This window comes from Motacilla alba, chromosome 26, assembly GCF_015832195.1.
Source record: "Motacilla alba alba isolate MOTALB_02 chromosome 26, Motacilla_alba_V1.0_pri, whole genome shotgun sequence".
Lineage (NCBI taxonomy): Eukaryota > Metazoa > Chordata > Aves > Passeriformes > Motacillidae > Motacilla > Motacilla alba.
In genome coordinates, this window is record NC_052041.1 from 5,585,955 (window position 1) to 5,725,249 (window position 139,295).

General features: G+C 53.4%; 3 protein-coding genes across 10 annotated transcripts; 1 reads left to right on the plus strand and 2 right to left on the minus strand.

The window, feature by feature from the left end:
- Positions 1-2,551: 2,551 nt before the first annotated feature.
- On the minus strand, positions 2,552-13,207 carry INKA2 (inka box actin regulator 2). 4 transcript variants are annotated; one of them, XM_038162554.1, is made up of 2 exons: positions 13,048-13,207; positions 2,552-4,328 (listed from the first exon to the last, which is right to left on the minus strand). In XM_038162554.1, exons 1-2 carry the CDS (start codon positions 13,081-13,083, stop codon positions 3,399-3,401), a joined length of 966 nt encoding a protein of 321 aa, XP_038018482.1. In that variant the 5' UTR covers positions 13,084-13,207; the 3' UTR covers positions 2,552-3,398. The 4 variants fall into 4 exon arrangements, with proteins under 4 accessions (XP_038018482.1, XP_038018483.1, XP_038018485.1 ...); XM_038162555.1 differs by lacking the exon at positions 13,048-13,207 and adding an exon at positions 6,529-7,746; XM_038162557.1 differs by lacking the exon at positions 13,048-13,207 and adding an exon at positions 5,859-6,521.
- Positions 13,208-19,583: 6,376 nt separating this feature from the next.
- DDX20 (DEAD-box helicase 20) lies at positions 19,584-25,342 on the plus strand. The gene is made up of 11 exons (XM_038162726.1): positions 19,584-19,869; positions 19,954-20,048; positions 20,209-20,377; positions 21,204-21,318; positions 21,400-21,542; positions 21,951-22,089; positions 22,328-22,386; positions 22,732-22,814; positions 23,318-23,423; positions 23,548-23,649; positions 23,982-25,342. Exons 1-11 carry the CDS (start codon positions 19,599-19,601, stop codon positions 25,148-25,150), a joined length of 2,451 nt encoding a protein of 816 aa, XP_038018654.1. The 5' UTR covers positions 19,584-19,598; the 3' UTR covers positions 25,151-25,342.
- A 3,300-nt stretch (positions 25,343-28,642) lies between these two features.
- On the minus strand, positions 28,643-119,052 carry KCND3 (potassium voltage-gated channel subfamily D member 3). Of its 5 annotated transcripts, XM_038162468.1 has the most exons (9): positions 118,961-119,052; positions 112,646-113,830; positions 53,071-53,233; positions 41,103-41,204; positions 37,787-37,879; positions 35,251-35,307; positions 33,951-34,198; positions 31,718-31,901; positions 28,643-31,117 (listed from the first exon to the last, which is right to left on the minus strand). In XM_038162468.1, exons 2-9 carry the CDS (start codon positions 113,752-113,754, stop codon positions 31,106-31,108), a joined length of 1,968 nt encoding a protein of 655 aa, XP_038018396.1. In that variant the 5' UTR covers positions 113,755-113,830; positions 118,961-119,052; the 3' UTR covers positions 28,643-31,105. The 5 variants fall into 5 exon arrangements, with proteins under 5 accessions (XP_038018396.1, XP_038018393.1, XP_038018395.1 ...); XM_038162465.1 differs by having other exon boundaries at positions 28,643-31,901; XM_038162467.1 differs by lacking the exon at positions 118,961-119,052 and adding an exon at positions 118,391-118,804 and having other exon boundaries at positions 28,643-31,901.
- Positions 119,053-139,295: the final 20,243 nt, after the last annotated feature.

Genomic DNA, 139,295 nt, shown 5'->3' on the forward strand with positions numbered 1-139,295 from the left:
GGCTTTTTAATTACAGGCACATTTGGGAGCCTTCTGGAGGCCATCTGGCCGGGCGAGCAGGGTGTGGGCTGCAGGAAGGGAAAGCCCAGGGAGCAGGAGCAGCTCCTGGAAAAGCACTCGATTAACGTTAAGAGCTAAATCCTCTCTGGCCATGAAGCCATATGGGCCAGAGCAGCACGCATCCCTCGCAGCGATGTGCAGCTGCAGTGCTGGGTGCCCGGGCTGTGCTGCTCACCCAGCCCCTGGCCGAGGCTGGCCACAGATTTCCAAGGAATCCCGACGCCCAGGCTGCCTCTGCCATCGCTGCCCTCCCGGGCAGGCTCACGGGAGCCTGCTCCTCTGACCACTGTCCCGTGTTTGGGATCAGCCACTCCTATCAGCCACGCAGAACACAGCCAGGGCTGCCTCAGACACCGCCACTCTGCTAATTGGGTGGGTTTCAGACTTAATTTCGTGGCAGTTCCATGAAGAAAAAAAGAGGAGCAAAAGCCATTATAATTTCAGGAAAAGTCCCTGGAGAAGTGAAATGGTAATTCACAAATCCAACTCTGATCTATTAGCAGATCCTGCTCTGGAGACTAAATTAGGGAGGGTGTCTGGCTCGGGTGATATTCTTCATTATTTGAATGTCTATAAAGGATATTTATTAAATATTCTTTTCTCTTAAGAACTTTGAGATGCAGCTGCATTTTCTCGCTATTTCCAAGCGTTTGAAGCCTAGCCCACACTGGATTTGTCACTGCAAACACCCCGGAAAATCCTATTTGAATGCAAAACATCCTTTGAAGACACACTTACCAGGCAGAGAGAGCAGCAACGCGTTTGAAACCACGCTGGGCGTTCGGTCAGCTGAGCGTGCCCCAGCCCCGTGGGGATCGGAGCCTTTGGAAAAGGAACAAATTCAGGAACCCCCACCCGGCCTGCCCTCAGGTGCTCCTGCTTTGTCCCTGGAGCTGGGGGGAGCAGGAGCAGCAGCCAGGGGTGCAGCAGCCGTGTCCCTGTCCCCAGGGATGTGGCCTGGCCAGAGCAGCAGCGTGCCGGGTGGGAAGGGACGCGTGGGAGGCAGCCGGGGCCAAGAGGGAGCAGCAGCCATGGCCTCGCCCTGGCAGGGACAGCAAGGCCAGGGCCAGCAGCTGGGCTGGCTCGGGGCACAGCCTGGCCCTGCTCGGGGCTGCTCGGGGGGCACAGGGGGCAGCAAGGGCTGCTCCTCCAGACACAGCTCCCGAGTGTCCCCAGGCACGGGAGCAGCCCCAGCAGGGCTGGGCTGGGGGCTCAGGAGGGACACGGGAGTGACACAGGGGGCTGGCAGGACCGGGGGGATCCTTGGGAGCTGCTCTTGCCACAGGAGGTGCCCCTGTGCGTTCCGGGCTGCACGCTGCCAGCCCGTGCCCTGTGTAACACACCTTGCAGGGGCAGCCACTGCAGAAATGTCCCCCACCTGCCACCCCAATGCCACCGTGGCCACCAGGGCCGTGCCACGCTCAGCCTGGCCTCAGCGCTGCCCGGCACAGCTGAGGGCAAGGCCAGGGGGCTGGCAGGGGCCAGGCGGGAGCGCTCAGCTCTCCTGGGCTAAGCCCACCCAGCAGGGCTCGTCTGCCCTGGGGGCACGGCTGGGATGTGCTCCTGCCCGTGGGGGTGCCCCAGAACTCGGGGCTGGGACCCCCGGGCTGAGACCACGCTCCTGAGGCTGGAAAAGCTGCTCCTCTCTCTGGAAAACTCCTTCTCCTTGGTGACCCTCGGGAAAGGAGCGGGGAGGTGACAAACAGGATGAGCTGCTGATAAAAGAGGAGGAAAACAGAATGCTTCACAAGCAGCCTTTCAGCACCCAGAGAAACGAGGAAGGGAAGCACCAGCCCTGAAGCCCACGGGGAGGAAGGACAAAAGCTCGCTCAGGTTCCTGCAGAAGTGCTGAGCTCGGGTGCTGCCCCGCTCCTCTCCTTGTATGGGCACAAGCAGGGCCTGCCTTGTGCCTATATTTAATTTGCAAAGGAGAAAAAGAATTCTGCCCGCACGCCTCTGCTCCAGCGGCCTCTCAGCCTGGGGAACAGAGCTGTGTTCAAAAAAAAGAATGCCCCTGCTTGCACACAAGCCCCCCGGAGCTGGGAGTGAGTGGAGCAGGTTTGGGAACACAGCCCTGCTGCACGCACGCAGCACCTGCTGGGGCTGCGGGCCGGGGGCCGGGGCTGCAGCAGCAGCAGGCTCTGCTCCCCGCGGCTGTGGCAGCACCCCGGGCCCGTCCCCTCCTCCAGCGGGGACTGGCTCCCTCTGAGGCCGTTCCCTGGGCAGCAGCTTGTCCCCAAACCCCTGTCCCCGTGCCCGCGCTGCTGCTGGGGGAGGCAGGACGGATGGGGAGCTGCAGGAGCCCTGGGGGCTCAGGGCTGTGCAGGGGCTGCGCCTCTGGAGCAGTCTGGCACCTTGGAGCCAGCTCTGCCCTGATTCACAGCCTCTCCTGGAATGGAAGCTCTCCTGGCTGCTCCCCAGACTGCCCGACCCCACTGGGCACAGCCAGGGCAGTCCCCGGAGCGAGAGAACAGAGCCAGGGTGTCCCGCAGCCGAGTGAGACAATCCCACTTTATTGCAAACTCTCGGAGAGTCGGACACGGAAGAACTTGGTTCTGTCCAAGGGGGTTTGTACAACAGCAACGGGGAACACAACAGGAGACGGGGACTGAACTTTGCACCCGGGTGAGAATCCAGCAATAAACTTCAGCAGTGCTGCACCTGGAGCGACCAGGGGACAAGGGAGGGGAGAGGGGCAAACCCACCCAGCCCCCAGGCCACAAACCCCTGTAAGGAGCCTTGTGCCCCACTGGTTGGACCAGCAGGGGAGGGAGAGATGCTGGGAGGGCACCAGGGACACAGTTTGAGGGGAAACCCCCCAAAGTCGGGGGTTTGCCCCCCACTCAGCAATTGTTCAAGTCTTATAAATTCAAACTTTTTCTTTCCATTTAAATAACAAGTGCTTCAGGTACAAGGCTTGGGATGCCTGGCTTGTAACCCAGTTTCAAGTGCACACAAGCAGGAATAGATTTTTTTAACAAAACTATATATATATATATATTTGCACACTCATACACACACATGCACACCATGGATTTTGTGCTGCACCATTGAGCTGGAGATGATGGAATGGGCCTGGCACCTGTGGCACCATCCACCCTAAAGCTGCTAAAGACCTGCATTGTTTTTACCAGTATTGGTCCCCAAAGGTCTCCCCACGTGGGGCTGCACCAGCAGCTGCTCAGGCAGTCCCTGAAGCCGTAGCTCTCCAGAAAGTTCCACGTGCAGGCGAGTGAAGCCTGCAGGATCCTCTCTCGTCCCTGTGGAGAGCTCAGGAGCCCCCTGAGCAGGTGAGCGCGGCCTCGCGTGGGTGTGGAGATGCTGGGCAGAGCAGAGGCTCAGACCCACACGGCCGTGTTGATGTCAAACCCCGCCTGGCTGTAGGCTCTGGGCTCGGGCACTTTCCTGGTGCCCATTTTGGGGTGCTCGCCGCGGCTGTCTGCCCGTGGGCACCTCTCTGCTTTGCTGTGGTGGCTCTGCAGGTTCCCGTGAAGGGGCAGGTAAAATGTCCCCTTGAGTTTGCTGATCTTTTTGGACCTCTTGGAGATCTCGGGCTGTTTGTCCTCGGGAGGGAGCCAGCCGGGCTTCTCCTTGAGCAGCCTGTCGCGGTCCGGCCGCACGCTCCTCAGGAACTTCTTGAAGATGTTGGCCGTGAGGGAGAACTTCCTGCAGAGCTCCTGGGATCTGCTCACGGACAGGGACGCCTCGCTCTTCTCCCCCTTCTTATCCAGCTCAGGCAGGTCCAGCCAGTTCCCCACCAAGTCTGCGAAGATGTTGTCCCCCAGCACCAGCGGCTGCCGGTTCCTGCTCTGCGACATCAGGGACGACGTCCAGTCGTGGCCATCGTCACAGCCCGGGCACTCCTGGCACAGCGGCCAGGCCCCAGCCGTGCCCCGGCTGCCGCTCGCAGAGGGTCCTTTCGGGGGGCACGGACCCTCCCCGCCGAGGCTCCGCGAGGAGCAGGGGGTGTCTGGAGGCTGGCCGCTCTCCGGGGATGCAGCGGGCCGGGACGAGCCGGCTGGGGCTGGCTGTGGCAGGGGACACGCCGGGGGTGGGGGGCAGCGTCCCTGGGCTCCCCCCGGGCGCGGGTCCTGCCCGGCCCCCGCGCTGCTCCGGCAGCAGCGGCGCTGCTCCGCGGGGCTGCGGCGCCCCGAGATGTCCAACTGCTCCAGGGCCGTCTGCACCTGCAGCAGCTTCAGCTCCTGCAGGGCGCCCATCATGCAGTTCATCTGCTCGTGCAGCCCGTCACCCACCTCCTTCATGGAGAGCTGCGGAGGGAAGAGCACAGCGGGTCAGTGTCCCCATGGGTCAGTGTCCCCGTGGGTCAGCGTCCCCAGCAGTGTCCCCAGGGCAGGACAGTGGCAGCACGGGGGCTGAGCAGCTTTCTGGGCCGGGCCCTCCCTCCTCACTTCTGCCACGCATCCCACCTGCACTGCACCCACTTCAGCCAGCAGCGCTCCCATGCTCAGAGTTTTCTAGGAGTGTCCCTCTAGGAATAAGAGGAGCTGACAGAAGTGGATTGTTTGGCCTGACAACAAAAATAAAGAGTTTGAGTTTCCATTAATTGCTTGGCAGAAGCCCAAGGTGTAGAATTGTGAATGGTTCTGGCTGCCACCAGTTTTAGAATATTCTTGTGCTTTTGAGTCTTTTGTGCCCTGCCACCAGCTGAAATCTCCAGCCAGCACAGAGCCTTGCTTCCTTACCTGAGGTGCTCAAGTAGATTAAAAATAAACCCCAGGAAGAATTAAATTGTTACTCCATAACACGTCTCCAGCTCTCAGTGCCCTCAGCACAGGCTCCTCTCGCTAGAGGACAATCAAAGACATTTCAATGCACTGGAAATTTTGCACAGAACAACCAACAAACTCTACGATTACTCACATTCAACCAGGAATTCTCTGATTCCCAGGCCAGGACCTTTAGTGGCAGCTCTGCTTCATCCCTGAACCTCACTACAAAGATTGAACTTTCTACACCAGGCTTAAAATAAGCAAGTTATTCTCCAGAGCTTCCCGAGTCCCCCTTCTCTCTCGCTCCGCTGCCTCCTCTCTCGCGCAGGATCTGGATCATATTCCCAAAGCAGCACCAGGAAGCAAACGGGCTCCACTTCCCAACAGCTGCCACTGAGTCATTTTTAGCAGGAGGGGAGCGGGAAGGGGCAGGGGAGGAACAGCCGGGGCTGGAGCAGCCATGTCACTCTGGGTGAGGAGGTTTGTAGGGAGATTACCCCGTCCTGGGAAGCTCCAGCCTGCGCTGTCACCAGCAGTTTAAAATGTTTTGTACAGCAACAGATCTCAAGATAAGGGTGAAAAAGGCCAGCTTTTTATTTTATGCTTATGTTCAGCTTTACATTACCAAGGTTTATTTTCTACATCTCCTTCATTTTTAACTAAGCTGGCTCAATTACTCGCTCTATTTCCATCTCTGTACGTGGAGCTGAGCAGCCATCAGAAAACTGTGAGAACCCAGCTCTCTGAGGGGAAACTGCTCAACAGTTTCTGACCACAAATCCCCATTTCAAAGCCCAGAACCTAGAACTAAACGCACCAGCAAGTTCCAGTCATTTTTCTGAGCTTTTCTCTCAAGAAACTTGTTTGTCACCCGGAAGGAGCACACAGCTACAAAGATACAGAAAATCTGTGCTCAGCTTCCTGATTCCACTACCCAGAGCCTCCAGCTATGGCATTTCTTAACATCAGCAAATAAACTCCTGCACATCACGTCCCAGTTGCAGCCTCACCGCGCTCCTGGCTCCCACTCCGAGCTGAGGTCAGCCTCAGACACGACTGCCACCTTACCTCTCCGGATCTGCTGAGACGCTGCTCGTCCTAACCCTCCTTGCCTTATTAATGGCAGCCTGTTTTATCTGGGGCTTTGGAAAAAGCTGGATTTGGAGCCAGCCTGGCCCCTCATTGGCCGCTTCCCACCAAATCCCCCGGCGCAGTAATCGCGCCCTGGGGAGCGCAGGGTCCTGCCCTGGCCCAGGCTCCTCCACCCTCGGCATCTGCCCCTGCCCGGGCTGGGGCAGCCCTGCCGGGCTCGGCCGGGCGAGCCCCGGGAGCATTAACCCTTCCTGGGCAGCGTGGGCAGGCTGGGGGGCAGAGCCAGCCGCCCCCGGGGGAACAGAGCGAGCCCAAAGGCAGCGCTTCTGCTCCTGGACAGCAGCCGGGGCTGCCAGACCTGGGGAGCACCAGCCTGGGGAGCCTGGAAAAGAGGAGGGGATGCTCTCCTCTGTGGAATTCTTCCCTCTGTGAATGACTGAGCGGGGTCACAGAGGAGGAGAGGAGCCTTTGGGCTAGGGCTGCTCGCTCCTGCCCGGCAGGGGAATCCCACCCTGCAGCTGCGTCCCTCCAGCAATGGGAGCCCACCAGCAGCGACCGAGTTCTCAGCATGCTGACACTTTCAACTCTGCTGGCAAACGCTGCCGTAATTTCGGGTTGTGCAAGTTAAAGAATGAAGCAAACCAACCCCCTCTGCTTTATCTTTTGCTCCTCTTGGTATCTGCTCAGTCTTCTGCAGAGCTGGAGAGAGAGGGAAGCCCAGCCCAAAGTGAAGTCACTGCCTGGTGACCAAACAGCCTCCGGGGCTTGGATTCCATCCACCTGCAATTGAGAGTACTCACCTTGGAAAGAAAATTCTGGAGGGAAAATAAACCTTCCCCAGTGTCTAACTGCCAGCCTCTCCTCCTTGCCAAGATCTCAGCTCTCCCAAGTTCAGACTGGCTTCTCTGAGACTCTCCAGAAAAAGAACAATGTCCCAGAGAAGAGAGATTACCTCCCTGGCAGAGGGTCAGGACTGAACTGCCTGGTCTGGGAGAAGGAAAAGGGATTCTGCAGAGAATTCAGCAGACTGGGCTGGAAATCAAAGGGATGCACTGCTGGAGGTGAGGGGAACTCCAGCTGAAGGGACAGCCCTTGTAGCCCCACTGGCTCTGGGTCACACGCTTCATGCAGGAGGAACTCAGGTTTGTGAGGAGCTGAAGTGCACTGCAAGCAGAGCGTGAATGTGGCACCAGAGCCCAGAGAGCCTTCGTGCTGTGGAGAGGGACCCTGGCCCTGCTGGGGCTGTGCAAGAGCCTTTGTGTGAGCTGGCACGAGGAGCTGCCTGCTCGTGCCCTGGGAGCCCCACACATCAGGGAGTTTCAGGACAGCTTGCAGATACCCAAATCTATCTCTAAAAAGCAGTTAAAAATCAGGTGCCTCAAACTGGATCTCATTGTTCCTGAAACTTTTGCAATCCCTGAAAATTGGCATGAAAAATTTGATGTCTAATTCTGCACAAGCCAACTCATGCCTTTTCAAGCAAGACAAGTACTCACAGGGCTGCGTTCCCCTTTGGTGCCCGGGACTGGTGTGTGAGGGGAGAGGTTCCTTTCTCCAGCACTGAGCTGTTACCTGGCTCAGCCCTCTGTGCAGGGGAGACCCTGGCAGCTGTGCCTCAGTGCTCCTCCAAGGCAAGGCTCATTCACACCACAGACACCCCAAGCACTGAAAACTGAAGCGCAAAACTCAAAATTCCACTTTCAAATGATCATCAGAGAATATTCTACATGGGCGTGGAACCAAACAAAAGACGGCCAGAGTTCATACACAGAGTGTTTTTTGCACTGGCAGAGCACCATCCTGAGCAGCAAAGGCACCAACTGCTTTGGAAGCCACCCCTTCCATGATCTCCTCACCCCCAAACAATAACCCACAATGCTGTCCACAGCATGATCAATGATCTTCCAGCACTGATTAACGAGCAGGGCACAGCCTGGCCCAAGGAACCTGCTCCTGCAGTTACTGGCATTTCACCAAGCTCAGCCTCAAACACCTGAGACCCACACATCAGGGAGATTTGCCTTCCCCTTCCCAGGTAAATCAGTAACTCTTCCCAGGCACTCTGGGAGCCGGTGTTCTCCTGCTAACATCTCCCTTCGGGAGCTCTCAGCTCTCCACCTCCCGGAGCCACAGCTGCCTGCACCCCGGCCAGCACACCCCTGCCTGCCCAGGGCCAGCAGCCCTGAGCTGCTGAGGGAAAGGGAAAGCCCAGGCACCCCGGCTCCAGCCGAGCACAGGGCCGGGAAGAAGAGCCCCGAGTGTGTTTGTCACAACCAGGAGGAAGACAGATGTCCAGCTCTTAGGTAAAAGACATGCACACAGAGGAAGCTATTGCTAAGAGGACAGGAAAGAACAAATGGCAAATAGTTCTTAATAATAGTTCTGATGGGCAACAGAGCCAGCACCAAACAATTGGTATTTAAAGCAGATGACATAATAGAGACTGAAATTATTTTAGGGCTGCTGAGCTGACCATATTGTTTCTGTGTTTTCCTTTGGGTCACTAACTGGATTAATCCCCTGCAAGCCTGCAGTTGTGGCTGGGCATGGCCTTGCTGCACAGAGCACACAGAGCTCTCTCCAGCCCCTCGTTCCACCTCTCTTTTCCTTCTCCTGGAGCATGCCAAGGGCCTGCAGTTGTCTTTCGGTCCTTCCATTTTATCACAATAATTTCAAGTCTCTCTTTCACCTCTTGTTTTCCCAGGGTTTGGTAGGTGTGCATGAGGATGCTAACTGCGAGCTCACAGTTCATCTGAAAGAGGAAGGATGCTGAAACTGAACCAGAGGCTCCCCCTCACAACAATTTCCACAGATCCTAAGCAGATGTTAACCATGACAGACGTGGTTCACATCACTCCATTACCCACCTTCCTTCCCGCTGCAAGGATATTGTTCTGTGCTTCCCAATCCCACTCCCTTGCTTAAAGGCAAATCAGAAAAATAATTCTCCTCAACCAGGATAAAAATGGGCCAAAAATAACTCCAATCTTCAGATTTCACTCACAACCCAAGGATAAGAGAGACCACAGGCCTCGATGGACAGACTGGCCACTGAAGGTGGTGGTTACAGGGTCAGTTCTCAGCCCAGACCTGCTGTCCCGGGAATCTGCTCTGTAGCACTCCTGATTACACGAAACCGGGAGGCTGAAAAAACCAATCCTCATCTTTAGGTGGCTGCTCTGGAAATAACCCAGAGGACAAAGCCTTCTCTCCCCAGTTAAACGTGACAGGACATCTGCTGTCAAGTCACTCCTCTGCACCTTCCCCTCAGAACAGCAAGGAACGAGATGTGTGACAACCCCCAGCCTTCTGGCACTGCCTGCAGCAGCCAGGGCTGCAGTCACCCAAAAAGGGACCCGCATCAGCTGAGGCACACTCGGAGCTGCCTGTTCCCACCGCTGGAGCTGGAGCAGCGGCACCGGACCCCCGGGGCTGTCATTTGTGCCTGGCAGGCTGCAAAGGACCCGAGCTGCCCCTTCAGAGAGAGAGGAACGAAACCGCAGCGGATCCTCTCGGAGCGTGACACAGTTACCGGAATAGGACCCAGTGTCAGACAAAGAGTAAAAATAATTGGCTGTATTTTTCACTCGGACCCAATGTTCTATTCCTGCAGGATATTCATAGCAAGAAACATTGTCTGCCAGGACATAAATTAATGTAAGAAGGGAGTCAGACTCTATCAAACTCAGTAATTCGATGCATTTATGACAAATGTGCAGGAAGAACATTAGAAGTTCCAGTCAGAGTGGTGACTTAAATACTTTTCCTCCCAGAAGAAAGCAACAGAAAGCCCAGATATATCCTGGATTCATCTGCAAGACCAAAAGATGCCAAGTAAAGTTACAAGCACAGCCAAGTAAGGGTACAAGCACAGCTAACACGGCTGTGCCCCCTGGCCTGTCACAGGCACACAAACCCCACGTGCCAGGTGAATCTGCCCCATGGAGCCAGCAGTCCCTGGACAGAAAACAGTGATTTATTCCAGCTGAGCCCCAAGCCCCCATCGCACGGTCCCCGTGTGATGCTGCTGCAGATCAGTGCAAACTCTGCTGCTGCCTGGGAGTGCAGGCAGGCGCTGCCACGTGCAGCACAGAAAGGAAACTCCTCTCTGCCAATCCCTCAGCAAGACAGCTCCCGTTAGGTCTGAGCTTTCGGCTGAGATAAGGCTCTGTGACTCGGGGAGCAGCACACTTCTGCTGTGCCTCAGGACAGCGTTCCAGATCCCCAGTGCAGGGCTTTGAGGATGGGATTAGCGGCAGGAATGGCACGCTCCCAAGCTCTGGGGCACGTTTCACAACTGCCCCGGGAAGGACAGATGACAGGAGTGCAGAAGCACGGCTTATTCCGTCACCAGCCCTGGAAACCAGCGCTGCACGCTCCCGCAGTGCATCCAGGGGCTTCCCGGAGGAGAGCGAGGTCTCGAGCATTTCCTGCAGCCGGGCTGAGGCACAGAGCTGGCACAGCCTGCGGGGAAAGGCTGCCCGGGCTGGTGCCAGGCTGGGAGGAGGATGCCCTGCTCCCAGGGGATGAATGGCTGTGTCAGCTGAGGCTCCCCTGGCCGTGCAGCGTTGGCGTGTGGAAGCTTCTGAATGAATTCCAATCAAAGGGACACCACACATGCCAGAAACGATCGGCTTACGACGGGAGAGCTCTCCTCTCCGACTGAAAGGGGTCAGATTCATCCTCGGGAGCCCTGGCAGAGCTTTCCCAGAGGAAATGGGAAGAGCAGGAAGAGCATGCCCGAGCTCGCTCTCGCTGCCTGGCCTGGCCCAGCTCGCTGTGCTCTCGGGGCACAGGTGACACATGGGGGCCCACAGCAGCCCCAGCCAAGCACACCAGCAAAAATTAAACGTGGTTTTAACAAACAGAGCAAGGGAAAGGAAAAACAGAGCTGGAATCCTCCTGTCTCACGCTGGTCGGGGATTGAGTTGCACTGGAAGATAACCTTTCCTTGGGAACTGGGAGCTGTGCCAACATCCACTATTTTCTGAGAAAATCCCCTCCTCAAAACTGGCCAAAAGTCTGGTTTACCAAACCAGAGGCTGCCTGCACTGAGACAAACTGAACTTCTGCTAATGGGACAGTCTCTAGCCTTTCCAAGTGACACTGAGCAGCCCCAAAGAGCCTGGCTCCTTACAGAGGGCAGTTCTGCAGAACCTCCCTGCACACCAGGGCTGCCCCTTGGCCACAGCACAGCCTGGTGTGCTGCTAAATACAGGGCGATGCCCTGGCTCCCCTGTGCCCCGCTCCCTGGCTCCAGGTGGCCAAAGCCACTGTCACCACTCCTGCCCCTGCCCCGTGGCTCTGGAGCAGCCCAGGCTGGGCAGGGCAGAGCTGCACAGCCCCGCTCCCACGGTGCAGATGGGCCCAGCTGTCCCCCGGGCTGCTCGCCGCTCTTCCCAGAAACACTCATCTATTTTCATCCCAGGCTGCAGGGACAGGAGAGATTTCCACAAGCTGGTACTGCTCGGGATGGCACTGGGGCTGCTCCCCTTGCTGCAGCTCCCACCGGGACTGCAGGCAGCGGGGCTGGAGGAGGCGAGCCCGGGCTCCGCGCAGCTGCACCCCGAAAATGCCCCGCAGAGCCGCGCTCCAACCGCGCTGGGACGCGGAGAGCCCGTGAGAAAGGAAGTGCAGAGCCCTGAACAACAAAAACCGGCCTGTGGGAGGGCAACGAGTGCGACCGGTGAAAACCAAACGCACAGACACCCAGGCTGCTCGCAGCCAAGCCACAGCTCCTCCAGCTGAAGGTGACAACTGCCCCTGCCCAGTGTTCCAAGCCAAGCATACACAGATTTATGCCAGGATAAGGCATGGCTTATTAACATAATAAAAACTGTTGCATTTTTACAATTGAAAAAATCAATTCCTGCATTATAGCAAGGACTGAAAAAAGCCAGAATTTTCTCATTTAAAGTATTTTTTTTTGGCTTTCACATTAAGTGTGAGGGATCTCCCTTTCTGCCGAATATATTGACTCTTCAGAAGTTTTATCTTGTGCTACAAAACAGGCATGTTTTAGACTCAGAGGTGCAATGTTTAGGCTCCTCTACAAAAATATTGTTCAGATAACAAAACAGATTTGGTCAGAAGACAAAACACAGATTTAGGAACCTTATTCTTAGGATGTTCTTCTGGAAGCTACTCCTTCTCCCAGCTCAGATTTTCAAGGGCTGTCAGATTATTCTGTACATGTCCCGGTTGGCAGTTTGCATTTCATTCACCACACTCGCTGTGCAGCACACCAGTGACTCCCTTTTTCCTTTGTTTTAGTTTGTCTTTCACTCCTGTGTTTGCTGGGGAAACACTGGGAATGCCAGCAGGTTAAATGTCACTGCTGCCACATTTATGGAGAGCAAAAGGCCACTGCCCCAGCCCGTGTTTCACAAGACACGCGGATCTGGAGGAGCACGAGGCTCTCCAGCCCTGCTCCTGCCCTGGGCACAGCTGGAGCTTTGCCTGCCCCGCAGGGACAGGCTGGGGTGACACCCGGAGTGCCTCCTGCAATGCAGGCTCCGCACAGAGCTCCAGGCAGCACGAACCCGGCTGAAATCGCCTCCCTCCAGCCCAACCCGGGAGCTTCTCGCCTTCAGAAACTTCACCCACCCGCTCTTGCTCTGCCTTGTCTTCCCCTTTTGTTCTCATTATCTATTTATCGGGATAACGCAGACTCCGAGCCAGACCCACTGGAACCCTATTTTGGGAAGTAGCAGTTCCTCCTCCCAGCCACCCCAGGCAGCCCCAGAGCACCAGCAACACCCTCGGGCTGCTGGACAGGCCCCGGCAAGCCCCGGGACTGAGCTCCCCCCCGAGCAGGAGCGGCAGGAGGGCGACAACGCCGCTCGTTTCTGACAAAGGCTTTCCTATTAAAGAAGTATTTGCACAGGGTGCCGGAGGTGCCGGCGCGCTCCCTGTACAGCCGTTCTGTTCCCAGAAAGTTGTTCCTCTCCATCTCCGCGGCTGCTTCCCCGATTCCTGACCTGCGCTGGCAGCTTGTCCCTAAAGCCCCCGCACGCCCCCGCCGCGGACTCTCCGACAGACGGGCGGACCCCGACCCAAAACCGGGACCTGCCCCCGCTCCCGGGGATGGCAGCGCGGGACCCCCGACCCAAAACCGGGACCTGTGCAAAGCCGCCCCCCGGGTGCCCCGACCCCCGGCCCTTACCAGCTCCTGCCGCAGGCGCCGCAGGTGCTGCTCCATGGCCCGGCTCGGCGCGGGGCCGCCGCGGGAGGGGAGGGGAGGGGAGGAGAGAGGGCTGTCCGGGGGCTGTCCGGTGTCCGGGGGGCGGCTCCGGGGGCTGGCCGGTGTCCGGGGGGCTGTCTCGGAGCTGCCCGGTGTCCGGGGCTGTCTCGGGGCTGCCCGGTGTCCGGGGCTGCCCGGTGTCTCGGGGGCCCTGTCCGGGGCTGCCCGGGGTGTCCGGGCTGCCCTGTCTCGGGGCTGCCCCGGCTGTCTCGGGGGCTGTCCGGGGGGCTGTCTCGGAGCTGCCCGGTGTCCGGGGCTGTCTCGGGGCTGCCTCGGGGCTGCCCGGTGTCCGGGGCTGCCCGGTGTCCGGGGCTGTCTCGGGGCTGCCCGGTGTCCGGGGCTGCCGGCGGGGCAGGGCGCAGCAGGGCGCGCAGCGCGGCGGCGGCGGGGCCGCGTGTGCGGGCGGCGGGGCGGGGGCAGCCGCATCCCCCCGCCCGGCCCCGGCGGCCGCAGCCCTGCTGGAGGCGGCGGGCGCTGCTCCGGAGCCAGCCCAGCGCTCCGCCCGCGCCCGGAGCGGGCCCTGCCCGCCGCGCGAGTTGTGTGCCGCGGTTTGTGGCGCTGCGCGTTCCGCGCGTTGCTCCGCGGGCGCGGACCACCCCGCCGAAAGCACGGATTAACCTACATGGCCTTAATCGGGAGAATTGCAAAGCCACCCAGTTGCGGTGTCCCCGTTTTGTCCTCGCCGCGGGCCGGGCTGCTCGTGCTGTGCCCGGCCAGCGCGGGGGACGCGGCGGTGCACCCCGGGGACACACACACCCAGGGACAGGGACACACGCACCGGGCCGGGACAGGGACAGGGACACCCGCAGTGGTGGCGGTGTCCGAGCGCCCCTTGCCAGGGCCGCGGGGACAGGGCTCGCAGGGCCTCCGCGGGGCTGCTGTCGGGACAGGTCCCCTCGCTGCGCTGTTCCAGCCCGTGCCACTCCGCGCACGCAGCACCTGCAAAACTGCGGCTGGGGGATGCCGCAGCCACGGGTGAGCCCTCCAAGACCGGGATTGTTTTATCTCAGATCAACAGCCTCTAATATTGCTTCTCACCCCAGGACACCCGACAGATGGACAGGCGAGCAGTGAAAAAAAATACAAACACAAATACAAACACTTTTGGATCATCAGAATTCATAATTGTGCTGAATTTGAAAGGGTTTGAAGTTTTGAGTGTTTCTCACAAATAAATATTATTCTCATCTTATTTGCAAAACGTGTTGTTTAGATGATAAATGCTGAGTCCCCTGGGATAATTTAGTCTAAGTTGCTCTGCAATGCTAAAGAACTTGATAGGAGGAGAAGTACTACTTTGTGTTTTCTAATTTGGGATTAAAAATGTAATTACTTGGTTTTTTCCCAGAAATTTCACAAAGACTGGCTAAATTTTTTGCCTCTCCACGTCTTTATTTTTTGGAGGAAAACATTTTTTATAGAAGGTAATAGGATTTGGTTTGTTTGCTTGTTTGTTTATAAAATCGGTTTCAGTGTTTTTGAAGGCTGACCTTTGTGTCAAAATCCAATTTAAATGGGAAATTTGCGATCTGCCCTTTCACATGTGTTTGGGAAACACTCCAGAGTTAATGTTTATTGATCCTTCCAGCGTCTGGGTTATTATGGGTCAAAATGTCCCGTCTCCTCGCTCATTTCAGGGTTCCCATTTCCCATCCGTTCAGCGTGGGAACAGCATCTCTCTTGGAGGCCCGGCAGAATGTGGGGCAGTAAAGGTATTAATTTATTGAAGAACTGACCTTATCAAAAACTGAATCGCTTCCAACAGGCCATGCCATGATGCCAGTGGGTGCTCGCCAGTCTCGGCTCTTGCTCACAGTCTAAGCTGCTAGCCCAGCTCTGATTTTCCCTGCAATCTGGCAGGATGTGTTGGCCAGCTGGCTGTTCCCCACGGGCCGGGTGCGGGTGTCCGCAGCCCGTCCCAGCATATGGCAGCCAGGCAGGAGCGAGGCATCGGCAGGCTGGGATGGCCCCAGGAGCCATCTGACTGTGGCAGTGCAGTGGTGATGCCAGTGATGCCCGTGACACCCAGTGAGTGACACCCAGTGATGCCCAGTGATACCCAGTGATACCCAGTGATGCCCATGACACCCAGTGACACCCAGTGATACCCAGTGACACCCAGTGACACCCAGTGACACCCAGTGATGCCCATGACACCCAGTGATCCCATGACACCCAGTGATGCCCATGACACCCAGTGATACCCAGTGATACCCGTGACACCCAGTGATACCCATAGCACCCAAGTGATGCCCGTGACACCCAGTGATACCCAGTGATACCCAGTGACACCCAGTGATGCCCATAGCACCCAGTGATGCCCATGGCTGTTGGAGGGATCAAACTGAACTTACACAATGTTTTACCTTCAGCACATGTCAGGGATTCAGGAGGCCACCTGCACGTGTGCAAGGCAAGTGGCAGATGCTGCAAGCTCCTGTGCCTCTTGCAAGACACCAAACTCTGTGATCTTCTGGCAGATGAACAGGAAGAGTTTCTAGGCTCTGTTTGGCTCTGCTAAGGACATCTTTTTGATCTGTTTTCCAGCCTCCGGGGCTGCTCCTGTCTCAGGAGACTGAGAAAGGAGTTCATGAGCACAGAATAAAGAAAAGACCGGAATATTCATGTGCTCCAAACTCCTGGGAACTTGCAAGAGAAAAATCTGAAATATTTTCTCAGTAGGATTTCCTTACTAAGCAGCATTTTTCTCTTGCGTGTAGACAACTGGTTCAAAGCAGCACCGGCACCTCATGCCAGGCCCTGCGCTCCTTCCGCTCTGCCGTGGTGTAACCCATGAGCAGATGGTGCAGTGCACTGGAAAATCAGATCTCCGAGAAAACACAGGGCCAAGAATAAAACTCCCTGAAGCAGAAAGCTACATGGTTTATTTCAGGATAAAAAGAAAAACTGAGATCCTTGGGCAAAAATTAGAATACTCCTTCAGAGTGGAGTATTCCACTTCTGTGAACTGCCTCGTTCATTCCTGATTGAGGAAACATCCATCCCTTCACAGCTGAAGGCTCATCTCATTTGTTGTCTTTCAGTTCATTGATCTGGTTTCTCCAGGCTGCCACGTGACTGTTCTTTGCTGAACTAACAAGCGTGGTTATCGCTGAATTTTCTGTCCTTTCGACTTTCTTGCACACTGACGACAAACCTTTCAGAATTTCCTCCCACTTCAGCTGCAGCGTGACCTGAATTGCATCCATCCTTGTTTAAACCCACTGGGGCAGAAACACCCAGCCACGACAGGTAAGGATGTAATGCCAGAACTTTGCCTGGTTTTATATTTGTGCATAAAGAGATAAAATAGCCCTGGAAATATTCCTGTTTCTTCCATTAAGTCTAATTTAGTGCATACAGTCTCTGCACTTGTGGCCTTTATATATAAAGTTCTGACATGGCCCAGCCTCGCTGTGCCCCATCCTCAAAATAAAAACTTCTAACGCTGCTCCAGCCGAATTCCAGCTGCTGGCATTGCTCTGCCTGCACTGGAGTGCCAGGCGTAAGGAGCAGGGCAGCTCCTTGTGCAGCTCTGCCTCGTGCTGAACATCTATTGGATTTCCTCTCGGCTCGCTGCGTTTTCGTGACCTAGATCCCGCTCATACGAGCTCAAAAAATAATTTAGCAAATCTTGGTATCTAAGATTAAACTGGGATGATGTTTGTTTATTTGGAGGAAAACAACAGGAGCGAAATCCTGGCATTTCTCTCTGCAGAGCTGAAATAGCTGCTGTGACCCGATCCCTTGGGTCTCCTTGCTTTTATCTGCAGCTGCACCCGGGCCTGTGCCTGTGCTGACTGCCCCATGCAGCTGGGATTCCATCTGAAATCTGGGGAGTTCTCCCTGATCCTCGTGAAGAATGGGCCTGACAAGGAACCCCATCCATTCTGCAGGAGGCACTGAAGTGAGCCTCAGATGGGTGCAAGACATCACCATCCTCCTCCTCATTATTTACGACAACTCCAGCAGCAGACTCGCTGGGAAGAGCAGCTCTGTCCTCGCTAAAGCAACGCAGAGGATTCTGCTGCTCCCCAGACTCGCTGCTCCTGGTGACTTGCCACGCAGCTCTCTTTTCCAGAGGGCAGGTGAGTGTGCAGGGTGCTCAGAGCCAGATTTGGGTGGTGAATGTGCAGCCACTGTCCCTGCTGGGATCAATGGCCCTTTCACTGTCCTGGCCTCCACCGCACCGAGCACAACCTCAGTTTCCATGGCAGGGTAAACACAAACACGTCCCACACTCCAAAGAGTGACTCACACGTGCTGCAGAGAGCAGAGAAACTTCCCTGTCTTAATCTGAAAACATCTGGGAGAGGAGGATGAGATTATCTCACTTTCAAAATATTCTACAAATATTATGTAAACCAGATTTGCTCTGAATAATTCCGTGTCTTGGCAGATCTGAAAGACAAATCCTTTGAAGGCAAAGGAATAAGGCAAGGCTGGTGCCTGTTTGCAGTAGCGGTGTCCAAATCTTTAATGAATATATTCTTAAAATAGATACAACCCAACACTTCTGGAAGCCAATACAAACCATCCGCGAGCATTTCACCTCGGTATTTCAAAGAGTCACAACAAGAATTTAAGTGTTGGAAATGAAGAGTAGATTTATAAGAACAGGAGGAGATGGATAAATTTGTGGGAAGTATTTAGTACAAGTCCTAAGTCCTGGTATTGCAGGTGTTAGGCTGAAATAGTCTGAAATAGTCTGAAATAGTCTGAAATAGTCTGAAATAGTCTGAGATAGTGAGCACCCGGCCTGGAGCATCAGCAGCACCACTCAGAGGTGTCTTAGAACATCACTGACCTAAAGCTGCTACACTGGTGTCAGGGGAAGATGGATCCTGCATGGAATTAAATCAAAAATGTGGTGAGCACTTTCTTGGAGGAATAAAACATGCTCTCAGTGTATATGGGAGGGAGAATTTTCCCTAGCAGAGCTTTTCTACATCCTAAAACCTCACGGATTTTTATGACCCCAAGCTGGGGAGTTTATATCCCTGCCACAGAACCTGTTATTTCAGTAATACTCCAGCTCTGAAGGATGTCTCATCTGCTTCGTTTACCAACCCAAATCCTGTCCCAGGACCTATTCTGCCCGCAGAGCATTCAGATGCAATGTCAAGATTTCCAAAGGCTGCTCTGAGCAGGGATACTTGCTTTGGCTCTCGCTGCGAGCAGAAGCAAAGCCATGTCATGGCAAAGCTGCAGATCCTCCCGGCAGGGCTGACATGTGAGGGTCAGCAGCCTCTCTGAGAGTGACCGTGCAGAGTGTGAATGTCTCATTAGCGCACCCAGAGGATCACGCCTGTCTCCAGAGCGCCGTGGTTGTACTGCAGCCTGCACGACACCTCGGGAGAAAAGGAATGGGCCAGAGAAACAGAGGGGAGCAGTTCCTGCAATGGCTCTTGGGGGCTGCTTTGTCACCTCCTCGCCGCCCTTCCCCCCAGGAACAGTCCCTCCTCACTGCTCTTTCTTGTCTGTTCAAATCACATCAATTTAAAAGGGTCATGAAAGGCTCTATTTAATCAAATGTTTGTTATGTCCAGGTGTCTTTGTCTGTCTCCTTTCCCAGATTTATCCAGAGACAATTAGCTCATGTTGGAGACTCTTTCCCCTTGAGGACCAATGAGAATATCCACTTAAAAATTAAAAAGTAATTGGAACAGCGGCATGCCTGTGGATCCTGTTACCTGTGCTCTGGGTGCAGCCCCAGCCAGCTGCTGTGCTCCCTTGGCGGAGGGGAGCTCTCCAGACTGGAACTGCTCTTTGTCCTGCAGGGTCCAGTGTTTGGTGCTCAGGCATTCACAGGAAAATGTCACCACAATAAAACACAGCCGAACAGAACCGGACAGACTTTTCTCCCCCATCAGGAATATAGACATGAGGAATTTCAAAGGCGTGACCAAGCCTGTGATACACCAAAGCCATTAAAATTCGTTTTGGCTGCCCGGCACTGTAAGAATAATGACACAGTGTATGTGCTTGTACAGTAGAAGCCACTGTGGAGATTTTCCAAATCCCCTCGCAATGAATGCAAGCTGCGTGTCCAGGGCCTCCGAGGAGCTACCATAAAAGCTGATATTCATAAACCCACCCACGATTTAAAATAAGTGGCCTACAGAGGGTAGCAAGTAACGCACATACAGATTAACTCATCTGCCCTTTGCTGAGTGAATACCACGCTGTTAATTTTTTGGTAGGAATTTTCTGTAGGCTCCTAAATCGTGTGTTCTGTGAACTGTGTGCTCTCCTCAGGGACGGGCCCGGCCCCAGGAGCTCAGGGCGCCCTGGGACAGCGCTCCCAGGCTCAGAGTGGGGCTCGGGGTGTCTGTGCAGGGCCAGGAGCCGCACTCGGGGTGTCTGTGCAGGGCCAGGAGCCGCACTCAGCGGCGGTTCCGGGCTGTTGGCGGTTGTACCGAGCGGAACCGGGGCGGCCCCGCGCCCGCCCGCCCTGAGGCGGAGCCGCCGCCATGCTGCCTGCACGGCGCCCCCTGGCGGCGCTGCCCGGCGCGGGATTGCGGCGGCTCTCGCGAGACTTCCCCGTCCGCTCCGCCAAGATGGCGGCGCCCATGGAGGCGGCGGGCCCGTTCCGCACCCGGGACGTGCTGCTGCCCGGCGGCCCGGCGGACTTCGGCTCCCTCCTGCTGTCGCCGCCGGTGCTGGCGGGGCTGCAGGCGGCCGGGTTCCATCGGCCGTCTCCGGTTCAGCTGAAGGCCATCCCGCTGGGGCGCTGCGGGCTGGGTGAGCGGGCGGGCCGGGGGCTGTCCCGGGCCTGTCCCGGAGCTGTCCCGGGCCTGCCCTGACCCCCGTGGCCGCTCTTTGCAGATCTCATCGTGCAGGCCAAGTCTGGCACCGGCAAGACGTGCGTGTTCGCCACCATCGCGCTGGACGCGGTGCTGCTGGAGAGCCCCGCCACGCAGGTGAGCCGGCCGGCCCCTGGGCAGGGAACCGCGGCTCCGGGGGTGCGGCTGCAGGCCCCGGGACACCGCGGGGGAACAAACAAACACCGCGGGGAAAACAGTTAGCTCTCAGCGCCATCCTGCGGCTCTCCTCCTCCCGTTTAACCCTTGCCCCGCGCAGATCCTGATCCTGGCTCCCACGAGGGAGATTGCTGTGCAGATCCACGCCGTGATCACAACGATTGGCGTGAAGATGGAAGGGCTGGAGTGCCACGTGTTCATCGGAGGGACTCCGCTGAGCCAGGACAGGAGCAGGCTGAGGAAGTGTCACATCGCCGTGGGCTCCCCAGGTGGGGAGCAGCTCTGCTGGGCTCGGGGCCCGGTGACCCTGCACGGTTCAGTTCTCAGCCCCGGCACGCTGGGTGGGCTGTGCTCGCTGCCACTGATAGGGCTCAGCCTCAGAGTGAGACACAAACTGTACGGAATTTAGAGATCTTGGAGGAGATAAGGTTTTAGTTAGAGATAAGCTTCATTGGAGTTAATTAAAATAAATAGGTAGGCCTCGATGAAGTTAAGAGTTGGTAGCTAACTCACAATTGATTGCTGGTCAGCACGGTGTTTGGTTAGCTGGGTTCAGAATGAAGAATATGGAAACTGACAAACAGCTTCTAGGAACACAAGAGAATTGTGGGCCAGAATGGGAGTTCTGCCAAGGGTTCATTTGTCACATTTGCATTGGAAAGGTAGAAAGGTCAGAACGAGGAAGACTACATTTACTTCCTCATTTTGGGACCCCTCCCCATGAAAGGGACCACTGACCCATTTCAAGGAACAAACTAGGGATGCTCAATAGCTTGGGAACTAATTACCATGGCGGGGAATGGGATGTACCAAAGCTATGAACATGTGTTTGTATTTTGGGTATTCAGTACCTGTACAGGTAAAAGGGCTCTGTGATCACCTGTAGATTGCAGAGTGTATTTGGGAGCTCTCCTGCAAGAAACACACACTTTGTAACTTTAAACTGTCAGGGAGTTTTGTCCCTCACAGCTGGGTATCGGCACTAGATCAATATTGGTATTTTTTTAATAAATGAAGAGGCGGTTCAGGAATACTTCAGCAGTTGGTTGCTGGGGTGTTCGGGGTGTCTGGAGCTGCCTCCTCTCTCCCCTGCAGGGCGGATCAAGCAGCTGATCGAGCTGGACTACCTGAGCACGGCCAGCGTGCGGCTGCTGGTGCTGGACGAGGCAGACAAGCTGCTGGAGGAGGGCAGCTTCCAGGAGCAGGTCAAGTAAGGCAGAGCCCTCCCGTGGTGCCTGTGTGCTCAGCTGGGTGCCCGAGTGTGAGTAACTGCCCTGCTCGTGTCCCCCAGCTGGATCTACTCCTCCCTGCCTGTCAACAAGCAGATGCTGGCCGTCTCAGCCACCTACCCCGAGTCCTTGGCTGCTGCTCTCACCAGGTACATGAGGGAGCCCACGTTCGTCAGGCTGAACCCCACGGACCCCAGCCTTCTTGGTAAGCACCTAAGGGCAGTTACTGTGGTTAGCAGTTGAGGAGGGGGATGCTGAAACCAAAACACGTGCCTTTAGAATGCGTGGTTTTTCATAATGTCACCCCCGAGTTGTTCAGTTTATGAGTATTGATTCCCTGTGCTGATGTAGTGAATCTTGAAGTGGAATGAGAAGGTCTTTCAAGGCCTTTCCAACCCACACCAGCCTGTGATTCTGTATTTTTAAAATACCAGTGACAAATGGAACTCTCTGCTTTTTCTATCCATTCAAAAAATTTTAAGAAAAACTTCTCCCGGGGGCTCTCATGTGTGTCTGTTTGCAGTTTCCCTCCAGCTGCAGTATCACATGTTTACAGAACTCTCTGCATGTGTTTCTGGCAAGCCCTAATCTGTTGTTTTGCTTTCCTGCTCAGGGCTGAAGCAGTACTACAAAATCGTGCATTCCCATCCCCTCCCACATAAAACCTTTGAGGAAAAAACCCAGCACCTGCAGGAGCTGTTCAGCAAGATTCCTTTCAACCAAGCCTTGGTCTTCTCAAATCTGCACAGCAGGTAAGGCGTTTGCAGTTTGAGAGCAGTGCTGGTCGTGTCCAGCCAGGGATCAGCTCATGGCTCCTGGGAGCCCCCAGAGCAGGCTGCAGCCTTCAGCTGTGGGTACAGCCTGGGGAGTGCAGTGGGCAGTACTGAAAATCTCCCCGTGCAGTCCTTGGCTGCAGAGAATGACCCAGCCCCAGGCAGGGCTGGGGTTGTATTTCCAGTGCTCAGTGTGTGTGTGTGTGTGTTCCCTCAGGGCTCAACATCTGGCTGAAATACTGACGTCCAGAGGCTTCCCTGCCGAGTGCATCTCAGGTGAATCCATTCACAGTTTTCTGATTCCACTGAAATTGTGCATAAATGTGACCTAAAATAGGAAAATATATCTTAAATCTTGCCTTGCAGGGCCTCTGGTTAAATGGCTGAGAACAGCATTTGAGTCTTCGTAGGCCTTTTAAGACTCAGTCTGCAAGGAAAAGAATTTTTTTTTGGAATGAGTGACCTGAGTTTTCCAGTTTTGTTTGTTCCTTCTTTACTCATTTGGAGCTGATGTTTGAGGAAGTTTCTGACTTATTTCTGATGATACAAAGCAGCATTTTCTAGAGTGTGAGGGGCATAAAGATGAAGAAGGTAACCTGCTTCTAATTGTTATCTTCCTAGGCAACATGAATCAAAATCAGCGACTCGATGCCATGGCTAAATTAAAGCAATTCCACTGCAGAGTCCTGATCTCCACAGACTTGGTGAGTTTTTACTGCTTTCAAACCAGCTTCTTACAGATTCTATTTCAAATTCATTAACTGCTCTGCAGATTTTACAGCATGCAGGAGTATTGCACATAAAGTTACTTCAGAGGATTAGATTTGGCTTGGAATTGGAGAGAACAGCAACGTGCTGATCAAGCACCATGCACTGTGGCTCATTTTCTCAGTGGAGCTTAGACATCACCCCCATTCCCCATCTGCCTGCCATGGCAGGGGCTGGGATGAGGTGTTGCTTTAGGGCCCGTGCAACCCATCCCATTCTGTGCTCTGGCTCAGAAATAGTTGTCAGTTTTTCTGTAGCTCTGCTAAAAGCTGCTGCTTGGGCAGCGTGCTGTGGGTGCCAGGCACACTGGGGTGACTCTGGGGAGGCTGGACGTGACCCCACTGCAGCCCTTGCAGCCTCCCGGGGGCTCCGTGTTCATTTCAAGCTCTGTGGAGTCACTCGGCTCTCACTGCCCTTTTCTCCTGCTCCCTTCCTGCAGACATCTCGTGGGATTGATGCCGAGAAGGTGAACCTGGTCATCAACCTGGACGTGCCCCTGGACTGGGAGACCTACATGCACCGCATCGGCCGCGCCGGCCGCTTCGGTGGGACAGCCCTGCTGGGCTGAGCCCTGGGCCCTGCTGGGCTGAGCCCTGAGCCCTGAACCCTGCTGGGCCCTGCTAGGCTGAGCCCTGCTGGCCCTGCAATTAACTCTGCTCTGTCCCACAGGCACCTTGGGGCTGGCTGTGACCTACTGCTGCCGTGGCGAGGAGGAGAACACCATGATGAAAATTGCTCACAAGTGCAACCTGCAGCTTCTTCCTCTGCCAGGTAGGTGCTGTGCTGGGGATGCAGCTGGGCTTGGTGGTTTCCTGTTAGTCAGAGCTTCACACAAGCCCAGGGGGCTGATGTGTGGCTTCTCTGCTGAGGCTGCTTTGCTTTTAGCCCACGTTCTTCACACTCACCTGGCAAGGAATGCAGTGTTAGTCTTGAGCTGCCTCTGGTGCCTCCTGTGAAGGAAATGTTCTGGCTCTTTAAGGGGTTGGTTTGTGGCCCTCACTTGATGTCTGACATGCAGTTTGGAGAAGCTTCTCTGGGTGCTCGTGGGGGCTGCAGAGGGAAGGATGCCCCTGACTGAGGCTGCTTGCTTCTCTTCTGTGCAGAGCCAATCCCCCCTGGAATGATGGAGCAGTTCGAAGGTGGGCAGGTAGAAGTTAAACCTGCAATACCCACGGGTCCTGTGGTGAGCTGTGACACTGTGTGTCCTAAACCAGAGCAGCCGGTGCTGCAGCCTGTCCAGAATGGCTTTCCAGACACACCTCAGCCTCCCTCCAGTCTCCCAAGGGATAATTCTTCTGCAGAAAGGCCAAAAAAGGCTCCGAAGCAAAAACAGATGAAAAAGTGCACAAATCCTGCAAATGTAGAGAAAAATAGAACTCCCCAAACTTCCAGGTGTCACACAGAGCAGAGGAACCAAGTGAAACCCCTCTCCAGGATGGATGAACAGCACAGCACTCAGGCTCCAGATGAGGAAGCCTTAAAAGAAAATCTTCCCAAAATTCCATGCTTGTCTTCTTTCAAAACCCAACTCACCAATCCCTGGAGCTTCTCAGATTTTGTTGAAGATTATGATTATTTCATTAAAGAAGGGTCAGAGAGAGAGGTGGAGATTTTAAGAAGTTACTCAGGCCCAGGAGAGCAGCGTGGGCTGCCCAGAAATGGGGATGTGGAGTGGGAAGAGGTGGAACACCACCTGGAGATGGAGCACCAGCCAGAGGTGGAACACCACGTGGAGATGGAGCACCAGCCAGAGGTGGAACACCAGCCAGAGACAGCAGCAGGCGGGGCTGTGTCTGCTGACAGTGATGGCTCAGAGAGCTCCAGGGCTTCCTTTAACAGCAGGGCACACGCCTCGTGCTCTGAGGCCTTTTCAGACCCACAGGAGCCAGCTGCTGTGCCCCCAGCACGGCGGGGCCCCGCGGGTCTCTGTCCCACACCCGAGAGGCCTCGGGAGCTATCCCACAGCCCAAGGCAAAAGGAAGTGAAAAAGAAAGTCCCAAAACAAAATGCCAAACAGAAGAGAAGCCACAAGCATCAATTCTGCAGTCCTGCCGCGAGCAGAGCTGAGCAGGAGCGGAGCTGCAGCTCCTGGGAGGATGCTGCCCACGAGGCCTGGGGCTCTGAGGACTTCTGGAGGTGTTACTGCCAGGCCTGGCAGAGCTACTACACAGCAGTATGCCACTACAGCAGGAGCTACTGGCACCTGAGCTGCAGCAGTGCCTGCCACATCAACTCAGTCTATCTCCAGGAGCTGCTCAGGGATGGGGATTGATGTCCTGCTGCTGCTTGGGACCAGGGCTGGACAGGGCCTGTGACAGCAGGCTCTCTGGAGGACACTGACAGGAGACAGATGTTGTTTGAGATGGAGAAAAATGGTGTCTTTTTATAAGCAGCTGTGTCTGGTAAATGTTTTACACTGGTCCAGTGACGGTGTTACAATTTGTTAATAAAAGGAGAACAAAGACAGCTGGATGCTCAGTTGGAATCTTTACAATCCAAAGTAAAAATAGGATGATAAAAGGCAGCCATTGCCACACAAGAAATTCAGAAAGGAGAAAATACAGAGCAATCCCACTTGTATTTCATGGAATCCCAGAGTGGTTTGGGTGGGGAGGGACCTTAAAGTTCACCTTGTTCCACCCCTGGCCTTGGGCGCTGCCAGGGATCCAGGGGCAGCCCCAGCTGTGCCCTCCCTGCTGCCTCCTTGCCTTCCCCGTGGCTCTGGGTGAAGCTGAATTCCCTGTGAGGCCCCGTGGCCTGTTCAAAGCTGGTGCTCATCCCCTTTTCCCTGATTCTCCTGGTGAGCAGGCACTGGTTGTATCCCAGTGAAGGGGCAGAGGGAAACGAGCATCTCGATGCCTGTATTGCTGAATTAAATCCAGTTAATTAACTCTGTATAAATAACATTTCTGTGGCAAGGTGTGCGGCAGGCTGTGTGGTGGAGGATTTAATTATGTAGAAAATGTGCAGCAGTCATAATTGGTCTGTCCCTCTGGGTGCAACAGTATCAGGCTTCCCACACTTACAGGAATGCTTTAATTAGCAATGGAATTACCTATTAGTGCTAAAACTAATTGATATTTCCTGTTTGGCTCGCACAGAGCTGTCCTGGGGCAGGAAAAGAGGGGAGTGCTGGCTGGCCGGGGGTGCTGACCCTGGGCTGCCACTGCACTCATTTTAAAGCTTTTCTTTCTGTGCTTTGTTCCTGCCTCACTCCCTTTGTGTCACAAATGACTCCAGGGAGGGGGTTCCCCTTTGTCTGCATAGTTGGAAAAGGCCAAGACAGCCTGATTGTGTTTCCAAGATGAATTTTTGCAACTCTGAACATTCCCAGAGGGGACCCTGTAAGAGATGCACTTGAGGGTCTGCATTACAGCTGGCCTGGGACATCTCACTGATTCTGTTAATGACTGCTCAGGGAAGAGTTCACTAGTGTTTAGATGCAACTCGAGTGGCCCAGGTCAACACCCAAAGTTCTCCAAAAGAGCCTCCCAGAAGTTTTGAGAAGAAATTGCAGCATGCTGTTGGTATTTGTGGCACATACTCTGTTTAATCCGGATTGGATACATCAGGTACAGCAGTGGCACGAGACTCAGTACTGTAAATGATATACAAGTTTCAACATATGCACTACAATTCCAAAAGAAGACAACAGGAAACTTGGTTCTTCTAGAAAGTTGTTCTCCAAGGAAGCTACCTGCAGTTGTGTCCGGTACATTTCGTATCTGTCCTCTGACATTTGTAAAGCAAAGCCCATTTAAAGTACGAAAATAGAAAATAACCAGGTAGAGAGCTTCTTACAACATAGAACTCCTAAAGAAAACACCGTTGCATTGGAATGCCCTACTGGTTTATCAAAAATAGACCATCACACCGATTCCAGAGACTCGGTTGGGCCGAGGAGCCCCCGGAGCTCCCGGTGGTGGTTGAAGAGTGGGGAGGAGTTGGGTGTGTGGGGACCTTCCCCAGCTGGGGCTCTGGGGCAGCCCTGCTTTAACCAGGGAGGGGAGGGACACACGGACACACACGGAGGGACAGACCTGACTGGGAACAGGAGGAGGGACTGTCACAAGCTCTCTGTCACCTGAAGCGCTTCTGGCGCAGGTGCTGCCTCCTGAACAGCAGCAGCAGTTCTGGCACTGCCTCCAGAATTCCCTGTGGCATTTTGGGGTGTCAGGAGCCGAGCTCCGCTCGGTGCAAGAGGAGGTGCTCCTTGCTCTGCAGGATTGCCAGAGAGGTGAAATGACTCCTTCGAGGTCACTTAGTGATTGCCCAGGAGCTCAGGAGCAGAGCCCAGGCTGCTGAGCTCAGCTCCTGCTGTTCACTCCTTCCCTTTGCTCTGACACTTCTAGAAAATCGCCGTGGACAGCGTTTTTGGCAAATACAAAGCCTAAAAACTCGGGCTCTAAACCCTTGGATCTGCTGCAGTTGGCTGCAAGTGTTGGAGAAAAACAAGTGTTCTAAAACAAAATATTGAGCTAGACTGGATGGGGGAGCGCCGTGGAAAAGGTGTTTTAGGTGTTTCACCGAACTTTAAAAGCAGAATTAAGTTTGTGGTTCAAAGCTACTGATGCTCACCAGCTCTCACGAGTGCTGCCTTTAACTCTGCCTTAGTCCAACGATTAAAATATTACAAAGTCCAAGGGATGTTGCAACACATAAACTAAATGTGAGTTTTAATTTCCTGCATTTTCTTTACAATACGTGTAAGATGCAACATGTTTGCAACCTCTTTACTTAACAAAGCAAACTCTTGAAGGAAATGTGCATTCTTTTGCTGGTATTAATCTGATTTTCATGCACACACTTTAAGCTGTCTGGACTAGCATGGCAAATGCTGGGTTACACTACAGGAGTATTACCAACAGGCGAGGTTAAACAAGTGGTGTTGGTTAAACTTGGTCGGTCTGGCCAATTAAAGAAAGATGGATTTTGGATTACCCACGAGCTTTATTCTGCACTAAAGCCACGTGTTACTTAGGGTGTCTTTTTAAGGGAACTGAAAGGAACAGGGGCTTTTAGAAAGAGTTGATGGAAGTCAAAGCCTGTGTGTGAAAGGTGTTTTTCATCATTTGCTGCCAGCTGGGTGTGAATCCTGTTAGCAGCTGAATGCCAGGTGAGAAGAGAGGAAATCTATTGATAGCATGGGCTGAAAATCGGTGAAAGCATGTTTCCTTCAGAAAAAGCTTTGGCAAGGAAATAAAATGCTCAGAAAAAAGAGTTGCTCCTTTGATTTTTAATATTGCTTTAGGAAAATCTGAAAAAACAACCCCTTTCCACTTGCTTTCTGTACAAAGAATCCTTTTTTACCTCTTTTAAAGGAGCTTCTCTGCAACTATGAAAAGGGGCAAGGAATGAGAGGAGGGGGAAGGCTTGGAGCTGAAGTCACAGCAGGGATGTTCTGCGGGCTCACGGGGCTGTTCCAGAGCCTCCCCTGCCCCTGCCCTGCCCCTGCCCTGCCCCGGTGCCAATCCCAGTGCCAATCCTGGTGCCAATCCCGGTGCCCATCCCGGTGCTGGCCTGCAGAGGAGCCCGGCTGCAGCAGCCCTGCCCGGGGGCAGTGCCAGGTGCTGTTTTCGTGGGTCAGGGTGGCTGTGCCCAGGGGGATTGGGGTTCTGGAAAGGCAGGGCAGCCCTGGGGGCACCGGGGGGGAGATTCTGCCTCAGGAGTTCTCAGGGGAGGATCCTGCAGGGGTGGATCCCTGTCGCTGCAGGGTGGATCCCTGTCCCTGCAGGGTGGATCCCTGTCCCTCCAGGAGTGGATCCCTGTCCCTGCAGGGTGGATCCCTGTCCTGTCCCTCCAGGAGTGGATCCCTGTCCCTGCAGCCCCCAGAGGTGCACAGTGCTCTCCTGGGGAAAACCCAGGTTTTCCACCACGCAGTTCCAGGTGCTTTTGGATGCTTTACTTGGGCAACTTCAGAGGAGAAAGAGAGCTAATGCCCCCACTGAAAATACTTTCAGCCCTGTTCCTCTAGGCTCAGGCTTCCTTAATTCGGTGTGTTTCTGTGCCCTGAGAGCCTGTGCTGAGAGCTGGCAGCGTGGGGCAGCGCCTGCCCCGTTCCTGGCAGAGGCAAAGCCGTGCTTCCCAGCGAGGGTCACAATTCCTGTTCTGTGGAAGAAAGGCCGTGGCAATCGGAGCCCAAGCAGCCAGCCAGAAACTCCTGGAACTGGTTTTCCTCCTCCTTTTAACCTCTTGAATCTGACTGTTGTGCTCCCTTTGCCACAAAGCTTGACTGACAGGGTAGAAGCCCCAGCTCTGGGCGAGGGCTGCCACGAGGGCTGCTCCGGGTGCAGAGCTCCACTGAGCCAGGAATGGGAAAGGCAGCACCAAGATTCCACGGGGAATCCCTGACTCTGTAATTTCCGTTCCTGTCCCCTGTCAGCGCGGGGCATTTCGCCCTCGCTCTGTGCCAGTGGAGAGGAGGTTGCAAACCTGGCAAGGGGTGGAGAGCAAGGCCTCGGATCTGGAGGGGCAGGGGTGCTCAGATGATGACAGTTAATGAAAACAAAGCAAAAACTGAATTAAAACATTGAAAAAAAACCTCAGTGATGGTAAGATTAACTGCAGTATAACCTCGTACAGGAAGCAGCAAAAGGCAGAGCACTTTAATCTTTTAAAACAGGACTAAACATAGTTTTGGGTAACATATTACAGCCCTGGAATAAATGACTGGAAGCTGGGGCAGCTACTGGAGGCTCAGCCATACCCTGGGGTTCCCAGGATGGTGTAGGGTTCTGAGGAGGGGGTCGAGTTGATGCAGCAGCCATTGCTCACACACAGCAGGAGTGCTGCCAAAGCAGGGTGCAGCTCCTATGTGTAATCAGCATTAATTACCTATACATGTACGTGTCTGTAATTAGCTATATGTGTGTGTATATGTGCAGATAAATATTACATCGGGACAGGTTATGACAGATGTTAAAAAAAACAAAACATCATCCCTGCGCTGAACCAGCCTCAAACACTCTTTGAGCCATTCCTTCAGCTCTGATGTTGTGAAATCCCTGCTCAGGAGGGGACTGGGGTCTTGCCCTGCTCCCTGCAGGCTGCTGGGGACCGTGCTTGGGCCGGGGGTTGTGCACGAGCAGGGGGATCAGCCAGCCAGGCAGGAGGGGATGCTGCTCCCTCTGCCCTCCTGGATCCCCCGGGAAAGGGCACTCCAGGAGGGCAGAGGGGCAGGAGGAGCTGCTCCTGGCAGGGAGCAGGTGTGTTTCAGGCCAGGAATTTCCCTTGAGGAAGGAAGGAAGGTGCCCGAGGAGGTGCCAGCCCTGAGCACGGCTCAGCCCCAGCAGGAGGCACCTGCAGTAGCACACAGTGTTCTCAGGTTTTGGTTAGCTGTTAGCTCATGATGAGACTTTTCCCAAAGTGTAGAACTGTGAGTAGAAAAGGCTGTCTGTACCACACGTTAGCAAATGTTTCCAAACTCCAGTCCTGCTCCCCCTTTCCGGCGGGTCCTGTGCTGGGCCTGGAGAACTGACCTCGTCTATCCCCAAAATCAATGCAGCCAGGAGCCACGGGTGGCACAACTGGAGCCCTCAGACTGGGAAAAAGCCAAATACCTCTCTGTCCATGCAAGACATTTGGCTCTGGGGTAATTATCATCAAGTATAAATCCAGACATTATTTGGCTACTATTTACAACGGGTTACACGTCCAGTGCTAGCAAAGGAAATTCTCTGTAGGAACCAAGGTAAAAAGCATGGGCATACATTACCAGGAACCTCTGTTAGACTCAGGAACGCTTGATGCAGTTGAGTTCAGTGCTTTCCTTCTTTGCCATTTGTGTGCACAGTATTAAAAAAGAATCCTACCGTTTTTTTCCCTTTTTAAAAATACAGAGCTGTAGTCTAGTCACACTCTTACAAGTAAGTGATAACAAAAATAGAAAGCAGATACCCAGGTGGGACTAAAACTCTACTAAAGCCTGTCTTCTTTTTTTTTTTGTTGTTGTTGTTTTTGTTTTTCTCCACAAATATGTTTCCACAGACAATAATTAGCAGACAAACACACTGTTTGCAATTGCACTGTATTGACCTGAAAGGCGGGTACAAAATAGTCTAAATCGGGGGTGGCATCCGGGGAGGGAGGCGTGGGTGTGGGTGTGGGTGTGCACGGGGGCTGGCACGCCCGGGCTCCTGCTGGGCACCGCCGTGCCCGCCGCGCCTCTGCACGCTCACACTCACACACACAGCCACGCGGGGCTGCTGTGACAGGTGGCTTCTTTTGTCTAACTCTTTTCCTACAAAAGAAAAGAAAAATCAGTGAGATTTTGGTTGGTTTAAAGGTTCTGCTCCATGAAGAAAAAAAAAAAAAAAAAAAAGAAAAAAATTCACAAAATCTATTGTTTTTCACCTTTTCAGTCATTTCCTCATGAATAAATATTATCCATTAAAAACCTTTAAAAAGGTGCTGCGATACACAGTGTTATACTCCGCTCTCTCCGGGGGCTCTGCCGCCGTGCCGGCTCCTCCCCAGCTGTGCAGCGCTGCGGGCACAGCTGGCGCTGCGGGCACAGCTGGCTCTGCCCTCTCCAGCTGTGCAGCGCTGCGGGCACAGCTGGCGCTGCGGGCACAGCTGGCTCTGCCCTCTCCAGCTGTGCAGCGCTGCGGGCACAGCTGGCTCTGCCCCCTCCAGCTGTGCAGCGCTGCGGGCACAGCTGGCGCTGCGGGCACAGCTGGCTCTGCCCCTCTCCAGCTGTGCAGCTCTGCGGGCACAGCTGGCGCTGCGGGCACAGCTGGCTCTGCCCTCTCCGTGCGCCGCCGGGGCCGGGAGGGAAGGCGGGGGGCTCGGCGGGGGCTCGGAGGGGCCGGGCAGCCCCGGGGGCTCACAAGGCCGACACCTTGACGATGTTGGCCGCGCTCGGAACGTTCGTGGCGGGCCCGGGGCTGCCCGGGCCGGGTCTGCTCTCGCCCTCGGGCGTCAGCGCGGGCGGCGTGGGGATGCTGATGATGGCTGTGGTGATCTGCGCGGCCTTGCAGTTCGCTCTCAGCCCGTCGTCCGACTTCATGTTGAGGCTGGAACGGCTGGAAGACAAATTTAGTGCTTGGCTTGTTTCTCAGAATGAGGCAGTGGAAAGGATGGGGACGGTGGTGGCTCTTAATCAGGATCTCATTCAGCTGAAATATTCAGAGACTCCATTTGAACGCCCCCCGTTCCTGCCAGGCACCATTTATGTCTACACAGATTACTCCGAGCTTTGGTAACGTTCCCCCCGGTTAGGAGACAGCTTTTCACAGGGCGAATTGTTCTGTTTCCATTTCCTTCTTGCATAATTCCAGTTTATTTAAGAGGACATCTAAATACACTGGCCTGCGTAGTGCATCTTTTCAGAGCACAGGTAGTTCTTTCTGAGAAAGATGTTGTCTTTCTTGCATTTCAAATACCTCTTTCATATTCACCGTCCCTTGATCTTTCCTATTTTACTTCTCTCTGCAGTAGTTTCAAGGATGTGACAGCTGGGAGCATTCCTATTAGATCTGCATCAATTGCATCCTATAATTAATTATGGGGTGAAAATGATGGGTTGATTTCTGTGCATCTGCACAGCTACAGGAGTCTGCTATTACCAGCCCAACGTGTTCATTTTCGACACCAGGCCTGTCCTTTCAGAATGAAAAGCTCCCAGTGGGGAAGCTGCTGCTGCTGTTCCCTGAGTGACTCACCCGGGGACGGTTCCTGATCCCCCAAACACCCAGGAACTGGTCCCACCCCGATGCCTGGAGTGGGGCAGCCCCAGGGCCTGGGTGCAGCTGCCAGTGGTAACCAGCACACCAAAAAAATAACGACTGAAAAGCTTTTTCTCCTGTCTCCATCCTTGCCCGGTTTGGTAAGCAAGTGAAATAAGTGTTGACATTTAAAATATCACCAGCATCTGATTTAGCACCCAGAACAGCTGACATTCCCCTGACTTACTGCTTCAGGTGCTGCTTTAAAATACTGTCACACTGAAACTGAAATAGCTGGAGACTTGTTTTGTGCTTATTCATTCATAATTCATGCTCTGAAATGCCCCTCTGGCACCAAGCAATCACTTGCTGCCCTCAAGGCAGCTTTGTTTTGGTTTCTACATCCATTTGATAGGAGTGGGGAGAAGAGGAATGGGACACTCAAAACCAGCCCTGGTGCACAAAAAACTTAATGGGCTGAGGGGGATTTAGGAAGTAATTTAGTATTTGCAGGAATTACATGGTGAATAAATGATTCTTTTCCAGCAATATGTGCATAAAATGAAATTTTAAACATTTTCTATTAAGGCACACTTTACCTGTGTCCTTTATGGCTTTGTAGGTCTCGGCTACTAAGGCACCATTGTGAAATTCCTCTCATTTGCTTCCCAGTGATGCTTAGAGTGGCAATTTAGGCTTTTGGACAATGGAAATCAGTGGAGTGTCCCGTGGGACCACCTCAGCCCTCCAGCAGCTTTGGCTGACAGACACTGCTGGCCCGTTGGTTTTGCCACGTGCCCGTTCCCTGGGGAGCCTGTTCTGTGCCTGCCACCCTCGGGGACAGAACCTTCTCCTGATATCCACCTTCCAAGCTGCCCCGAGCCTGGCTTCAGCCTGCTGCTTCCCAGGACGGGAGCCCCTTCCCGGGAATCACCACTGGGGGGGGGAGACGGAGATGCTGCCACCAGCCCCTGCCCCTGGCTGGAGAACAGCCCTGCACTGGGCACAGCTGGGCACAGCTGGGCACAGCCCTGTCACCCTGCAGCTGGGCACAGCCCTGCCACCCTGCCACCCTACAGCTGGGCACAGCTGGGCACAGCCCTGCCACCCTGCACAGGGCACAGCTGGGCACAGCCCTGCCACCCTGCACTGGGCACAGCTGGGCACAGCCCTGCCACCCTGCACAGCCCTGCCACCCTGCACAGGGCACAGCTGGGCACAGCTGGGCACATCCCTGCCACCCTGCAGCTGGGCACAGCCCTGCCACCCTGCCACCCTGCAGCTGGGCACAGCTGGGCACAGCCCTGCCACCCTTCCAGCCCCGCACAGGGCCCAGCCCTGCCCCCTGCCCCCTGCCCCCTGCCCCCTGCCCGCCCGCAGCGGCCCGGCGCTGGCAGCCCGGCGTACCTGGCGGCGAGGGAGGGCTGCTCGCTGGCCTGGATGTGGATGGTGCTGAGCTCCTGCATGCTCCGCAGGCGCGTGGCGGGCACGCTGCAGTTGGGCAGGTGCGTGCTCTTCTTGTGGCGCCGCGAGCAGCACGACGTGGCCAGCCCCGCGTGGCTGGACAGCGAGGGGCTCCGCGACGAGGGGTAGTTCTGCAGGGAGCTCTCCATGCAGTTCTGCTCGAACAGCTGCTCGTCGATGAACTCGTGGTTCTGGCAGGGAGAAGCAGAGCTGTCACTGTGGCTGTCGCTGAGGGACACGGCCAGCCGGGGTGGCAGCCCCTGCGCTGCGGGAGATGCTCTCTGTGCCTGCACGGGCACTCCTCAAGGAAAGGGCTCTGCCCTCGCTGCAGCCGGGGGGGTTCTGCTCAGCCCTGGCAGCAGGGAAGCAGCAGCAGCTGCTGCAGCGACAGAGGCCGAGGCCATCGCTGCTGCCCCGCGCGCAGCCTGGCGCGGTCAGTCTGCGGGGCTGGAATTTCTGATCAGCTTTTGCTGGATTCCAGAACGGCCTCAAAAAGTCTGGAATGCCACGTGGTTATGAGACCCAAAGGAGCTCACGCTCCTTTTCTTCCTGCCTGGGTGGCAGGGTTGTATTTCATTTGGATTTTGTGTATTTCATTTGTATTTCTGTATTTCATTTGGATTTCGTGTATCTCATTTGTATTTCTGTATTTCATTTGGATTTCGTGTATTTCATTTGGATTTCGTGTATCTCATTTGTATTTCTGTATTTCATTTGGATTTTGTGTATTTCATTTGGATTTCTGTATTTCATTTGGATTTCGTGTATCTCATTTGGATGATCACCTGGCCAGAGAACCCAATACTGGCAGCGGCTGTTGGGCTCAAAGCATCCCTGCAGTGCATGAGCTGGGGGAAGAAACACAGCACTGAAGAGGGGGAGGTGTTCAGGGGAAGGGAATTCAGAAAGCTGAATCTGTAAAGAGCTTTTGTGGCAAGGAACAAGAAATCCTGAAAGAAAGAACTCTCACGTGTGGCTCAGAACACCCAGGTAGAGTGAACAGACCTCATCCAGTCCCTGTCAGCTCCAGAGAAGATGGGAAACAAAAGCAACCATGCTGGAGGCAGCCAGCAGATCCCACTGGAACAAATAACAGCTCCCACGGGGAACACGAGCACTGGAGAGCAAGGGGAGCCACGTGCACACGCTGCCCAGGACAGGAGCAGAGGGAGAAGGAAGCAAACACTGTCCAGACACGTCACAGAGAGCACAGAGAAAACAGATCGAATTGAAAAGGAAATACCTTGATGGTGGAAGTTCGCACAGATAACAGGGGATCATCCACAAGATAGGACAATCCCTACGGGACAACATGCCAACAGAAGATAAAAACACAGTTCATTGTCCATTCCAGCATCCAGAAGTTCAGTCCCAGCACCGCATCTCTCGCCTCAGCATTCCAGCTCAAGTTTGAATGGGCAACAGAACCTTCTCTGAGGCCCCTCAACCAGAACCCTCCTGAGCATTCAGCTTCTGAGCGCTCCGTTCACGGAAACAGAGCCGAGCCAGAGCAGCTTTACTGCTTGGAGCCTTTGGGAGCCAAAGGCAAAGGCAAACAAGGTGATGCACAGGTCACAGATTGGGGTTGTTGTGCTGTTGTGTCACCAGTGGACTCTGGGGTTTGATCAAACTCTGTGAAAGCACAGAAGAAGGGTTTGGGTTGAAGGACGGGCTCGAGGCACTCAGCACTTGGAGAAAATACAGCATGTGAATGTCCAGACTCCATCTGGGAGCTGGAATGGGAGGGAAAAAACCTCCTTTTGTTTGAACCAACTGCATCTGCTGTGGGAATATGGCAAAGTGATCTCTGTGGGGCAGCTCCAAGGTCTCCAGGGTCACTCTGTCATCTGACACAGCAGATCTGGGGCCATTCACAGCCACTCAGCTGGAAGGCTGTGCCAGTGACAGCCCCGAGACCAGGCCAATAAATAATGCACTCCGAGAATCCTCTGCCTGCTTTCAGGAAGGGTGAATTGCCCATTGAAACAAGCTTGCAACCATGGTACATTCCTCATTCCATTCCTGCCACTTGTTCACAAAATGATTCTTCAGTGTTTAAAATGCTTTTACTGCAATTTAAATCGTCTGTTGCACGGTGTTTTAATAGACTGTGTGAAGTGCAGGATCTCCACACAAACCCATTGACCCTTCTGGCCTGATAACTCCAGAGCAGCATCCAAACCTGCTGCCTGATCTGGGGCTGCACCACAGCAATAACCGGCTGAAGAACATGAGGGAAAACCCCTCTGTGCAGATTCTCCTTCTGAGTTTCAATCCAAATTCAAGCAGCACTGTTTTTGCCACTGTTTGCTGAAAAAGAGGAGCATTTGGAACATTTCCAGTCCCGTGACTCATTGTCTGAGCAGCTCTGGGAGCTGGACGTGGGCAGCCTTTGCCAGTGAGGTGGGCTGACACAGCCAGGCCACCACGCCCGCTAATTAGGGCACCACAGCACTAATTGGGGCACACTTTGGCCCCTTCCTCCAGCCGGTGAGCGATGCAGCAGCCGGAGCAGCCCCAGAGCTGCTCGCCTGGCCCTGCCCGGGTCCGAGTTTCCACGAGCCTTTCCAGAAGGGCAGAGGCTGCAGGCAGGGCTCAGCTGTGCCAGCCCCAGCCACCCTGCTGGAGAGTGGCCCTGGGAAAGGTGGGCCGCAGCTCTGAGGGTTTGGGGCAGAAAGTTTTAAACTGAAGAGTCAGGTTGTGAAATATCCGCTGGCGATGTAACATTGAAATAAAGCACGAGCTGTGTCCAACGAGTCCAGTAGCCATTGGTACGGGAAGAACCAGATCACTGCCCTTGGCACGGGACCCTCAGGGCTCCTCGGGCCCAGGTCACTGTCATTAATGACTCAGCTTCTTCCCGTGCGCCCCTGAGGCCCGGGGGCTGCTTTTCCAGCACAAGCCAAACTATGGAAGTGAAGGTGATTTGTCTAAAGGAAACCCTTGCAAGTCAGAAATCAAAAGTACACTTGATGATGGATGCAGATAGAAAAAGGCATGAATATTTCAAGTGTTAACCTCTCTCCATTCTCCCTAGAATGAATCATGGTATAGATAATGGTTCCTTTACTGCAGAACCTTTTATAAAAACCTGGAAGCAAAACATGTGTATCAAATAAATACCTGAAATGTTCCCAAAGACTTCTGCATACCCAATCAGTCGCTGATGCAAAATAAACCTCTCCCAACACCTTGCAGGATGCAAACAGAACAGTCGTGCTGCACAAACTGGCTTTGAGATAAATCCCCTGCCCTTGCAAGAGATGAGGAAAGGAGTGTGCAGCCTGCAAACCCTCGGGCAGGGCTCATCCTCCCTGAGCCCTCTCCAGGGCTGGGGGCTCTCCTCCCAGCCCGGGGCGCTGTGCCAGGCGGTGGCTGCGGTCCCCAGCAGCATCCCCCAGGCAGCAGAGCTTCCCCTGGTGTGCTCAGCCCCACTGACGGGGGTGGATGTGTGACTGAAGGGAAATGACTCGGGGCCTTTCAGGAGCCCCGAACAGACGGAATGCCCATTCAGGGATCTCCCTGAGCCCCGGCTGGCACCCGCGTGTGCTCGGAGGAGCTCGGCTGAGAAGCTGGGGCAGCTCTGCGCAGGGCAGGGGATGAGGGCAGCACACAACCCCACCCGAGTCCCTCCGCAGGAGCCGCTGCTCTCAGCTCAGGAGCGCCTTTCCCCGCTGCAGGCTGTGCCGGGAGCCCGGGACGGTGCCGGCCCCGGAGGGATGTGCCGGGAGCCCGGGCAGCCCCTTCCCGCGGCCCGGCAGGGCTGTGCTGGTACTTACGGTTGTTTTTTCCAGGCAGTGCAGCAGATGGTGGTGTTGGCTTTCGATTAAGGAGGTGCCTTTAGTCATGTGCTGCTCCTCCTCGGTGGATCCCTGAACAGCCACAGAGAGAGGAGGGAACAAAACCCAAACAGGTGTGAAACCAGGAGAACAGCCGGGACCAGCAGGAGCTGGCACAGGGGGAAGGACAACGATTTCAGAGCTGCCAGCTTTTCCTCCTGACTCTCAGGAGGTTTCCTCAGGTTTTTTTCTTAATGATTTCTCTTGTCCAGCCAGGTGGACTCAGATGTGAGCCACAGCCTGTGTGCTCCTGGTACTGAGAGCAAGGGAGGAAATGCAGGAGGGGCTGCTGACTTACCACGTCAAGCTCAGGAACCAGCAGGCACAGAAAAAGGAATCTGTGCTGCTGTGCTTTCCCAAAATACAGGAAGACTGCTGAGCCTGCCCTGACCTTTGAACGGCAGCAGCCATCCCTGCCCCAGAGCCTGCGCCAGGGCAAAGCGAAGCTGGGCAGGGCTGGCCCTGGGCAAAGCTCTGAGCCAGGGCTGCACAGCCAGCGTTTGGGGTTCCAGGGTATCCAGGATGCTCTGCTGGCTGCACAGCCAGCGTTTGGGGTTCCAGGGTATCCAGGATGCTCTGCTGCTGCACAGCCAGCGTTTGGGGTTTCAGGATGCTCTGTTGCTGCACAGGCAGCGTTTGGTGTTCCAGGGCATTCAGGATGCTCTGCTGCTGCTGGAGCTCTGCTCTGTGCTCTCAGTGTGTCTGAGGATGATCTCCTCCAGACAGGGACGTGCACTGAGGAGCAGCTGGGTGCTGTAAGGTGCCTCCAGTGCCTCAGCAGTAAGGGGGGGCTGTAATGCCCAAATCTGAGAGGAAAAAATGGATGTGCACAGCTTGAACCGCTGCTCAGGAGAGGAAACGGGTGGCAGAACACGCTGCCAGGACATGGCTTGTTGACCCAGTCCAGCCCTGGCTCAAGCCCTGCGGTTAAACACACCCTGTGCCCTGCTGCCCTGCTCCGGGTGCCATGCCCTGGGCTGCTGCTGGCATCCTTCCGTGGGGGAGCCACTCTGAGTCTGCAGGTGCCAAGGCACAGCTGAGGTGGCACACTCAGGAAGCTGCCTTCCCGAGCACAGGATTCATAGATTCCTGTGGGAATGCATCTCAGGCAGGTTATGGATTTTTTTGTTGCTGTTGTTTTGGAAGATGAACATTCCCAGATGTATTTTTAGAAGTGGCCTAAAAAAAAAAAAAAAAATCGGTGCCATTTTTCTTATTAACAATCCTCCTGATGAGGGAACAATCCAGCAGGTCCTGCTGGCTCCTGCTGAGATGGCTGACTCCACTGGAGCCTGGGCTGGAATGTTTCCCATGGAGCTCCTTGGGAGCCCTGAAGCAGAGATGATGCTGCACTAAAACACTGGGAGAAGAGAGAAGAAGAGCACATATTGCAAACACGATCTTCTTTATGAGGATTTGCCTGAGAGGAAATCAAAATGGGATCTGAAAGCCAGGACAGAGCTCCCCCAGCTCTGGCAGGGGAGCCAGGGCAGTGGTTAGGCGCTGGCAGCACAGCCCAGCCTCTCCCTCTGCCCATCCCGGGGCTGGGCTCGGCCCCGAGGGACAGGAGGCACCCGGAGGGCCAGGGACTGCCCCCTGTGCCTCATCTTCCTTGAGCAGGAGCCCCCGAGGCCATCCCGGGTGGGAAATGGGCACCAGGGCCAGGGCCAACACCCTGGCATTTGGCATTTTGGGAGCAGGGCTGAGGAGAGGCATCCTGCAGGCCTGGGCTCTGCTTCAGCAGCTCCTGGCTTGCTGCAGGCAAACAAAATCTGGGTCTCCAGCAGCAGGGTTTGGCTGCAGCCAAGAGCTGGTGGGGAAGAGAGCTGTGCTCCTTGAGCAGGGATGCCAGCTTGGCAAGGCTTGGATGCCAGTTGCCATTCAGTTTGCTCTTGGAAGACATTCAGGGAGCTGCTGGTGGCTTGGGGGGAGGCTGCAGCACACGGTGGTGTCAGCTCTGAAATCCAAAATTCTTCCACTTCACCTCGATTTTAGTGCTCCGTCAGTGGGCCCTGGTGAACTGGATCAGGGGCTGCACTGGCCCGGCCCAGTGCTTATCTGGGGCTTGTGAAAAGGCACCAGAGCTCCCAGCCTTCTGCTCCTGGGATATTCACCTCCTGGCACTGCAGCTAAAAGGGAATTTCAGCTGTACAAGGAGATTAGTGCTAAGAGGATATGTAGGCTGCTTCCATGGGAAGGATCTCACCATCCCTCGAGCACTTTTGACATAAAGCTCACTAAAAAAACCCTCTAAATGAGAAGAAAACAGTCTGAGTACTTCGTGTCTAGATGGCAAATGCCCCAAATCCACACGTTTGTGGAGCACGAGGCTGCACTGTCGCTGGAAGCTGATCTCCTTCCTGCTGCTGCCCTTGGACGAATCCTTTCCTTGCTTTGCCTTCCCTTCCCTCTGCTGGAGGCTCCTGGGGGGCTGCAGACCCCTGGGCCCCCAGCTCCCACTCAGAGAGCTCGTTCTGCTCCGGCCCCAGCTCTGCTGCTCCTCCTGCATCCCAGGGAGAGTGAAATTGAGGATCAGATCCCAAGGGAGGCTGCACAAACGAGTTCTAGGTGGCTCTGGGGCTCAATCATTCTTCATGTCTCTGTCTTCGCTCCCCACGTGCACGACAGGCTGATTTATTTGGAATGAAATCCATGGAATGTGCTAATACCTGCTCTGGTGTTGATCAGGCTTAATGTAATAACCTCCTCTCGTGTCTGCTGCTTCTGCTGAGCAATCTGAGCACTTCAAACTTTCCTCCTCCCGAGCAGCCAGAGGCCTCCAGAGGCCTTTAAAAATAAACCCAGCACCAGGCAGCCCGAACAGCAGCTGGGGAACGTGTCCCTGTCCGGCTGGGGATGAGCAGGGAGAGCACATCAGGCTCTCAGAAACAAACAGGGGGTGTTTGCAGGGTGGGAGAGCACATCAGGCCCTCAGAAACAAACAGGGGGAGTTTGCAGGGTGGGAGAGCACATCAGGCTCTCAGAAACAAACGGAGGGCAGGGGGTGTTTGCAGGGTGGGCTGTGTGACCCAGCCCAGCCCCAGCAGCTCCGTCACAGCCAGGATCTGAGGGAGCTGAGGAGCTGCTCCTGGCTGTGACCCCGCGTGTGACACTGAGTGTGACCCCATGAGTGTGACCCCATGTGCCAGGCTGGGGATGAGGGGGAGCGAGGAGCCAGGGAGGGGCTGGCAGGGACAGGGGCAGGGGCAGGGACAGGGACAGGAGCAGGGGCAGGGGCAGGAGCAGGGACACTCACCGGGAGCTCCAGGGCCTCGTTGAGCAGCCCGTTGCGCTTGCTGTGCAGGTAGGCGTTGGAGCTGCCCGTCTTGGCCACGCGGATCCGCGCCAGGCGCGCCTTCTGCAGAGACACAGCGGGTCAGGGACAGCGGGCAGGGACAGGAAACAGTGGGGTTTGGGATGGGAAACAATGGGGTTACAGCTGGGAAACAGTGGGGTCAGGGATGGGAAACAATGGGGTTTGGGATGGGAAACAATGGGGTCAGGGATGGGAAACAATGGGGTTTGGGATGGAAACAATGGGGTCAGGGATGGGAAACAATGGGGTTTGGGATGGGAAACAATGGGGTCAGGGACGGGGGAACCAGCACGGGGTGCTGCAGGCCCCTTTGTGCTTCCCAAAGTTCAGTTTTGGGTGAGATACAGAGCACTGGAGACTCGTCCTGGCCGTGCTCGGGTGGCAGGGCCACGGTGCACGTGAGGTGCCCCATTTCTCACCTTCCCCCCACAGCCTGGGCCCTTCCAACCCCTCTTTGTGTCGCAGCTGTGTCCTTGTCCCCTGCTCTGCTCGGGCTGCAGCAGCACAGGGACAGTGAGCCCAGGCCTGCGCCCTGCAGTGGCACTGCTGCTTCATCAGCTGTGGCATCTGATAAAATAACTGTCCAAAAATACACATCTCCAGGGGCACAAGAGAGGTGATAAAAAGCAGTCCAGAATAATGCCAACAAGAAAAACGAAGACCCTACCTCTTCCTTTTTGCTTATTTTTGATCGTTCCTTTTAGCATTTTCCTTTTCTTTTCAATTGCTGCCTGCCTCTCTGTCGAGCGATTTGCCTTTTTTCTTTTCTGCTGTTAATTTATGACTCAAACGCCATTAAAAGTAAATACATTAAATAGCTGCAGCTATTAAAAAATAATTACATTGTGCTGTAGTTTAAAATGCTGCATAATCCCTTAAATAACATGGAGCTCGTGATTTTCCCTCCTAATTAGAGGTGCTAATGGGTAAACGCTGTAGGAAGAGGAAAGGCAGGAGGCAGATATCTGCAGAGGCTCCAGAGAGTGGAGCCATTTCAGGGGCTCTGTCCCTGTCCAGGGGCGAGCCACTCTGGCCCTCAGTGCTGGACACGTTTGAAGCATTTGCTTAACCTCAAGACCTTGTGCCCCTGCAGACAATTTCCCAGGCAGAGACACGCACAGGGTAAAGTCTGCAGCTTTAACTGGGTGACACAGACTATGACCAGTCTGAAAAATAGGTCTTCTTTCGACCCCCCCCAAAACGGGGACATCTGAAATTGGCTTTATTTTCCACACCTCACCTAGATTTGCTTGTCCCATTTTAACGCTGAGCTCCTGATCAGTGTGACAGTGAGAGCTCTGTGCTGGGCCAGGGGCGAGGCTCAGACTGGGAGCACAGCGACAAATGAAACTGCATCTCCACTTTTCTGAACCCTCTCCCAAGCTGCTGGGCTGCTCGAGGCCTGCAAAGGACTGGCCTTCGGCTGTAACCTGGAACAGAATCCATGGGGACTGCTGCCAGGGAGTGGGGCTGTGGGAGACAGCTGGGATGAAGCACTGAGCAATATTTCCCTTCCCAGGGACATGGCATTGTCCCTCTGCTCCTGATCATTACATTCCCACTAAATGGTTTCTTCCAAACACAAGCACGTGCCTTTGTGTGTCTGTTCCCTACTCTTCACAGGGCTCTCTCTGATCAGGAGTGCATTTTGGGTGCAGTGGTGCTTTCCCAGGGATGCTCTGATGGTGCCACCCAAGGTTCCCATTTCTCTCTGCGCCTGATAAAACACCAGCTCCTTTGCTGGAGGAATTGCCAGTGCCCAGCTCCCCTCACCTGAAGCAGGGAAGGTTCATCCTCATCTCCAGTTCAGTCAATTGTTCCAGTGGATTCAGGCTCAGGCTGTTGTAATGAACATTATTCCCTTTGCCTCCGGGCTAGCAGGGGATCAAATATTAATAGCTGTACTCCACGTGGAGTGGAGACAGTTCTGAGGTCTGCTCCCTTTTCCTTTTGAAACAGGGCCACTTGCTATCTAAATAATTAAGCCCCACAGCTTTTGTAGTTTAGAACAGACGCTGTTATTTTAAAAAATGTCAGTGGGGCAGGACAGAAGTTAATCCTGCTCTGCTGCACAAAGCATTGGCTGGATCGTCACAGCGCCCAGCTCCGCGTCCCCACCGTGATTAAATTTGGTAGATATCTTGATTAACTCAGCTAGAGAAGTTAATTAAAATTGGTGCCTAAAATTGGTTTGGCCCTCCAGACAGTTTCCTCCATTGGACTAGAAACAACCTGAAAGCAACAGCTCAGATTTTTCCATGGGTGTCTGTGTGCAGATGTGAATTCCCTGAAAGCGGCGCTGTCGGGTGGCACGAGCTCTGCCCGGTCTCTGGGCACCTGTCCTGTGTCCCTGAGGGCTCTGGCACTTTGATCAAGCCTGACAGCTTGAAGGAGGGTTTAGGATCTTCCAGATTCTGCCAGTTTTTGCCACATGTGGGCTTGTTTTAGTCCTGCCTGTCCTGCAGAGCTCAGCGCTGCTGGCCCGGGCACAGAAGATGGGCAGGTGGAGGCCCGTGCTTCTCTGCTGCAAACATCATTTTGGGGGGGTGGCTGTCTTCTGCATCTTCTGCCCCAAATGTGACAGACTAAAGGTCACGGGGGCCGAGCCTGAGATCACTGTTACTGAAATAACCCCTGCACAGAGGCTAAAAAAGGAAAAGCAAACGGCACACTGTGTCTGCAGGAGATGGGGAGAGGAGTTGCTAGGAAACCACAGGATCTCAAAATGCATATGACCTAATCTGGAAGATAATTTATATGATGAAAATAATAATACTAATGACAGCCACTTACAGGTTAGAATGATTAATTTGGATATCTTGGAGCCCACGTGTTTCTCAGAGCAGGATGGAAGGCAGGGCTCAGGAGCTTCTGGGCTTTGCTGGGTTTTCAGAAACTGGGGGCTCACCATCAGCAGTGAAGACCTGCACAGGCGGGGAGGGGGCAGCATCCTGGGTGCCTGCCCTTCCCAAAGGGACTGGCGGAGGAGAGAGAAGAGCCTGAGTTCATCCTGGTGCTTTCTGGAGAAGTGCAGGGAGCAGGAGCTGCTGGCTGGGAGAAATGCTCACCAGATGGCAGGCTCAGGAAACAGCTAATTATTATTTATTAATGATTTTCATCCAGTTCTTATGGAGATAACGCTCACTCTTGATTTATGTGGGATAAAAAACTATTAAGCTACAACCCATGACACAATTCCACATTTGCCAGACAACTTCAGCTTTCCAGATCTGTCCTTGAGCAAGCAGGGAGTGCAGTACCTGCGTGCCAGGAACTCTGCAGGCCCTGCAGCCCTTCTCCCTCGGGGCACTGGAGCTGTTTTAGCACCATCACTCTCAGGATGAGGCTGGAAAGGCCCTCTGGACCCAAATCATAGCTCACCTGGTCCAACTGTGCAGAGCCACCTCCAGCCCGTGTCCAGGTGGTTTTGGGCCTCTCAAACCCTGCACACCTCAGGGTATTTTTACATTAAAACTTCACCTGATCTAGAGCCACCTCCATCCATGTCCAGGTGGTTTTGGGTCTCTCAGGCCCTGCACACCTCAGGGTATTTATACATTAAAACTTCACCTGATCTAGAGCCACCTCCATCCATGTCCAGGTGGTTTTGGGTCTCTCAGGCACCTCAGGGCACTCACACTGTCCCCGTGAGGCCACAGTCCCTCCTCAGCCTCTCCTCACATGAAGTGCTCTGTCCATGCCCCATCTCCCTTTGCTGCTAAAACCACACCACGAGGGTTCCTGGCAGAAAGTGCAGCTACTCAAGGTAATTAACCGCGTTTTCCGTGCTAATTCCTCAATGATCAATGGTTTGAATGCTGTTGGTGATTGCTGCAGTAGGTGAGCACCACTGCGTGTTTGAGGCTGAAATGAAGCTGCTCTCCAAAGCCACCAGAGGAGTGGTTTGGATCTGGTTTTTACTCTCAAGGTGGAATGTGAAATATTATTTATGATATAGATATGATTTTCCTGCCTTTGTCTGCATCTGTTGCTTGTTTGGGGTTTGGATTTAAATCCTGGATGGAAAGGACTCGGTTGATTCTGAAGATGGAAAAGGTGACGAGCAGATTGCAGAGTTAAACAGAGCACAGCACTGCTACAGGATCTAAGAGGAACTTTTGCTTCCCCTTTTCACCTCTTTTATTTTCTCTAAGAAACAAAGTGTGCACGTTTGGATTTTACTTCCTCTCAAAGCTTTACATTAAATGGCTTTTGAGCCGAGTTCAAATATTCTGTCGCTTTTGCTTTGGGGGAGATGTTATAGAGCTGCATATGGAAATGAGGTAGCGTAGAACTCATTATATTCCTATATAATTTGATAGAACCACTTGCAGTCAGACCTTGATCTTATTTTGGGCCTGTTCATTACTTTCCAGAGATGAAAGATTCCCCTCTCCTCCTCTGAGCCTCTCCTTTTAATGCCACCTTACCCTTGGCACCATTAAAGCAACAGAACATCATTTCCAATGAACTTTATCGTTTAATCTCTTCCAGCTCTGAGGAACATCGTGTGCAGGCTATTTATGGAACAATGCACAGAATATGGAGTTTAATGGGTCTGGGCCCTGCCAGTCACAGATATCCTGATGGAGCAGGGAGCTTTCAAAGGGTCACACTAAAACCTGCCAGGGTGCTCAGGCAGCCCTGCAGCCCTGCGCCTGCTCCCCTCCTCCTGTAAACTTCTTTTTGTGCGTTCTCATCTTGAGCTGAACGAGCTCTGGCTCAGATTTAGTGAAGCTCTCGCTCCTGTGGGGTATTTGTTTCAGAAATTCTTTCCTCTGTTTAGAAAGCTCCTTCTGATTTCCAGCCTGTGCCGTGTGTGTGTCCGTGCTCCAGCCAGGCTCCCAGCCACACCTTGGTCTGTGCAGGGACTCGCTCCGTGGACTGTTTTCCCTTGGCTGAATTATGTTTTACTCAGTTGCTGCAGCTTGGCTGAGACTCAAAGCTCCCTCTCTGCTGAGGTTCCCACAGCCCAGCTGAGTGACAAAGCCACCTCTCTTCCCTTCCCTCTCCCTTCTTGAAATAGCAACAAAAGAATTCCTACGTGTGCTTTTTTACAGTGTGAGTGCTGGAACAGGTTTTTAGAGTTTGGGTCAGAATTGCTCCAGGGATGTTGCTAAAGAGGTGCCCAGTTGTAGTGGGAATAATCTGGAATAACTGGAATTGTTATGGGGTGTAAATCAGGGTGTCAGAACTTGTCTAGAAACTTATTACTTTAGAAAAAAACAATCACAAGAAGAGTCCCTCGTGTGTTTCTGCACCATGAACAGGGATGCTGCTGCTCTGCATCAGTGCAAAGCAGGCTCAGTGTTTCCCTGCAAGCCAAGCGTGATGAGCAGCTGTGATTTATCTGTCTGTCCTTCCTTATCTGTGTTCCCAGAGCTCACTTTTATAACATCTTTCACGCAGCTCCCACCCCCAATTAACAGCTCTGAAGCATTCAGGGGCTGGAGGAATTCGCAGAGCGTGAGCTGGTGCCACATGCCGGCTCCTGGCCCTGATGGATGAGCGCTAATTAGTTAATTAATTAATTAATTAATGTGTGCAGCCCGTGGCGGCTCAGGGGGTGCTGCCCAGCGGGGGTGCCTGAACTCGGGGTGGGAGTGCGGGGCCCAGCCCGGGCTGGGGAAGCACAGCCTGCGGGATCACGGCAGAGCAAAGAGCCCCGGGAGCCGGGCCCAGGCAGGACAGGGCTTCCCAGCCCTTTCTGCTGAGCCAGGTCTCCCTGACAGCCCATTTCAGCCCGCCTTTATTCCGGCATCCGGGATGGAGTGGGAACGTGAGCCGCTACAGCTCCTCCAGCTGTGCTACAAACGGGAACATCTGGCCAGAGGCTGCCACAGCCTGGGCGTGCAGCGGCCAGGACAGGGCCAGAGGGGCTGAGGTGACCCAGCAGGGCCCTGGGGGTGTCCCTACATTCCAGGCTGTGCTCTGCTGCCCCCCAGACACGCTGTGAAACTGGAAATAAACGTGGAGCAGCTTCTGGATACTGGGGAAGGCGTTCCAGCTGGGCATCGGGCCACTGCTGACAGCAGATTTAATATTGGCTTTGGAGTGAGCCCATAAACTGGAGCTCACCGATTGCAGCCCTTCCCTTCAGAGGAGACAGCTCCTTGTCTTATACAATCTGGGACTCGGGGAATTTGGAATAGCTGAACTGATGGAAAATGTTATTTTGCTTTCCTCGATGATATGAAAGAAAAGAGGCAGGATTCCTGGTTGGCTAATTTGTTTGTTTGGGTTTTTTCCCCTGAACTCTATTAAGGGATGTGACAAACAGAGAAAGAGGTACCTAGCCCAGCAAAAATGAAATATCTTCTAAAAAATAATAAAAAAGCTTTTTTTCCTCCTGTCAAAGGCTGTTAAATATCAACAACAACAAAAACATATTCCACACAGATTCATTCTGGTTGAAAAAAACATGTTCTTGTAATGTCAGCCAGCTCCAGTTTTAACCTGATTGTTTCTCTCTCCCCAAGTTCCCAACCCCATCCCCTGCTGGCACTGACTCATGTTCTGTTGCTGAGCTCTCCTTAGACAGCTCCAGTCACTCTTTCTTGCCCTTCTTTTCCACGTTACAAGTTCAGTAACCCACCTCCAAAATTTAGGGTGTCAGCTGAAAAGCAGAACATTTCAAAGCTGACTCCCCTGCTCTGTAGCAAATCAATTATTACAATGGCCTGGTTATTGACAGCTGTGTGGGCTGCTCCTCATGGGTACGGGGATGACACAAGCCCAGAATTCAGCCTTTCCCAGCCCCACTCCCCTCTCCCAGCTCTGCTGCAGCTTCCCAGGGTCTGGAACAGGCTGCTCCTACGTCCTCCTGAGGAACAATCAGACACTTGAGTCCCTGCTCTTCCTTCCTTCTGGCTGGAGCCCCTTGTAAGCATCTCCACAGTTACCTCTTCCCTGGCTGCCTGCGTGCCACCATCTCCTGAGGAGATGGAGAACCTCCCTCCATCCCTTGGAAAATCTCCCTCCATCCCATGGGAGAACCTCCCTCCATCCTTTGGAAAACCTTCCTCCATCCCTTGGAAAACCTCCCTCCATCCTATGGGAGAACCTCCTTCCGTCCCTTGGAAAAACCTCCCTCCATCCCATGGGAGAACCTCCCTCCATCCCATGGGAGAACCTCCCTCCATCCCTTGGAAAACCTCCCTCCATCCCATGGGAGAACCTCCCTCCATCCCATGGGAGAACCTCCCTCCATCCCATGGGAGAACCTCCCTCCATCCCTTGGAAAACCTCCCTCCATCCCATGGGAGAACCTCCCTCCATCCCTTGGAAAACCTCCCTCCATCCCATGGGAGAACCTCCCTCCATCCCCTCCTCTCCCCCGTGCCCAGCCTCCCCGCCTGCTGCTGGCCCTGCTCTGTGCTGGCAGCTTCCACTCATCCCCAGACAAGGTGTCCCCTCTCCTGCCCCTTCATCCCCTCTGCTCTCCCTCAGCCTGGCCCTGGGCTCCCAGCTGGATTCTGGAGCTTGGTGCGGGAGCAGCTCCACAGAAGGGTTCTGTCCTGGCAGTCCTTGCCTGGCCCAAGCCTGTGCTTGGCTCTCTCCTGGAAGCCTGCAGGATGGAATGGGAAGAGTGCTCGAGGCTTGTGCAGTGCACTGCTTGTTCTCAGGGAGCCAAAGGGCACCAGATAATAAATGGAATGAATTGAGCGCCCTCAGAGGCTGTCGTCGTCAAAGGCACATTTACTGCAGGCTTGAAAGCCAGCACGGTGATTACCCAGGGCTGGGAAGCGTTGGCAGCTTCAGTGCAGCCCCTGTGGAAGGCAGCACGGAGGCCGTGCCAGTCCCCCTGGGATTATCAGCTCTTCCAGCAGCTCGGCTCATTTAGCAAACCTAACCAGTACATGAGAAATGCACTCCAAGCAGGGCTGGGGTTTTCTTTTTCCCCACAGCATCCGAGCATTTCCATTTTCCCATTTCCATTTTGTGAGGGGCTGCCCTTTGAACCTCTGCTTTCCCCCAAGCTGAGATCCACAACAATCCTGCTGGATTTTCACCCTGGGGGCTCTCCTGTGTCCCCCATGCCACCCCCAGCCCCTCAGCCCTGCCCGTCCTGGTGTGCTGGGGACAATGAGCTGTGCCCGGGGACTGCGCTCACCCCTCCTGCAGCTCCCCAACAATGAGCTGCTCTCCTTCCCCGCTGCTGCTAAAGGAGCAGCCCTTGAGGAGCTGTCAGCAGCTGCCTCTGCCTTTTCTTGCCGGGGTGGGCAAGTGGGAGGTGTTGTCCTCCACCCAGCAGCATCTCCCGTCTCCTTCTCCTCCGTGCTGCAAGCTGAACACAGAGAGGGGCTCCTCCAGCATCATCTGAATTACAAAGTCATTCTATTGTCAAGCCTTTTAAGTGTCACATTCTCTTTTAAATCCAAGGCTGTGACATTCGCTGAAGAACAGCATCGTTTCAAAGTCAGGAAGGTCTATTCTTAGCACATCAGTCAAAAAAGGAGGAGAAAAAAAAAAGTCGTTGGGGAAGGAAAAAAACACAACAATTTTCCCAAAATGAGCCTTGTCACAAATGATCAATTCCTCTCCCAGTCACACTGACCTGCTCCTCGCTGCATGCCAGAGGACAGAATTTGATGCCACAGCACAAGGAATTAAGATTTGCCAGATCTCCTGGTAATTAATTGTCTCACAGTACAGGTTTGGCAACGAATAATTTATCCTTAAAGCGATTAGATCGCTGGTGGTTAGGTTTTGTGTTTTACTGGGTTTTTTTCTTTTTAAGGAACATTTCTCCTCAGTTGAAGAATAGATGCTGATGAGTAACAGCCACCTCCTGGTATTTTATTCACGTTACTTAAACACCTCTTCCTGCTAGACCAGAGCCCCCTCAACAGCTGAGAGGCAAAGTTAGGATGAGCAGAGCCAGAGGGGCTGGGCTGTGTCCTGGGTTTTGGAGTGCAGCCCCTGGGAATGCCAATGCAGGCAGCCTGATGCTCATACAGCACCTCTGCCTCTCTCGTTGGTCACTGGAAAACCTCAGTCTGAGCTCTGATAAAAAATGAACAAGGTCTGCAGCCTTGTCTTGAAATCTACCAGTACATCATGGAAGTTATGGTTCTCTAACTAAACAGAGCCTGGAAAGCATTGATCCTGGTGCATGCCCAAGAAACTGCTCTTCCATTCAAAGAGAACCAGAATTCACTCAGTTCCTGCTGTGCTCCTAAATTCTGCTGTGAGGAGTGGGTTCTTCACATCCAAGGGCTGAGAGAGCAAAGAGATTTTCCCAACCTTCCTGGAAAAGCCACGCAAATGTCTTTAACTTCAATGAGATGGGGCAGAGTTTTAACTGGTTCTGAGGATGGCACTCAGCTCAGTGTGGGATGATGCTGGAACAAGTGTGGCATCAAAGCAGATCCTAATGTCCCCCTGTAGATCCTGGCCATCTCCAGAGGGACTGTCACTAATGCGTGCCTCTCTCTTTCCTGCTTTTTAGCATTCATGCAGCGCTGATCATGTGAAAATTACTCACACTTCTGACTTGGGAAAAGTTTCTTAACTGAGAAATTCCACCAATATCAAGGGAATTAGAAATTCAAATGGGGGAAATTATACACTGTGTGTGTCAATACAGCAAACCTGTACAAAAGCTGCAATCAATCACATTGGCATCAAAGGTGGTGGGACTGTTCCCTGTTACCAAGTGGATCACGGGCCAAAGGAAAAGCAGAATTAGAGGATTGGTTTGCTCCTGGAGAGAGGGGCTGCCCTGTCCAGGAGCACAGAGCTGCAGTCAGCCCTGGTTGTGACCCTGGACAGTGCCCAAGTCTGGCCTGGCCCATTGCTCTGTGCCTGGGCTGGGCTCCGGAGCAGCTCCTGTCCCTGTCCCTGTGCTGCTGCAGCAGAACAAGAGCTCTCTTTCACAGGCTCCAGTTCTTGAAATGGGCTATTGGGCACTGTCCCCACACACTCCCCCTGAGCATCCCTGTCCTGCCCTTTGACACCTCACCTGTTCCTGTGCCAGGTGAAATCCCAAATCCTCGTGCCTGGGCGCAGCCTCACTTCAGCCAGCTCACTCTGCAACCACTGAAACTCCCTGAAAGGCTGCACTGACCCCTCTGGATCCCCTCTGACCCCTCTGGATGCTGCGGGGCAGGGCACAGGGTGGGCTCTGCCATACCTGCCCCCTTCTCTTACCTCTGCTGTGTTGTGTGTGATCAAATCGACCGCTCTCCCTCCAAACCTCCTCCCCTGCCCCACGTGGGCCGTGTCAAACCTCAGACAGGGGCTCGTACAACCCAGCAGTGATGTGCTGAGGCTGCAGCTGATTCCTGCACGGTTCTGTCTCTCTGCTACTCCCCTTTTGTGTTTTGACTGCCAAATGTTGTGGTTTTGTAGGTCTTGTATCTGAGCTCTCTGCTGTCAGCTCCCTGAGATGCAAGAAGCAGGCACGGCCCAGATGCTTGCCTGAAGCACAAATAACACATTTTTCTACTACTGTTCTCCATCAGGTCCCCTGAGTTCTGCATTTCTGGCAGACAGCATTCCATAGGGAGAAAAAGAACCTCAGGCCTTTGGTTTGCAGTTGCTGTAAAAACCTGATTCTGGCTGTGGTGTAATTTAGCAGATCGAAATAGAGATATAGTAAATCTGTTCCACTCTCTCAGTGACTCAGTGAGCTTCCACAGGCAAAAACTGTTCAGAATTTGGAATATTCAGTAATCCCTTCACATTTCCAGGGGCTTTTGTGTATTCCCAGGGCTCCGGTCCCAGCTTCGAGGGGTATGTGTGCTGATAAGTGCGTGTAGCTGGATGGGTGTGTTTGAAACTACAGAGAGACAACAAGGAGCGAAGCAGCCAGGAGGATAAACAGCTCCTGGGGATGATTTAAGGGTTTTTGTGCACACAGCTATCTGTTTGCTTCAGACAAGTACGTGGGAAAGGTGAGTAATAACAGCCCTGTTGCTCCTGGTGCCGAAAATGCCCCGGCACAGTGAGTGCAGCAGTGGGGCTGGGGTGCATTTCGATGGGGGCACATGCTGTTCCCAAGGCAGGGTGTGTAAATCACCCTGCTTGGACATTTTGATGGGGGCACATGCTGTTCCCAAGGCAGGGCATGTAAATCATCCCACTCGGACTTTGGGTCAACCAGTGTCTAAATTTTGTGGGATCATACGAGTTTATTTTGCTTGTGCTGGAAATGTGGGTAGGTAAGTTATTACCTTACAACATAGAATAGGAGAATTTCCTACAAGAACCCATCCAGTTGTGTGTGAGATTTCCACATCAACCTGGTGTGGAATGGCTGAGCTGGATGCCACTGGAACATTAAAACATGTGGGGGGCTCTGCAGCTGAAATTTGCCAACAGTGGTTTTTGTGACCACAAGTCCTGGAGGAAAGCCAGGCAGGAATCACTGCGGCACATTCAGCTCTATTTTGGGGTGTGTGCTTTGTTTAGGGGGCACTGGCAGTTCAGCGCCTGCCCTTGCTCTGGGGCAGTGGGGGTCCAGCAGAGTCTGTTGCAGGGTGTGAGTTTGGGCACTGCCTCTGTGTGTTTGTGCTGGGGGGTTTGGGCAGTGCCTCTGTGTGTTTGTGCTGGTTTTGGGGCTGGGGGGGTTTGGGCAGTGCCTCTGTGTTTGTGCTGGTTTTGGGGCTGGGGGGTTTGGGCAGTGCCTCTGTGTTGGTGCTGGTTTTGGGGCTGGGGGGTTTGGGCACTGCCTCTGTGTGTTGGTGCTGGGGGGTTTGGGCAATTCCCCTGTGTGTTGGTGCTGATTTTGGGGCTGGGGTTTGTCTGTCCCTTCCCCAGAGCTTTAGGAGCGTTGGCGGGATTTGGCCGCGGTGTGGGGCCGGTTTGGGGCAGGTTTTGGGGGATTATCTGAGCATGCAGGGACGGAGCAGGGCCTGCCGGGCTGGGGTGGCCGGGAGGGGCCGGGCAGGCAGGGCTCACCCACCTTCTGCGCGCGGCGCTTGTCGGCGCGCTGGTTCTGGTGGTAGATGCGGCTGAAGTTGGAGACGATGACGGGCACGGGCAGGGCGATGACCAGCACCCCGCTCAGCGAGCAGATGGAGCCAAAGATCTTCCCCGCGATGGTCTTGGGCACCATGTCCCCGTAGCTGCGGGCACAAACACACGGGAGACCCTCCTTGAGACCCCCAGCCTCGGCAGGGCCTGCCCAGGGCCCGGGGTGGCACCGGAGCCGTGAGCCAGGGACAGCTCCTGGCACTGCCACCCTGGGCTGGGCACGGCCACCCTGCCCCTGGCACGGCCACCCTGCTCCTGGCACTGCCACCCTGGGCTGGGCACGGCCACCCTGCCCCTGGTACTGCCACCCTGTCCCTGGCACTGCCACCCTGCCCCTGGCACTGCCACCCTGCCCCTGGCACTGCCACCCTGTCCCTGAAACGGCCACCCTGCCCCTGGCACTGCCACCCTGCCCCTGGCACGGCCACCCTGCCCCTGGCACTGCCACCCTGGGCTGGGCACGGCCACTCTGCCCCTGGCACAGCCACCCTGGCCCTGGCACTGCCACCCTGTCCCTGAAATGGCCACCCTGCCCCTGGCACTGCCACCCTGCCCCTGGCACGGCCACCCTGCCCTGCCTGGCAGCTCAGCCCAGCACAGAAAGGCCCTGTGTGGCAGGGCAGAATGCTGCTCAGCAATTGCTGGGAGTTGAGGGCACTTTGGCAGGGCAGAATGCTGCTCAGCAGCTGCTGGGAGTTGAGGGCACTCTGGCAGGGCAGAATGCTGCTCAGCAGCTGCCGGGTGTTGAAATTCACCCCTCTCTCCTCTGTGCCTCCTCTGCCTGCGGATGAGCTCCAGCACACCTCAGACTGTGTCTGCTGGGAGCAGGTTCGTGTGTTTCCCCTCCCTGGTATCCAGGTGCAAGCCAGGACTGATTTACACTTCCATTTCAACCCCCAGCAGTTTCCCTGCCCTCTGCACAGTCAGACATTTGGGGCTTGTTTGAAGTCTGCGTTCAGTAAAAGGTGAATTCTCAGGGATATGAGACCAGCTGGAAAATATCCATGCAAAGCCCTGCGCTGGGCTGGACCCAACAGTCTTCTGCTGTAATTCGTGTTGCATAAAGAGCGTGTGGAGCTGTGCGAGAGGAGGCCACGGGGATGCTCTGGGGGCTGGAGGCCCTCTGCTCTGGAGAAAATCTGAAAACTGAACATTGAAATCCAGACAAGCCCCTGGATGCTATCAGAGGGTATTGGGGATTTCTGTGGGTATCTGTGAGATGTTCTGGTGCTTGGTGCAGCTAATGTTGAAAGGAGAAATGATTTATTTCAATTGAGGCTTTGTTTTTACATTTGATGTCAGTCTAGGACCAACAAAGAGGGGAATAGAGTTGAGCTAAGCATAATTTACACCCAAGAGGAAAACCAGACATTTCAAAACACCTTTTTTCTCAGCTGCCCTTCCCGTCCCCATGCAGGAGCCTGTTGGCATGAGGGGCTGAAGAAGAGCAGGGCTCCTTGCATGTTAAACGCTTCAGCCATTAGCCAAGGCTTATTTATCCCAAGCAGGATCCTTCTCCTGCCTTCACCAAAACCCCTCAGAATACCTCAAATCAATAGATGGCTCTTCATGTCTATTAACTTCGTAGCTGCTGCTTTATGCAAAGATCATTTCAAAGCTCTTGCTAAGTGACAAGTTCTTCTACCTCATTTAACACTGCTCTAGAAAAAAATCTCACTCCTCTCCTGCTGGCCCTTAACACAATAAGGCTGAGAATTAATCATATGCCTCAAACATGATCTCAGTGACCCGGAGCAGGGAGAAGAAGCCCTTCTGTGCATTTGCAGGAGTACAATAATAAGTGTCTGGCTCAAGTCTGTCTCAGGGAGTTTTGTTCTTACAAGCAGGCTGAGAGTCTCCTCATTACTGGCACTTGGCAGCAGAGCTTTGGAGCACCACCAGGAAGGATCCAGCCCTTGGGGCAGGAAGGGTTTTGTGGGGAGATGGAGAAGGTCCCTGTCAAATCTCCTGTGAGAGGAGGACCCTGGGGAGCTCTGCAGTGGCTGGGCTGGTGGATTCTGGGCCCCTGGAGGATTCTCCTGCATCCCTGCTCTGGGGATCTGCTGCCCAGGACATCAGTGCCTGGGAACACCTCCCGTGGCCTCACTGGGCTGAGCTGGGAGCTGGAAATGCCAGCCCTGAGGTCTGGGAATGTCTCAGCTTGGTTAGTCAGAGGCAGAGGCAGCCAGAGCCCCACGTCCATCCCCTGCACAGGCTGAGAGCCTCCCTCGGCCTGTGCCAGGGCTCTGAAGCTGCAGCTGCTCTGCTCCTCCACTGGCATCCTCAGCTCCTGCAATATTAATTGCTGGAGAGACTGCTTCTGTGCTGGTGCTTCCACGAGGCACTAATGGCCCCGTGGCATGTTTCTATCAGGTACAGTGCCAGAGGAACGCGGCTCCTGGATTCCAGGTAGTACTAATTAGGCATTTCAAACCCAAAACTTCTTCTCCCCAGACTGGAATGAGAAAACCCAACTGTCCCATTAATTTATTTAGCAAAAGGCAACTTGTCACCTACAAAACTTCTACAGAAAGTGCATTTTAAGCAATTCATCAATAATCTGGTTAGAGCAGCGAGAAGATGGAGGAGTTGGGTAATGATTAATGTGCAGAGGGTCTGAGGGGTGTTTGAGCTGCACAACGCAACAGGAGGCTGAGTTCCTGGGGTTTGATGGGACCTGCAGGGACTCACTGCAGTGGGGTTTGGTGGGACCTGCAGTGGGGTTTGATGTGTCCCTCCTTCCCTGAGGGTTCTGCCAGGAATCCACTCAGATCACGACAGGCTGAGCCCATTTTCAGCGGCTGCGTTCAATGGAAGGTTCACCTGGTGCAAGGTGGAGCGAGATGAGATTTGAGGTCCTTCCAGCCTGGAACACTGCAGGGTTCCTTGCTCTGCTCCCTGGCACTGGCCTGTGGAGGTGTGCCGGTGCCAGGGGAGCTGTCACAGCCCTGCAGTGCTCCCTGCACGCTGGCAGGAGTTGCAGAGCCCCCACACAGCGCATCCCGTGCACAGCCTGGGTTTGTCCCCCTCTCCTGCTGTCCCTCAGCTCCATTTCCTGCCACGGGAACTCTCTGAACCCCGGGACTGATTTTGCTCCAGCCTGGAGGCGCCTGCCTTAGGACAATGGGCACAGAATATTAGCATTATGTACTGTACAATGGAGCGTGATTTTGAAAGCCTTGTGCAGGAGAGAGCTGGAATAAAGCATGGAATTGGCATGTAGCTTTCCAGGTGCAAGAGAGCCTCTTTGTGCTGCAAGAAATTCACTCGGAATTGGTGTTGTGGCTCTCACAAAGGAGGGGAAATGGCCAGAATTCAGCTCGAAGGCTTCAGTGGCATTGCCAGGCTGTGCATATTGCACCTGACAGCTCTGTCCCTCCGTTCCCCGGGTGCGAGTCCGAGGTGATCTCGCTAATGTTGCTCTGAGCCCCCAGTGAAATAATGCCTGTGTCGCTCCCAATGAGCCAAGGGCAGCAGAAGCCAAGGCTGCTCGTTGCCCTCCGTGCTGACAGAGCAGGGAATCAACAGCTGGGGCAGGGCTGGGGGCTCAGGGTTCAGTTCAGCATTGCTCACCCACCCTGCTGCAACGAGCCCCCCAAGCCCACCTGGGCTGCTTTGGGCTGCAAGGGACCTTTTAAAAGCCATTTATTCCACGTTCCCCCTGCCTCAGGCTGCTCAGAGCCCCCTCCTCTCCACCTCGCATGTCCCCAGGGCTGTCCAGCTGTGTTTTACTCTCTGGTTTGGGCTGGGGCCTTGGGGGTCCCGGTGCCTCCTGCCAGGCTGAGCTGTAAACAGAGCCACGACGGTCTGAAGCAGGAGGATCTGCAAACAGGCTGTCAAATGACAGCCTTGAACAGTAAATCAGCCGTGGCCGGGGAAGCACAGAGCCTATTTCATGCTAGGATTCTTTTACATTAAATATACTTATTTTCTGCCTTGTTTGGAGCTGGGCACTTCCCCAGCTGGGTATTCAACTGCGAGATCTGGCATGGTTTCACACTACTGTTTTCTTTTTCCCTGGCATAATTCATTTGCTGATGTTTTCATGGATGCTCCAGAAGCTCTGCTGCAGCTCCAGCCCTCAGCCAGGCTGTGAGGATGAGGGCTGGGGATGCCTACCAGCTCCAGCAGCAGCTTATCTTCAGCACTTGGATTCCCTTTGGCTTTTAGCAAAGCTGTGGCCAGCAGTTGCTTAGTGGGGATTTTCCAGGTAAAGTTGCCTTTTTGATACTGTTCTGATTTTTAAATTGATATTTCTTAGTGAGTTTTCTGTGATAAAAGGACAGAGGTGAATTCAATGCTGTCCTGCTCCGAGGAGCAGCGAGTTCTGTCGCTCTGCAGTGGGGAGCATCAGGAAGAGAGGAGGGTTATTCCCTGATGGATTCCCCAGGGTAGCTGTACCCACCCTCAGCAGAGCCAGATCAAGGGACAAGCTGAACTTGGAGCCAGTTCCAGGCTGCTCATTGCCCCAGCTGGGCAGAAAAGGTGACCTGAGAGCGACTGGTGGCAGGAATATTCCTTCCAACAACAGCAGGGCCTGCCCAGGGAAGCAGGAATGTTTGTGAGGACTCAGGAACAAACTGAGTGGGTTATTTAATATGCAGAGGGTGGAGAATGCTTCATCTATTAACACTCTGGTTCCATTTATTCCTCCTGGCTGGGATCAGCTTCTCAGCCCGTGGGCAGTTCAGACAGATGGGCTGAATTCGGGCAACATTCAGACCTTGAGTTGAAGCTAAAAATGGAATTTCATTGGCAGGAAAAGTAGGTCAGAAAGCTAAAGCCCCTCGTCCTAAATGATGAAAGGCTCCTAATCAAGTGCTCCCTATTACCATTCATTAAACAGAGCAGGGGAGGAAATATCAGGAGAGAGCTCTGCAGAGGGGATGGCAACAGGAGAGGGAGAGTCCTGCTGCCTGCCAGGGGCTGTGCCCCGTGCTGATTTGGGGTTTATTTCTGTTCTACCCCAGTCAGGGAGGGGCTGATCTGGGGTTCATTTCTATGTTTTACACCTGATTTGGGGTTCATGTCTCTGTTTTACACCTGATTTGGGGTTCATTTCTCTGTTTTACAGCAGGTTTGGGGTTCATGTCTCTGTTTTACACCTGATTTGGGGTTCATTTCTCTGTTTTACAGCTGGTTTGGGGTTCATTTCTCTGTTTCCCCAGGCAGGGCAGGTGCAGGGCCAGCTCTGGGGTCAGCAGCACAGGGAGGGCCATCCCCACCCCACCATCCTGGCATTCCTTCAGCTGGGATTTCTCCCTGTGATGCTTCAGCCTCCCTGCTTGCCACAGCCACCAAGCACCAAGAACATGCTTGAAAAATGAGGAAACAGTCCTGAGTGTTACTGTCCATCTGAGCAGGCATCTGGCATGGGAGCAGCTGAGTGCTGCTCAGTAATGCCCACTCTTAAAAAGTGTTTGTTTTAATGGAAAATAAAATGTCCCAGATTAAGGCATTATTTATTTCTGGCTGCACACACTAAAGGCCTTTTAAATTACTTCATTCATTATTAATTCAAGAAGAATCCTGATATTACTCAGAGTGAAAACCTTACACAATTACCTGCTCAGAGAATTCTCTGGTTTTTGCATCTTAGCTCTCTGTAAAAGGAATCTTTTTGGAGAACACACAGGCTGGAGAGGGCAGGCAGTGCATTGAGCAATTAGACTTTTCTCCTAATAGCAGGGCTGCAGGCTCCCTGCCCTGTCTTAAGTCCTTAACTGTGGTGTCAGCTTAAAGGAAATGCTGGGTTTTTGCTTTCATTTTATCCTCATCTTTTTCTTTTCTGTCCTTTTAAGCAGCTTGAGTGTCCATGCTGAGCCATGTCACATTCCAAATGATCCACATACTGTGCATTTTAATGAGCTCCCAACACTGATTATACAAAAAGCAATCTCAGAAATATTTACTGAGCCCAAAAAAAAAAAAAAAAAAAAAAAGAAGAAATAAAGCCTATGGGGAACTAATTAGCTTTTTAAGAATTGGCTTTTTGAAAGCTTCAGACTCTGGAAAAGTTGAACTTGGGATCAGTTTCAAAGAAGCTGAAGGGGTGACTGGAAGAAAAGGGAGTGAGCTGAAATGGAGTGTTTGTAACAGGGATTCCACATCCCAGGCTTGTCTGCACGGGACAGGGGATGCACTGGAAGCTGAATATGTAATAAATAATGGAGAAATGTGATTATTCTGCAGAGAAAAGCCACATAATGCCTGGCTCATTTGTCAGGTTTCTGCAGCCTTTCTGAGGGTTGATCAGAGGGACAAAATCTGTGTCCCTCTGTCCCTGACCAGGTCCCTCCACCGGGGTTTCTCTAGACAGTGATACTGGGAACTCACTGCATTCCAGGCTCGAGAAAATTCCCATCCATCCCATAATCCCATCCCATAATCCCATCCATCCCATCCCATGGATCCCATCCCATCCCATCCCATCCATCATCCCATGCCATGCCATGCCACCCCCAGTGTCCCCTGCCCTGTCACAGCCCTGGGACACCCCCTGCCTGTCCCCCCTGCCCCAGGGTGCCCCTGCAGCCTTGTGGATCCACCCTTGCCCGCGCCCCCGAGCATCTCCCTGTCCCCCGAGCAGCTGCAGTGGCACACGGGTAACTTTTCTGGGTCAGAAACAATTCACCCTCGTGCTGCTGGATGCACGCCCCAGGGCGGCGTCTGAGCCCAGAGCTGCTGGGGTATTTTATTCTATTTCAGAGCTTTCTCAAAGGTGGACTGCAGGACTCCGCTCACAGGTGTCAGTTTCGCTTGGAATGTTTTGGGTTTCAGTTAGGAAACAAAACAATTGAAACCACAAACTTTGTAAGTGAAAGTAACGAAAGCCAGTGGAAAATAGAGGCTGGTTTGTGAATAGTTCAATTTCCTTTGTCTGTATTTGATTAAAACCACCTCGGATTTAACAGGATTTTTCTTTCAAATAGAAAGAAAATCAAGAAGAAAAATAGCCCTGCCTGGAAGTCCCTGTTATTTCCTTCTTCCATGGAGAGTTTTATCATTCTCAGCAAAAATTAGGCGGAGTTGTCGAGGTTTGCCGGTGATGGATAGTGTCACCTCAGATGTCACCAGCCAGAAGTTGTTTCCCTCTCTCTCCTCCTGCAGGATGCAGGCAGCGTGCCAGAGTGTGAAATTCCCTTCTGGAGCCCCGGGCTGGGCCGGTCCCAGAGGGTCTGAGCCCCCCAGACAAGCAGCCAGGAGCCCGGCCTGCAGCCGGTCCTTTCTGCTTGCCCTCGCCGTGGAGGCAGCAGGGATGCCAGCAGCCAGCAGCCTGGCAGCTCCTGCAGGAGAGGCACCTTCCCCAGCCCAGGGGCTCCTGTCCCTGTCCTGCTCTGGGACAGCTCTGGGAGCCCCCAGCCTGGCACAGCCTCGAGCAGCCCCGCCAGGCTGGGAGGGAGGGAGAGCTGGGTGCCAGAGCTTTGTTCCCGGCGTGTTTGGGGTTTTGCTGCTGAGGTCTCCGTGGGGTCCCGGGCAGCCAGCAGCCCCGTGCCCAGCACTGACCCTGGCCTCAGGCCACATCCACACCATTTCAACCCTTCTGGGCATGCTGACCCCAGCCCTGCCTGGGCAGCTGTGCCAGGGCTTGGCAGCCCCTCCCTGAAGGAATTCTCCCTCAGGTCCAGCCTGGGCCTCCCCTGGCTAAGCTCGGGGCTGTTCCCCCTTGTCCTGAGGCTTCTTCCCTGGGAGAAGAGACCAATGGCAATAAAAGGGAAGTGCAGCACATTTCTCTCTGCCCCTGGTTTAGGACAGCAGGGGCTGAGCTTTAAGCTGCTGGATTCAGTACATGGATTTCCTCTGATTTTGGCACCTTTTGTGCCTTTTGTATCCCGGGGGCAGTTAAGCCCCTGCAAGTCTAAACCCTCTTTTATCCAGGGCTAGATCAAAAATGCCTTCTAAAAATATCTCCCATTTGAGCAGGGCTCAGGGGAATCACCTTTCCCTCCTTCTGAGGAAGACAGGAAGAGAGCAGGAGATGCCCTTCCCCAAAGGGAGGAGCTGCCGAAGCCCAGGAGAGAGCCCCAGAATCCCAGAATGGTTTGGGCTGGAAGGGGCCTTAAAAATCCTCCCATGGGGGGCTTGGATCCAACACTGCTGCAGCTACAGCTGTTGGTCCCTAAAGGGCTGGACTCTGAGCTCTTTTCCAACCTTTATGATCCCTGTGCTTGGTTCTGGTGCTGCAGGAACCCGGGCAGTGCATGGCTGCGCTCTGCTGAGAGCAAAGTTTTGTTGCTGTTTTTATTTTAAAAGTGAAATAGTTTCCTGTTAAAATGAATGGGTGGGTTCAGGCTCTAATGGAACCAGAGGTTTCCCAGTCAAATGAGCCTTACTCCCCTCATGGTGCTCAGTAATCTCATCTCCTGTAGGGACTCTGTCCCCTGGAACAGAGGCACAGCTCCCCTGCCATCAGGGAGAGTGGCAGCTTCGGTGTCCTGGCAGGGAAATGAGGCTGGAATCTGGGCTGGCCTCTCAGGGATATCAGGGAGAGTGGCAGTTTTGGTGTCCTGGCAGGGAAATGAGGCTGGGATCTGGGCTGGCCTCTCAGAGATATCAGGGAGAGTGGCAGTTTTGGTGTCCTAGCAGGGAAATGGGGCTGGGATCTGGGCTGGCTCCGCAGAGCTCACGCACCCCCGGCCTTGCTGGCACTTCTGAGTGAGAGCCGGGAGGGCTTTGTGATTTTCATTTCATTTATTGAGTATAATCGTTGTGCTTTGAACAGGAAAACAGCCTGATCCTTGTCTTTTCTCTGGCCTGCCTGAATCTCATCCGTAGCAGCAGAGCAGCCACGGTTCCTCGCCTTGCTGCTGGGACAGACTGCTTAAGCACTAAGCCCTGGTAATCCAGTTTGTTTTCCTCCATAACTGTAATGTGAAGATATGCACAGCCTGTGCCTGATGTAAGCACTGAGATCATGACAGGGCTCCCAAATCCTTTTATTTTCATATTCATTCAGTTGATAAACTTTACGTGCTTGTCCTTCATCTGTCATTTCCAGCAGGGATTTAGCCCCAGGGCAGCTCCCATTCCTCCCTCTTTCCCTGTGCCTGGAGATTTATGGGCACGGGAGCCCTGCAGGTGTCACCTGCACGGAAAAGGGACAGGCTCTGGGGATGGGGCTGGGCTCTGTGTGGGACCTTGGGCAGCTCTTTCAGGTGAGGAGCCATCCTCTGCTGCCCCATCCCCAGAGTTCTGCTCTTTGCCTGAGGGACTCTGCTCTTTGCACTGGCAGTGCCCAGTCACTCTTTCCACAGTCATTATTTACACTTGGATTAAGCCTTCATATTCTCCAGCACCTGGCATTAATAATATCAAAATGCCATTTTATACCATGTTTAAAATCAGAATTTCCTATTGGAAATCAATGAGAACATCTTCCTAAAAACTCAGTGACCTGCCTGTCCCTTCTTATATAAGAAGTGTCTATATTTATCAGTGCTGATATCAGCTGCTGGGGCTACCTGGCTGCTCATGGCTTGCACAGGGCCCTGAGATGTGATTCTCAGTTTCTCACACAGCCAGTTCTGTCAGGAGAGGGTCCCTTTTGCTCTGCACCAGGATTTCAGGCCGCTCCAGTTTAAAGCAGAACCTGCAGACGAAAGGCCCCAGCCCCAGAACTCCTTGGCAGCCCCTGGCCAGGACCCTCAGTCACAGGAGGGGCTGCTCCTCGCCAGTGCCACCCTGCAGGTGACAGCAGCTCCCTGCTCAGAGCACAGCTTGGTCCCTGGCTGCGTTAGGGAGGGAGCCCAGCTCACCCCACCCTGCAGGTGACAGCAGCTCCCTGCTCAGAGCACAGCTTGGTCCCTGGCTGGGTCACAGAGGCAGCCCAGCTCACCCCACCCTGCAGGTGAAGCAGTTCCCTGCTCAGAGCACAGCTTGGTCCCTGGCTGGGTTAGGGAGGGAGCCCAGCTCACCCCACCCTGCAGGTGACATCCCTGCCCCCTGGAAACGCAGAGCCAGGCAAGGAGGGGTCAGTGCCCCTGGAAGCAAGGCCCCTCTGTGCTTGCTGCAGTGAATCTGTGCACCCTGCCTGTGACACACAGCACTGCCCTCTCAAACCACAGCAGGACTGAGGCTCTGCTGGCTGAGCTGCATGCCTCGTGTTTGTCTGGAAGTTTTATCCACACACAGGGGTGTAGCCATACATCTCTCTCCTGCATCTGATTTAGTCTGGGGAGTAATCAGTAAAAAAATTGCAGGACAGCCTCATCACCTGTAAGCATTCTGCTGGGAAAATGTGCAGCACCAGCAGGAATTCAGATTAAAGATGTTAAAAAAAAATGTATCATTTCATCAGAGCTTTCCTCCTCATTAAACACAGAGTTTGCTCGTAAGCATTTGCCAAATAAAAAGGGAGAAATAGGTAAAAGCAAATACTCTGCAATTAAACTGCCTTGAATTTCCCCAGAAGGTTCACCTGAGCTTAATTTAATATCCCCTCATTCCTCCCGAGCCACCTGTTTGGCTGGGATGCAGGAAGAGAGAGTGCAGGGGGGTCTGTCCTGGCTGGGGGAGCTGAACAGAGCCCCCAGAGCCTGCAGGGACAGAGCCCCCAAAGCCTGCAGGGACAGAGCCCCCAGAGCCTGCAGGGACAGAGCCCCCAAAGCCTGCAGGGACAGAGCCCCCAGAGCCTGCAGGGACAGAGCCCCCAAAACCTGCAGGGACAGAGCCCCCAGAGCCTGCAGGGGCTGCAGGGACAGAGCCCCCAAAACCTGCAGGGACAGAGCCCCCAAAACCTGCAGGGACAGAGCCCCCAGAGCCTGCAGGGACAGAGCCCCCCACATTCTGCACCAAGCTCAAATCTCTGTGAGACTTTTTCTTTTTCTTTCCCTTTTTTTTTTCCTTTCTGCATGCCAGAGTAGCGTTCTCTGCCTTCACACTTGCTGCTATTTCAGCATTAGGTGAGGCTTAACAAAGAACAGTTTTTTAATCGAAGTAAAATGTCAAGGAAATTCATTCCCTGGAGGCTGCTTTGATGTTTCCCTTCTCCAGTTTACACCAGGGCAGAAGGAGGTGTTTCGGGAGCTCTTTAATATTCATGGGTGTGGGTTCAGGGCTGTTTCAGATGTCGGCTCCTGTAAGGTCCTCTGGGCAGTAGATGGACTGGTGTGACTCGCAGTGATGTTCCACACGCAGCCGACTCCGTGGATGAGTGAGGGCTGGCCTTCAGCTGGGCAGTTTCCAAAGTGCATTTATATTCATGAGCTGCCTGGCAGCCACTATTTCACAGCCGCAGGAGGTGTTCAGACTTGCAAGGAGAGGGGGTCTGGAGCAGGGCTTGTCCTTGGTGCTGCTGAAGCCCCGTTTGTGCTCAGGGCGTTTGCTGAGGGCCGGGGGGCTGCCTGGGAGCTGCCCCTGGGTGAGGGGGTGCACAGAGGGCAGGGCAGGGTGGCAGGACAAGCCCAGACCCTTCCTGAGCTGCAAAATCTGCTCCTCCACCTGCCCTGCTGCAGATTTCCCCTGTGGGAGGGAATCTTTGAGTTCTGAAGTTGCAAAAAGAAAAAAAGAAGAAAGCTGTCCCCAAGTCCCGGTGTTCTGCACCAGGTGGACCACCCTGTAGCTGTTGTTTTAAGGAACCTGACTGCTGCAGATGCTGTTTTAAGGATCCTGACTGCTCTCCAGGGCAGGGTCCTGGCTCAGACCCCGCTCTAGCTGCTGTTTTCAGGAACCTGACTGCTGTAGCTGCTGTTTTAAGGAACCCGACTGCTCTCCAGGCTCAGGAGCCTCCCGGGAGGGCAGAGGCAGGAGCCCTGTCCCTGCAGTGGCACCCTCGCATCCCGGCTGAGCGCTGCCCGTGGTGCTGCTCTGGAAAGGAGCTCGGTGCTGTGCGGTTTTCTGTAAATCTGCTCCGTCTGTCGCTGCCTGTTGTGCGTGAAGGGGCTGGAAAACGCTTTTTAGAGATGCACGAGGCTATTTCTGCCCAAACGAGCACCGCAAGCCCTTCCGTGGCACAGCGCTGTTTGCCATCACCGGGGCACAATCACCCACGGCAGGAATCAAGGACGATCCTCGCAGCTGTCCTGGGGACAGAATGCAGAGTTGGTGTTGTGGAGGCCTTGCTCAGGTCTGCAGAGTCAGAATGCTGAGCTGGGACAGGGGTGCCAGCTCAGGCCAGCGCCCCGGGGAGGGGGCAGAGCCCAGCAGAGGGGCTGGGACTGTCACGATGCTGCCCCTTCCCCGCTCGGGGAGGGGTTCAGGGTGTGAAGATCATGAGAGAGCCCTCCGGGCTGGGCTGGTTGTGACCCAGGGGTTTAAAACCCTGCCACAGCAGCCATTTCCCTGCTTCACTGTGGCTTTCAAATGGTTATTAATAAAACGCAACGCTGTCTATGTCCTGATGCACAGGGACCTCAGTCCTGGTAGGAGCCCTCCAGTTATTTATACAGGCATTGAACAGCTCTGACACATTTCAGCAGCAACACCAGGCAGATGTTTGCAAACCAGAATTAGTAACAAAAACATGAGAGACTTCAAAAGGGATTTTTACATGCATGTGACTGCACGGGAATCCTCCCTGGGTCACGGGGGAACGATGGGGGTGGTGTTCTGTTCTGAGATTTCAGCAGTTTCACTGCTCACCTTCCATCTCCAGGCTGGAAGAGCCATTCAAGCCAGGGGTATTTCCTATGGAGAGGTATAATATCTCCACATATGGCTAATTTAATTTATACATGCAGCAGGGGTTGGGTGAGAAGTGAAGAGATTAATTGGGCTGCCTAATTAGAATCTGGAAAGCTGATTGCCTTTGCCTGCCTGCTCTCACTCCTGATGGATGCATGGATGGATGCATGGATGCATGGATGGGTGGATGGATGGATGGAGGGATGGATGGATGGAGGGATGGATGGATGGATGGATGGATGGATGGATGGATGGATGGATGGATGGATGGATGGATGGGTGGATGGATGGATAGATGGATGATGGACACAGGGATGGACACAGGGACGGATGGATGGATCCGTGGATGGAAGCTCCCGTGAGTGGAGGATTCTGCCTCTCCCACAGAGGATTCCCCAGGCTGCTGCTGTGGTTCACAGAGGTTTAACAGCAGCTTATAACCACTGCAAAGGCTCCTCTGAGCAGCGTCCCTGAGCTGGGCTCTGGGTGAATCTGGCTGGGGAAGCTCAGGGCTCCCAGGAATGCTGCTCCAAAGCAGGGAGGGAGCACAGAGCTCCAGGCAATCAGATCCTGCACCCACACCTCTGTACCCTTGAAAACAACAACAACAAATCTCCTGTAGTAAGTACAAATGAACAGGAGGACCCCAGTCCTGGGAATAAAGGGAGGAAGCTCTACCAAACATTGAGAGAAAAAGCCATTGATCCTGCACTACTGAGGTAGAGGGAATTTTATGGTTGACTTTGAGGGAAGCAAAAACAAGTCTTTGAACTGGATTGCTTCTTATTTTCATAGCACTGTAGAAAATATCTCCAGCTCACTGGAAAACAAGCCAGTGTTATCTCCACTTCCAGGGCACCGAAGCTTGGAGAGTGTGAGCCGTTGGAAAATCAAGCAGGAAATGGGTGACAGAGTTGGGAACCAGACCTAAATTTCTCCAGCTTCAGCCACTGAAAGGACCTTGTAGAAACAAAGTGACTTTTTCTTGAGCTCTCCAAAGGTGAGGATTCACATGATGAGCCTGAACCTGCTTTTGCAGCTCCTTGCACTGGTGTAGGTTACACGCTCAGAAGTAGGTTACGCAGGACTCGAGTGCTGCAGAACAAACATTCCTCTGGTGACTTCTTGGTGGCCTAGTTCTGGCCCAGCAAAGTCAGAGGAGACAGAACATTCCCAATCCCACTAAACAAGTGCTGGGGGCACTTTCAGGAGAGGTCCGGGGAGATATGCAGAGGGAAGAGGGACCACGGGCTCTCTGGGAGTGCCGCTGCAGGGCTGGTTTGCAGCTCCTGGGGCTGGAGATCAGCAGATTGCCCTTGAGCCACCCCCAAGTGCCTCTCCTCCATCCCCTTCCCCTCTGAGACACGGAATCGCTGCTGACCACGGCTTCACCCAGTCCTTTAACTCGTTACGTGTTTGGATGTGATTAGAAATTGCATTCAGTTCTCAACTGAGTGAAAAGGAAGAGCCCTTCAGCTGTCAAACGCTGTCTCTGGTCACTGGGAACAGATTCCAAGTGGTTTTTTACAGGTGCAGAGGCTGCTGCCCTTGGGATGCCCCTTCCCAGGGACCCCCAGCCAGGGGACAGAGAGGATGCCTGCTCTGGTATTTAAAGGTTTTATGGGACATGAAATAATTTTGCCGGTTAAAAGCTAAACTTTATAGTGTTTCTATTTTTAATTAAACATTAATTGCAAAGATGGCTCTGGAATTGACTGTTCAGATCACTGAATCCATATAGATGACCTTCACGTGGAATTTATTCTCTCAAGCTTACACTGCCCTTCAACCCCATCTGGGCACTGACCTCATCTCCAGCTCCTCCACTCTTAATTAGAAAGATGCCAAGCTTACACTGCTCTTTAATGTTTATTAATGCTCCTTGCTGAGGATCCTGCAGGAGCTGCTGATTGCTGCTGTAAACCTTCCCTGGCACTTCTCTGTGCACGAACAGCCCAGTGACTCCTGCACAGCCCTGGGGACTCAGGTGCACCTCAAAGGGGCCAGGAAAGGGGGAAAGCTCCTCCTGAAGCTGAAAAGCAAACCCACCTCCTCTGCTCCTTTAGTGGAACATAAGCAATACTTGAAAAATCCTTTTTTTTTTTTTTAATTTTTTCTTCCCTCTCCCAACCATCTTAATTCAGTTCTTTTGATGCTGATAAGCAGCTTTGTGCAGCATGAAATTTCCTACCAGGATCCTGAGTCGCCTGAGAATTCAGGTATAAAAGCAAAGCACTGGCCAGCAAGAAAATGTGTGTCCATGTGCTGAGAGCTCTGTCAGGATTAGTTCATTTGCAAATCTCTGTCTGTGCTGTGAGGTGTGATTCTACTTCTCCTGCTGATGCACAGGTACAAGCACCAGGATGGTTAGAGGCTGAGAAGTTCATTAGAATGCATGTTAATGACAAGTGTAAACCGTCTGCTCTGTTTGCTTGTCTGCGGGACCCCGGCAGCCCAGACCTGCCCAAAGGGGAGGGCTCCCTTTGCTCTTTAAATTCCTTGAGCTCCTTGGCACACCAGGCTCGTGGTTTCTACTGCTCTGCTGCTGCTGAGCATTGAATAACGTGAAAGCAAGGATAAAACCCAAAAAATCCTCCCCAGAGCCCCAAAGAGCTGCTTCAGAGGACAGGGACAGTGCCAGGGGCCCAGGAATGCTCGGGCTGCCAGCACAGCCCTGTGCACACCCTGCTCCAGAGAGCAGCACTCACTCCTGTGCCCGAGCCCTGCTGCTGCTGCTGCTGCAGGGCTGATGTCACGGCACAGAGCAGAGGGGGCGATGCAAAACAAGAGCAAACATTGAAATTATCATCCCTTCGAAATCTGCTTCTGCCCTCTGGGGTGGCAGTCACCACCGTGTGTGCTGTTTGGGATAACTGAGGCCTGTCAGGGTGCTGCTTCAGCCTGGGGATTTGACACACGGATCAAGCCCCTTAAGCCTGCTCCTGAGGATTTGCAGATTTTTGTAAAGCTCAAATGCACAAAGCAGCCTCTGAGCTGTGGCTGCTGGATGGATCAGTGCGACTGCATTTAACTTTGCAAACAAAAGCTGCCATGTTCCTTCCCTTGCTTCCTCTCCTGGAGTTTCCGTGTCACGTTTGATAACACTGCTGCTGTGCTCACTGTGGTTTTCCAACGAGAGCCCCCTTAAAGCAGGCAAAAAATCCCTAAGAAGAAAGAGCCGTGAGCTCTTTGAGCACACTGCCTGGACCCCTCCCTTTCTCTGCCCTCCTTACCACAGCACGGCTATCATAATTCCAGTCTGGACATGAACCAGCCCCGTTCCTCAGCGGGACAGTTTGAAATGTCTGCGCTGAGGAGCACAGAGGGGCTGTGGCAGCAGCCAGCCCCCAGTTCCCCCCAGCTCCCCCCAGTCCCCCCCAGTCCCCCCCAGCTGCCCCAGTCTCGCCGATTCACAGCTCTGGGGACACTGGGCCCTGCACACCTGTGGCCAGGGGGAGCTGGGTTTGCTTGCCCCAGCTGCTGCTCCTGGGCCAGACAAAGCCCAGGGACCCCCTCAGCCCGGGCTCTGCCCCTGCCAGGCCAAGAGGAGGTTTGTCTGTCCTGGCACAGGATGGTGCTGGGGCACCTGCTGCACCCCAGGATGTGCTGTGAGCAGGGCTGGACACCAACACCGACCCCTCTGGGCACCTGCTGCAGGTTCTGGAGCCCTCAGCGCCTGGGGATGCTTTGTCAGGGCAGTGGCATCCACACAGGAAAACAGGGAATGGTCTTTGCTGCTGCCTGCCCTTCCCTGGGGAATCCCACAGGGGCAAAGGGCAGAGACCCCTCACTTCCCATCCATCCTGCCTGGGGCTGAGCACCCGCAGTGTTTGGGCTGGTGAGCCCATGCTAACCCCTTCAAGGGGCAGCTGAGCCCCAGGGTCTGTCCCATCAGTGCAGTGCCCGGGCTCAGCCTGGCTGCAGAGGCTGGCAGTGCCACGGGCAGAGCCAGCCTGGGGACAGGGGGCACCTGGGGCCGTGCCAGCAGCTCTGGCTCTCTGCCGGCCCTGCCCTCGGGCTGCCAGCTCTGCCAGCCTGCTCCTTCCCTCGTGCAGGGCTGAAGCAGCCCTGCACAGTTCACCGCTGCTTTTATGAATGGATAGAAAAGCAAATCTGATTATTTCTCAGCCACGCGTTGCTGTCCATAATTGCCCAGATCTGGACTTTAATTAGTCAGATTGCTTCCTCAGCACAGGCTGGGCAAGGCAAGAACGTCCACAGAAAATGCTAACTGTCCTCTCCTTCTCCAACCCAGCCCCACCTCCGGGTCCTTGTACTTGTCTCCTGAGAGATTGCAATTGGGTCCTGGATCTAAGCATTGCCTTTGGGTCACACTGATTTGTGTATTGGTGTTTGCATCCCTCTGCTCTCACACCTCGCTGCATTTCTGGTGTGCTTTTCTGCAAGCTGGTTTTGTACAGCAGGAAGAGAGGCCCTGGCAGGGAAGCTGAAATCCGTGTGTGCAGTTTGCACCTTTACTCGGCTCCTACACCTGTAATGACTTTCACAGGCAGATGAATTTTGAACACAGGTGCTTCAGAAGCAGCGACTCCAGACCGAGGCGCGCATTACACAAATCCAATTTTAAAATTAAATTTCCGATGCCTAGAGAAAAAGATTGCAGGGAGCTAAAAAAAGCCCCGAATCTGATGGTGAATATGAATATACCAGCCAGTCACACTTCAATAAACCTCAGAGCAGGAGAAGCAGTCCCTGGAAGAAATGCTCGGCGGGCTCTGCTTTAGCCTGCCTGCAGGCTGAGCCCCGCACGTGGCAGCCCCTCAGGGCCTTGCTTTGCTCCCTCTGGCTCCCTGGCTGGGTCATTTTCCTTCTGCAAAGCAACGCCGGGCTGCTTGACTGAGCATCCCCAACCTAACTCTTGGGGCAATTGTTTCAATCAGTAAGAGCTGCGGGACTCTGGGTCTGCAGAGGGAATCTGCAGTACAGATGGAAGCAGTGCAGCTGCACTGTGTTAATTGAGTATACGCCAAACATATGGCAATGCACCTCCAGAGCAACAGGCACAGGGCTCTCCTGATGCAATTAGCCCTCGTGCATGCATAAAGAATCAGCTCTGGCCTCCAAACATGCACAAGTGCTGACCTCCGAGTGCTGGAACTGCTAAACCACTGCAGTGGCAGGAGTGGCTTTCTCATCACTGGAATGCTGCTGAGGCTGGGGGGTTCAAAAGAAAGAGAAATACCCTGTTTCCTTCTATTTCTGATCTCCTTTGGTGCACAGCTCCCACACGGAGCCGTGTCTCTGAGGAGCCAGAGGGGCTCAGGAAAGCAAACAGCCCCCGAGGGAGCGACCTTCCTCCGCTCTGCAGTGTGTGCAGCTCCTCGTGCAGGTCTAAAATAGACAGAGAGCTCCTGAACACCATTGCTGGCTGCTCCACTGCCATTCCTGGTGTGCTCACAACAACCAAATCCTGCCCCAGCCAGCAAATAATGAAGCAAAAGCAGCAGTGGGGCCTGTAATGCTGCATCACTGGGTGCTGCTGGTGCAGGAGCAGTGCTGGGGGCCCAGGGCTCCCAGAGAGGGACACGGAGACCAACCCAGGTGAGGAGAAGCTGCCTCTGGCTGGGGCAGACCCCCTGACTCTGAGGGCACCTGGATTTCACCAAGACAAAGCTCCAGCTGCTGCCGCGGGCACAGCACGAGGGAAATACAACAGGAGACAGAGAGGAGCAAGGAGCAGCCCCAGGACAGCTGGGACCTGCTTCCCACGGATGTTTTTCCCTGGTTCCACAGACGTTTCTCCCTGTTTTCCACAGATTTCTCCCTGTTTTCCACAGATTTCTCCCTGTTTCCACAGATTTCTCCCTGTTTCCACAGATTTCTCCCTGTTTTCCACAGATTTCTCCCTGTTTCCACAGACGTTTCTCCCTGTTTCCACAGATTTCTCCCTGTTTCCCACAGACGTTTCTCCCTGTTTCCCACAGATGTTTTTCCCTGTTTCCACAGACGTTTCTCCCTGTTTCCACAGACGTTTCTCCCTGTTTTCCACAGATGTTTTTCCCTGTTTCCCACAGATGTTTTTCCCCAGTTCCCAAGGGTCCTGCCAGGGACCCTGCCTGGGTGTGCAGCAGCTCCCTCCTCTTGCTCAGACTCCTCAAAAGGCTCAAGGCCCCACATGAAATGCTTTTGTGCCTCATATGACCTGCAGAGGATCCGTTCACTCCTGGCAGCGCAGTGGTGGGGGTTATTTATTGCTGGTTTCACATTTGCAGCAGCTGGCTGCACGTTTTGCCCCCAAAGGGCGAGGCTGAGGGCAGTGAGCAGAGGCGAGCAGCCCGTGTGAGCAGGGCTCGGTGCAGACACAGAACCAGGCTCAGCGAGCTCCCGCAGACGAAGCCAGCTTCAGCTCTGCCTGTTCTTCCTGCAGCAGAGATGGATATCACCTCTCAGGACGGGCATTTAACGCTGCCTCTTCTCATCGCCGGCCTGATACAGCAGTCTATAATTAGTTTTCACACCTTGGCTGTGTTTAACTCCCCTCTGTCTCATCTGTTAATCTGCTAACAAGCAGCAAATGCGTTTTCGACTGGGCTCCGAATTGGAGGCCAAGACCTCATAGTTCACCTTCCGAGGGAGCTGCTCGGAGGGCACATTCTTAAATAATTTCAAATATCTTGTATTCATGTAGTTTTTACAGCCTGAGCAAAAATGAGATTGTATATCTTAATATTAATGCAGAAAGTTGTAAATGGACTAAAAGCTAATAGCATAAAATAATCTTTAATTTCCTTTTGGTGCAGGGAAATGATTTAATATGAGCAAGGTACTGGTCTGACAGCCTGGGAGCACCTTCCATGAGTTGAGCACACCAAGCAGCTCCTGTTCCACCGTGCTGTGGCAGTTTAGGGGGGCTGCTCCAAAAGAGGCTTTAGTGGGTATCTGGGGAGTGGGGGAAGATGGATCTCCTCCCAACAGGATTCAGATGAGTGCAGGAGTTGCACTCTCCCAAACGCAGGTTTAGGAGATGGGAGACTGAGCACAGGCTTTAATTTTAATTTTAATAGAGGGGAACTGCTCCTCCCTCCAGCGCTGCGCTGGGAATCTCCAGCTGAAGTTTTCACTTCATACATGAAGAACAGCTCCTTTTTAATTTCCCCCCTGCATCTGAGCTCGCTGCTGCAGCAGCGTTGCCTCTGTGCTGCTGTGTCCAGAACATCAAATCGGAGCTGACCTGCAGCTGGCCAGAGCAGGGGCGACCCCTGCCAGGCTCATCTCCCCCGTGCCAGGGGCAGGCTCACACAGGCGTGTGCTGCTCCTTGTGCCAGCCTGGCTTTATTCATTCGTTTCTTTATTTACCTCGCCATCATTCCCTGCGATTGTTTGCATGAGCACGGAGATTAAAACTTGTGCAGTGATGGCCGGGGCTGGAATTGGATTCTGAGCCTGCCCTGGGCTGATTGGAGTGGCAGGGGCTGCTGCAGAGGGCTCCCCTCGTTAGGGGATCATGTCCTGGCCTGGCCCCGCTGCCCCCCCAGATTAGGGAAGATTGTTCTTCCATTTTCATCCTCTGCAGCTCTCGCTCGCCCAGGGCAATCGATGGAAGCCGCCTGTGCCATTTGTGCTAAGTCTCTTTCCCAAAGAGCTGCCACTGATCATCGACCTTTTTTATTTCCCACTCTTTTATTTTAATCCTGCTGCCTCCTTCAGTGGTCTGTTCACTCTCTAATCCCAGTGCCGTGTGGTGCATGTGGGAGATGGAAACCTAATCTCCATGCGGGTTTCATTCTCTGGCTAATGTACTTAGGGGGATTCACGGGATTGGAGCTGCTCTGGGGGGTTGGTGGTGGAGCAGATGCCCAATGCCCACTGCTACCTGGCCTGGGGAGGGGAACCCAGCCAGCCGTGGATTTGGCTGGGCTTTATTCAAATGCAGGCTGGTTTTACAGCTATAAATTGCACTCTTATCCTTCCTGATAATTTCGCTGAGACACAAGTGGTCTGCTGAGAGGCTTGGAGCCTTTCCCAACCAAGGAGCTTCTGTAAACAGGAGATGGGCTGAGCCAGGGCAGAGCAGGACCGCGAGCCCCAAGGGGCACCAGGGAAGTTTAGATCGGATTTTAAGGAAAATGTCCTGACAGAAGGGGTTGTCAGGCACTGGAACAGTCTGCTCTGGGCAGTGGTGGGGTCACCATCCCTGGAAGGGTTCGAGAAGGGTGTGGATGTGGCACCTGGGGACACGGTTCAGTGGTGACCATGGTGGTGCTGGGCTGACGGTGGCACTGGGTGACCTCAGAGGTCTTTTCCAGCCTAAACAATTCCATGATTCTCTGACTCCCACCAGCAGGACCCACAGCTGGGGATGCAGCACCTCCTGAGGCAGTGCTGCGCAGAGCTGGGGCTGCGCAGGCACGGCCCCGAGCGGAGCGTGGAGAGGTGGGGAGGATTGACAAGTTTAACGTCACAGGCGTGTTCCCAAACGAATCTGTTGTGATAGGTATTAGTCATAAGGATAAACTGCAGGGAGATTTGCATTTTATTCTCTTTATCCTCCTTCAATCCCAAACAGCCCCTTCTGCCCACCCTAATTTGGAATATTGAAGGGGATTTGCTGCATTTTTGAGTAATTGAAGGTCCTGGAGAACAGTGAGCTCCTCTGAAGGGAGTGATGTGTGTGCACGCCGGGGCCGGGGTGGGCACAGCTCCTCGTGCCCACACGCTCACAGAACCATGGACTCCTGAGGGCTGGAAAAGCCCTGTAAAACCATGAAACCCAGCCAGTACCCAGCACTGCCCTGCTCACCCCAACCCTGGCCCCAGGGGCCGCACCCACACGGGGTGCTGGGTGACTCCTCAGGAATCACACCGGCCCCTGTTTTGTGCTCATTCCCACTGGGAATCCTCACGTTGGTTCCCCTCTGGATTATTCTGGGGGTTCTCAGCTCCTGGCTGAGCCCCCACCCCTACTGCAGCCCTGCAGAGCTGGGCTCCATCTCAAACACAGCAGGACTTCCACACTAAGAGTCTGAATTTATCTGAGCTCTGTCATATGCTGGTCTCATTGTGTTTTATGACCTTTAATTAATTAAGCTTCATAAAATTCTAATCAGGCTGGAATTATTAATCCTGTTTTAAATTAACTGGCCGAAGAGAGGTGAAATGTCTTAGCAGGCTGTGGGTACCTGATTTGAACCCTGACGTCCTCCAGCCTTGCTGTAACCCAGCAGGAAAATTCAGCCCCCACAGGAGCTCAGGTGGAGCCTTTGGCTCCAAAGTTCCTGTGCTGAATTCTTCCTATTGCACAGGGATGTGACCCTGAGCAAGCCATGTCTCATCCCAGGACCCTGCCACGGCTCCTGCTTTGGGAACAGCCTCAGCAGGAGCAGGAGTGAGAATTCCCTCTCCTCCTGGCTGCCAAAAACTTTCACGACTCCTTAATTCCTTTCACACCAGTGCAGAAGGCAGTCCTGCTTTATCAATCTTAGCCTGGGATTTCTTGGCATTAACTGACTTGTCATTTTCTTTGGAAGGAGAGTTTGTAAGTGGTTATTTAAAGCTCTGCTGCACCTCCCTTGTGAGGTGTACCAAATCTCTGTCCTTCCAGGAGGGAGGCAGCCTGAGGAAAATGTGAGTCCTGCTACGTCTCACTGAGCCCGCAGCCAGGCAGGGCTGGGATTACTGGGGGATGTTGGAAGCACTGCATTTGTGTCTCTGTGTGTGTTTTCATCATCTCCTCATCGGTGTGACCGCTGCAGTTTGATTTGGCCAGGAAGGGCACCCACAGGGGCAGCAGTGCCTGTGACCCCAGGCACTGGAGAAAAGCTGTTTCTCAGCCAGGGAGGTGGATGGCACAGGATCCACCTCCCGCACGCAGAAGCACAGGATGGTGGCTGTTGGAAGGGACTCCAGTCCCTGCCTGGGCTGGGGTGGCACTCACAGAAGGGCCCCAGCTCCCTCCCTGCCGTGCCAGGCAAGCAGCACTGAGTGCTGACAGGACAGACTGACACAGCAGCGGGATGTCACCACTGCCTGCAGGGATTTACTGAGAGATGTGAAATCTTCTGGGCTCTCTCCAGCTCCCCCCTTCCTCATCCACTGTCTGTGCCATGAGAGTCTCCAGTGCGTGGGATGGGATGGGATGGGATGGGATCCATGGGATGGGATCCATGGGATGGGATCCATGGGATGGGATGAGATGGGATCCATGGGATGGGATCCATGGGGTGGGATCCATGGGATGGGATGGATGGGATCCATAGGATGGGATGGATGGATGGGATCCATGGGATGGGGGCAGCAGGGTGGCCCCAGGCTCTGGGATCACCCCTGTCCACTCTGTGCTCTCTGCAGCACTGGGCAGTGTTTGCAGGCTGGGAAGCCAAGGCTGAGCACGTTGGTTTCTCTCTCTGTTTCTCCACATCCCAGCCTGAGCTGTGGCAGAAAGTTTCCTGTCCTGCCCCCGATCCACACCCCACCAGCAGAGCAGGTACTTGAGAGCAGAGGAGATGAAACATTTCATTATTTATTTCCCTGTGGTGATCTCTGTACACTCGAGTCAGGAGATTTGATTACATTTACATTAGCATGTTAATAATTCATCACATTACCCAGACTCTTAAATCCAGATGCATGAGGCATTAGCAGTAAAAATACTCTTCATCTGTATTTATTTCTGGACATGTTTGAAACATTTGTATTTTTCTTACTGCTTTGGGCTTGTGCAGGAGTCTTGCCACCGTCCCCACGTATCTGCAGTTACAGGAACTAGAACTGGGGATGCGCTCCGTGGCATTTTAACATGGAATTTGCATTTATTGTCTATTCAGAAGGTGTTCCTGCTGTGGCAGGGGGTGGAATGAGATGAGCTTTAAGGTCCCTTCCAACCCAAACTGTTGCATGATTCTAGATGTAAGCCTGTAAATATTCCTACTGACACAAATACATACATATATATATATGTATGCATGTGCATTGCTTAGGCATCTTTAGACACCCCCAAATTTAGATTTTGTTTAGTCAGAAAGCTGCACAGAGTGGAAATGGGAGGCTCTGAGCTAAATGATGTCACAGGTTTTGGATCACAGTGAACACAGGGGCTCACAGAATAGGAAATTTTTGAGAAGATCTGGCAAGATGATGCTGGATAACCTCAGATCTGGTTTGAAAAAGGAAGATTAACATCCTGATCACAAGGAATAATTGTTCCAATATTTCACATTGCACTGGAGCTTATTGCTGAAGTCCTCTGTTTGACACTGGTGAATATTCTGCTATTTTATCATTTGCTGACTTGCATAGCAAATGGAGGATTCTGTCAGGAATGAAAAGTAACAGCGCTTTTCTCTTTAAATAAAAAAATAAATATCAGTGGCCGTTTCCCAGGCTACCTGGGCTCTGCTGCAGTTTGGTTTTCCTGGAGCCTTTGGAGCCCAGCAGGAGCTGCCACAGGCTGGCACCAGCCCGTCACAGCATCATCACTGCCCTCCCCTCAGCCTCCTGACCTTCCTCCCGAGCAGACTGACCTGCTGCTCCCTGGAAAGTGCCCCGCGTTCTCCAGCAGAAGAGGAAAGTGTGCCGAAGTGAAGGGAGGTGCTGACAAAGCGGGCCGTTAATGAAGCTGTGGGCATCTGTGCAGAGGTGCTTGGGATGAATTGCCACTCACAAGTTTGTAATTTCCTGGGTTTTGTCATTTCAAAGCAAATTCTGAACCTGGCTGATTTTGTTTGGCTTTAATTGCCTGCTTTTCTGTTATGAATCTGATCTGACAATGGAAGGTTTAGAGGCAAATTCCTTTTGTGGCAATAGATTTTAGATCCCCCTGGACTCTCTCCTGCTGTCCTTTCACACGTGAAAGGCAAACCACCCTGCTGGCCACAGGAGCCACTCTGAGTGTCAGAACTGGCCCCAGTGTCTCTCCCTTGACAGAATTGATTAAAAATAGTCTTTCTTTCTAAGCCATGATAATGGGCTTTTTTCCTTTGGAATCGTCCTGGTAAGGACACAGTGAGTTTGTAATGGAACAGTTATTTGGGAAAATAAATGAGGTTTCCAATCTTTTCCTTCTTCCTTCAGCACATGTGCTCTCACATCAATGCACAAGTAACTATTAATTTAACACCTGTTTTCTTTGAACCGTTATTTTACTTTTCTCCACATTTTAACCCCCCTTGGATAGTAATTCTCATTTGGAGCTGTGAGGGCTCAGAGCAATCTGATGCTCCAGGGTGTGCTCGGGATGCTCAGGGTGCTGCTTCTTGTCCCTCCCCAGCTCATCCCTGCCTGTGGCTGTTTCTGCGTGGGCTTCAGCAGCACCCAAACCTTCGCAGCAGCTGTGGGTGCTGTCTGCAGGGCTGTAATTCTAATCAGCTCGAGGCTATTTCCCTCCAAGCAGGTTTGTGAGCAAGTGCTCGGTGCTGCTGCAGGAAATGGCTCTCTCAGTACCTGGAGTGTGTCTCAAAAACTGTTCTGACATCAGATGTCTTTCAATTACAACTGTTAATCTTTATCAAAACAGTTCATTTTCCTAATTAGAAAATGATCACCACGGTGCTCTAATGAGAATGGCAGTGCTCTGAAGCCGTGCAGCACTTCAGACCCTGAGGAAAGGCAAGGAGGCTTCCCCTGCCCGGGCTGTGCCAGCTGAGCTGTCCCTTCCCACAGCTCAGCTCTTCCCCAAGATGTGATGGCACTAGCCCCACCTCCTGCTTTTTCCAGTAGATCCCATTTTTACTCCCAGGAAAGCCATTTGAAACGCACTTAGCAACCGTCAGAGCCTATTTTTAGCTGCTAGCAGGGTGTAATGCACAGAATGTAGTAATCTCATGCTTGGAGCTTTTTCCCTTCTTCCCAGAGCCCTGAACTGCTGCCACGGAGCAGCGGTGGGAGAGCTCTGCTGCTGAGCTGGGCTCGGGCTGTGTGCCCTCCTCTCACGGTGCCCATCCTCCCCTTGGCACTCCCGGGCAGCCCCAGCCCAGGGACTGTGCTGAGCAAGGCAAACCAGGGCAGGTTCTCAGGTCCCTCTCTGACAACAAGCTCGGTGCTCAAGGGGGTTTGTGGGGCAGGGATGGACAGGGAGGATGGACAGAGAGGAATCAACATCTCCGTGACTTCAGGAAGGGTGGGGACCGACCCCTCCTCACCCAGAGGGCCAGGGAAACGGGGCTGCGGGTGTCAACCTTGCTCTGAAATGCACTTTGCATCCAGTGCAGGTGCACTGCCCTCCCTCGGGCGCTGGGAGCTGGGCCCTGCTGGAGCTGGCAGCTTTGGGAGCTCTCGGGGTGTGGGGAGATGTGCTCCCACTCCTGTGTCAGTGCTCACTGAAGCACAGCGAGGGAGGATGGTCTTGGGGCTGTAGAACTGGCTGGCACCCCAGTGTTCCCAAATTCCCCCTGGAATCCTGTGTGGGGCCGTGGCCCTGTGCTTCCTGGCTCTGTCCCTCCGAGCCCTGATGGGGCTCCCGTCCTCCCTTCCAGAGTGCCCTCCTGCGCCGGATCAGAAATAGATTTTAAATAATTCATTGAATAAAGTCTAGGATTTCTGTAAATGTCTGTCTGATTCTCCTTGCTCTTTATTATTCCTGGCTTTTGTACCAACCCGTGGAGCACAGAGCCTCATCGCTCTTGTCATCACACCCGCTCTGCCTCCCTTCACCCACAGACCGTGCCGCTGCTTTGAACATCACTCTCATTTCTCTCTTGCATGAGGGAATGATTTCAGTTTGATTTCCCTGCTGGAGCGTGCTTTGCTCTGCTGAGAGGGGCCACAGCCATCCACCTCCTGGCTGTGGAGCCACCTCCCTCAGAGGGCAGCTACAGCAAGCTGCAGGGTCCGGCCAACGCCCGGGCCAGCCCTGCTCTCAGCTGCAGCCAGGCACCACAGCCCAGCCTGGGAGCACTCCTCACCAGCATCCCACCTCGGGATGTGCTCATCTCATCCTGGGCACCCAGGATAAAAACCTGCCCCGGGCTCAGGCTCAGGGAGAGGCAAGGCAGCCAGCACGGCAGAGCTCTGACACTGCATGGGAGGGACTGGTTAAACCCTGCCCAGGGACTGGTTAAACTCTGCATGGGAGGAACTGGTTAAACCCTGCCCAGGGACTGGTTAAACCCTGCCCAGGGACTGGTTAAACCCTGCCCTGGTTAGTTGTCCTGGCTGCAGCACTCTGGCTCACTCCTCTAACCACGGGGATGGGTTTGCTCCTGCTCTTCAGCTGCGGGCTGGAACAGAACAGAATATTTCCTTGCAAAGACACATTCCTGTCTTATTTGATGGTCTGAAATGAAATCAGGAGGAATGTTATTCAATCAGGGAGAAAGGAAGGGAAGAAGGAGCAGCCAGGCACCTGATGAATTCCTGGTCCTCAGTGTGGTGTGGCAGGTCCCCTCGTGTCCCCCCCTGCAGGGCCAGGCGTGAGCAGCTGGGCCAGAGCTCCGTGTGAGCTCCTGCCCCGGGGAGATGCAGAACTAGAACCTTTTCTGTCTTTTTTTAAAGGCTGGTACAAACTCGAAGCGATTCATTTCCATCACAGCTCTCCTGACTGCCTCACTTGTGGGGAAGTGAGGCCGGATCAATTCCAGGCTGATCAGAGTGAGATGTACCTTCCTTCATCCCCAAAACCTTGTGTGCTGTGTGAGCTCCACTTTTCCCCCTGGCTGAGCAGCTGCTGAGGGATGCTGTGGCGAATTTGCAGCCAGCAGTGGTTGCCTTTTCCCTTTCACGTGGGGATTTAACCCAAAGAGGTGCTGCTTGATCAGCAGCGCAGTCCTGGCGTGGTACTGCCAGGGTGTTTCTTGTTCTGTGCCTTCAAAGACCCGGTTTTTCTTTTGACAATTACATTTCTTTTGTAGTGCAACCCCACTGCTCCGTGAGGATTATAGCAGTCCTGGTGGGTGTGTGTACACAGGGCAGGAAAAGCTGGAGTCAAACCCAGAGCCCTTTAAGTAACAAAACAAAAACAGAGGCACAGAAGTAGAATTGCACTGGAGCTCGTTTAAGGCTCCCTGAAATTTCCACTGTGCAAGCGTTTGAATGCTGTAGTTACTGTGGCACATCTCATTTTCCTTTATTCCCTGGTGGATGTTTCCCTGAGAACTTGGTTCAGATGCTGAACAATAAAGCCTGTTGCAAATTGCTTTCCAGCTGCTAGGTAATTACAGCAGGTTTTATGCTAAATGTAAAGAATGTACTGCTATTTTTTAATAAAGGGAACATCTTTTCTTATCTGGTGCTCTAATCCCGTCTCGTTTGTCTCGCTTTCCAGCTGCAGGCTGGCTCCAGTGGCTCTCACCCAGCTGGAGCTGCTGGCACGGCTGCATTCCCACGTCCTCCCCAGAACCTGCTCCAGTGATCAGCTGGAAGTTCAGAGCCCGAGCGTGTTCAGTAAGTAACTCTAAATATTTGATACACGGAGAACAGGGGGCACGTTTCTGTCTGTGCTTGCCACCAGATCTGCGCCTGGCTCCAGCAGGCTCCGGGCATCAGCTCCTCAGTGTTTGCTAAGAGCAGTGACATTATCATCTCCTGCCCCAGCCTGGGTGAACACGGAGCTCCCATCCCTTCTGGAGGGTGGGGAGAGCTGTCCCTGTGCCTCTGAGCTGGGCTCCGTGCCTGGGGCTGCTGCTCTGGGCTGCCCTGGCCACGGTGCCTCTCACCAGGGGATGAGCCGGGAGGGCTTTCCCAGCCTTGCTGAGCTCCATCCGCGGCTCTGAGGCTGCTCCGCTGCCCCGGGGGCTGCTGCAGGGCTGCTGGAGCCCCCTGCTCCCAGCTCAGGAGGGGCTGTGGGGACACAGGGTCGGGGCTGTGCCTGGGGCCCGTGGAAGGTGCAGCTGAAATGGGTTTTTGACACGTGCCACTCATTAGGATCTAAAAATCGATGTGAGCCCACACGTGGAGGGGGTGGGAGTGAGGGGCTGATTAAACTCACTGTGGAGAGGGTGGAGTCACTGCCCTTAGACCCGAACTGATGGGAAAGAAAGGGACACCAGATCAGCCCCAACACCAGGAGTTGCATTTCTAACTGCTTGGGAATCCAGAACTCCTAATGGAAAGATGTTTCTGTGCAATTGTTTGACATCTGGTGGCTCTGGGCTGTTTCCTGAGCTGCCCAGTGCTGTCTGCTGGTGTTTTCAGTCACCTGCTGCAAGCACCTTTCCGGTGGCTCCCCCGGAGAAGCGGGGTGTGTTTGGGGTTTGTTTGGGAGCTGCTGGCTGTTCCTAGAAGGAGCGGTGTGCTGCTGGAACACGCAGCAGCAGCAGCAGCCCTTGGTGCCAGAATCTGCAATCAAAGCCTGTGCTGGGGGAAAATTGCTCTCAGGTCCTTGTGGATATTGTAGTGAGGTTTAAAATGAATCTCTGCTGTTGCTGTTTATGACCTTCTTTATCTATTTCCCATTAACTTTTATTCGGCTGATTGATGGGAGCGCAGGAACAAAGAGGAGCAAGCACCGCAGGGTGATTAGCACAGAGCTGAGCTCTGCTCGTCTGCCTCTCAGACCCGGCAGCACCACGCCGTCCTCGGGGAGGGGGCTTCTCCCGGGGGTCCCCTGGGGTCCCTGAGCTGCCAGCAGAGCCCCCAGAGCTGGGGGTGCCCCGGGCAGGCTGGGGTGACCAGAGGCTCTGGGAGCAGTGGAGCTCTGGCCTGGCAGAGGTGGGAAATGCTCTGGATGAACCAGCAGGAGAGCTGGGATCAGGTGGCATCAGGTGGGGAGAGCCCTGCCCTGCCCAGGTGACTTCACACCCCCAGCAAAGCCTCGTGGCTCAGGAGACAGCACCAGCCCCATCCAGCCCCATTGTGACTCCCAACAGCACTGCCGAGTGGTTGAAATGTGCAATTCAACATATGGCTAATAAACTACTAATTAAAACAAATAGGAAACAGTCAACTAATCAAATCTTGCTGCCATCTGGCAAAATTCCCTGGCAGGCTGGGAGAGAGGAGTCACCCAGTCCGGGTTTCAGCAGGGCCCAGTGACTCAGCAGGGGATTAGGGCAGAGCAGGGAATTGGGGATGATTATTCATTAGTTGCGAGCACACAAATCTCCTCTCCTCTCTTGCTTTGGTTGCTGTGAGGCCTTTTTTCCTTCTTTCCCCGTTCTCCCTCGTGTCACTGGTGGGGCAGGGCTGGCAGGTCCCAGCCCCAGTCCCCAGCACCCCCTTGGCAGTGGGAGCAGGGTGGGGGCAGCAGATGAAGCACTTGGCAGCCTGAGATAAAGCATTTGGCAGCTGAGATGCTCTGTTGGCTGCGCCCGGGCTGCTCAGGGGCTCTTCGAGATGGGTTTGTAAGTGCTCGCAGGGGCTCTGGAGTGCCCATCCCTGCGGTGCCCGAGGCCAGGCTGGGCAGGGCTGGAGCAGCCTGGCGCGGCGGGAGCTGGCCCTGCCACGCCAGGGGGGCACTGCAGGGGCTCTAGGGTCCCACCCAGCCCTGTCCCAAAGGTCTGTGGGCACTCAGGGGGTGCTCAGAGCTGTCCCCTGCAGCTGCGCCAGCAGGGCACCCCCGGGCAGGGCTGGCACTGGGCAGAGCTGGCAGCACATCCCAGAGCAGGGGCTGCAGCTGCAGTTTCGGGTGGGAAGGGCTGTGCCCAGAGCAGGGGCTGCAGCTCCAGTTTCGGGTGGGCAGTGCTGATGCCCAGAGCAGGGGCTGCAGCTCCAGTTTCAGGTGGGAAGGGCTGTGCCCAGAGCAGGGGCTGCAGCTCCAGTTTCGGGTGGGCAGTGCTGATGCCCAGAGCAGGGGCTGCAGCTCCAGTTTCGGGTGGGCAGTGCTGATGCCCAGAGCAGGGGCTGCAGCTCCAGTTTCGGGTAGGAAGGGCTGTGTGCTGTGCCCAGAGCAGGGGCTGCAGCTCCAGTTTCGGGTGGGCAGTGCTGATGCCCAGAGCAGGGGCTGCAGCTGCAGTTTTGGGTGGGCAGTGCTGTGTGCTGATGCCTGTGGCAGCACGGCAGCTGGGTGGAGGATCATTCAGAGGCAGGAAAAGGCCTTGGAATGATTCAGCAGGAATTAGCTCTGCTCCACACCCGGCCTGGGCACCACGAAGGGCTGCAGGAGGGAGGGAGGCAGCAGCTCAGAGCTCAGGGGTAAATCAGGCTCTGCCCACCACAGCTGTGCCATTTCTGCCAGCCCACTGACAGCAGGGCAGCTCCTGCGGTGGCACTGTAAAAATGGCACTGTAAAAATGTTAGAATGGCTTTTTAGTGTGAGGAGTGGGAATTAATGGCACTGGGGGAGCAGAGGGGCAGCCCTGGTCTCTGGGACAGGGACAGGGAATGGCTGGAGCTGGGCCAGGGCAGGGGCAGCCTGGATGTTTCTGCAAAGTCCTTCCCCCAGAGGGTGCTGGGCGCTGCCCAGGCTGCCCGGGGAAGGGGCACGGCCCCAGGAGGGTGCCAGGGATGCCCAGGTGGGGTTTTGGGGCCAGGGGCTGCTCTGGGTGATGCCTGGGGTCCCTCCCGGCTCAGCACATGCTGGGTTGCACTGATGGACTGTCCTGCACGGACAGAGGCTTGGTTAATTAGGCTGCATCCTAGGCAATGGCAGGAGTTAGGAAGAAAACAGGATGCTTGCCCTCTCTCTTATGAACTTACCCCAGCAGCAGCCGGGGACCTGCATTGAGCCCCTGGCCACGGGGCTCAGAGCTGGGGAGCCTGGCTCTCACCCGCAGCCCTGCTCTGGCTCTGGGGCTCATTTCCTGCCTGTCTGCACCCCAAAAATCGGATTGAAACCATTAGCAACAGATGAGCTTTAGAGTGGTGTGACAAGAGACCACAGAGACAGTAAATCCTCCCGTGAGCCAGGAAAACTGTGTCCCCTCTCCAAAGGTGTGTGCTCCCACGGAGGGGCTCCTTTATTCTCTCACGAATTGACTTTCCAGTTCTTAAATGGAATCAGCACTTACAAAGAGGCTGTAACTGGATTTTTTCAGACCTTTTGCCCTTGTCTTGGCTCAGCTCTAAGTCATGTTCCAGGCAATAAGAATGCAGTGTAAAACTCGGTGTTACCAGAGCACAGCCCTGAGCGGGGGCAGGGACATTTTTTATGGGCATGTGAGGTCAAAGGGGCCCAAACCGTGGCACTGTGGGGAGATTTCTGCGCTGAGGCCTCATTAAGGAGTTTTATTTGGCTTGGTTTTGCAGACAGCCAGTAAGAGATAAAGCCTGATATTCTTCACAAAGTGACAGAATTATGACAAAATGTAACAAAAGTGACTTTAGTGCCACAGGGAAGGGCTGGGCTGGGTCCATGCAGGCCCTCGGTCCAGCCATCATCCAGGAAAGCACTGGAGCTTTCCTGTAAGCTCTGCCCAGCAGGGCTGCTCTGCTGTGCTGCCGAGCTCGGACACTTCAGCACTCACAGAATCACAGAATAGTGATGTTGGAGGGCACCTCTAAGATCATGGAGTCCAGCCACTCAGACCCTGGGCCCCATTTTCCATCTGCTCAGTGGGGCCCTGCCGCTCCTAAACCCTCTCCTCCTGCACCCTGGGCTTTTGAAGCAGAGAAAATCTCTTGGAAAGGATGGAAAGGATCCCTAGGAACCTTGTACGGCCAAAAGGAGTCACCTGAGTCAGCCAAGAGCTAATGATGGAGAGGGGGCTGAGCTCCATGGAAAACATGACTGATTTCACAGGTAAACAGAGGGATCATGAGCTCATCCTGGGCATGCCAGACCTGCAGGACGTGGGTGTTTGGCTCTTGCTGCCAGCCCCAGGGTGATCACACTTTCCCTTCTGGCCCTAGAAGCTGTTAATGAGTTCCTGATCCCCCATGGCCACCTTCTGTTTGTTTACAGGTGAATCCTGCCCCGCTCCTCACACTGGCCCAGCTCTGGACCCCAGAGGGAATCAGTTTCTCCCAGAGGCAGCTGCAAACCCCAGAGCTGGGCTCTGAGGGAGGCTCAGAGCACAGGGCCAGCCCCACGGGGCAGATCTGGGTCAGAGCAGCACTGTGCAGTCAGATGGACACGGGCAGAGACAAATATCCCACACAATTCCCTGCAGTGCCTGTGAGGCCAGGGAAGGGAATTTAGTTACACTAAATGAGTCGCGTTCCCCAGGAATGGGTTTCCTGTGGCTGGACCTTCAGCTTTCCCTGGCATCCAAAACTTTGCTGCTGTCTCTTCTTCCCAGGTCCAACCAGAAGCCAAACGCTCCAATCTGCGCCATATGGCCCCTGTTAGATTTGACTTCTGGACAGAAGTCAGGTCCCCAGTGCTTCCCTCCTGGGTGGGCCAGACAGGCACGGAGACAGGCTGCCGTGCAGCAGGGCTGTGCTCCCCGACGAGCTGCAGCACATCTCCTCTTCCTCCCAGGGGTGTCCTGGCCCCCCGAGGGATGCGACAGCTCATTTTTCACTGAGAGCAGGGCCAGACCAGGCCTGCCAGCTGGAGCAGGGGTGCAGAGCGCTGAGGAGCTGCTTGGGCGCGCCGCAGTTTCTCCTCCCATCACCTACAGCAGCTCACTGCTGGAGAGAAAGGGCTGATCATTGCCGGGGGGCTGTGCCCCCACCCCTGGCAGTGCCCACCGCCAGCTGGACAGGGCTGGGGCAGCCTGGCACACAGGGAGGGGCCCTGCGGTGTCAGAGCCAGCACAGCCTGGGGGATCTGCCTCTGTGCTGCCCTTCCTGCCAGGAAAGGAGCCTGGGGAAGGGGCTCTGCCACTCCAAACCAGGGAGCTGGGGCTGAAACCAGCCTGGGGAAGGGGCAGACGTGGCCACAGGGCTCCAGACTCCTCTGGTGCTCCTTTGCAAGCACCACCCAGCTGCCAGGCTCCAAGGGAGGCTTTGAAGAATGGCAATGAGGTCATTTTTACAGATATTCACAGCCTGCTCTTCAATGTTTGATGAGCAGCAGGGGCCTCTGGCTGGAGAATGACTGCAGACTTTTATGGGGGCTTTGGTTTGCTTTGGTTTTGATTTCTGCCAGGCTCATCAGGTGTTTGCAGAGCTGGCTCTGCTGCAGCCCCCCAGGAGCAGCTGTGGGACACAGGCTGTCCCTGCCTGGCTGCTCTGCTGGGCTCTGGGGGCTCCCAGGGGGGCTCAGCAGAGGGACCAGGTGCCTTTGGTATCTCCAGGGCAGAGTTCATCTCCTGCCTTCTCCACCACTCAGTAAAAATACCCTCCCATCAAAGATTTAGGAAGCACAAATGAAGGTTTAGGCCCTGGGGTCTCGGTGCAAATGTGGTGTTTGTGGTGCTGGGGAGGCTCTGTGGGGCTGGAATCTGCTCCTGAGGGGCACCTGGGCCAGGCACTCCTGCTCCCTCCTCCTGCCTTTCCCTCAGTGCTGCCCCGGAGCAAAGTGATTTATCTGGCATTTTCAGGAAACCCTCCTGGGTTCCTGCTGGGCACGTGAGTGGCTGTGACCAAAGCAGGGAGCACTGCCCTGAGTCCTGTCCCTCCATCCTGGTCCCCAGTCCCTCTGCAGCTCTCCTGGAGCCCCTTCAGGCCCTGGCAGGGGCTCTGAGCTCTGTCTGGAGCTGCTCCTCTCCAGGTGAGCCCCCAGCCCTGGCAGCAGAAATCTCTGTTCTCCAGCTGGGACAGGCTCTGCTCCTGCCATGTGCTGTTCTCCAGGCTCCTCTCACTCCTCCCAGGTTTCTCCAGCTGGGACAGGCTCTGCTCCTGCCATGTGCTGTTCTCCAGGCTCCTGTCTCTCCACCCAGGTTTCACTCTCCTTGGCAAGCACTGGCTCCCCACAAAGTGCCGTTCTCTGCAGAGCCTTGCCCTGTCCCTGCTGGGCTCCAAACGGGCAGAACTCGGCCTGGCTGCTAGTGAGGGACATGATCCACAGCTGAACGTGGCAGTGGCACAGCTCTCCCTGGAGCAGAGCCAGCCTGGGGATCACATCAGCTGGGCACAGCTGACCCGTGCCTGCTCCAGACCCTCCTGCATCCCCCGAGGATGCCCAGGGCCACCAGGGCTGAGCTCCCCTCCCTGCTGGGCTCTCAGTGTTACCCCACAGGAGCCACGGGATTGAGATTTGCTCTTGCTATTTGCTCTTAAATTATTTTGTTTCCTTGTGTACTCTTTAGTGAAGGTATTTGCTTCTCTCTGGAAAGGCACAGGATCCTTTTGGCATTTCAGAAAAGGTGGGCAGGATGAATTATTCATTTTAAAAGTGTGTGACATTATGATGGAGCTTCAGCAAAGTACATTTAAACATTACAAAATAGGATGAATCAGTTTAAACTCATCTGAGCTTATCATATATCAGAGAAAATGACTGATACAAAGGCTAAAAAGGAAAAAAAGCTCTTCTCAAACCATTTCTAAATTAGACTCCAAAACTACACCAAATATAAAAGGGGGTTTATTTTCAGATCTTTTAATGCCAAGAGGTTTAGGGAAAATTGATGAAAATTCAGGGTTAAACTGAATCTCTTTGCTAAGAAAGCGAGGAGGAGGAAGAGGACTGCTGGGCCACTGGGGACCCGAGAGCACAAACTCCTCGGGAGAACTTGTGCAAAGAAGGCACGAAAAGGCTCTGGTCAGAGCCAGAAGGGATGAAAGGCAGCAGAAAGGATCTCGTGGAGGAGCCTCAGGAGCCTCCTCGGGCTCGGGCTCCTTCATTCTGAAGTGGTTTGTTTTGTTCTGGAACACAAACACGAGTGTTTCTGTGTCCCCCTGCAAATCCCTTTCACGTGCACCAGACAAGAAGGATCCTCTCCCCTGCAAAATGCATCTCTTGAAGTACAAAGCATCGGGAATAGGATGTTTAGACTCAGAATTTAAACAGCCCTCATTATTTTAATGAAAACCGCGTCTCCAAAAGTCAAATTCTGGGGGAAAATCGTCTCTGAGCAATCATTTCAGCAGAGCTGTTGCTTGTCGTTATGCTGTAAAGATTGCTCTTTCGGTGATGATCGCTGTGCTTCCTGCCAGGGCATCAGGATGCCCCGGGGCTGTTGTTCTGCTGCTCCCATCTGGAGTTTCCTCCTGCTGAGCCCTGCCTGGTGGGGCGGTCTGTATCCCAATTCCTCCCCTTCCCGCACCTTTTTTTGCCTTGATTTCCCGCGATGCTGAAATCCCAGGCTCTTGTGAGGCTGCTCCATCATCTCTGCTCCTGCCGTGCCAGGTGAGGAGCAGCTGGAGCTGCCCTGCTGCCCTCCCCAGCACTGCTGCACACCTCCCTCCCTCCCTCCCTGCTGCTTCAGCCTGTCCAAATGTTTATTCCATGCCCACGATTTTACTCTTGCAACAAACAAGACCTTTCCAGCTTAAAGCTGACCTTCAGATCCTTCCCCTGCCCCAGCTCCTGCAGGAGCAGCGCAGATGCTCTACAAGCTCTCAAACATGTGCTTTTGCTTTCCCAGACAATTAACGATGCTGCTCTGCTTTACCAAAATCCCCAGGAAAACTCCCTTAAAGCTTGTAAATCCAAGATCTGGCTCCTTGTGATCATGAGGAGGAGAATGTAAACACAGGCACTGCTCCAAAAGTCTGCCCAGTTCAGCATCCTGTCACTCCCAGTGACAAATGGGAATTGCTCCAAAAAAGAGACCCCAAGCAAGTGGAAAACCTGCCAGCAGAGCCATTTCTCTATGAATGGGAAAGAATTACAACCTTTTCTAAATCCGTGCTGCCCTACTCTGACAGCTCCTGGTTTTAGAGCAGTTTTGGTTCTTTGGGAAAGGCAGCTGAGCCCTTGCTCCCAGGGAGGTGCCATGGCACTGGATCCCCAGGATTGTCCTGTGGGGATGCTTCCATGGATCCGTTTCTTGGATTTCTCACTTGGATTCGAAGCCTCTCCGGTCTTTAGGACCCATGGGAATTGCAGTTCCTCTTCCACCGCCCTTCCCCACTCCCTCCAGGTGCACTTTCCGAGCACACAGCAGCCCTGCAGCCCAGCCAGCTCTGGAGCTGGGTAATTGCCTCCTGCCAGGCTCCATTTCCCTGCAATTCCAGTTGGATGCAGTGTTACTCATTAGGTGAGGTCCTGGTCGCCTGCGCTGCGTTGCTGTGCAACAACTGCTGCAATTAATCCCCGGGGTCAGGAGACTCAGACACTCCTCCTGCATATTTGTAATTTGTAAAGCTGTAATGGGTCTTTTTCAAGGAATATTACTTAATATTTAATAACAGTAATACTAATGGACTGAGCATTTGCTCCAATTAAACACTTGGAAGGGTGGATTGTGTAAACTCTGCCTTCAGCTGCTGGAGTGTGGCACTTTCTCAGAGACTTTGTACTTGAGGACGTGAGCAGAAAAGTAGGGTAATACAATTCCCAAGCAATTACACATTGCATCCACATACTGTAGCTGCTGAAAGCATTTATCATAATTAATGGAACCACACTGATTATCAAAGGGTGTTTGGATAATGATTGATTTGTCACTTGTAAAGCCGTGCAGGACATCAGAGCACAAATTACACTGATTTACTGGAAGAGTTATAAGCTTTCAAGTGCAGCCATTCCTTCGGGGGGAATCTGGGGCTCTGCTGCTCACTCCTTGCTCTCTGGGTCCCTTAGAACCATTTCGATGTGATAAAATGGAATTGGGAGAATTGCTGCTCAGGGGAGGCTTGAATGAAGAGCCAGAGCTGCCGGGGCTGCTCCACTCTGAGGAGGGAACAAAGCTCCTGCCTCCCTCTCACCGGGGAAGGAGAAGCCGCAAATGGCACCCGGCTGCACCGGGAGCCCGCAGGGCCGTGGAGCCCCCGGGCACTTTTCCACCTTCACCTCCCATTAGTGCCGCTCCTATTTTTAGCTGCATTTCCAGGTTTTCCCGAGCCGGTTCTGCTCAGCCGTTCGCCATCCCTCCCGTGCCAGGGGAAGGATGGCTTCACACGGCGTTGCCATGGGAACACCTGCTGGGCTCGGGATGGAGCTGGGGGCGAGGAGGAGATGCTGGAGGACGGGGAGCCAGGGGCAGGAGCCCCAGCAGCTGCTGTCCTCAGCTGTTGTGGGTGCTGTGGGTTTATTTGCACAGTTTTGGAGAAGTTTGTGCCAGAACCAGGGAGTGGGCACTCTGCAGAAAGGGGGACAAGGACCAATGTTATCCCTGGTAATTCCTTGCCTCCTCCAAAGTGACTGTCTGATTTTTTCATGGAAATCTGCTCCCAGCCCGCTCGACCCCTTCCCCTTTCCTCGGGCACTGATGCTCTGTGCGGCCAGAGCAGGGCTCACTCCCTGTGGATGGTCTGGGCACCAGGGGATGTCCAGAGGGGGCCAGAGCCACGGGCACCATTCCCCAGGGGGTTCTCTGCTCCCAGGCCAGTGCCAGGAGGTGTTTTTGGGGGCAGAATTAACATCAGTCATCACAGTGACTGCACAGGAGGGATATTTTTAATTTTGAGCATGCACAATTTACATTCCTGACCCCAAGCAGTGCTCAGCTCCTGCAGCCTGATGCAGGCTGTGATTCCTGAATCCTCAGGACTCTTTTCCCAGCGAGCTTTGGCTCGAGCTTTGCCATAAAAGCTTTGGATCAAAGCACTCATTGTGCAGAGAGTCAGACAGGTATAAAGAGCATCTGCTGTGTTGAGTCATTTGAGTTTGTGCCATGCCTCAGACCACTTGTGGATAAGCTCTCAGCTTTCTGCTGTGTACACACCACTTTAAACCAAGCTTAATGTCTGCCTCTGTGACTTTGAGCAGGGGGAGAAATGTTACCTGGCTTGTGCTCCAGCATCAGGGGCTGCACAGAGGCTGTGCAGTGTGGACTGGGACAGGGCAGAGTTCAAGGAGGATTTGAAGATGAGGAACTCACTGCTCAGTGCTTCTGCAGCCTTGCAGGACACACAGAGGCCAGTGGAGAGGTCAAAAGGCACGGGATAACTGTGAGGGACGTGTCCATGGATGGGGCTCGGCCAGTTCCAGGGATGGCTTCAAACAGCTGCCAGTCCTGGATGTTTCAGACCTGTCCTTCTAAGCTCTTGCCCGGGCGGTTTTCCTCTGGTCAAACTCAAAAATTTCAGCTGCAGCACTTGGGTAGAGGTGCTGACCTGCTGGCAGTGGCCAGAACAGGAGGGAGAAGTGGAAATCTCCCTGAGGATGGATGGGAGGGCTGGGGGAGCAGCACTGACCCGGGCAGCCAGAGCCTCTGCCCAGGCTGTGCTGTGCTCCCAAAGCCAAGCTGACCTGCTGGCTCTGGAATGCAGTTCCCCACCAGAAACAAAATCCCTCTGGGGGCTGGGTTTGAACCTGACTCAGATCATCTGCCAAGGGTTCAGAGGAGCATTGCAAGAAGTCACTGCTGAATCTGCTTCCTGATTTTCCCTCCCTTTTCTGGTCATCCTTTATCCTGCTTTGATCCCCTTGGTGTTGCGTTTCCCCATCACCAGGTTTGCCTCTCTGCTGGGAACCTGAGACTCTGTGTTCAACTCTAGGGCTCAATTTGCCTTTTGTGCCTCCTGCAAATCTTATTAAGCTGTGTTGTATTAAATGGGAGAAACATGCAGTTAAGTCTGTGGTTTTCAAAATGCATTAGACTTCTTTTCAAGTATGCAAAGTGTAAATGGATTTTGTGCTTTGGGAATGGAGCACTGTGTTTACAATTTTGGTTAGATAAAAGGATGTTGAGATGGCCTTTAACATTGATTTCATGTTACGTTTTTCTCGGCTTTAATATAGCCTTAGAGGTTCTTTGAGTGTTTTGATTTACAGAATACATTGGAAAAAATGAGTTTTATTTTATTTATCAGTCAGTAATGGGCTTTTCTTTCTGCTCTTCCCAAGAGCAGTTAGCTCTGAAATAGTAACCTGGCTAATCTCATTAGGTCAGGCTTTCTGCTCTCAGCTTTTCCGATCTGGGATGGGTTGAAACTCTGGGAAATGAACTTCTTGCACTGTTTTGTTATTTTTTCCTTGAGAATCCAACTGAAACCCAGCAATTTCATGAACCATGACAAATATACATTAAACCTAAGCCTTTCTGAACCTGAGAAGGAAATATTCAGAGTAAGGAAGGTTTAAACACCAGGAGAAGCTGAGCTTTCTCTGGGTTGTGGAGTCACTCTGGAGCAGAGCTGGGCAGTTCTGTCCCTTCCCAAGCTGCAGCAGCAGAGGCTGCTGGTGTTTGCTCATCTTGCAGAGGCACCCCTAAGGTTATGTTTGCTATAAATAATCTGAAATTTGACAGTGAAAGTTGCCATGAAAGTGCTCTACATAACCACGGGACGATTTGTCCAGGGGAGCTGACGAAAACACTGCACAAAGTCAGAAACTCTCCTGGGTGAGCTGGCTCTATCTGTGTGCTCCTGCTCCTCAGAGGGGACGCCAGGGCCACGGGGGGCTCCTGCAGGAGGAAAGGGGGGCCACGGAAACAGGCCTGGAGTTTTGACTTTTTCAAGCACCTTCATTATTGAAATCTAAATTTAATTCCAGTTATGATTACTTTGAGAGCAATGCCAAGTCCTACATTCCCTGACCTACTTCAGAGCTGGGTGGAGGAGCACAGCCACCACACTGACCTTCCCTCTGCCACTTCAGGGCTCAGATGTCACTGGAAGAACCTTGGCATTAATTTTTCATGGGGGAGAGAGGGACTGGGTCAGCGTGGAGCTTTGCAGGTGGCAGGATGCCTGTTTGTACTGCTCAGCTCAGAGATGAGTGCCCAGGCTGCTGAATCTGCTGCCTGCTCTCCCTGCCTGCCCGTGGGGCTGCTCTGGGAGGCCCTTGGAGGATTATTGCTTTAATCCCTTAGCTCTACAGAACCCCAGGCTGGGCTGGGGCTGGTGGCACCCTAAAGCTCAGCTCGTCCCAGCCCTGCCATGGCAGGGACTGCCTCCCTGTCCAGGTGCTCCAGCCCCAGGTCCAGCCTGGCCTCGGGAAGGGATCCAGGGCAGCCCCAGCTGCTCTGTGCCAGGGCCTGCCCACCCTGCCAGCCAGGAATTCCTCCCTAATCTCTGATTTAAATCCACAAGAATGCGGTGTCTGCCAGGCCCGATGCTCCTGACAAATGTGTTTGTTTCCTGTCAGGCTTTCTCTCAGCCCAAGTCTCAAACCCCACTTTGTGTCTGGAGCACCAGGGACTGCCTCAGCAGCTGAGTCCCATCACAGAGCGAAACACGAAATCTAAAGCAGCTCTCAGCTCCTGCAGCCAGGGAAACAGCCATGTTTTATTCATGGGCCAATACCAGTCAACATCCCCATTCCCTGGCTAGGCCTGGCTCTATAAATAGCCCTGCAGTGACACAGCAAACTGGCCTGGGGACAGCCTGGGGACAGCCTGGGCTGGGGGAGCCCCGGAGAGCACCCAGAGCATCCCCGGATCCCCTTGGGGGGGACAGGGCTGGGGGAGCCCCGGGGAGCACCCAGAGCAACCCTGGGTCCCCTCCAGGGGGGACAGGGCTGGGGGAGCCCCGGGGAGCACCCAGAGCAACCCTGGGTCCCCTCCAGGGGGGACAGGGCTGGGGGAGCCCTGGAGAGCACCCAGAGCATCCCTGGGTCCCCTGGGGGGACAGGGCTGGGGCTGTGCCAGCCCGGGGGATCCCTGGGTCCCTCCCTGCCCTGTGCCCCCAAGGGTGCTCCCTGCTCCTGCTGCTCCCATCCAGCAGCACAGGAATTCACCTGGGCTCCTCTGCAGGCCCAGGGCAGGGGGTGTGTGTTTAGGGGAAGGAAGCTTGTGGCAGTGGATAAATTAGGGATGGAATGCAGCTGGGAAATGGAGAATAACTGCGTGCCCGAGTCCCTGATGGTGCTGTGCCTGATGTATGCTCAGTAATAATTCTCTCTGTAGCTAAAACTGGCTGGATCCTAATTTAATGTAAACTTAGGTGAGTACAGCTGTAATAACTTACAGGGATGAAGGCCTGGCAGACTTGCCTAGAGTTTCTCACGTGTGCCTCAATCATATTTTAGCATTGCTTTACCAGTTCAACAGGCAGAGCTGGCATAACAAATCCATCATGTGAGCCATGATTTATGGACCTGTGTTGATCTATATCCTCGCTCTCCCTGTTTTCCAACGCATTTATCATCCTCACACGGTCACTCCTGCACTTCTGAGTGCTTCCAGCTTTCTGCTGCTCCTGCTGAAGGCAGCTCAGGCTGAGGGCTGGGCTGGGTTGGGGTCTCTCCCCTGTGGGATCCTGCTCTCCTGCTGAAGGCAGCTCAGGCTGAGGGCTGGGCTGGCTCTTACCTGCCTCTCTCTAATTGCTGTGATGCACACTGAGTACTAGAAAGTTGTACAAGTTATTTTTAAATTGTGGAGGAAGTTATGTAAGGCAGATCATGCTAAGGGTTTATTTTATTTTTAATGACTATATTTAAAAATTCATGCAGAAGCATAGAGGGACTTTTAATTACTACATTTAAACCTTCAGGTGATACTTAAGTAAAGGGGGAAAAGGGCCTTTTCCATTATTTTTTTTAATGTTCTCCTTTTCTGTGCAAAGCAAACGTAGGAGCAGACTGGGAGGTTACCCTGAGCTAAGAGAGAGCCTCAGCTGGGCAGGAGCTGCAAAAGCCCAGCCACATTTCACAGCATCTCACACCTCACTGCTAGTGCAGCATCTCTCATCCTCCACTGCAGAAACCAGCCCAAACAAGAGCACTTGGATTTCCTGGGAGGGGACACGACATTGCCCGAGTAGCTTCTCCTGCCTGGCCCTGAGGAGGCTGGGGTGGTGCCAGGGCAGGAGCCCGAGCCCAGCAGGGCTGCCCCACAGCTGCTGGGGAGGGGCTCTGCTGGGCCAGCAGGGTTTAAACCCACCCAGGTGGATCCAGCAAGGAGAGAGCTGGCACCTTGTTCTCATGAGCAGAGCAACCACAGCTTCCAGCATCCCCTGCTCCCCTCCAAAGAGCAGCTCTCCCACACCCCAAAGGGGTTTTGGGGTCTGTCTTCCCGTCAGGATCACACACCTTTCCGTGAGGACCTGCTTGAAGCCCTGTGGCCATTCTGAAATGTTTGGGCAGAAGCACATTTCTTTTCTTCCATGCCAAAAGTAACAGCAGAAGGACACACGTTCACCCAGAAGTGAAATCCATCAGCTCAGCTTTTGTGTTTGCTGTCTAATGCTGTAAAGCATCTTTGGGAGTCCAGAGTGCACAGAGTGCTCTTTGTGCTCTCTGGCCTGCGTTTATCTTATTGACCAGCAGAGAGAAGAGAAAGAAAAAGAGCATTTTAATTACTCCTGACAGCTTCATTTGTCTGGAGGTCAGCCCTGAGCTTGGCTGGGTTTTGCAGAGCACTCTGAGCTGCTCCTGCAGCCCCCAGGTGATCCCTGAGTTCCCCTCCTGCTCCCGGGGCTTGGAAAAGCTGCAGCATCCCCTGGGATGCTGCAAACAGCCCTCTGAGCACCCCAAATACCACAGATCTTCCTAGAACTCCAATCAAAGTTACGTGCAAGTAATGAAAAGCCTCAGAATTGCATCCCGCTCTCGAGCTGTCCCTTTTCAAAACACATGGAAACTGTGAGATGAGTCCCAGTGCCTCTGGTCTGACACAGCTCAGACAAGGATGAAGCTGAAGCATAAAGAAATCCAGTTTTTTCCTCTTCTTTTTGCATAAAGTGCTCGTTGCTAATTTAGTTCTGAAAGAGAGAGGGTCCCAGGTAGGTTTCTCCATTCTTTCTTCTAATCTGCTTTGATACACAGTTTGAGGGAGTTGAGGGGAAAATGAGGAGGCTGAAGAAATCAAATCAGAATTCATTTCTGCAGCAACTCCAGCATCCATAAATAACCCATTAAATATTGTGCTCTGCTAAATATAGAAAATGCTCAGGTGTGTCTCCTCTTGTGCTGCACAGAAAGTTTTAATACAGATTTAATCATACTGAGTGTTAGGGGAAAGGGCTAATTAGATTGGCAAATTTAGAAGGCAGTAGTATATTATATGGGAAGAAATGGGTGATTAGATATTATTCACTGAGATATTTTTCAATTAGATATTAGTCAGAGTGACTGGCCTTGGGGAATATCTTTAAGGATATTATATGACATAATCCTAGTTTAGAAATTGAGAAAGTCGAAGTTCACATCATCCTCAAAATTCCTCCGTTTTTCACAGGAGTTTTTCCCACGGTTGGTTTTTGGGTTCTTTGGCAGCTGCAGGAGTGAGAGCCCAGCCTGGCCCCTGTCCTTTTGTCCCTCTGCTCAGGTGTGGGTGGGCACAGCCCCCTTGCACCCCCAGGCTGATGCTGAGGGAATCCCCTGCCAGCTGCTCCAGCGCATCCCATCATGGCCTTGTGGGATTTCTGCCAATAATGGTCTTTGTTTAGCCCCATAAATTGTATTTCTCTGGCACTCATTAAACTGTTGATGGGCCATAAACCAATGGACTCCTTCACAAGGTTTCAGTATTGCATTTCCCCTAGGAAAGGAAAGCCTTTTGGAAGGGGAAAAGGGGGTTATTTTCCTAAAGCAAGTAAAAAAGTCTATTTTTGAATGCGATGTAGTGAGGGAAATCTCGGTATTGATGACTTTGCTGAGCTCTGATCACCACAGAGGATGAATGCAGGGAGCTAGAGCCCACGGAAAGCAGGGGAAGGTGTTTGACAGGAGCCCTTCTCTCTCCCCGTGTGCTCCAGCTCTGCTCACACCAGCTCGGGGGTGCTCTGAGTGTGCAGCTCTCACAGCCATTGTCCCCACGGGTCCCCAGGCTGCCAGGACCAACTCTCCTCCTCACCCATGGAAAGATCCACAGCCACTGCAGTGCCTTGTTTCATCTCCTGAGGTCATTTTATAGCGCTCAAAGGAAGGCACAGAAGGTGTCAGCAGAGCTGCCTACCCCCGGCCCCACAGAGGTGATTGATGGAACGTGTCACTGCTCAATTGCTCCCATAAAAATGGTTCAAGGAGCTCCCTCACACTTGTCCTTCTGTTATCCAGCACTGTGGAATTGCAGGTGCCACCCTGGCTGTTTACAGAGAGCTCTTCAGCTCTGCCCACAAACAAAGGCAGACATTTGTTTGGGTAGGAACAGCTTGATGGCGTGAAAATGCCAATAATTGCAGAAACATGTGCTGTGACATTAGAGACTTTGCTGCCACAGTCCCCAAATTCAGAATTATGGCCAACTCAGCAGCACTGGCTAAGGCTGGCTGGCTGCTCTGCACCAGATGTGGTAACTTCACCAGGAAAATAAATCAGGAGCTTGTTTTGTCCTAGAGCACACATTATTTTTTCTCTCTTCTAAAGCAAATTTCTGTTTCATCCTTTTGACGGGGGTCATTTAATAGTGTGCGAAATGAAATGTCAACAAGAATTAGAACAAATGGCACGGGGAGCCCCCAGGGACACCAGGTTTCTGCTGGGAAATGTTTCCAGCCAGGCCCTGCGGGGAGAGGTCTCAGGTGCTGCTGGCTGCTCCAGAGCCCCTTGGTGGGGAGCTTCACCTGGGGGCTCTGGGACCCCCAGCCCTACCCGGGCCAGCTGAGCCTGCTGCTGGGCACGGGGGCTGGCTGTTCCCTCTGTAGGGCAGGGCTGGGGGGCTGCCAGGGGCTGGCTGACCCTGGGCTGGGCTGGGGGGTCCTGGTCCCGAGGGGACCCTGGTCCTGAGGGGATCCCAATCCCGAGGGGATCCCAGTCCTGACAGGCTCCTGGTCCTGAGGGGCTCCGGCAGCTGCTCCAGGGCACGGGAAGGGCAGGATGAGATGGCCACCAAGGAAGGGGAATTGTGTTCCCACAGCTGGGGCTCATGGAGTCAGCGTCACAGAATGCCCTGAGCTGAAGGGACCCTCCAGGACCATGCAAGTCCCACCCCCGTCCCTGCACAGACCCCAGCAGTCCCACTGGCATCCCTGGCAGCGCTGTCCCAACGCTCCTGGAGCTCTGGCAGCTGAGCCCCAGGCTGGGCCAGGGCCAGGCTGAGCTCCTGCAGGATTGGCCCCTCGGGAGCTGCAGCACAGAGCTGAGGCCATCAACAAATTCCTGCCCTTGGGATTATTGCTTTTATCACCACAGAGCCTGTTGTTTATGGGAAGTTCAGAAACTACGTGAAAACATAAATATGAGGTATGCAAATAAGTCTTTCTGACAAAATTGTTCACTAGACTCATTATTATGGAAATAAATTTCAAATGTGACTTTTCAGAGCTGCTGAAAGCCATCACTTTGTAGAGCTGTTCTGTGCCTCTCCGACGAGCAAATGCCAAAATCTGGGCTGTGTCGGGGATGCTTCTCAGATGCTGCTGGTTCTGAAAGTAATTCCAGTGAAACAAAGGCCACTGGATAATTAGGAAGTCTCTGCTGGGGGGGGGGGGTGAGACCACGAGCTGCCGCTGTGGCTGGGGCTTGGCACGCTCAGGTGCCCTCCCCTCATTGTGGCCCATTTGCATTCTGCACAGAGGATGCAGCCCTGTTATTGTGATGCTGCTGACTGCATAAAGCCCAATTAATGAAAGGTTAGGAGGCAATTAAAAATCACAGCGTCCTTTGTTTCAAAGTGAAGTTTATAGTGCAGTGTGAGTTCCTGGAATGCTACAAAATCCTTTTGGAAGGCTGAGGCAGCTGCTCTTTTGTGTTCCTGTTTGTTTTGACCCCTGTAGAATTTGGTGGGTTTCTCTGCAGGGACAGAAACAACACACCAGTCTCAGCTGACCCCAACAAATAGCTCCTGAATGGATTTGTGCCTCTGCTCTTCACGGGGTTGTGAGTGTGGGAGAACAGAACTGAAATGACCCACCTGGGCAGCAGAACTACAGATGTTCCAGAGATGAGCAGGAAAATTACAGCTGGAGAGGTGCCAGACTGAGTCTCTGAACACACATCAGAAGATCTCAGTGCCACCCTCGCCCGTCTGCAGGAGGTGACCTGCTCTGGTCACTTTCTGTGGACATGAAGGTGTTTCTGGAAGCAGGGGATGCTTTGATCAGAGCTCAAAGGCCGTGGCTCTGGTGCAGCTGCTGGCCTGAGGGAGGGCAGGTCCCCTGCTGCCCTGGGAGATGTGCTCTGCCCCAAAGCAGCAGCAGGGAGCTCTTTATTGTGTGGGTTGGGTAGGAGCAGTTCAGTCTTTCCCTGACTAGGATTTTACACCTGCAAAATAGAGATGTCAGTGTTTATCTAGGAAGGCAGTGAACTTGAATAAATGGTTGTAGCGTACTCTGACAGACTTGGTACAGAAATGTCATTAAAATTCACTTCTCTGGAGTTATTTATTCCTTTTGTTATCAGTCCAGTGATACGTGGAGAGGTTTCTTGACTGCAAAGGAACCTGTTGCTCTTATATCTGGTGCAAAAGTGAGTGGGAGCGTGCAGGAGTTGCAGCTGCATGAGCTCCCTTTGGGCTGCAAATGGTGCTGATGTGTCCCACATCTGTAATTAAGCTGACTGACCTTTCCACGTGCAGGCTGGAGGGGAGAAAAGCACTAGAGAAGATGGATTGAGAAGGGAATGAGATGCCAAAGCAAATCTCCTTCACCCATCCCTTGTGTCAATAGTGAGCTGGGAGAACATCAGTCTCAGGAGTCACCTCACGTCCCTGCGGTCACCTCTGGCAGCTGCTGGGGCAGCTCCCTGCTGGGGCCCCCACCACGCTCAGCACAGGCAGTTCCCCTCCAAACCAGTCCCAAAACACACCACAAAGCCTCTGTGTGCCTCGGAGGAACTGTTCCAGTGCCTGCTCTCTGCTCACCTGGGGCTGCAACACCTCACCCTGTGCGGGGGCAGCCAGCTGAAAGGTCAGGTTATTTCAGAAAACCAAGAAACTCCTCTGAAATGGAAGCAAATGCAATGAAAAGGCCTTGAAGTCATTATTCTGTACCTGTAGATGTGGCAGCCCTTGATAAAGGGGTTTTTTTCCTGTGGACAAGGGATCTGGAACAACTGGAAGTCAGGGGTGGTGTCAGAGGGGTTCAGTGCCTGTTCAGTGCCAAGCAGAGAGAAAAACACTCAAAGACCTGCAGAGTTCCATAAAACCTGCCTTGGGCATCTGGTTTACAGTCCCTGACTAGAGGCAACATTAGTCTTTTGCCATAGGATGTAATATTACTACACTATTCTTATTTCATTGATTTAACCTGGTCTTCAACAGAGTGGGACAGAAAATTGCATTTAAAAGATAAGTGGAAAAAAAAAGATCCAGAGGATGCATTGCATCTTCCACGGCAAGCTGACTGCTGTGATTACAATTTGTTGTGCTGAGCATTTGGGCTGTATTTTCACTAAAAATCCAATTTTACCGTAGAGCAACACATCTAAGAGCACTTTAAAGTGGATTATACAGTGAAAGCCCAAGCCTTCCATTATATTGTAACTTAAACGAGCTGGCTTTGCTGGTATTTAGCAGCTTCCATCCCGTGTGGGAGCCCTTGTCACAAAGTGCATTTCCTGCACTGGGAGAAGCTGCTGGGTGGAACACTGAGGGTGCCCTGGCCCTCCGCAGGGCAGCTCTGCTGGCAGCAGCCCTCGCTGTCCCTGCAGTGGCTCCCTGCACCTCGGGATCCAGCACCAGGAATGAGCCCACAGACAGCACCCCAAGGGGTGTCCCAGCTGCCAGAACCCCCTGGAAGGACACACAGCCACAGCCTGTCCTGAGTGCAGGGTCTGTGCTGCAGGAACCCCTGGACATGGCACACGAGCAGCTCCAGCCACAGCCTTTGTTTCTGACGAAAAATGAACCACAGAAGCTGCTGAAATTCCTCTTCAGTTCACAGTACATTTGGTGCCAGACTCTCCTGCTGCAATCATGTGAATATATCCTGACACGTACAACGAGCTGCCTGCGTGTGTTTACCCTGGCTCTGCACTTCAGGGCATGCGTGCAGAGCTTTAAGGATATATATTTTTAAAGCCTGAACACCGATTTTCTACTCAAATTCTTTATCTCCCACCAAACTAACCATTCTATGTTACGGGAAAGTTCACGTATTTTCCTTCCCTTTTCTTCCTCCAATGTTTTTTAGCCCTGCTCAGATGGAAACAGACAAATGATGGACAGTGCCAGGGTTTTGGAGTGGCACAGCTATGGGAAACGAGTACTTTAGACAGTATTTCAGTATGTGCCGAAAATCTAAGAAGAAATGGTAAAAATAAATGTAAATGTTGCTGTGTCAAGTCAAAATGAAGATTTCATCTGTAGATCTCTTCTCCTTTTCTGAAATCTCATTTTCCCTTTTCACTTCCAAGTCCCGAGAAGTGAAAGCTGCAGCAAGCAGCGGGTGGGGATGAGGGGCCATTCCCGACAGGCACTCCAAGCCTCCTGCCTTTCTGGGTAATAAACTGTCCACGAGGCAGTGTGGATGTGAGATTTCCTTTGGGTCTCTTCCAAACCCTCGGAACTGGCATCTGCTCTGACAGATCTCCCCAGGCGCCAAGGCAAGGCGGGGGTTTTAGATGGAGATTCACAGAGATGAACCATTTCAGGAGCGTTTTTTGATACGGTTTTGGTGCTCTGGAGGTTCCCTAGTCCAGCTCTGCAGTGCCTCAGGAGGAAGGGTTTGATGGAAATGGTGAAGGAAAGTTACCAGGACGTGTGAGAGGGAACGAGTCGTGTCGGTGCACCCTCGTCTGGATCCCAAATTGTGCAGAAAGGACAGAACTGGAGAAGAGCCTCTGCTCTTTGCTGATCCTTCCTGACATCCACACCTTCAGGAAAGGCTCTGCCACGACCCTGCTTTGCTGCTAGCTTCAGAAGCCTGTGTGTGCAAACTGATGGAGCTGTTTACCTATGTTGGATCTACGGCAGGGCTTTCCCCAGGCAGGAATTCAAGCTTGTTCAATAGAGCTCATTAGGTAATGAGCTTATTCACTAAGCTCATTAGTGGTGGAATTCATCCTGCTCAGCCCTCTGCAGCCCAAAATCTTGTATCCCTTCAGCCCAGCTTACTACTGGTCCTGACCCTTAGCTAGAGGGATGACTTTTACCTAATTTCATCCGTTTCCCATTTTTCATTCAACAGCTGCTCTGCTGAATGACTGTTTCTATTATTTAATCTGTCCTGCTATTCCTCTCCAGCAGAAAAATATCTAAGAGGGCTGAAATCTTCTGTATGGAGTGTGCCAAGGCTGGAATACCTTGCCAGCTCGTTTCATGAACTGAAGCAGAGTGTCTGACTCAGGGGGACTCATCCTGAGCCGTGATGGATGCTCCAGGATTGATGAACAGACGGTTGGGCAGATGTAAGTAGGCAGGAAAACGAAAGAGGCACCAAGTAAAAGTTGTGATTGCCTCCTGTGACTGCCCATCTGCACACAATCCTGTGGGCTTGGGGGAAGGTCTGAAGCACACTCAGGCACGGCAGAGGCTGGGTATTTCATATTTTGGTTAATTATGCAGGGATAAGAAAGTGAGGTTGGTAATAAGGGTACCTCAGGTGCAAGGCTGGGTGGGAGACAGGGTTTTAAATCTTCCCGAACAGCAGAGATGTGTGACAGTGAAGAATGTGTGTTGGCAATAATGCTTCATTGATTCGTGCTCAACGTGGTAAATTTAGGTGCTGTTTCTACTCATTTCAGACACTGATTACTAGAAAAAGGCTCTGCTGCAGTGGAGTAACAGAGCTGTCAGAGCCCGTTCCATCTCCCCTCACAAGAGGCAGAGAGAAGCAAGCAGAGCTTTTCTCACATTAATATTGATGACAAAGCCCTAGAAATGATGTAAACATCAAAAAAGCCTCACTAAAACAGGATTGTGATTGAGAATGAGTTGTGAGCTCAGTGGCAGGGAAGGATCAGTTTCTAGCTGCACTGCCAGGCCAGCAGGAGCTGCTCTGGGGAGCAGAGGAGCAGGGGAGCAGCACCCCCTGCACCCCTGGCAGGATTCACTGGAGGCCAGTTCCACCCAGTGCCCGAATGCCCAGCAGCAGTGGGAGCACCCTGGGTGCCCGGGAGTGTCCCCGCCAGGGTATTTCATCCACAGGGCATCAGTCCTCGTGCTCTGCACTGGGAGCCACGCTGCAGCAGGGACACAGGGCTGGCTTTGCTTCCAAGGGGCATTCCTGATCCCAACTAAGGCCCGAGAGTCTCAGGACTCAGGAGAAAGCAGCTCAGAGCAGCTTTCTCTAGCTTCAGCTTTCCCTTTGAAGACAGCTTATTTCTGCCCAGGTTGTGAGAAGAGCTGGCTTGCACAATCCTTTCCCATTGAAAAATAAAGTGCTATTTTTGTCCTTACCACAGTGACTGTAATTAATATTTGAGGAGGATGGCTCCCTTGTGCTCCAGATCATACAAATACAGAGGAAAATGTGCACATGTTGTCTCCAAATCACACCCCAAAAGTGGACGTGGAGCACACAGACATGGAATTGAGGATTGTGGCCCCTCTCCTGGAGGTGTCCAAGGCCAGGCTGGGTGGGTTCTGAGAAACCTGGGATAGTGGAACGTGTCCCTGCCCACGGCAGGGGGTGGGAACTGATGAGGTTTTTCCAACCCAAACCATTCTGGGATTCTATGATCCCAACTACATGAGAAAATAAGCAAAATTAAATAATAGTAAGAAGTGTTTTCCTTGGTGTAAACAAGGGGGGAAAAGGGCTGCCTGGTGGTGGAGTGCAGTCTTGTTATCAAGGCTGCACATTTGCATATTAAAGGCTGAAAATGACTCAAGATTTTATCATCTGCTGTTTTCCCATCTGATGTGGAGGCCTGTATCTACAGGCAGGATGAGAAAAACAGCAGCAGTTTGTGACTTTTGGATGGCAAAGGGAGTCACAGGGCCCCAAGCACACAGCAAGGAGCGTGTGGGGGGCGACGGCCCAGAATACAAAGCTCAGGGCTCCGCACGGGGCTGGGGCTGGGGATTTGGCTGCCAGGAGCGGCTCAGGGCGGCCCAGCGGGCTGACGGGGCTGGGACTGTGGGTGCCGCGGTGCCACTGCCAGGGACAGGGAGGATCCTTGAGGATTTAAGTGCCAGGAGCTGCTCAGGGTGCCACTGCCAGGGACAGTGAGGATTTGGGTGCCAGGAGTGGCTCAGGGCGGCCCAGCAGGCTGACAGGCCAGGGGCTGTGGGGTCGCTGCCAGGGACAGTGAGGATCCTTGAGGATTTAAGTACCAGGAGTGGCTCAGGGTGTCACTGCCAGGGACAGTGAGGATTTGGCTGGCAGGAGCAGCTCAGGGTGCCACTGCCAGGGACAGTGAGGATCCCTGAGGATTTGGGTGGCAGGAGCTGCTCAGGGTGCCACTGCCAGGGACAGTGAGGATCCCTGAGGATTTGGGTGGCAGGAGCTGCTCAGGGTGCCACTGCCAGGGACAGTGAGGATTTGGGTGCCAGGAGCTGCTCAGGGTGCCACTGCCAGGGACAGTGAGGATTTGGGTGCCAGGAGCTGCTCAGGGTGCCGCTGCCAGGGACAGTGAGGATCCCTGAGGATTTGGGTGGCAGGAGCGGCTCAGGGCGGCCCAGCGGGCTAACGGGGCTGGGGCTGTGGGTGCCGGGGTGCCACTGCCAGGCAGCGTTCAGCAAACCCCAGCGTGGAGCACGTTCAGCAGCAGCAGCTGCCTCCCCCCGTGTGTTCAGGACTTGAATTATTTGACCTTTTTCCGAGGAGGCTCCACCGAGGCCTCAGAGCCCCGCTGCAGCCCGGTGCAGGGGCCCGCGGCCTCAGCGCACAGGGCTGCGAACAGCCCTTCCCAAGGGCTTCCTGGGCACGCACAGCAGCCAAACTCCACAGCGGCCTGAGGGCAGAGAGCCGGAGCTGATCTGTGCTTGAATTCTGCTGCAGATGGCAGCCCGAGATGAGAGCAGCAGCTCCCCGGGCGGTGCGGCCCGGCGCGGCCGGAGCGGGGCGGGGAGGGAGCTGGGCACGGCTCCGGGCTTGGCTAGGAACGGCTCCGAGCCTGCCTGGGAACGGCTCTGAGCTAGGAACGGCTCTGGGCTTGGCTAGGAACGGCTCCGAGCCTGCCTGGGAACGGCTCTGGGCTTAGCTAGGAACGGCTCCGAGCCTGCCTGGGAACGGCTCTGGGCTTAGCTAGGAACGGCTCCGAGCCTGCCTGGGAACGGCTCTGGGCTTAGCTAGGAACAGCTCCGAGCCTGCCTGGGAACGGCTCTGGGCTTGGCTAGGAACGGCTCTGAAATAGGAACGGCCCTGAACTAGGAACGGCCCTGGGCTTAGCTAGGAACGGCTCCGAGCCTGCCTGGGAACGGTTCTGGGCTTGGCTAGGAACACCTCTGAGCTTAGCTAGGAATGGCTCCGAGCCTGAGCCTGCCTAGGAACAGCTCTGAGATTAGCTAGGAAGGGCTCTGAGCCTGCCCAACTTCGTTCCTGAGGCAGGATGAAAAGGCAGTGAAGGCTCGCACCTTTAGAAGCAGTAATGAATTGTTTCCTCCTCTGGCAGGCAGTGATTTGACTTGCCACATGCCTTCTAGTAATTTCCCAGCAGGTTTAAATGTTGGAACAATGGCATTCTGTTAGATATTGATTTTAAAATAACTCTTCCACACTTAGCTGTAAGTTTAGGAGGTGAATTACAGCCCTGGAGTGTGTTCTAATGTAGCAGAGGTAAATAGTTAAATAGACACAACCAGTTTCTGCAGGCGTTGCGTGTCCAGGAGAAGGCAGAGCGTGGCTGCACGCTGCCTGTCTTCTGGTCTGCAGGAAAAACATCCATCAGTCTGCCTTTGCTGGGGGAGAATATTAACAAATTCACCATGGATGTGGTGGGATTTGACAGAAAAAAACTTCTGTGCTCGGTGGTGAAGCAGCGAGAGTGGGAGGCAGTGGGTAAATGACCGAATCACAGCTCTGTTCTGCTGCTGCTTCTGCAGAGCAGCCCTGCTCAGGGTGGCGTGTCCCTGCCACAGCCCGGCCTGGCCTGGGGCTGCCCTGTGCCACGGGCAGTGCCAGCTCTGGCCGCAGCAAGGACAAATAACCCTGCCACGTCCCCTGCAGCGAGCTGGGGCTGCTCGGCCCCATGGCCCTGCGGGCACTGGGGACAGGGGCAGGGGCAGGGACAGGGACAGGGACAGGAACCCACACCTGTGTCCTGTACTGGGGCTCTGAAACCAAAGCAGCTCCGTGGGCACTCTCCTCAGCAGCACGGGGCTGGGTGTGGGATAGCTGCCAGGGAACCATGCTGGGACCTGCTCAGGAGAAGTTTCTCTCTTTATCTTACACTTTTTGGTGTTTTTTTTCCTTAATGAGGTGCTTCCATTGCAGTGCCTGGGACTCGGCCTGGAAGTAGGCTGGGTTTGGTCACAGCTATCCCAGAATCACAGATTGGTGTGGGGTGGAAAAGACTTTAAAGATCATCTTGATTTAATCCCCTGCATGGCAGGGACACCTTCCACTGTCCCAGGCCATGTCCAACCCGGCCTTGGACACTTCCAGGGGTCTGGGGGCAGCCACAGCTGCCAGGGCCTCCCCACCCTCACAAGGAAGAATTTCTTCCCAATGTCCAATCTAAACCTACTCACTTGCATTTTGAAGCCATTCTCCCTTGTCCTGTCACTCCACCCTTGAAAGCACAGATCCGTTAAGAAATTGCCATAAAAACATCTGTTATTTTCCTGGCATTAAAACCAGGTGTGGGTTTATCTCAGGCTGGGGACTGTGCCAATCCTGTGCCAAGGGAGCAGGGCTGGGTGAGGACGTGGTGCCCAGATGTCCCTGTGAGGATGAAGATGGGTGTTGGCAGCACCAAGCTCCTGCCAGAGGGGCTGCCAAGACTCGGGCACTCTGCAGCTCCCTGTGCTCCTCTCCCTGCACACACCCATGGGCTGTAATCAGCTAAGGAACCTAATTAGTTTTGGCTAATTTGTTTCAGGGCCTTTACCTTCTCTTCCCCTCTCCCTGCTCTCCCACTGGCAGTGGCTACTCTGTCCCTTATTTTCAGCTGATGTCTGTAAACTGATTACTTTTACTGGGTCAGCTCTGTTATGAAATTATCGTTTTATGAGACTAAAAATAGCCCAGATCCAGTCAGCACGCCAATCACTTCCCTTCATCTCCAATGAAAATGCAATGTTATCTTTAATCTGTATTTCTCAGGCACTTACTGTGAGGCAGGTTAGAAAGAAAAGAGGGGGAAAAAAGAAAGAGGCGATCAGAAAAAAAATCTGTAAATCAGTTGCTATAGATGCATCCCTGCCAAGGCTTCCACTGGTAAATTTAGCAGTCACGTTACAATTTTAGTCAGCACCATTTCTTAGCCTTATTCAAAATAATTCACTTCTCACACAATGAGTTACCCTAAAGGCAAGTTATTTTGTCTTGCACATTAAAAATGGTGCGTTTGCACATACGTGCAACTGTTACAAATATCCAAAGCCACAAAAAGCGTAAGGATGGATAATTTTTTTTTAAGAGAGGAAAAAAAAAAATCCAGTGAATTCCACTTGCTCTAAGAATGAATAAAGGTATTTTAATACTTCTGGGGTTCTGGTGAATACAAATAGCTCAAAAATGAGATGCTTGCCTGAGATTTATATCAAGATAGTGAAGAGAAAAGGTTCATCTGTAGTTTCTGATACAAAGACATTTCGCACACAATATCTGTAAATCCATTAGGAGAAGAGAACTGATACACGTTTTGTATAAGATGAAGCTGCAGTGAAGAGAATGAGAGCTCAAGGAAATGGCCTCTTTGTGTAGCTCCATCAGCTCATGGTTTGATGGGACTTTCTGTGTATTAAATCCAAGCAGCTCTTTGGCCCGTGGATACAGGGAATTGTTCACTGTTGGAAATGATGAGAGCGATGAAATTCCAGCACGTTCCTTCACAAAGGAAACACCCCACATCTCACCCGTCCTCCCATTGTTGATGTTAAATATGCAAAGTGGTGTTTCCATCAGGAAGTTTTTCCTGATTCAGTTTAATGGCAGCTCCCAAAGTCCTGACACGCACAATGTGACTCCTGGCCCAAACAACAATCCTTCCTGAGGAGCCGGGAATGGCAGCGCTCCAGAGATGATTTATTATTTTCCTTACTTTGCAAACTGCTCTTGGTGTGCGTGCAGGAGGGTGAATGAAGGTTACTATCAGCCCGAGTGGTTTGGCTGTGCAGAAACCAGCGCTGCTCTGGCGCTGCTGGCAGCGAGCGCTGCGGCGTGCTCGGGGCTCAGCCCAGCTCTGGCACCACGGCCCTGCTCACACTCTGTCCCCCCTCCTGGCCACGGCTGAACACTAATAAATAGAGAAAACCCAAGAAATAAGGGGTTTATAAGCAGAACAGAGACTGATGTTCTTTCAGGGCGGTTGCTGAGGCGCCCATTCGCTCACGTTCCCTCTGATCCACATTGGCAGAGGCAAAGCTGAGCCAAGACAAACCAAAACAGACCCTACCCCCAAATCCCTACACACTCAGCTGATAAACCCTCCAGAAACTGCAGCTCTTGCTCCAAGCAGGCTGTTGACATAAGCAGGCCAGCAGGGCTGTTTTATCGACTTGCCCGCGCTAACCTGGCTCCTTAAATGAATTCTGCACACGGGGCTGTGTTGTCCAAGTGCACTGAGCTGTGTCTGTCAAACCCACGGACCAGAGCAGCCAGCCCTGAAAGGGGGAGAGTGCTCTCAAAGCCATTATGGTCGTGCAAATTGTGAGGGTGACAGTCAGCCAGAGAGCTTCTCCACAGAGCAGCCTGAGGCTGTGGGGGCTCAGCCTTTCTGGGCTAGAGAAAGCTGCACAGTGTATCCCTCAGACAAACCAAACCCAGCCCCAGCCTCTGCTCCTCCCGCTCTGGCACTGCTGCTTCCTTGGCAAAAATGGCACAAAGCTCCTGGTGGCAATTCCCTCAGGAATATCCCCTCCTTATGGCACCTTCCAGCGCCTGAAGGAGCTCCAAGAGAGCTCATTTGAACCAGCTAAAATTTAAATGCAGGACAGTTTACATGGCCATGGACTGACAGGGCAAGGGGAAAAGGCTTCCCTCTGCCAGAGGGCAGGGCCGGATGGGATATTGGGCAGGAATTGTTCCCTGGCAGGGTGGGCAGCCCTGGCCCAGGTGCCCAGAGCAGCTGGGGCTGCCCCCGGATCCCTGGCAGTGTCCCAGGCCAGGCTGGACACTGGGGCTGGGACACCCAGGGACAGTGGGAGGTGTCCCTGCCATGGCACTGGAGGGGCTTTGAGGTCCTTTCCAAGCCCACCCATCCCAGGACTCTGCTCCCTCCCAGGCTGGCTGCCATGCCCAGCAGGGGCTGCAGGAAGATTTTTGTGGCACTCAGGTTTTCACAGCTACAATTTGATGCTTCTGCTGCAGGTCATAGACACTGCCTAGGAGTCTGAAACATACTGCTGCTGTCAGATTAAATGAAAACAGCTGTAAAAACCATAGAAAAACACTTTCTCTGGGCAAAACTGGCGTGGGGTTTAGTGAGGGGACAGAGTTTTCGTGTTTGTGCTGCACATGAGGGCAAGCAGCAGAACCTGAGGCTTCCCCACCCGTTCCACTCCCTAAAAGTGAATAAAACTGAATATTGGGTGGGGCTGGGAGCAACCTGGGCTAGTGGGAAGTGCCCCTGCCCATGGCAGGGTGTTGGGCTGAGCTGGGTTTAAGGTCCCATCCCACCCAGCCGTTCTGTGATCCCATGAAAAGCAATGCACTGTACCTAGGGAACCAATTTCACTCCAATTTCAACATGAATTAGCTAAAAGCCAGGACAGGAACGTGGTGCTGGGATGGGCCTGGCATGGCTGCCCTGCTGCTCTTGGCAGCACTTGCATTCCTGAGCTGGGGCCAGGGGTCTGAACCTCCTGCAGGACACAGGGAGGGTCTGGCACAGGCAGAGCTCAGGGACAAGAGAGGAGATGGGAGCTGCTGGCCTCTTGAGAAAAATGTTTCTGCATGAATTGGAGAGCTGATTTTGAATTAATTTGGAATAGTTGTTTCAGTAATTCAGATTGATTTAAGATGCACCCAAGAAAAATGCTTTCATTATAAAGCCTCCTGAGCAAAGCTTAAATCGTGTTGAATTAAAAACAGCCTCTGTTAAACCAGGGCTGATGAGCACAGCAGAGGGATCGGAGATGCAGGGTCAGTATAATTTAATTCCTTTGCTGTGTTTCCCACTCCAGAAAAGCTGCTGTACCTGTCTCCCTGGCTTGTTAACTGCCTAAGGAGCCTGCAAGCCACCCTGAATTTCTCTAAACTGATTTGCATGGCAACCCCACCAAAACCAGGGGTTGTCTATTGATGCTGGGCTTCACCTTCCAGGAGAAATGCATTTCTACTGCCTTTTATTTATGGGTTGGTCTGGAAATGTGATTGTATCCCAAAGATACTTGGGAACCTGGGAGAGCAGCTGATGCCCAGTGCAGTGGAGGGTTAGTGCTCTCCTGCTGTTGGCTTTGTTTGCTTGTTTGCTGTAAGTAAACTTTCTTTTACACAAATGGAGCTAAACCTAGTAACAGGGAAAATGTTATCCTGCACCTTCCAGATCACTCCTCTAAGGCACTATGTCAAGGCAATGGTGGATTCCAGCCCCAGGGAAAGCTGCACTTACCTGGGTTTAAATGTATGGGTGGTGAAAACATACTCTCTCTCTCTATATTTATATATATATATGATTTTGAGTTAAAAACCGTCATGCTTCATAGTTTCTTGTTTTAAATGCTGGCTGAATTACTAAGGGCAAAAGGCAGGAAATGTTTAAGATCTCGGTAAAAGCTCTGAGTGCTGCTGAAATCCAAGCAGTGAAGCGGCCAGCACTGAGGAGGGCAAGGCTGATGGGCTGGGAGCACGCTGGAGACCTGGGCTGCATTCTCTGCAGGAGGAATTGCCAGGACTCTCATTAGTAACAAGATCCTTCCAAACAGATTGAAAAGACTTCTGAAGAGAGACGTATATGAAATATTGTCTGAAAGGGCCAGTTTGTCAGAACTGGAAGGATTTTTGGGGAGATGAAGGGGGCCAGGAGGGTTAGCCCTGGATGGTGAACTCCCCAGGAGGGTTAACCCCCACCCCACACGGGGGGAGTCAGGAAGGTGGAAACAACCTGAAAGTTATTAAAAAGGAAGGATAACAGATCTTTAGGTGACTATGACAAACAGGTTCTACATTTGCACTTAATGAAGAAATTCAGACTTTCAGTTGTCATAAGCCCAGATTCGGCACCTTTCTGACAGCTGAATTATGATTTTAATAATTTAAAAGTGCTACTGTGAGCCTGTTCATGTATAATAGGCACAGAGAAGTGTTTAAAATCAAAAGCAGCTTAGAGAAAAAGTGGTCGCTGCGTTACAAGGAGAATTGTGTACATCTGAGTATTAAACTGTGTGAACTCTCCAGTGGGAAAACTCTTTGAGAAGTAACTCTAGATTTGCTCTACTGTTGTGATGTGTGGGATGAGGAGATTGCACTCCATCCTGGTTCTGTGTGTGCCCGAAGCAGCAGCCTGCAATGCCCACTTTCCTCTACATTGTCAGGGTGATGGTTTGGCCATTCTGCTCCCAGAGGTTTTAGTTCAGAGCAGCAGAAGCGCAAATCTATAATCTCAGTCACAACATCGGTGAGACAGAAATGAAATAAAATGGGGAAAAGAGCCCTCCAGGCTACATTCCCCCTGCTTTGATTTCACTATCTTTGTACCTGTGCATGGGAATGTTTGAAATTCCACTGCAGCCGCCACAGCACGCTCGGTTCTCAAACCCACAGACAAGAAGCCCCTTTCCTGCTCAACTGAGTGAAAACCAGATCACAGCCTGGCCCTCACTGAGTATTTCAGTACAGTGACCCACAACATCCACTTGAATTCAGCAAATCTGTAGTTCCTGGCAAGTCAAGGGGAGGAACAAGCACTGACATTGCAAGGAGACACAACAGATCCATCAGCAGCTTTGTGTGAGACGCACGGCTGGAGCCAGTGTCAGAGCGAGCAGAGCTCTCTCTGCAGCCCCTTGCTCCCGGGTCAGCTTTTCCCTCCTGCAGGAATGAATCAGAACCCGCTACTCCACCACTCTGCTCCTCCTGCACTCGTTTACCGTGGTGCCGAGCATTTGTCAAGTGGGTGTAAGTGCTTTTTCTGGTTTATACAACTGCACACAAATTGCACAAGTTGTAAGGCAAAGAATAATCAAGCCCTGAACACTTCCAGCCCCTTCTCGAACATGCACCCAGGAAAATGCTGAGGAGGAGCTGAAGTCAAGCTCCCAGTACATGCTTGCCTGCTGCTCAGGAAAAGGAAAAGTAATACTCACCCCAGCGTTGTCATGGTTACAATAGTGTACCAAAAGGAAGCAGGAATACTGGTGAATTTGCTCGCCGAGGACCCCTTCTCCGCATAAAACATCACAGTTGCAAAGATGATGATTGCCATAGTGAGGGAAAAGAGGAGAAAGCCGAGCTCGGAGGCACAGCTCTTCAAAGTGTAGCCCAAGATTCTCAGGCCTTGGGAATGGCGGGAGAACTTGAAAATCCTGAAAACCCTAAAAACCCTTAGCGTGACGAAGGCTCCGCTGACGTCCTCGTTGTTGGTCATCACCAGGCCGATGTAGTAGGGCATGATGGCCACCACGTCGATGATGCTCATCACGCTGCGGATGAAGCGGTAGCGGCTGGGCGCCGCGAAGAGCCGCAGCAGGTACTCGACGGTGAAGATCATCACGCACGCCGTGTCCAGGCAGAAGAAGGCCACGGCGTAGCGCTCCCCGCACGGCAGCTCCTTGCTCCCCGGCACGGTGCCGCAGGGCACGGTCTCCACCACGTTGGTGATCACAGAGACGGCGATGAAGAACCCGGTGACGTAGTAAAAGACTAAGGCTAAGGTGCTGGTGTGGGGGTTCTCGAAGGCTCGCCACATGGTCTGCCGGAAGCTCAGCGAGGGCATGGAGCCCTCCTGGTTGTTCTCCGAGTCGTTGTCGTCCATCAGGCGCTCCGCGTTCTCCCGCTTCCTGTCCTTGTACTCTTCGTAGCAGCAGTCCCCGATGATCTCGGGCAGGATCCCGTAGAAGGCGAGCTCTTCGTCGTAGGCAGAGATGCACTCGTACCTGGGGTAGTGCAGCTTGCCAGTTCTATAAAAATTGAGGATGCACCTGAAGACCTCGGGGTCCCGGTCGAAGAAGTACTCCTTGGTGTCTTCGTTGAAGAAGAACTCCTTCTCCGTGCTGCCCAGAAGAGTGTCCGGGTACCTCTCCAGTGTAGTCCTCCAGGTCTGGAAACGCCTGCCACTCACATTGAGGATGATCAGCTCATCCTGCCTCTTGTTTTTCTCCGTTGGAGCCAGTGGCATGGGGCAGTTGGCCACTGGCATCCATCCTATGGCAGCCGCCCTGGCGAAGGGCAACCACGCCGCCACTCCTGCTGCCATGACGAGCCCGGGCCGTGTTACTGGAGACGAGGCTGGGGATGCTGCTGGCACCTGCTGGGAGTCACACCAGTTCCATCTAGAACACAGAAGAGAAGAGAACACAGCACACAGTCACGGGGGGAGTCCTGCCCCGCTGGGTGGAAGAGCCCAGGACCAGCACAGACACGAGAGTTTCCAGCCACTGGTGGAGAATGATGTTGAACAAGGCACGTGGTAATCAGCTCAGCGGGGTTATGGCATTATTATAGATTGAAATTTTGAATAGCAAATGATTCCTCATTAAAAGCATTTTAAAAGTAGCATAAACACAGTAATTTATATTTGCTTCCTCACAAACAAGACTAATCCATAATTCCCCAGGTGTAAGCCTCCTGTGCTCATCAGTTTAACTACAGCTGTCAAGAAAGAGCTGGGAACTCCAGTGAAATCAGCCTGCAGTGGAATCATACACCACGAAAGCCCATGACTGGGCTTCACTGCATTTCCAGTCCTAAACAAGTTCAGGATGTTCTGAATCTTGCACTAAGGACATCTTTAGTTGAAAGAAATGGAAATTTTTCTCTGGTTTTCAGCAGTTCTCTTCCATCTTTAATGCATGGCCTGGCCTCAGCAGCAGTTTTCTGCTGCTCTCTTTCATGCAGAGGTGGGGTTTGTATTGCAGCCCTCTACTGCACCGGAGGAAAACTCTGATTTTTGGGGAAACGTTGTTCAGAACACCAGAGCACCAGTAAGCTTCAATCCCAGCTGTGAAGGCTGATGAGTTAAGCTACCAAATACCAAGAACATCGGAATGAAGGCCCCAAAGCTGGAGAGTTTCTTCCCAGCAGGAAAATGCTTTACTTATTTCCTGGCTAGCAGGGGCAGAATCCTTCAGCTGAAGAACTGAAGGACTCCTAGGTTGACACAAAATACATTTACTGCTTTCTTGGATTTTTAGATGAGGAATATCCCAAGTTGTCCAGATCCGATCCTCAGCTACCAGAGACCAACAATCCCTTGAAGTTTGAGTCGTTTTTGTGTTCTGATCTAGCCATGAATTTGTTTGATCTTTGGTCAGAGTTCTTACAGTCTTTAACTTTTGTTTTAACCTGCTTTTACTTCCACTTCCCTAGTGCTTTTCTAATTCTACCATGAAATTATCTGAAGAAAGGTGCCATTATCATATAGGATGCATTAGGAGCCCTATCAAAAGTCAATTTATCAATGGAAATTCCATTGATTCCACTGACTCAGGCCCTCAAAGCCTAATTGTATCTTTGTAGGCAGTTTTACTCTAAAGTTTTTAACTTACATGAAAGCTGCCATTCCAGCCAGTAAGGCTGCAGCATTATTGATTCCAATGGGCCATCAAAATACTGAATAAAAAATGATGGAATGAGCCTGTGGTGAAAATGCCTGAAGCGCTCAGAGAAATGCTCTCCCTCTTCAGGGCAAATTAACATTCATCACCTTAATGTGGAGCATCTTCCTATGCAATTTTACTGTCTAAAGGACAATTGAGATCCCTCGTGCGAGCATCTTCCTGCTGCTGAAGAGCTTTGGTAATTACGGAACATGTAATAACCCACAGTGATGCTTATCCCAAGGAGACGCTTTGCTTATCTGCACGGCACCGGAGCGAGCATCTCACAGCATTCCCCCCAAAGAACTGCTCAGTGTTACAACGCACCAGCTTCTTCTCTGCCCCCAAAGAGGGAATTTACTGAATTGTGAATCGGCCTGGGGACCAGGGCTGAGGCAGAGCTCTGCACTGGGAGCCTTCTCTGCGTGACTTTGGAAAGCCCCAGCTGAAAGGGCATCTCCAGGGGCTCAGACTGCACCCTTCTACCACCAGTGGTGGATCTTTTCACTTTCCTGAAACACTTAAGAACAGGAGGCAGCAAAACAAGAATAATTTCATCCATTAATCACCAAATACATACAGGCAAATAATCAAGAAACCAAGAAAAGGCATCTTGTTCCTGCTTTCCCTGCTGGCAGACTGTCTTCCCTGGGTTTTCATTCCACTCAGCACCATCACCAGCGTCCTTCTGCCAGGACTGACTGGTGACCTGACCAGTTTCAGCACACTGGATCCTCATCTCCCCTGATTTCTCAGGGGAACCACGTTAGAAATCTCTTCTGTACTTTCGTAACTTTGGTTGTAGATTCCAGGTTACCTACATTAGCTGCTGAGGCACTATAAATACTTCACATATAATTGTTCCAATAAAGCACTGGTAACTCATAAGTGACTTCCACATTTTTAAATCAATTTATAAAAGATAAAATGGGTCCTGTCATGCTGGCAGTATATGTGGGGAAGCTATAAATATCTCAGCTATGAAAGGGACAGGAGATTAAAGCAAAAGAGAAAGAAAGGGGAATTCTTCTGTGGAAGTTTAGTTCCCGTTTCTCTGGGTCCAAGAGATGCAGCTGAAGAACAAGAGAGCACACCCAGCTCCATTCTCAGAGTTACACTGAATCTGAATCTGTCCCATTTGATCCTCAGAATACACACAAGAGGAATTTTTTTCAGTTGTAAATTACCTGAAGGACCATGAGGATTTCACTTCCCCTGTTGCAGAGTTTTTGCTTTTTCTTGCCCATGAGTCCTTGGAACTCTACCACTCCCTCAAGGAAGTGAAAGAAAATTGGGAGAGAGAGGGGGAACTGCATTCATAATTCTGACCTGCACAACCTGAGCTGAGTCAAGAAAAGATGAAGCAACCAGTTTATCTAGAACGTAGAATTCCAGAATGTAGAAAGAATCCCCCTTTTCTGCCTGCCTGGATTTTGGTAACTGCCAACCAGTCTGTTTAGGCTGGAAAGCAATTGGCTGGACTCAAAATCTAATGTACTGTTGACAATGTCTGGAGCTCTCATAGAAAACAGACACACTCTAATTCTAACAAGCATATATTTAGCTATATCCATATTTCTAATTTTAATTACCATAATTTCTGCGTGTAATTTAAAAGGAACTGGTTCACAGCAGACCGGCACCCTGCTGATGACATTTAGAAGACCTGGTACACAAAATAGAATCATTTGCCTCCTGATTTAAAAAAGCATCTGCAGAGAAAAGAATCTGTTTTTTTTAGATAACTATGGGGACAACAAAACAGTCGAGCAAATCCGAGAGCAAAGGCTGAGCAGGGGCCCCCTGTCCCCTCCCAGCACTCCTGACCCCGCTGGGTCCCTCCTGACCAGTGCTGGCTCCGCTGCAGCCGCTCTGGGGGCACCGTGGTCTCACCCCAAAAAAACCCTGACAGCCAAACCCTGACCCAGCCCGGGTCGGGACAGCTCGGGAGGAAAACCGGGCAGAGAACAGCACTGACTGCTCACCCAAAGGGTCCAGAAATAAAGGATGCATTCTTACCACTGTAGCTCCCACGGCAATGCCATACTGATCAACGTCTCTTCATCATCTCAAGAGAGCAGAGACAAACCAAAAATCTCAGTGCTTCCCTTTCTAGAAGCAGGCGGGGCTGTTCTGAAATCGGACCGATAAACATACTGCAAGTTTCTTGGTGAGACACTGCTAACGGGAGTGAAGAGCCTGGAGATCATTCCTTCTTCCCTCTCCTGTCCTTGTTGGGTCAGGCTCAGGCAGCAAAGAGACCTTTGCTTTAAAGCAAAATATGTCAGCCAAAGCCTCGGTGTCTTCTGTCAGCCTCACATTCCTTCCCCTTCGCAGCAACACCAGAAAATAAAACTTTCTGCAAAACACTCACTCCCTCAGTCTGCTGGGGAGATTTAGGAGCAAAAGCAACAGGCTCAGGATAAATGCAGGCGAACTTCTCCCATCCCTCCCTCCCAGCGAGCCCCGAGAGCCCCATCTTGCCGGCTCGCCGCGCTGCCTTACCTGGAAAGGAAAGACACTCGGCGCCCAGAAGTAGGGCTAAATCTGGGGAAGGGCAGGGAAGGGGGAGCAGGCGCTCCTCAGGATGGAAGGTGAGCTGCGCTGCCTGCCTCTTGACTCCCTCTCCAAATGCAGTCAGAAGCAATCAGTAAATGCGATCATCATTGTGAAAGTATATATAGAGAGATGACTAAACAGCTTCTCCCTCGTTCCTGCCGAGACGGAGGCTCTCCCTGCCTCTGTCGCCGGAGCTCGCCGGCGCTGCCCCCTCCCCTCCCAGCGCTCTGCCCTCGCTGCCCAGCGCAGCCGGGCACGGCCCCGGCCCCGCGGATCCCCGGGGCGCCCGGCCGGGGCTGGGGCGGCGGCTGCGGGCAGGCAGAGCCCAGCGGGCTGGAGAAGGGCGCCGTGAGCTGACAGAGCAAATGGAGTCGTTAAATACACGCCAGAGCCTACCCTGCATGCTAATGTGCCAAGGGGGAGATGCAGGGGGGAAAGCAGGGGATGAACTTCACGGCTCCATCCCGGAGCTCCCTGTGTGTCCCTCCAGGCTCCCGGTCAGGCAGGGACAGCGCAGGAGGGATTCCTTCTGGACAAGAAAACGAGCTATTCCTCCAGCACCACGAACCCACACCCAACACCTTGGCCAGGGCGGGAGGCTACATTCAGGAAGAAAAATCACTTGGATTTAAACCGATCTTTCCCTATCTTCTCCTGCTTTCTTCCTTCCCACCTCCTTTCTCTTTCCCCCTCGTCCTGCTGTTCAGGCTCGCTCTGCTCCTCGGCAGCTCTTACCAGTCCTGTCTCCACACCGCCTCAGCATCCCTTTCATCGCCGGTCAAAGTTGGACTCGGCACGCTGCGAGACCCGGCAGCCTCGCTCATTTATCCATTTGCAGTCGAATCTCCATCAAGCAAATAACCACGAGCCCAGATCAGAGCGAGCCAGCCTTGCCCTGCTCTGCCGGGCAGCTCCCGGCGGTGGCTGGCGCGCCGCAGCGATAGTTGATGACTTCCATAAAGTCTCGGCAATACGTACGGGAGCGAGCGGGGCTCGCCTGCCTCGCCATCGCCTCCTCGGCGGCTGGGCACCGCACTTACCGCCGGCAGCGGGCCGTGCGGGGCCGTGCGGGGCCGTGCGGGGCTGGCACGGGCTGTGCGGCCACGGGCCGGCAGCGGCAGCGGCGAGGGGCGGGAGGGGAGCGGGGCGCGGGTGGGAGCGGCCGGGGGCACCCGCTGGCCCCGCTGGCCTCGCCCCGCCCGCAGGTGAACCCCCGGGCCGGTGTCCCCGCACCCCCGGGCCGGTGTCCCCGCACCCCGGGGCCGCTCCCTTCCCGCCCCCCGCCCTCCCGGCGGACCCCCTCACCTCCGCAGGGCGCTGCCGGCCGCGGCCGCCCGCCCGGTGCCTCCGCGGCCATGCGGCTGCCGGGAGCGGAGCGCGGAGTGCGCGGGCGCGGGGCGGCGGCGGAGAGCGGTGGGGAGCGGTGGGGAGCGGTGGGGAGCGGCGGCAGCGATGGGGAGCGGCGGCAGCGGCGGCAGCGATGGTCGGCGCGGCGCGGAGCGGCGATCGGCGGCGCCGGGGACAGCCCCGCGCCGAGGGGCGGCGGCCGGGGCGGGGGGCGGCGGGGGCTCCCCGCGCTCGGCCGCGTCCCCGCCCGCCGCCCGCCCGCACCGCCGCCGGCAGGTGTCACCCGGAGCGAGCGGCGCCGGGCGCGGCTCCCCGGGAGCGAGCGGGCACGGCGAGCGGGGAGCGGGGAGCGGGGAGCGGGAGCGGGACCCCCGAAGGAGCGGGCACGGCGAGCGGGGAGCGGGGAGAGGGTGCGGGACCCCGGGGCAGAGGGCAGCTTAGGGGGGCGGTGGCCGGTGGGCACAGCACCCCCGCAGTGGGGCCCGCAGCCCCCGCAGCCCCCCAGCCGTGTGTGTGTGGAGGGGTGCGTCAGGAGGGGTCCGGGGGCTGCAGGGGTTGCATTGTCAGGGGCAGGAGAGGCACATCCAGATGCATCGCTCTGGATGCTCTGAGCAAGGGGTGTGTGTTGGGGGGTCGGATGTACCTCTGGTGCCTTAAAATAAGGGAAGCAGGGACTTGGTACAGCCAGCAGCGACCAGGGGCCGTTTTCCAGGCCCTTCTACCCAGAGCTCCAAACCCAAGACCTTCTTAAAGAAAAAAACCAAATGAAAATAGGGAAATACCTCCAAATCCTCAACATTTCAACAAACCAATGATCTGGTTCTAGAAACTCTGAAACCAGGACCCTGATAATGGAATTATTCAGTTTGGAGAAGACCTCCGAGATCATGAGTCCAGCCTGTGACTGAATCCTGCCATGCCCACCAAGCCATGTCACAAATGCCACATCTACTGCTGTTTGGAACACTTCCAGGGATGGTGACTCCACCACTTCCCTGGGCAGCCGGTTCCAATGCTTAACCACACTTCCAGTGGTGGCAGTTTCCCAAAGATACAACTGAACCTCAACCTGATTCGTCCAATTCAGGGCGTCATTTCTGATCATTCAGTGCCATTAAAAAATAACAGTAATTTCTGAATGTCAGGTCCTGAGTGACCCTCCCCAAAGCCATTCCCCCAATAACATTTGTGATCTGTGTTGGTGCAGCGAGTAGCTAACGAGCTGAGGCACACACAGTGAATCATAATCCTCAGGGTTTGGGTGTTGAGAGTTGTATGCTGGACACGGGAATAGTTTTGTGCAAAGCGAATCCTAAAACTTCTGTGAGAAACTTTCAGTGGCTGTAAGAATTTGAACAAATCAAAGCATCCTGAATCCATCTTCATTAATGTCTTCAGAGCTGCTTTCCACTTTTAAACCCTCCCTATATCTCCACTTGCTCTTTCCCTCTGCTGATGCTGAGAAGAAAGCAGAACCAGAAATGTCATTTGGCTTTTGCTGGTATAAGAGATTTTTCTGTGATTTACAGTGTCACCACTTCATAAAACTTCCTGACTCCTCTCTCTCTGGGGCGTGCTCTGGCCTCACTCTCTGCTGGTGCTGCCCTGGCTGTGATTCTGAATCGCTTTTCCCCCATGACTCGGCCCCTTTTAACTTCCCATCTCTATTAAAAAGCTAATTTGGGAACTCTTTTTCAATGCTCCCAATTTTGTATTTTTAAATAGAATATGAAAGTCAAAAGCAAGCTTGCTGCAGATAGTCTGGAGTGAAAATATTCCTTCTTCTGTCTTGATTTTTTTAATCAATATATTTTCTCTGTTTCTTTCTCTCTTCTCTCTTTAACTCTCTCTTCTTTCCCTCTTTTCCATTTGCTCTCTCATTCTGCCTTTTCCCTTCTCTCTCTTTTCTAGGAAAAACTCCTTAGGTTCTACCGCCCCACTTAGAGCTTTTATTAACTTTTTGAGCAACTTTTTCTCATTCTTCTGCTGAGAAGTAGAACCTGCTGGTGTCAAAACACCAGAGAAATTATGGAATGAACTACCATGGTTAAATATCTATATTAAATATAGTTCAGTTAATTTTTTTCCCTTACATTTTCTTCTGCGTTTACGCCTCTGCAGTGTATTTTATTTTATTTATTGTGTTTGTTCTCCGCATCGGGTGCCATTCTGCATAAATTCTGCATCCAAATACCCCGTTCCCTGCGTGGCTGTGCTGCAGGAGTTCTGCAGTGCCAGTGGCAGGAGCACAGCCTGCCTGCCTCAAATCCCAGCTTGCCATAACACCAGGGCTTTGTGGGCTGATCTTGTCCTGTTGATTGTGCCAGCAGCTCCCTTGCTTTGGCTGCAGGCTGGTGAAAACACCTGCGTGGATTAAAGAAAGGTCATTAATTGATTATGGGAAGGAGTCTGTCTTTGTAACCGTAACATGAAGTTTGTGGTGCAGTGCCTTCGTGACACAGGTCTGGAAAATCAGGAGTTCCAGCCCCTTCCTCGCGCGTGTCCTGTGCAGAAAATGCAGTCTCTGCTCTAGGGGTGGAAATGCTCTTCACTAGGACAAATCTGAATTTTCTTTGAGACGGGAAAAAACTGCCAAAAGTTGGATTTGGATCAAAATTTTCTTGGCTTTCTTATAAGAAAAACCAGAACATTGAGTTGTGAAAGTGTCCTTAAGAAACGGTCCTTCATAATAAGGCTCTGCTTTGGTTTTCTTGCAAGACCGACATTGGGAATATTTTATGGAGGTGTGTGAACAATTAAATCCCAAATTCTCTCAGCATCCCTCAGGAGTTTTCAAGGGGACCTTGTTGGCTTCAAAAGCCCTGGGAGGGAAAGGTGACTCCTTCTGCAGCCCCTTCAGCAGCAGATCCAGACGGGGAGCCTGGAGGGTGGGGGGTGTGATTGGGGTCCCTGGGAGCAGTGTGGGATGCCAGGGGTGCTGTCTGTGCCCCTGAGGGGTCCCCAGACCCTCCCTCAGCCAGGGGGCTGGTTCCCACGGGCAGCCCTGGTTCCCAGCTGGGCCCTGCCCTGCCCTGCCCTGCCCTGCCCTGCCCTGCTGGAAACCTTGGCTTCGAGGCCATCCCTGATTTACATCGGGCTCGGTTTCCCCTCTGCGCCTGGAGATGTTCCAGCCCCAGATAAAGCCTCCCAGGCAGCTGCATCTTCCCGAAAGCAGAGAGGAAGGAGCCGTGGATGGGGTCCAGCAGCAGAGAGGCCCCAGCAGCTGCAGCCCTTTCTGCTCAGCTGCTGCTGGTGAACCAGGAGGGGGTCACACGTGGCAGGACAGGGCACAGACCCTCGAAGGGCAGCAGTGACACCGAGTCTGGGCTGGCACTGATGTCCCCTGTGCCCCGTCCCTTCCCAGTGCACCCATGGCCCAGGCTCCTTTCCTGAGGAGTTCTGGAGTCTGGCAGCCCGGGCAGGATTCACTCATTGCTCTTTACCCGACTGCTCTGCAGCGAGTTCCTTCTGCAAGATCTGCTTCCAGCCAGCTGGGAATTCTTGTAATTATGAGCCAGCCCAGGCTGAAGAGCTCTGAAGTGAGCAGAGCACAAGGCAAGAGCTCTGCTTTGATCTCCCAGCCTGGGTTAACCCGTCACCATCAAAGCAACCATCCTCTGCTGCAAGGGCAGAGCCCGATTAAAGAATAAACCCCCCAACAAACCCCAACCACCCCAAACAAATGATCAATGGGAAATGATCAGCTTTGGGATGACCACCGGAGCCAAGTGATGCCGAGGGTTTTGCTGCCCAGTCAACAACGAATTGGAATTGCAGATTTTTGGTGGCTCATAACCAGTAAATCAGCTCTGGGGAACTATACATTCACTGCAAATTTAAGGAGTTGTTCTTTCATTTTTAAGATGGCATTTTAAATCAAGTCAACGGCCATAAAGCAATATACAGCCTGCCTGGCTATTGTCTGGGAATGAGTCCTGGGCTATCATCATTCCTTTCTGTTATCATTACACAGGGGGGAAGGGAGAAGAAATGTGGGAGTGAGATTGTCCATGTCCATCCACCAGGTGAGCCTGCACCTCCAGACACAGACAGGTTCTTCCCAGTATTTCCTAATGGTCAGGAGTGGATGGTCCCCACTCATTGTTGAGGGAAAAAACGCCAAGAGGTGAATTTAGCCCCAAACACTTTATCATACCAAACTCCTCTCTATATGTGAGAGTTCTAATAGGCAGAAATAAATTTATTCCTTTATCTTGGAACAGATTAAAAATAACTTCACCTGCAGACAATTCCATAACTAGAATTCAAGCTTAATCTGATTCTTTTTTAATATTGAACCTAGTAAGATCATTATTTCTGCCTTGCTCTGGCAGGATGTGGTCTCCCAGCTGAAGGGAAGGTGCATCTGAGTGTCATTAAGGGCTAACCTGGAATTCAGATCTTAATCCTCAGTACAGACCTTTGAGAGAGAAAGGGAGCTTTTGTTAATGCATTAATTTAAACTTGCTCACGGCAGCACCAGTAGCTGATAGCTTGAAAGTAAATTCAGTTAGTATTTTTGGATAGTCCAGAGCTAAAGGAAGCTCTTCATGAATGGAAAAGCTCTCATCTGAGCCTCTCAAGGAGCTCAAAAGGGATATTTATGCAAACTTCTATCTGAGCAGGAGGTGCTCTTGCTCTCCATGTAAAAGACACAACTGTCAGGCTTGTTAGGAAAATGTGTCACATCACCCAAAATGCGAGGTGTCCTGGTGTTGGATGATGTTACCTTTCTTGCAGGCTAATCAAGACATATTGGCACGTCTCGTTAAGTACAGCTGGGTTGCTCACAGCAGGCTCCAGGGCCAGAATGATTGGGAATTCTGGGTTTGTGTGGGGGAGAAGCTGGCAAATCCAAAGAAAGGGAATTTTCCAACTCACTGTGCTCGTGTTTCTGACCAGGAAATCCTCTGTAATGAAAACTCATATTGCTCACCCAGGAATGAGTTGCAGCAGCTCCCTTTTTCAATTAGGTGAGATAACCTTTGCTGTTGTAGCTGGATGCTCAGAGAATGCATTTCCCAGCCCTGAGTACGAGGAGGAGTGGGCAGAGCCCAGCACAGCCTGGGATGACAGAGCAGGACAATGCAGCCAGCCTGGACAGCAGCACAGCCCCGTGGAAATGGCCCACAGTAAGGCCATGTCATAGCATTGGAATGGAGTTCCACCCAAATGCTGGCTTTGCTCTTGATGAAATGGCTCAATTTATGCCTCTTCTTGTTTGGAGCTCTCTGAGTTTGCAGCCATTGCTCAGTTTCTCAGACCGAGAGAAGCAGCTCTTTATTTCTATTGATGGCAGAAATGGAGGCAGATGAAATTCCTCTTTTTCTCAGTTTTCAAGGTGTGGAAGAACCTTTCCCCACAGTTTATTTGTTGCAAAGGCTCATTGCCTGGGATACAACCTTCATCTGCATGAGGAAGCTGAGGAACAGGGTTCAACCATCCTGGGGGAATGACACAGGTAATTAGGAATTTGGAGCTGACAATTCCTTTATTGCTGTTGCAGACAGCAGCAGAAAGAAAGGGATTAATTTATTCTCTATTGTCCATGTATTAGAGATCCAAATAGGGCTGGGCCTGGCTGTGCTAGGGGCTGGAAGCAGGCAGCACTCTGTGCAGGCACTCAGTGGGCTCAGGACCAGACCCTCAGTGTAAAGCTGAATGAAAAGCAAGACAAACATTCATGGAGGGTGTGATTTGATGTGAGCTGCTTTCCACCTGAGCCGCGATCCAGGCTGCTGCTCCGAAGAAGAGATTCCGATTTCCATTTGATAAGGCTTACCTTTTCTGGCAAAGGGAGGCTCAAAACTAATCCTTTGAGCAGATAAATTATCTACAGCACTCACACATGCAGGCCAAGGCAGGGGAGATCTGCTGGGGTTGCAGGCTTCCAGGAGTCCCTCCTGGAGCTGCTGTGGGCAGAGGCCGGGCACTGAGCTGGCACAGGGCTGAGCCCAGGGCAGGCACAGCTCAGCTGGGCACCCAGCCCTGCCAGGGCTGGCTCTCTGCAGCATCCGGAGATCCTGCAGCCCCTTCTGAAAGGAGGATCCCACAGGCCCAGCAGTCAAGGGGCTGGGAAGCATACAGTGAGCAGGCACCGAGTCCTGGCTGACTCTGCTAAAACGTGGATTTTAGCCCCAGCTGATAATGAAAGTCATCTCGTGGCACTGGGACCTGGCTGCTGTGGGGTTTTGTGCCAGGGGCTCCTCGGGCAGCTGGGTGGGATCAGCCCCAGCCCTGCCTTGGCACGGCCACCCCACCGAGGAGAAGAGAGGGGTCGTGATTGTTTGCTAATTATGCAGTGCAAGCAGACCCATGACACGTGTTCATTTCAAATTGCTGGTGGCTCACAGAGCAAGGGAGGCCAGAGCCTTGCATGGCCTGGATTCCCCTTGGTTCCTCCTGAAGGACCCTGCAGGAGAACAGGTCTGAAAAACAAATTCCGCAGGCAGGGAAACAAACATCTGCAATTCCGAACAGCAAAATGAAATCAGGCAAATATCAGGACTTCAGGTTCTAATTAGTGCTGGAATTGTCCAAAGCAGTGTGTGCATCACTTCTGTGAGCCCCTGGCTGCCCCAGGGACTGGGGTCTCACTTCCAGCACGTTCCTCTGTGAGCACAGAGCTGCAGGGGCTGAGTCCTGGTACAGCACCAGAGCCCACTGGAGAGAGCAGCCCCGGCTGGACTGACTTCCATGGAAACCCAGACGTGGCATCAGCAGCTATTGCAGGGCAGCCTCAGAGCACAAGGGAAGAGAACTGGGCTCAGGGGCTGGTCAGTCCTGCGACAGCCCTGCCCAGGGCTGCTGAATGAGCCTTTTTCTCTGACCAACTGAAATTCCAGCAGCTTTCACAGGTGCTGCAGTAACAAAACATGCTATTAAGAATCAGTAATTATGATTCTTCCTGACTTCTTCTCGTTGCTTCTCTTCAGGAGCAAAAGTAGGGGTGGAGAATTCTTATCTGACCTTCAGACAGAAGGATAAGATGCACAGCCACAAAGAATTGCAAACAGGACCTGGGATAATTTCACCTAATCCTGAGAATACAGCAACAGGCTTCCCAGGAGGATGATGACATTCAGAGCATGAGCTGTTGCTAAGCTTTAGAAAAACATTTATTCTTTGGCCACAAGCTACTTCTGGTCTTTGTCATTAGCAGAGACATTTATGTCAGAAAATGTTGTTCCTTTTAAAATATTCTGTGATAAAAGGCACTTAGATGTCCAGTGTGAGCTTTAAATTAGCGCTGAAGTGGGGCTGTGCTGCAGGAGCTGCTGACTCCTCCACGTTCCCATTTCCCTCTCAGCAGTGCCAGTCTGCCCACAACAGGTTATTGCTGCAGCTTGAGGCACAAAGACCAGAGTCAAATGATTTTCTTGACAAGGACACACTTGGCTCAAACAATTTCCCTCCCAATTTCTTAGATCAGTGTCTGGTCTAGTTCCATGGCAGTAAACAAGTGCAAACTCTAACAAGCCACAAATTGGCTGTTGCCATCTCTGCTGGCTGACTCCTGGCTGCAGAAATGTCACTGCTGACAGGTGCCACTGGAGCACTGGGGCTCTGCAGCAGCCCTGAACCCAAACACGTTTGTTTTAGATGTGATCCCTTTCCTTTCTGTTCTCAGAAAACCTTTCCTCTGGCAGTGTGTTTAATTTAACAGCGCTGAGTGCTATTTAAACAGAGGAGCTTTATTTCCCTAGGTTTTGCAGAATTAAAGCCTGCTTATGTTATTCTGTTCTTCCTTGTAGTTCTTTCGCTCAGTTTCTTTTGAGGCCAAGCTAACAACATTCTCCCGAGTTACAAAAATTACACAAATTATTCCTAAACCTGACATGGAAATGGCTGGCAGTGAGCCATTTGCACTGAGGATTAAACCTTAGATAACTCAGAAAATCACAGGGAGATCAGATGAACCTTTCTTCCTCTGCTTCTTGGTGTGTCTGCACTAGTATTGGGTGTCTTTTTGGAAAAGGGTTTTTAGGAGGTAGCTTATGCCTGTGCAAGGGCATCATTAGAAGTATAAAAAGGGTATTTGGCAAAGTGGAAGAGGTTTTGTTAATTGTTCTTGGCACAGCAGCACCTCAGCACAGACTTTCTGTGGGATCAGGACCTTGCAGTGCTTTCAGTGGTGCGGGAGGGAAAAGCCGGGGCAGGAGCATCCTCAGTCCCTGGGGAGCTGCAGTTTGTCCCCAGTCCTTGCTCCAGCCCTGACCAGGGCAGTCCTAAATTTTCCTGGAGTCAGGTGTGAGGAACAAATCGCTGAGCCAGTGCTGGAGTGCCTCAGCGTGTGTGCCCTCAGCCAGAGCTGCACAGAACTGCCCTGGCTCATCTCATCCCCTCATTTCCTGCACCCAAAGAGCCCAGCGAAAATCTGCCAAGGGCTGCACTTCCTGTGAAGGACAGTGCCTGGCAATTACTTGGGCAGAAGCTGAGTGTGTTCAATTTGGAGATGATTATAAATCTATTTAGGAAATCAAAGAAGCCACAATGTATTTTTAAAGCAGAGTATTTTCTACTCAGCGCGGATAAAAACAGACAAACAGGGCAATAAAAGAAATGCTCAGCCTTGGCATGTGGGCAGTCCTCAGCAGCACGTAAAAGCATTTACCCTTTCCATGATTTAAAGATAACAGTCTCTTATTAGATGCTGATAATTACTCATCAGCTGCAGAAAGAGCACGTACCAAAGTGAGCCCACAATTATCCCACTCCAGAGGATTCATCTCTCCTTTCAGGAGCTCATCACCCAAACACTTCTGTAACGGGGCCAAGGCACTACGAGTTCCTCAGAGCTCTCTACCAGCATTGCATCATCCTGAAACCTTCCTGTGGTCAGGCAAAAATTGGTGTTTGGCCTCTCCCTTCTCCTCAGGCCGTCGCTGATGATTTATTGGGCGTGGTGGGATTTTTTGTAGTCTTTTCCAACCCTTCTGATGCCACAGTTCTGTGAACCTGCTCCCACTGCAGTCACACAGCGCTGGGAATGTGTCCCCTGGTGCCACCAGCACCTCCCTGCTGGGCTCAGGCACCGCAAGGCACGGCCATAAATCACTTTCTGCCCCCGTTATTGCTATTGCTGTAACCTCTGGGCAGCTCCCCCTCCACATCTGCTTCTTCTGAAGGGTTCTCCAAATGAGACATGCCAAATCCACCGATTTATGAAACCCCTCTGCAGCTCACATTCAGAGAGATGAGCAGGGCTGGGATTGTGCTGGGGACGAGCAGAGGCAGCAGAGCCGTGAAGGGCAAGGCTGGAAAGGAGCGAGCACAGGCTGGGTGTGACGCTGCTGCTGGGCTGCAGTGGGCAGCCGGGAGCAGGACCTTGGGGAACGATTCCGTGCTCCTGGGGCAGCTCCTGCCCTGGGGCAGGAGGATCTGCAGCGCCCTGGGGCCCCTGCCAGCCCCAGCACAGGCACGGGGCAGCTGTCCCCATCTCAGGGTCCTGTCCCCAGTGTCCTGTCCCCATCTTGGTGTCCTGTCCCCATCTCAGGGTCCTGTCCCCAGTGTCCTGTCTCCATCTCGGTGTCCTGTCCCCATCTCAGGGTCCTGTCCCCAGTGTCCTGTCCCCAGCCAAGTGTCCCATCCCCAGCTCAGTGTCCTGTCCCCAGCTCAGTGTCCTGTCCCGTCCCTGGGGAGCTGCCTGGGCTGTCCCTGGGATCAAGGACAAGCAGGGCACAGCTCTGTCCCCCCGCCAGGCCCCCTGGGAGGGCAGGGCAGGGCTGGGGTCAGTGCCCTGCCAGCACAGGGAGCTGAGCCTGGGGTGGGGCAGAGCTGCAGGAGCGCAGCCCCAGCCCTGTCCCCAGCGCTGTCCCCAGCGCTGTCCCCAGCCCCACTGTGCCCCCCGGGGCTCTGGGCACAAGCCCGTGTCCCAAAGGCCCCGAGCCCTGTCCCGGTGGCGCTGCGGGCACGCTGGCAGCGCCCCTGCTGATGGCACAGCTGTGCCCGCAGTGGTGAAGCAAATGAAATATGAGATTTATTGATCTTGTCTGTGCCGCATTGTTATTCACACCGAGCGGAATTCACCCCCAGGCACAGGACAAACATTAGAGTTGGGAAAAACATTGCAGCTGAGTGCTTTATTTGGTGGAAAAGCGCAGGTTCGAATCAGTTGCGGGTGCTTGTGAATTCGTGTCGCATTTGTCAAAGGGCTTCAGTACATAAAACATTTCTCAGGAAATCAAAACATTTACTACTGATGTTTATTAAATGCAACATCTACATTTTAAGGTCTGAAATAGCTTTTCATTTTAAATATTAATAAGATTTACTTTGAAACTAATACTGAACCCTGAAAAACAAACCAGTACTTTGCTAAGGCTAAAAATCAACAGAATACATAAATTATAAACAAATATGAGGGGATTTCAGTTTGGAAAGACAACACAACACTTTCCAGGTGGATTTGAAGTCTCTCCCCATTGTTTTGGCTCAGCCCACGAGAGCCCCAGCAGCTCTGCTGGCTCGGGCAGGGTTCGTGCCCTGCTGGCCTGTCCCCTGTCCCTGGGCTTCTCTGGGGTTCATTCCCCCAGTGCTGCGAGAGCAGAGGGGAACACCAGGATGTTGGGGTGCCGTGGCACAAAACCAGCCATGGCCGAGTGCCCTGAGCCTACGGAGGAATGCGTGGGAAGAACAAAAACATTTTTAAGATGTATTGAAGGATTATCCTGCACTGGCCATAGATTTACATTGGTGCTGCACAGAGCAGAGTCAGCTTTTAAAAAAGTCTGTAAGAATTTAATGTGCATTATTAAACAATATAGATCCTGGTGAGCCGCTGGGGCTGCTGCCTGCACTGGCAGCACCTCGTACCTTGATTTTCAGCCGCTGACCACGCTCCCCTCTGGTCATTAATCCGTTGTTCTGCAGGGGCTGGGAGCTGCCAGCGCCAGCAGCGCTCCAGCGCATCCCTGGAGGGGCTGGGGCAGGGAAACCTCCTCAGGCACCGGTCTGGGGGTCTGTGCACCAGTTTGGGGGTCTGTGCACCAGTTTGGGAGGGTCTGTACACCACTCTGGGGGTCTGTGCTCCACTCTGGGGGTCTATGCACCAGTTGGGGGGGCTGTGCCCCAGTTTGGGGGTCTCTGCACCAGTTTGGGAGGGTCTGTGCTCCACTCTGGGGGTCTGTGCTCCACTCTGGGGGTCTCTGCACCAGTTTGGGGGGTCTGTGCACCAGTTTGGGGGTCTGTACACCACTCTGGGGGTCTGTGCTCCACTCTGGGGGTCTGTGCCCAGGGGAGCCGGGCTGGGGGCACTGGGGAGCGCTGGGGCTGCTGCAGCTGCAGGGTCCTGGGGGGTCCTGGGGGCTCCTGGGGGGTCCTGCAGGGTGGGGACACCGCTCTGGGAAGGGACAGGGCACAGGGCAGGAGGGGCTGGGGACCCCAGGACACGGCGGGGTGGCCCTGTGCCCGCAGCTGCAGGGTCCTGCTGTCACCATTGTCCCCTGGGAGGAGCAGGGTCTCTCACGAACGTGGGGGTGCCCTGGCCCCAGCTCCTGCAGCCCCTCGGTGCCCAGGAGCCTCCAAAGGCCAGCCCTGCCTCTGCCCTGGCACAGGACTCAGGGCAAACAGCCCTCGAGAGGGCCAAAGGAAAGAGAAGGATGATGTGACCCCGAAGGACAGAAAGTGGGGAAGTGTGGAGGCAACGCCGGGATTTGTTCCATGGATTTATTCCATGGAAGCCGTCCCGCTGGGCCGGGATGTGCTGAGAGGAGCCCCACAGCTGAGGGACACTGCTGCCCCAGCGCCTGCTCCATCAGCTGCCTCCTCATCCTCCCCCAAGCACACGTGGCCTCCCTGTCAAAGCATCATCCCACCATTGTTTGTTTCCAGGATGGCTTTTATTGTCCTGCCTTCGCTTTGCAGCCCAGAAAGCGGCACAGGGCTGGCTCTGTTCCCTCAGGCTTATGAAAGACTGCAGCAGGAGGGAAGAGCCCTGGTGCTCCTGCTCAGCCCCCGAGCAAGGCTCCCCCAGACCCCGCGGAAATCCAGGCTGGCCAGGGCTCCTCGGCAGCTGGACTCGCTCCCTAGAGCATGGGGACATGCTTTAGGAACTGAAATTAATCATAACCAATAATTAGAAAAACCTGAATCACACACACAGTAGATGGGATCAAATTTACTTGTGGAAGAGCAGAGTCATAGAAGCATTAATGCTGGAAATTGCCTCCAAGTCCAGCCTCCGAGTGATACATGAGTAATTATGTAAGTAATTACAAATTGCACATTTTTCAGCTAAACAAGATAAAGCTGGAGGTGTGCTAACACAGCCTTTCCCAGATTTATTAAATATTTTGCAGCTTAGGCCATTAAAATTTTAAAAACAGCCACAGCCAAACAGAAGGGGAGGAGAATGTTTGAAGGGTATCCGGACTTTTCCAAGCGTTAGCAGAAAAATGTGCCTCTGCATTGCCATACCTGCGATTTTTTTGGGTTCTAATCTACCGAAGAGATGCAACTCTTAAGGTCTGGACAGCTAACTCTGCCCGGGAATTTACAGGTCATCATAGAAACGCTGAAGCCTTTGGGGAATGAGTTCAGCTCCCTGAGCTGCCGGGCTCGGGTGGCCCGTGCCCCGCGGTGTGTGCTGTGCTGCTGCTGGCAGCTCTGCTGCCTCTTGGCTCTCCTGGAGATGCAATTTCTTTCCTAATGAGGCAGAACTCATTCTGCAGCCCCTCCAGGTGCCTCTGCCAGCTCTCCGAGCCGGGCACGAGAGGCAGGTTCCATTGATCTCTCAATCTGGGCTCTGTTGGTGTGGGGTAAATGAGGGCTCACCTGGCTGGACACAGCCTGCCCTGCCTGCGGGCTGGGACTGAAAACACGGCTGGACAGGAAACGGGCTAAAAGGAAACGGGCTACAAAGAAATGGGCTAGAAAGGAATGGGTTAAAAAGGAACAGGTTAGAAAGAAACAGGTTAAAAACGAAATGGGTTAGAAAGGAAATAGGTGAAAAAGGAAATGGGTTAAAAAATAAACAGGTTAAAAAGGAAACAGGTTAAAAATAAACAGGTTAATAAGGAAACAGGGAGTTGGGGAGTTGTTTCCACCCCTGGCTGTACAGGCCGGGCCCTTGGGCTGCTGCTTTGGGGCTGCAGCTGGGGTGGGCTCCAGTGCTGGCCCCAGCCTGGCTTTGGCTGCACCTTTGAGGAGAAATGCAGCAGCTTTGCAGCTCAGCTGAGGCCCCGGGTTGCACAGCAGCGTGATCTGGTTAGGCAGGTAATTAACTCAGCCTTATTGACCACAGCCCAAACGCCTAATGGAAGGAGTCTGGAAAGTGCTCCAAAAATTATTTCCTGCTAAATCAAAAGCTGAGATGAAAGAGAGGTTAATTTACAAAGATGGGCAGAAAGTTTAATAGCAATTTAATTTTTGTGAAAGATGTGTGTGTTGCTATGGCCTGACATTATGGAGGAAATTGCAGCAGTCCTGGAATCCAGCTGCTGTCTGATTTCCTCCTGACATTGGCTGGGCTCATGTGCAACAGTTCCTCCGATGGCAGACTCCGAGCACTGGAATTGCAGGAAAAACCAGAGGAAGGTCACGGGCCCGGGCTGAGCTTGTGTCATTTGAGACCACACAGGAGTGAAGCCCTGCTCCTGGATGGGATGGGATCCATGGGATGGGATCCATGGGATGGGATGGGATGGGATGGGATGGGATGGGATGGGATGGGATGGATGGGATGGGATGGGATGGGATGGGATGGGATGGGATGGGATGGGATGGGATGGGATGGGATGGGATCCATGGGATGGGATGGGATGGGATGGGATGGGATGGGATGGGATGGGATGGGATCCATGGGATGGATGGGATGGGATGGGATCCATGGGATGGGATCCATGGGATGGATGGGATGGGATGGGATGGGATGGGATGGGATGGGATGGGATGGGATGGGATGGGATGGGATGGGATGGGATGGGATGGGATCCATGGGATGGGATGGGATCCATGGGATGGGATGGGATGGGATGGGATGGGATGGGATGGGATGGGATGGGATGGGATGGGATGGGATGGGATGGGATGGGATGGGATGGGATCCATGGGATGGGATGGGATCCATGGGATGGGATGGGATGGGATAGGATGGGATGGGATGGGATGGGATGGGATGGGATGGGATGGGATGGGATGGGATGGGATCCATGGGATGGGATGGGATGGGATGGGATGGGATGGGATGGGATGGATGGGATGGGATGGGATGGGATGGGATGGGATGGGATGGGATGGGATGGGATCCATGGGATGGGATGGAGCTGCCCCAATCTCTGACACCCCAGCACAAACAGTTTTTCCTTGTGCTGGGATTTCTCTGGGTGCTGCCAGCAGCTGCTGTCCCCCCCCAGCCCCCTGGTGCAAAGCTGACCTTTCTGGCTCCTTTAGCCACTCTGCAGAACTTTAACCAACAGCAGCTGCTCTGGAGATGGGTCACCTCTTCTAACCTGATGGCAAAGTTTGTTTGCCGATGTGAACACATGCCCAGAGAAATTAAATCTCTGCGATTAATCGTGTGGAAAGCATGGGAAGAGGCTGGGTGAATTCCTTAATTCCTCTTACAGACAAAATCTTCCTTTCCATTGGTTTTCCACAGCGAGCTGCAATTCCTTCATTTCTCACAGCATCTCCCTGTATTAAAAATCTTTAGATTTATTTTCACTGCTTTAAATTTTAAAGGCAGCACTTATTGCAGTTCTTGGGCTGTGCTGCTTGTGCTTTCTAAAGCATTTTTGTCCAAAGGACAATGCTGTGCGTGTCAGATGCACCGCTGCCATTGATCCCAGAGAGCAGGCACAAATCCATGCATTTTTGGAGGTGTGCTGTCTAATATCAAGATGTTGGAATTAGCTTGTTACACGACACTGCCAATGGACTGGCATCTCTCTTAATAATATTATGAGCTTTCCTAGGGAGCTGCAACCTCTTTGGTATACATGAATTCAGTAATAACTGTAATTATTATGAAGTTAATATAAAACATGATGTCTCCCTCTGCCAATTCAAGGGCAATAAGTGTGAAAAACAGCTTTTCTTCTGATTGCACGTGGCTGGCTCTTCCCTGGGCTGTGGAGCAGCTCCCTTTGCCTTCCCCAGCACTGGCCATGTGGGGAGCACACGCTGCTCCCCCCGACCCCTGGCTGTGCCCTGGGGCCTCCTCCCAGCCCCGGAGCCGCTGTCCTGCTGCTCCTGCAGCTGCCAGCCCGGGCTCGGAGCAGCATCCCGGTCATGGAGCAGCATCCCGGGCACGGAGCAGCATCCCGGGCACAGCGCCGGGCACGGAGCAGCATCCCGGGTATAGAGCAGCATCCCGGGCTCGGAGCAGCTCCCCCATCCCCGGCACGGAGCAGCTCCCTCGGCTCGGGGGCTGGCTCTGGGAGCAATGCCATCTCTTGAGCAAATCCGCGTGCTCTGGGCATTTACGGCTCTCTTGGCAGCCCCCAGCACCGAGTCCATCTTCCTTTTATGTCTCCACGTTGTTCTTTAAACACAGAATTTCCTGGAGGGGGCATCCAGCCTGCCAGGCTGCTGCGCCCCCCCGTCCATGGTCCCTCTGGAGCCCCAGGGGCTCCGTCTCGGTTTCGCCGCCGCGGACGGGCGGCAGCCCCGCCGGGCACGGCCGCGCTCGGCGCTGTCCCGGGAGCAGCGGGAGCGCTCCGGGCTCGCCGCCGGCCCGGGATGCTCGGGGCCCTTGGAGCTCGGCTCGGGGGGCACCGAGCCTGGGTCTCCCGCACCAGCAGCCGAGGCAGACTCCATCACGAGGAGAGCCTCGCTGCTCCCTGCTCGTCCCTTTGCTTTTGGGGGTTTTTTTGGTTTCTGGCGGCGCTCCGCTCCCCGGGGCTGCTGCTCCGCCGGAGCGCCCGCTCCTCTCAGCTCCGAGTGCCGAGCGCAGCCCTTCCATTCATCACATCTGTGGAAGGCGAAGCTAAAAATAGCAGTTTCGAGTCCTCGACCATGTACAATTAGCCGTGCGTTTGTTTTCCAGCAGATGTTCTGTCTGTAGATTCGGGCGGGAGCGGCGGCTGGGGCTGAGCCTGCCCCGAGCCCGGGACGGGGATTTTCCCCCGCAGGACTCGGGGGATGCTCGGGGAATCTCTGCAGAGCCTCCCCACAGCCCCCTGCCTTCCCTCGGGGCAGCGCTGAGCTCCCGAGAGCTTCCCTCGAGGCTTTGGAGGCACCAGGGCTCAGTCTGAGGAAATCCATTTCCCCTGCCTGGAGGCACTAAGGGAATTAAGCCTGCCACAAGATGATGGATCAGCAAAATTTTCCCTGGGAGATCAGATTAATAGGGATTATAGAAAAGTTGCAGTGTATTTATCAAAAGAAAAAAAGAATTAAATTCCTCCTCCCACCATCAGAACTGATTGTAAATTAGGTAAATCTATTTTCCTTTAAAAGAATAATAACCATAGATCAGACTCCCTGAATCTATATCCCCGAGGGCTCCGAAAATGTATTGAATTAATCTTGGCCTAGAGGAGCAGCCCAGATCTTCTGTGTTAATTATTGTGCATCTTATTTGCCTTTTATATCTGGCCTGATAAGGCACAGGAGCTCGTCAGATGGAAGAGCCGTGGGGTGGAGCAGGGGCTTTGGGTGATTCAGCTCTGGATCATCTGCAGCGAACAATCCCGAGCACAGGCAGGAGCCTGAGGAGCGCCAAGGGGGGCTTAGGAAGCCTGAAAGCCAGAGCTTGCTGCTGCCTGGCAGGGAGGGAAGCGGAGCTGCACAAAGCTGTTGTCATTTCCTCCTCTTCACTGCTGTTGTGGATTTTCCTGAATGAATTAGAGGCTGCCAGCAGACACTGTCACAGCAGAATGGCAGAACAAAAACACTTCTGAACCTGGACTTGTAATTTGCCTGCAAAAACAAAGATGCTATTAAAAGAGAGTTGTGACATTTCCTTTGCTTTCAAAAAGGCTGCCAAGATTTCCAGGCTTTTGTTTCATCTTTTCCTTTCCCAGTGTTAAATTATTCCTCATTTTCAATGTAAATTTACATTAAGATGGCAAATGAAAGGAATTAAAGTATCTGAGCTTACAAACTTGCTGAGGCCTGGCAGCAGCAGCGGCTGAGGAAGAGGAGCTGGAGCTGGGCTCCCTCTGCTCCTGCTGCTTCCCAGCCTCTGTTCCCATTCAGCTCCCCGTGCTTGCACAGAGCTCTCCACAGAGAGCTGGGGCTGGAGCAGTGCTGCCTTCATCCTGGCATCAGCAGGCCACGGCTGAGCTGCTCTCCCAGGGCTCTGCTAAAATCAGCCTCTCCTTGAAGAACCTGCAGTTTCTCCTAATTCCAGAGCAGTTATCCTGAAGTGAGGGGCGTTTATTCCACTTTGTCTTTTCTGTGCAGCTCTTTCATAACAAAGAGTTGGATTTTGCACAGAAGCTCTGCCACCAAGGTCTGAAATGTTTAAATCTGATCGCTCAGTGATGGTTCCAGCAAAAATGACAGAGGGCTGAGTGTACAAAACACCAACGTAAGCCCCACTTGATTCCACTGCCCATGAATGCTTTAACCTCATTTATCCTCTCAGTACTTACAGAACCATTTCACATTTGTGCTCTTAAAAGATTAAATAAAATAAATGGAGATGATTATGACTGCCCTGCAAAGCTAATGTGCAAAGGCACGGTGTTTCCTTGCTGCTGGAATTGTATTTGTGCTCCTTCTGTACTCTGCAGGCTTTCCAGCCCGGGGATGATGAATCATGCAATCTGCAGCCCTGCACTGCTGGAAAGGCTCTCAGCATTGAGCTCCCTGGGTCCCTCTGGGTGCTGGGAGCCACGCTGCCGTCCCTCGTGCCCCAGGGAGGTGCAGCTGGGTGACACCTGCCAGCCCTGCTGCACACCTGCAGCCGGCCCCGGGCTCTCAGGTGTGCAGCACGGAGCCTGCCTGGGACCCACGCCCTCGGCTGTGCAGGGAGCCCCAGGATGGCCCAGGCTGGGGAGCTCTGTGGGATCATCGAGGCCACCCTTCCTGCAGCACCTCCTGGGCAAGGGGGCCTCTGCTGCTGCGCCCGTGTCACTCAGGCAGAGCTTTCCTGGCTGGGACAGGAGGACAGAGCTGCTCGTCCAGCCCCCCACACTGCTGATCCACCTGCTGGGGCTCTGCTCAGCCCGGGCTCGGCTGCACCAATGCAGCTCCATCAGCTCTCTCCTGGCTGCACCAATGCAGCTCAATCAGCTCCCTCCTGGCTGCACCAATGCAGCTCCCTCCTGGCTGCACCAATGCAGCTCCATCAGCTCTCTCCTGGCTGCACCAATGCAGCTCCATCAGCTCCCTCCTGGCTGCACCAATGCAGCTCCATCAAATCCCTCCTGGCTGCACCAATGCAGCTCCATCAGCTCCCTCCTGGCTGCACCAATGCAGCTCCATCAGCTCCCTCCTGGCTGCACCAATGCAGCTCCCTCCTGGCTGCTCGTTTTTCCCTGCTGCTGGAGCTGCCCAGGGCTGCTGCCAGGTCCCACGCCCGGCTGTCTGCGGTGTCTGTGTTTGCAGTCTGGTCTGCGGCCCCAGGGGAGGGGAAGAAGATTTTTCCAAAGGCAGGGAAGCACATCACCCTGCCCTGTAAAAAGCCTCTTCTGGGAGCTCCACAGGGCTGGGACTCTTCAGGACTTCTCTGCAAGTTTGTCATTCCCCATCAGACACCCATCACTTGAACAACTAATGTCAGATCAAGATCAAGCAGCAGCCTGCTCTCAGCTTTATGCCTTTCCCTGTAATAATTACTGCTCAGCTCCGTGCTTTAGAGAGGCCTTTGACTTTGAAACAGGCCCTGCTGCCTGGTGCCAAAGGCACTGACTGAAATGAAAAATCTTTGATCTGACTCGATATCACAGCTTCTTTTTTGTGTATTAACATAATCTCTGTACTGAAATTAATCTGTGGTGTGGCTGCAGTCAGTTGAAGATTATATGGATTAGCGTTCAAGATGATGACTTTTGGTAAGCAGTAGCAGCTCTTGCTTTTCAAGCAGCTCCTATTTTAGGAGTGTGTCTGTTTCGCCCTACAAAACATCCTCAGGACAAGCTCAGGAGATGCTGGCAGAGCAACGGGGTTTGTGCCTTGGATGGAACCAGCTGCAGGTGCGACTGCAGCTGCTGGACTCCGCTGGGCCAGCTCAGGGGGAGCAGATGGGCAAGGCCAGGGCTTCTGACCCTTGTGTCCTCTCCTCCAGCCTGCAGCCCAGCCTGGAGCTGCCGTGAGGCTGCAGAGCTGGGGCAGCCAGGCAGCGCCTCAGCCAGGGCACAGGGGACAGCTGGGGCAGCCAGGCAGCGCCTCAGCCAGGGCACAGGGGACAGCTGGGGCGAGGAAAGCCCTGCCTGGGCAGGGGAGCCACGAACCACAACCCCTGGATGCAGTCACCTGCGGGGCTGAGGGGCTGCTGGGCACCTGCAGGGGAGCTGAGTGAGGGGCACACGCAGAGACAGAGCTGCCGGGGTGGTGGGGCCAGCATGGGACAGGGCAGGGCAGGGCAGGGATGGACAGGAGAGGGACAGGGACAGGAATGGACAGGACAGGGATGGACAGGACAGACAGGACAGGACAGGGCAGGACATTACAGGACAAAGCAGCTGCTGGTGTCCCCGCGGGGCTGACCCCACCTTGTCCTGCCCGGAGGTGCCACCAGCATCCTCAGGAGGGTTTGCTCCCAGCCTGGTGATGCTGCAGGGCTCAGCCCCAGGTGGGCAGGCAGACCTGGCAGCTCAGGTGTTTCCTTCCAAGGGGTTTTGGCTGGAAAAGCATCCCTGATTTGTCCTGTCTCTCGTGGGGCTCCCATCCTGCGCTGCTCTGCTTTTCCTTCACGGTGTCACTCCTGTCAGAAGCATTCAGCTGCTTGCAGAGGCCTGGAGATCTTGTTTTGCAATGACAAATTGAATTATTAGGAGGAAAAATATCAGCTATACATAAAACGTAGGAACACAATTAATTTTGGGCCTTTTGTTGCCTCTTTAGCTAACAAAACAAGCAAAATCTGTATTCAAAAGGACAGGCTTTTCCAACAGATTCATTAAAAGAGATTGTAACTGACAACTGATGCCATTAGCAAGAATATATATCTCTTATTTAACGTATTTCCATCCTGAAAGTCAAATCTCTGTTCTATAAGTCAATTAATATACAGTTCATTAAACTAGAAACAACTATATAATTAGGAAACAACAACAATTCATTAGTCTTAATGGGATTTAATAAAGTTCCTAAGCAAGGATTCTTCTGAGAATTAATTGCAAGGCATTAGTCAGGGGAAGTCCTGCTCCTCACTCCTGTGCCTGTGTTATGGACGCGGGTG

What these genes read in the sequence shown, in the direction of transcription:
- KCND3 (XM_038162465.1), bottom strand. Translation starts at nt 113,754, where the DNA reads ATGGCAGCAGGAGTGGCGGCGTGGTTGCCCTTCGCCAGGGCGGCTGCC. An exon ending in ACAAGCGCCGCGCGCAGAAG is followed by an intron (nt 41,205 to 53,070) that starts GTGGGTGAGCCC and finishes GTGTCTCTGCAG; the next exon opens with AAGGCGCGCCTGGCGCGGAT. An exon ending in ACGAGGCCCTGGAGCTCCCG is followed by an intron (nt 37,880 to 41,102) that starts GTGAGTGTCCCT and finishes GTGGCTGTTCAG; the next exon opens with GGATCCACCGAGGAGGAGCA.
- DDX20 (XM_038162726.1), top strand. Translation starts at nt 19,599, where the DNA reads ATGCTGCCTGCACGGCGCCCCCTGGCGGCGCTGCCCGGCGCGGGATTG. An exon ending in CATCGCCGTGGGCTCCCCAG is followed by an intron (nt 20,378 to 21,203) that starts GTGGGGAGCAGC and finishes TCTCCCCTGCAG; the next exon opens with GGCGGATCAAGCAGCTGATC. An exon ending in GCAGCTTCTTCCTCTGCCAG is followed by an intron (nt 23,650 to 23,981) that starts GTAGGTGCTGTG and finishes TCTTCTGTGCAG; the next exon opens with AGCCAATCCCCCCTGGAATG.
- INKA2 (XM_038162554.1), bottom strand. Translation starts at nt 13,083, where the DNA reads ATGGAGCAGCACCTGCGGCGCCTGCGGCAGGAGCTG. An exon ending in GGCGCCTGCGGCAGGAGCTG is followed by an intron (nt 4,329 to 13,047) that starts GTAAGGGCCGGG and finishes TTCCCTCCGCAG; the next exon opens with CTCTCCATGAAGGAGGTGGG.